Here is a 121,896-nt window from a genome sequence, read left to right as displayed (position 1 = left end):
TGGATTTGACAGCCTTTCAAATAGAGAACAGCCCTTTGTAACATAGGGCACATGGCCACTCAACGCTAGCCACACTCTATCACAAGTGTTTAATTCAAGTTAAGGTTTTTAAAAGCTGCTCTTGGGTCTTCAAGTTAATGCTGATCTTCTAAGCTGTACCTGGACCATAACATCCATTTTCCAGGAACTGCTGGCATGATGACAGACTTAGGGCATAAATATTATAAGGTGATCAGTGGCTTCTAACCCTGATGGATAGGTTCTACCTCCACTGTCAGAGGCAGCAGGCTTCTGGATACAAGTTGCTGCACACAGCAGGAAGAGAGAGCGCCCTTGTGCTCAGGTCCTGCTTGCAGTTTTCTCACAGGCACCTGAGAACATGATGCTGGACTTGGTGGGCCATTGGCCTGATCCATCAAACTACTCCATTGTTGTTGTTGTTGCCCACCTTACCTCCAAGGAGCTAAAGATGGTTCTCCCTCTCTCCATTTTATCCTCACACCAACCTGTGAGATAGGTTAGGCTGGGAGACAGTGATTGGCCCAAGGTCAAGTCAAGTCAAGTCAAGTAACCTTTATTGGCATCACATTAGAACATTCAGAATACATTCAGAATAGATAGGCCAGTGCGATCTCATCGCCACCCCAACAGCACAGTCACTCGCCAAAGGGCAGAAGAGGTGAGAAACCCGCCTCATCTCTGTGGGTTTCCAGCAAGGGCAGGATCCTGTAACATACTTTGGCGACAAAAAAATCAAATAGAAGAATTTAGCTACTGTCTTGGTGAGCTCCTGGTCTCTCCCCTGTAATAAGAAGCACATAACCTCTGTCTCTGGTTTCCATGTTGGAATACATAGATGGTCTAGAAAATTTTGCCGAAGATCATCATACATTTTACTTTTAAGGCTGGTGCAAGGTCACCCAGTGGACTTCATAGTTGAGTGGAGATTTAAACCCTGGTCTCCCAGGTCCCACTCCAGCACTCTGAGCCCTACACCATGCTTACCTCATTTCCATGACACATTTGAATGCCACCCTCCCTTTGAGTTGCTCAGAGACAAAAACAACTGGCAGGTGAGCAAGATCCAATTGATTGATCAGCAGGCATGACAGGCCAAGATCAGTCAGCCACTGAGCAAGCCAGTGACAGCAGAGGGTACTGTAGAGGTCTCCTAGTGACCTTCCAGTGACCCTCTGTCTCTGTTTTATCCCCGATCTCTCAATGGATAAGGATGCAACTTTTCATTTCAAAGGAGCCTTTTTTGAACTGTTGTTTCAAATGCTTTGATTCCTTTATTTTTTAGGGATCAGTGCAGTGCCCAGCATGGTGGCATCTATCACATCTGGACATAAGACCTATCTTGTTGAGAAATTCATGTCAGGGTGGTGAAAAGAGGTCTGGAATTGGGCAGCAACGGCTCAAAACCAGCAGTACATTCTGTCTCTGGGGTACCCAACACGGTGTCTTTCAGATGTTGGTCACTCCAACTCCCATCAGCCTCAGCTGGCGTAACCAATAGTTAGGAGTGAGAGTTGTGGTCCACAACTTCAAGTGGGCACCACACCATTGTTTACCCCCCATTCTATGCCATGTCTTTGAATCATGGGTGAGGACCCTGGGCTGGAACCCAGATGGTTTTTCTCCTCTGGCCGGTGGGAAATGGGGATTTTGTTTTCACCAAAGCAAATTTCTTCTTCAAAAGAGGGGAAATTGGGGGAAGACGGTGATAGGTCAGTGGTAACGAAACTGCTTTGCTTGCAGAGCAAAGTCCCAGATTTTGTCCCCATCACCTCCTGGTAGGATTGGGAGAGTCTCCTATCTGATACCCTCAAGATCTGTTGACAGTCACTGTAGACAGTACTGAGCTAGTTGGGCCAATGGTCTGATTCGGTAAAAGGCAGCTTCCTATGTTCCTATGATTTTCCTTGGGTCCACAGCTAGATAGGAAGTGGTTAACACACACACACCCCAACCAATCTGCCTGCCTGCCTACGGTGACCCTGAAAATTAGTGCACCCACACAGCTAGTTGCATTATTATTATTATTATTATTATTATTATTATTATTATTATTATATTATTATTTTACAAATCTGCACATTAAACAAAAAGAAACATTCAGGGTCTACTTTGGCTCTCAAACAGCTTGTAACCAAATGGTGCACGGCCCACTTACGAGATTCCTTCAAGGCTCCTCTGTGTGTGTGTCATTGCTGAATTATCATTTCCTTTGTCTGAAATGGAATAACAAGAGCAGGATATACCACCCATATTTCCTTTTGGAAAGAAAAGGGAGGGAAAGGAAAGCGGGTAGAACAACCAACCCCCCCCCCCCACTTTTGCATCCCCAGACCTGTAGAAGTTACTGAGCTGAATTACAGAGATGAAGGTTGGATGATTAACCATCTTCCTGCATTTCAGCATCCCGGCCATTACTCACTCCAAACCTGAGGCTTCTCAGTTACATAGCCCCGCACAGGCTGGCCATTTTTTCCATTGACTGAAAACACATTCTGACTGAAAACAAACTTTCGATCCCTAAGGCTTGGCATGCCTCAGGTCCCTCACCATATTTAATCAACGGGAAGGAGCTCTGGGCCTTTGCTCTGTGCCAGATGTAATAACTCTCCCCTTTTCTTTTCTGAGGACTACTTTTATAATTTTGCTATTTTTCAACGTCAGGCCCATCTTTTGAAGAATTTTTATTGGATTTCCCGCTAGACATCACCAAGAATTTTATTTCTTTGGCAAAAAAAAAAAAAAGTATCAAGCAGAACGGGGGGAAGAGAAACTCAAATCATAATCTTGCAAAACAGATTATTATTAGTTGGGAGTTCTTTGTTTACACAAATATGTTCACAAAGAACCAGGCTGTGGCTTCTCGGGTCTTCAGCTGTCTACAAAAATGCCTTGCTGGGTGGTTTATGAAAGCCAAGTGGCACAATGTGAAGAAGCAATGCATGATTTCTTTCTTCATACAGACAACCATTGCAAGACAATAACTCCATGGTACAGCAGATGCTCTGTGTTCAGACAACCCCTGGTTCAATCTCCGGCAATTTCCAGTTATGGCTGGGTTTGACTCTTTTCTGAAATCCTGGGGAGCAACCACCAATCAGTGTAGACAATACTAAAGTCCCATCTGCACTATACACTTAAAGTGGTCTTCCACAACTTTGTCATAGCTTTCCCCCAAGACTCCTGGGAACTGTAGTTTGTTAAGTTCTTAGGGGACCCCATTCACCTCACACAACTACAATTCTCAGAGTAGGTTAACAATTAACCCTTGTTTCCCAGGATGCCTTTTGAATCTCTATAGGCAGGGTGTTCCACAAGACATAGCCAATGACATTAGAGGCAACCTCCAAGAGCCTGGATCTTAAAACTCATCTATCCAATCCTCTGCCTGGGACAGAACTGTCCTTCAGCGGTCTTTGCCAACCTGGTGCCCTCCAGATGTTCTTGGATTACAACTTTGGGGGGAAGGCCATGGCTCAGAGGAAGAGCATGCAGATCTTAGATTCAATCCCTGGAGCTTCCAGGTAGGGCTGGGAGAGAGACCTTTTCTGAAACCCTTTCTGAAACCCTGGAGAAACATTGCCATGGACTGCCAGTCATTGTAGAAATACTGAACAATTAGAGATTTGTGGTTCTAACCTTGGAGGACCTTGACCAAAAATAGCCAGAAATAGCCCTCAAGGGGTTTCATAATGTGCCGAATAAACTTCCTTTTGGAGTGGCTCAGTAAAGGGGAGTGATACTGCTCAGGGTCTGATTGATTCCTTATTCGGAGGCAAGAAGGAACCGTTCTCTTATGCTACTCTGTGCATGAGTCTGAGAGCTAGCCCAATGAAAAACATTAGACAAAGCAGGTGTATCCCTTAAGAGTCAGAACAGGCAACCTGTGATCCTCAGGGTGATGTTCTTTAACTCCCATCAGGATCAGCCACTGTGGCCAATGTGCAGGGATGGTGAGAATTGTAATCCAACCTCTGGAGGACCATAGGTCCCCCACCCTTGCTTTAGAGCCTTGTTCAGATGAAGAAGGGGGTCTTTGTGTGCAAAATGGCCCTTGTGACTGTCAAGCACTGTGTATAGGGCAGGCATGGTATTGTTGCACACCACCCAAATCTCAGAGCAGTGTAAGATTCCAAGGGTTCCAGGCACTTCCCCAGGGGTTGGTTTCCTCAGAATGAGGAATAGCAGAGACTGTGGTGTCTAGGATATGTGGTTTATTGACACATATACATAACCTGAGCCTACGATGGAGGGGCTCACAGTGTTAACACGCCAATAAGGTCCTGCTTCTGCCATAGCCACAGTCTTGGGTTCCAGCAGAAATCAGGCATGGCTCTGTCTCTCAGCTGCCCAGCTTGAAGTGTGTTTCTAGCTTTTAGCTAGAAGGCCTTTGTCCTTCTAACTAACAGCCAGGTGAGGGAGGGGGCTCACACATTTGTTTTCTGGTGCAGAATCACTTGCATTTTTAGGGGACCATTATGGCCCCTGCCTGGCTAATTCAACAATTGAATCCTTGCTAGAGCCAAGAATTAGAAGGGACTCGGACATGCAGCCCACCTCCTGCCCAAACAATATAAACACTCAGAGTTTACCCTGCCTTTGTGCAATCAACAAAACATTACTTGCTGCTTCTGTTGCATTCACAGAACTTTTTCCACTCACTTAGTGACTTCCTTGGATACATCCCATTCTACATGGTCTTCACTTGATATAGCCATCAAAAGGACTCACGCAAGAGACATGGACGTTGTCTTGCACTTGCCACCGGCCAGTTCATATGGCAAGGATAGGCAATCTGCTTTAATTCTCCCACCATCCCTGACCACTGGACATGCTGACCAGCTGGAGTCTGACAACATCCACGGGGTGACAGGTTACCCACCCCTGCCCTGTTTAATCAGCTCCCAGAGACCTACTAAGCATCAGAGATCTCTCTATTGATAAACCCAAGAGCAGGTAAGAATCACTTTTAGAAACCAGCAGAAATGCTGCTTCTAGGTGTCAGTGTCTGGCCTATGCAGAAAAAACTTTGCTTCTAAAACTTGATTCTCCACTGGTTACAGTCTGTGCCATTTCTCATAGATGGGTTAGTATAACATGCTACATTTGCCAAGCTAAACACAGTATTTTCTTTCAATAACCGTTTTTCTTTTGCATTTTAATACACTTGTTGCAATTTTCTCCACAGACACACCAGTTGTCTGACCTGGTATAAGGCAGTTTCCTATCTCCCCGCAATTTCTGTATGCCTTCTGAGGATTTGATTGATTGGGACTGATGCCTTTCTAGTCACTGTCAGGCCAGGCTGGAAGAGTCAGATCTACAGTTGAGAAACATTCTATGCCTGCGGTGATCTACCATAGGGAATTTCCTTGGTGCTTTATAAGTCAATCACAATCCCCTCTCCTCCACCACTGCCTCTCCCTCTCCCCCCGCCAAAAAAAAAAGTGACTGTGCTGCAGATCTGGCACATGAATCATGGGAACTTAAACAAAATATGAGCCAGACATACTCTAAGCATGGTAAGCACTATGTGCCAAATCAAACCATAGCCTTTTGTGCACATGCCATGCAGCTAAACCAGGAAAGGTTTTTGCAACTCGAATGCAGGCTATGAGCTCATGACCCCAAATCAAACGCCTCTTGAAGTGCACTATGTCCATTACTAAGATCCAAATCTTTGCAGCCTGCATGTATTAGGAGTGTTCCCACTCCCACACGTTCCCATCGGAGCTTAAAGAATGCAGCCTTCTGCCCGAGGAGCAAAGCCTCTCCTTTGTTCTCAGAGCAGGTTCTGCTGTCTCAAGGTTTTCCTGGGGCTCTTAAGAGTTGCCTTATTCTCTCTCCCTCCCCCACTTTCTCTAGTGTTTGAGGTTAAGAAGTATGCTACAGTATTCAATAAATCGCTTGGCAAGGCGTATGACAAAACAAGAAAATGTAATTCAGATTAAAGTCACCCTCTGGCTAAAGTGATAGTTTATTAAGTAAACTGCAGCACTGCCAATCAAGTCTGCTGGCAAGCAATCCTTTGACATTAATCTTTTTTGATGTGATTTAAGGTACACCTGGGCCTTTGTAGAGTATCTCCCATAATTTCTTTCCCATCTCTCTGGATCAAGCTGCCGTGCTTGGCGTGGTTGACAAATTCCCGGAGTAATCCCTCAAAAGATTGGGGAAATGCTCCAAACGCTCCATTAAATTTATTTTCCGTGCTTTAAGAGACCCAAAACTATGTCCAATAAATAAGTGTTCCCTGTGATTTACTGAAATGCTGGTCTGATTTAAAGTTATGGGATTGGGGGGAATGTCGCCCTTGGGAGTTTGAAGACTGGCTTTGCAAGTGAGTCCAGATGTGTTCTTTCTGCATTGGTGAGGAGAGAGGGAGGAGGGAGCAGGGAAGAGAGAGAGAGAGAGAGAGCGAGAGAGAGAGAGAAAAGATTAGCCTAAATGCTAAAGGTTTCCGAGTGACAATGGCGGAACCTTGTTTCCAAGCTTTAACATAAAAGGTCCCCAGTTGTGTTTTCTTTCTTGCAAAATTTATTGTGGTTGTAGTTACTGGGGGAATCATCAAAAGCCTCATTCTGGCCCTTGCTTTTGCACTGCTCCTTTGATAAATATGATACTTAGAAATATGCCTCCCACAAGACAGAAAAGCCATAGAGTTAAAATGAAGTAATCTGTCAGTAAACTCACAGGAATCAAAGCCAGAATGAAACCTGTAAAAGGGAGAGAGGGAGGAGGGGAGAAGCCTCAGCTCCAAAGCATTTTAGGAGAAGACAGAGATTAAGGACCGTCCTTTCCACACTATTTTTATCTGCAAAGTTAAAAGTGAAGATTTATTTGTTAAAGAGGGCCTCGGTGTTGGCTCTTGAACAGATGGACTCTGTTCTTTCTTGCCTTTCTGAAGTCCCAGGGCTTCAACACACATACACAGAGACATAAAATTAAGATGCTGTTTTCTTTTTTGTCCTTGATGGGTGCCTTCTCCTGGAATTCTCTGCCTTTCTCCTACCTTGCTAGTCTTTAGAAACGTTTGCAAAAAAAAAAAGGTCAGATTTATTTTTTACAACCCTTGTACAGATGTTGGCCTCCAGTGTTGCAATGCTACGGTAATTTTTGAAATTGAGGGTGCTAAGGCTCCCTCTACTCTGGAAGTGCTTGCCCCAGATGTTTGTGCCTTGGCTACAGAATCACAGTGTTGGAGGGGACTTAGAAGGTCATCTAATTCTACTTCTTGCCAGTGCAGGGTTCCCCCCCACACACACACACACACACACATACCATCCCTGATATATCCACACCATATTTTCAAAGGGCTAGTATACCACTTTCACTGCTTCCCCCAATTAATCCTGGGAATGGTAGTTTGTTAAGGGTGCTGACCTCGCCAAGCAAAATTCCCAGCATTCTTAGTGAACTACAGCTGTCAGGATTCCCTATGGTTTTTAAAGTGGCATAAGAGTGCATTAAATGTATGGTGCAGGTGTGGCTTGAGTTACTATACTTGTGATGAGATGATTTTTAAAAGGCATTCCGAAATCCAAAGTATGGTTTAAAAAAAATAATTCCGCCATTCTATTTCAGAGAAAATACTGAAGCATCTAACCAAATAAAAATAAATCCCACAACCGTATATCACCAATATCTGACTGCCTATCTCCTGACTTTCATCAAAAGGGCTCAAGGCTTCCCAAAGGCATCTGACTGGCCTCTGGGAGAACAGGATCCTGGATTAGATGGGCCATTGGCTGGATCCATTGGGGTTATTCTTATGCTCTTAAGGTGACATGCATGGCTCATTCCCCCCCCACACTTTATCCTCACAACACGACCCTGTTGTGAAGTCAGTCTAGACCAGGAGTCGGCAACGTGAGGCCCATGGGCCGGATGCAGCCCACGAAGACCGTTTTACCAGCCCACGAGCCACCCTAGAACTGAGCCACCTGCTTGATGAGTCCCCTGCGCACTGTGCTAAACCGGCGCAGTGCAGGGACTTGCCGAGTGGCGCTGGAAATCGCATCTGTGCATGTCCGGACGCCGAAAATCGCTTCTGCGCAGGTGCAATTTTCAGCGTCTGGGCATGCACAGAAGTGATTTCCGGTGGCACAGACATGCGCAGACATCATATTTGGCGCCGCACTGCACCGGTCCAGCCCACGGACAATCTCCGTGGGAGTGTTCCAGCCCATGGCCGGTAAACCTTGGCAACCCCTGGGTTAGACTAAGAGATATCTAATGAGCTTCATGCAGAAGTGCCAAGTATAGGGGCAGAAGGGGCTTTGGGCCTCGTAATATTTGTGGGAAAGGGGGTTGAGCCCCTCACCAATACTGAGGGGGCCCATTCCCTGATGCCACCAGGTGAGCAGTCGCGCAGTGGCCGGGGGCAGGAAGCATGGAGGGTGAAGATCACCCTCCGCGTTCCCCATCCCCCAGCGCCGCCATGCGAGAGCAGGACACATCACGTGACGCTGGGCCCCCTCAATGTGGGGGACAAGTCTGCACCCCTGGCTTCATGGCTGAATGAAGTGTTTAACCTGAGTTTCCCCGTTCCTAGTCAGACACTTCAACCACTACAGAACACTATATATAAACAGTATGGCAATGTTTAAACACATAGACCTATCAATAATCAAACATGTAAGCTACATACCAGCATCAGCAGACTGTAGTTAAAATGCAGCAGGAGGCCCTCTCAATAAAATCATGCTGAAAAGATTGTCCGCTAGCAAATGAGCAGATAGAGAATTGCACAGTTCTTGGATGGGTATGACCAGAGAAGGACTCCCCTCTTCCTCATGACTCCCTGCCACACTTCTGATAGTACAGGGAAAGGAAGCAGCAGGAGTTAAAAGGCAATGGAAATAGGGGTGTCCTTGTTTGCTTACAGCATCTCTCATTTCACATCAAGGGTGGCCACCGGACCCTGATGACACCTTGTCCACCACATGCTGCCTTAGTGCTGATATACATACATTCCTACACATGTGCACCAGCCTTTAGCCAAACTGCACATGGCTCTGAGTGGTTTAACAGCAGGGAGAGAGATAGGAAGAACAGCAGCTCTGATACATAGGATGTGGAACCCTTTTTCAGCCCAAGGGGTTCATTCCCTTTGGAGAATCTTTCTGGGGACCACTTGTCCTGATGGGTGAGGCCACAAATGTAACATTTACTTTTGTGCAGTAGGCTGGTTTCTGCATACACTCATACCTGAATGCAGGTTTCTAGGACACATTCCATCCAAGCATATATATTTGGGGTGCATACCAAGGCCAGACCTGGGGAAAGTTCTGAAGGACCAGAAAACAAAAGAAAAATGTCCCTGTTAAGTCAGAACAGTTTCCCCAAGGAATTGTGCCTGCTGCAACAGGATGGATAACCCTAATCTAACTCTGACTCCTAAGAACCTTTCAACACAGAAGAAGAAAAAGAAGAGTTTGGATTTGATATCCCGCTTTATCACTACCCGAAGGAGTCTCAAAGCAGCTAACATTCTCCTTTCCCTTCCTCCCCCAGGAACAAACACTCTGTGAGGTGAGTGGGGCTGAGAGACTTCAGAGAAGTGTGACTGGCCCAAGGTCACGCAGCAGCTGCATGTGGAGGAGCGGGGAATCGAACCCGGTTCACCAGATTACGAGTCCACAGCTCTTAACCACTACACCACACTGGCTCACAGGGTTAGCCCAAGATGTTTTCCTACCTGAAATGTAGGAGAAGTCCAATTACACAGACAGAATCTGACCGGATGGTAGTTGAAACTTTGTTCAACACAGGTGATGGGACCACTTCCTCCAGAGGAAGCTAGCTTTGGAGATTCAAGAGGCATGGTAGTGGAACTGCTGCAGCCCCCTGGAATCAGCCGCCTGAGGCAACTGCCTCATTCTGCCTAATGGTAGAGCCAGCCCCATTTCAACATCAGTCCCAGCAATTGTGCCAGGCCAGGAATAGTGACTATGACTGAGTTCCTGGACAAAGAACATGAAGATGGTTGAAGCTGTACAACCTTGCTAGGACTGTACCACTTCAGAATGCATGCAGCATGTTTGCTTTTTGCTGAGAGGAAAAAGCCTGGTGTCCCTTACCTGCATTCTGAAATAGATGGATTGAACTGTACCACCTGGGTTATTCTCCTTTTTTTGTCCTGAGCCTTCTGATGCTGAGCCGCTTTCCTTGTGTGTACACCATTGGCTGCTTCCTACATTGTCTCAACAGGTTTGGATGGAGTTAAAAGAGAACTGTCTCTTGCAGCACCTGTATTTGCGCTCTTCAATCTTCAGTTTACTGTAATAAAATCATTTAATACAGTCATAATTTTGTTGGCAAGGCCTATGTTTATGGTGAGTGATATGGAATGAGGCTAACTGACAGCTGCCTGATTAAAACCATAAATCAAAAAGTGAGGTTGCTTTTAACAGGAAGCAACATGAAAATCCAGCTTGAAGCTGAGACTTCAGTGTTTGTGGTGTGGCTGTAGTTAAGACGGCTGCTGGGTGCACCTCTCCTCAGAACTTCAGCCAAGCTCTTCAGAGCTGCCTCGCTAGAAAATGGGCTTGAATATTGCTAAGACAAAAAAACAAAAAAAGCAAACCTGCCAACAAGCCAACAAGCTTTCTCTTGAAACATCGGTGCTTAGAAGAGTTGAGTAATAAACACAATGAGAACACCCTGTGGGAATGGCATCTTAAAGACAAACTGAGAGAATAGGATGCTAGGATCTCTCCCTTGTTAATATTGGACAAGGCTCTTTTGATCTTAGTGTCTCAATTTCCATTCAATAACCATTTCATCCTGTACTCTGCACATAGCTGTCAAGTGTCCCTTATTTGAAGGGACAGTCCCTTATTCCAGTGCCATGTCCTGCTGCTGTCCCTTGTTAATGGATGTCCCTTAAATGATGTCCCTTAAATTTCAAAGGAAGCAGCTCCTCTCCCTCCCTCCCTCCCTGCCGGCCAGGGAGGAGGGAGGCTCCAACTGTGTCGCTTGGCTGTGTTGCTCACCCAATAAGAAGTCTAAGAATGACTGGGGGGGTGGAGCTTGCATGCCTTGTGTGTGGCTAGTTAATGCAAGCTGAGGGGTTTTTTGAATGCTGGACGCCATTTTGTTGCACGTGCTGCTGCAAACTTTGCAGCGCAAAGCCAGGCTGGGGAGCCATCTTAAGTTGAGGCTGCATAGGCCTCGTGGTGCATGTGATTCAGATTCTATTCAGTTGAACCTCTGGTTACAAAGCTGGATGAACAGTGTTCTCGAAGCTACCAGCATGAGTTTGACCAGACTGCAGGAGGACAGGAAGACTGGAGTGCCTGGAACAGGTGAGGCTGCAGGTCCCTTATTTTGGCTGCTGGTCCCTTATTTTCAAATCTGTAAGTTGACAGCTATGACTCTGCATTCCATAAATGAAGCAAAGTTTACAACAGCCTTAGCCTGGTGTGTTTCTTCTGAAGGAGAAGGATGGTGGACAAATTCAGTCCAGTTCACATTTGAAGGTGAACCTTCCTAATTTGCACTTTCTGAAACATTACATGACCTGAAACATAGCTGACCAGAACTTTAAAAATAAAATGCATGCTGATGTGGAAACATAGAGAACCGAACTTAAGATTGCAAAAATGAGAACGTGGAATTGAAGGATTCCTCTGTCCCTACAGCAGAGACATGTAGATTTATTTATTTGCAGATGTTTGGACTGAAGACCAATAATTGGGTCTCAGAGTCCAGAACAGGCAGTGCTAGTGCCAAAACAGAGGCACTTTTATTAGTAGAAGACCTAGAATCCAACAAGGCCACAATCAATTTCATTCTCTTAAACTTCTTGTCTAGGTAGATGAGATGTGTCTGGATTTGCAGCAGATTTTTTTTTTGGGGGGGGGGGAGGCTACAGCCTCTGTGGAAGGGTGCAAATTGGACTGGGATAGGGTGTGTCATTTCCACACTTCGAATTCCCTGAATGTCAGGTGGCCAAACAAGTCCATAAGTGATAATGGACAGGTGCATTTGTGTTAAGAGCATAAAATCAACATGGGTAAGTGGTAAATACCAGTAATCCATGCAAGTCAGCCCTATATAGAAAACACAGGTTTCATTTACAAAACTGGCTTGCAAACTTCTGTTCCTAGATAAGCTGGCCTGGAAACCACTTTACACAGAACTGGCGGCATAAATAGCACTTAAAGTGGGTGTAAATTTCAATTATACCCACTTGGAAGCGCACTTACACTGAGCATTTGCAATATATTACCAGATTAGATGAAATATTAATTAAAATTAATCAACCACAGACACTGAGATGATCCTTTGGGAAGAAGAAACTATAAATACGCAGCTTTTAAAAGAGAGAAGGGCACTTCCTTTGCTTGTATCTGGCTGCTTAAATATTAAAATGTTTGTTGAAGAGGGGGAAGACAAGGTGGGGGGGCACGAGTGTCTCAGATCTTCAGCTTTGTCTGCAACGCAATTGCTAAATCATAACTTCATTGATCTTGGTGAAAAATTGGCAAGAAGAAGCGGGGAGTTCTCTGGGGATTTCTTAAAGCATACTGAAATTCCAAAATCTAAGTGTTTGTAATGTGAGTAAACCGTTGCTCTTTAGTTAGCTGGTAAGTCTCCTGAGCTCTTGGGATCCAGGTTTATGAGCCAGAAAGAAAGACTTCCCCTGTCCCTTATTAGGGATAAATGAATCTATCAATTCCAGTTTCACTCCATTCTTCCCAAACTCAGAATTCAATTTACCACATTTCCACATCAGTTTGTGATTTTTTAAAATAATAAAGAAGTCCTCGTGAAATTTTGTTGACATTTTTGTGTGCATTTTACCTAATACAATAGACACATTTTTCAATTCAGTTTTGCCTAATACATGTTTTTTGAATAATTTTTCATAATATAATACTTTTTTAATATAAAAAGTAAGTTTTTGAAACATTAAGTCAGAGACTGTTAGACCATCTGCACTATACATCTCAAGCAATATTATAACACTGAGAAGAGTTCCCTGAGAAGAGGGATTGATGGTTCTCCTGGGAGGAGAATAGGGGTCTCCTATCAATTCTGAGCACCCTTAACAAACTACACTTCCCATGATTCTTCGGGGGAAGCCATGCCTGCTTAAGGTGGCATGATGCTTCTTGAACTGTATACTGCAGATGAGACCTGAAGGACATTTGTATGAAGAAAATTGTGAATTGTTTAACCCCTTCCCACAGCTGGTGATTCTTCCTTGCTCCACCATAATTGTTAAAGTGTCATCTCCCTAAGTGGGCTCCAAAACCAGTTTCAGAACCTGTGTAAGAGTATTCTGGACTGGAAATCGAGGTGTGATTTCCTGAAGCTCACTGGATGACCTTGGTTTTGCAGCTATTTCTCAGTTTCCATCCCTGGCATCTCCCATTACAGGAACCCTGATAGCAAGCAATGAGAAGTGACCCTGAAGAGACACTGCCAGCTAAAATAGACAAAATGATTCCAGTCTCACCTAGAATTGGAGCACTTTCCTATCTTCCCTTCCATGTAGGCCTCACCAGGCAGATGGTATCAACAACTCAGAACCCATGGTGGTGGCACTGTTGGCATCACTGGCAGAGCAGCAGTGTAAAAAAGGCATCTCTCCAGCCTACCGTTGCCTCATCAGAACGGCTGTGGCCATCAGAGAAAAGCTCCAGAGCTTGGTGACGTAAGACAAATGGCTCGCATCAGATGTAGGCATTGTTGGGCACCTGTAGGGACCCACACCACAGCAGGGAGGCTAGGGCCAACCATAGGAGTCCCCTAATACTCACTTCAGAGCCTGTTGATGAGTTCCATCTAAGCAACTGAGCAGTGACAAAAGTGAGGAGATGAAACTTCTTCCACTTGTGTGGTTTCTGTGGACTGCATCCAAACAGAGAGGGTAATTGAATGGACAATGTTGACAACAGTGAGGAAGAATTGGAACCACACGGGGTCCCACTGAGGGCATCTTGCCAAGGGCACCCCAGAACCTGAATGCACTAACAATGCATTCAGTCCCCAAGAGGGCAAGCACAGCCAGGAAAAACACACTATACTTTGAGCTAAATCTTGGAAATACTTGGGGAACGAAACCTTCTAAAGGGGTTGTGGGAACCATGACGTAAAGCATCCTCCTCCTTCCAGATGCCTTCCACATGTTGCTGGACTCCAACACCCATCACCTCCAACCAGCATGGCCAATGGTCAAGGATGATGGAAATTGTAGTCCAGCATTATCTGGAGGGCACCAAATTTAGGAAGACGGATGAGGAGGGGAAGACATCCTCTCTCCAAACCCTCCGGTTGCTTTGACGACTTCTTCCATGCCCATTTGCTGGAGGCGGTTTGCAGATAAGACCTTGACTATCAGTTGAACTTCTGTGCAGGTCATGAAGGGAAAGCAAAACCAAAATTAAAACAGGGTGTGAGACTGAAAAATACCAACAGCCCCCATCTTTCTTGGTACATTAGAGGGCATTGTTGTCTAGACACAAAGCAGGGGGAGGTGGACTGAGGTGTAATATAAGTCAGTAGCTGCTTTCCATCTGCATTAGTCACGGAAGGCTGTATGTGAAACTAACCCAGGGAAATAAGAATCTGTAAGACACACCACAGCTCTGCACATGAATTGGCCTGATTTATGAATCTGTGCAGGATATAAAAGAACTAATAAATTACACGTTTCTGCCAACCTAAACCATACATGAAAAGAGTTTGCTCAGGGAATAGCTCGGTCTTGGCTCTGGTGAGCCTCCTAAAGCCCCTGGTGACAGAGTTCTGAAGGGCTGCTAGATGAAGCTTTATGCAAAACACACTGCAGAGAAGGCACCAGCCAAGCCCAAGACTTTTCTGAAAGCCTCTCTGTGTGGGGAGTGAGCCCTTCACAAGCACAGAAGCTACATTAGTATGGTGTGCAATCCCACATTGCAGGGAGCAGACATGTGAATGGTGTGATCCTAGGGAGTTACAACTTGCTGGCTGGTATGGGTGTGGAGGGGACCTCGGCCTTTCCTCTTTCAGCTTCGTTGAAATGTTTCACTGCAGCTTTCTTCTGCATATGCCTGTTTTTGGCATGCAATTTCCCCCTAATATAATGAATTTTATATGCTGTTTTCGCTAATTTATGCAACGTATGCACACTTTGCTCTAACACACACACATTTTAGTACACATCTTAGGTTGGGGAAATATTATTGCAAAAATGTGTGAATTTCGAAGGATAGCTATGCTTTGGTGCATGTGTATCCTTTCATGAAGGGCAAATTAGGACGGTTCACGTTGCAATGTGTGAACCAAGCTGAATGTCACCCCCTAACTTTGTTAAGGTCTCTCTTCAGATCAGCTGCTCCCTCTTTCCCTCCCTGTGTCCAGTTCTAGGCACCACAATTTAAGAAGGTTATTGACAAGCAGGAACGTGTGCAGAGGAGTGTGATCAAGATGATCAAGGGTTTGGAAACCAAGTCATAAGAGGAACGGTTGAGGGACCTGGTTATGTTTAACATGGAAAAGAGGAGGCTGAGAGGAGATAGGATAGCCATCTTCAAATATCTAAAGGGAGGTCACATGGGAGATGGAGCAAGCTTGTTTTCTCCTCCTCTGGAGGGTAGGACCCAAATCAATAGATTCAGGTTACAGGGAAGGAGATTCGAAATAAACTTCAGGAAGAACTTTCTGACAGTAAGAGCTGTTCTGCAATGCAACAGACTCCCACCAGAGGTGGTGGACTCTCCTTCTTTGGAGGTTTTTAAGCAGAGATTGGATGGCCATCTGTCATGGATGCTTTAGTTGAGATTTCTGTATTGGGATTAATAACAAATTAAAGGTAAAGGTACCCCTGCCCGTACGGGCCAGTCTTGACAGACTCTGGGGTTGTGCGCCCATCTCACTTAAGAGGCCAGGGGCCAGCGCTGTCCGGAGACACTTCCGGGTCACGTGGCCAGCGTGACATCGCTGCTCTGGCCAGAGCCAGAGCCAGAGCCAGAGCCAGAGCCGCACACGGAAACGCCGTTTACCTTCCCGCTGGTAAGCGGTCCCTATTTATCTACTTGCACCCGGAGGTGCTTTCGAACTGCTAGGTTGGCAGGCGCTGGGACCGAGCAGCGGGAGCGCACCCCGCCGCAGGGATTCGAACCGCCGACCTTTCGATCGGCAAGCCCTAGGCGCTGAGGCTTTAACCCACAGCACCACCTGCGTCCCTGTAATAACAAATTACATCCCCATAAATAAGAAAAGGATATTCTTATAAGCATCCGCTGCCGCAAGTGTCCTTATAGCAAAGAACTGGAAGGCAGACAAAACACACACAATAATAGACTGGCAAATCAAACTTACTGAATTTGTTGAATTGGCCAAAATGACGGCAGCTATCAGAGGTCAAACAAATAAAAATTTAATAAAAGAATGGAGTTGTGTGAATGAATATACGAAAAAAAAACACTGCTCCGGTACAGAAATATTGATATGTAAACAACAAAGTTTGTAAGGGGAAAGGTTACAAATGCAAGTAAAAATCAGAATATTTGTCAAATACAATACAACAACACAACTATAATGATAAGTTATAGAATTAAGGTCAAGCAACGATGGAAGGAAGTCAGATTTTAACTCACATTTCGAGTTATGTCGAACCAGTGGTGGGGTGGGGGTGAGGTGGTGGGATGCATTGTGTTACTAACATGTACATATGTGTAAACCTTTCTTTATTTCTGTTATTTTGTAGAGATAAAAACTCCAATAAAAATTAATTTTAAAAAAGAGATTACTGTATTGCAGGGGTTTGACTAGATGATCCTTTGGGTCTTTTCAACTCTACAATTCTATGAATTCTAACTTTTACTAAATCCAAGTACTTTGGGAAGGATCTAGCACCCAGGAACTTAAAGGATCCTTGCTTACCCCCCCCCCCCAAAAAAAAAAAACTTGAATCAATACATAGCCAAGGGTTAGCTATCTTTAGTTTAGGTGAGATGGGGAAATCAAGGGAAGATAAGGGATGGAAAAGGTAATGTTTTGATTTGATGGGTGTCCCTGTGTTGGGGGGAACCCATAACATCCTGCACTATGTGACCATTAAAAAAAAGATGACTCATGGTAACAAGCTTAGTGAGGTGTGTTCTGCTTCCAGTCAGCCATGGCTTCTTCCAGAAACTAAATTCCATCCTTCTCTACCCCCCGGTTTCTGCCCACATTCAGTCAACCTCACATGCCCACGAGCAAGTGCAGGCCTCATTGGGCCATTTGAGGGGGGGTGGTTCCCCCTTCCCACCCATTTAAAGGGCTTTCCTCTTAAATATTGTTGTAATTCTCCACTCTTCAAGCTTTCCCTGTGTCTGCCGATACCTTCCTTGCATGCGCGGGTGGTGCTGTTTTGGCTGCATAGACGCCGGCACTCACAGCCTGAACCTTGGAACGATTTCCTTCCAGTTGCCTGAAACTGCTTGAGCTTTCCAACATTTCACATGTAGAATATCAAAGAGTTCCTAATGTGTTTCCTGCCACTTTGCAGATTAGTTTGGGTGCCAATAAGGGAGCTGTGAAACTCTGGGCGTCCAGTGCAGGCGAATGAGCATCCAAGTTTGTATAAACTGATGCAATTTTTGTAGAGGGGTTGGTTATGTATAAGAGGGAGAAAAAGATTCCATCACATTCATCCAGCTAATTAGCATCCCATTATGAACTTCTGAAATACATCCCTAAAGCCTCTCCTCTCCCTTCTCTGCCCCCTCCCCCCAGTAAGGGAAAGGGAACTCTCAGGTCACATGCTCTCCAACTGGTTGCACAGGAATCTGTGAAATGTTATCCTTGTCCCTGTTTTGGGGAAGCGGGGGCCTGCGCCTCTGCAAAGCACAGTTACACATATTGGTTCTGACAGCTTGAATTAATATGTCAAATTCTATGATCCATATTGGCGACAGGCCTTTTGACCCTATCAGCACGTTGCTTCCTTGGCTGAAAATCGGGAGGCTTCAAATTGATTTGGAGTTTTCGAAACATCCTGATGTCAAGACTGAGAAGGGGGGAGAATGGGGGGTGGAGAGAGAGAGAGAGAGAGAGAGAGATTCTTTCTCAGTCTGGCTCAGTGCTGAGTACTGTGACAGGAAATATAAGTTCCTCTTGCTTTCTTCCAAAAGCTGATGCCGGACAAAAACTTGATATGCCAACAGCCCATCTAGGTGTCTGAGGGTCAAGAGCTGATCACTGATAACGTAGAACGTGGGTTGGGTTTGATTTCAGGAGCAAAAGAAATGGCTGTGGGTACGGTGAGCTGACCAAGCCTGTTCCTTCCCCCACGACTTACCTCGGTGCAGCCCCTCACCCAAATAACTCATCTCTCAAGTGGATTTATTTCCAGCATCAATGGCCCACCTGGGAAGAAAGTGCCTGGACTTGAGATTGTGTCACAGGGAGAGTTCTGCACTCCTCATGCAAGCACCACTTTTTCTCCTAAAATCAAAGAGCCCCCCCCCCAAAAAAAATCCTGCTTTGATACAGTTGTGGCTTTTGCTTTTTTTAAGCACACAAGTCTTTTCACATCATATCTTAAGACCACATCCACACAAAACATTTGAAGAACTCTTATACTACCAGTTATCATGGCTACCTCAAAGAGTCCTATGTAGTGTGTTAAGCATTGTTAGGAGAACACTGTTCACCGCACAGAGCTACAATTCTCAGTGTAATTTAACAATCAACATCTCTTTCCTGGGTACTGGAAAGGTGCTGGTTTTAACCTTTAAAGCCCTATACGGCCTAGGACCCTTGTACCTACGGGACCGCCTCTCCTGGTATGCCCCACAGAGAAACCTACGGTCTGCAAATAATAACATCCTCAAGGTCCCAGGCCTCAGAGAGGTTAGGCTGGCCTCAACTAGAGCCAGGGCCTTCTCGGCTGCGGCTCCAATCTGGTGGAACGCTCTGTCACAAGAGACTAGGGCCCTGCGGGACCTGACATCTTTCTGCAGGGCCTGCAAGACAGAGTTGTTCCACCAGGCCTTTGGTCAAGGCGCAGCCTGACTCCCTCCTCTGGCAACCTGCACAGAATCTTAATCGGTTGCCATTAATTTGATTTTAATTAATTTTTATAATGAAATATTTTTGAATGTGTGATTATTTGATTGTTTGATTATTTGATTGTTGTTGGCTGCCCTGAGCCCGGCTTCGGCTGGGGAGGGCGGGATATAAATAAAATTTATTATTATTATTATTATTATTATTATTATTATTACTCTGGGCACTGTAGTTCTGTGAGAGGAACAGGGGGTCTCCAAACAACTCTCAGTACCCTTAACAAACTACAGTCCCCAGGAGTCTTTGGGGGAAGCTAGGACTGTTAAAATGATATAATATGCAAACTGAAACACGGCCATCCTTCAATTTGCAGTGCAGTTCTCCAGCCAAGTAATGGGTACAAAACGGAGCATACTAGAGTAAAATACGCATTAAAATACCTAAATTGGTGAAAATAATGTACAAGTAGGGATTGCATTAGGGGGCATTGCTTGCAAAAGTGTGCACGTTAGTCAAAGCTACATATAAAATTATGTTTATCTGGAGAAATGCACATCAAATTGCTGATGAACTTGCATGAGGACTTCTTTTTAAAAAATAAATAAATCACAAATTGCTGCAGAAATGTGGAGAAATGAGTTTAAGAATGGAAGAATGAGAAGCTAAGGCAACTGAAGCAGGCTGATTGGTCCATTCCAACTTGCCAAAGAAGTAGACAAAGGTATTTCTGGTATGGCTACTTGAGAGACTTTTAAGCCAGGTACAGCCCTCCAGAAGTCTGATTCCTTTTTTTTTTTTTTTTAATAATATTTATTAAAAATTTTCCAGAATAAAAAGGAAAGATAGCAAGAAAGAAAGAAAAAACAAATATGATTTACACTTGGTTTCAGTGGCATCTTTCCCGAACTTCCCCCCCCCCTCCCCCTCTTGTATTCCATTTCCCTTAAATTGATTCCACAGATTCTTACCCCAAATTTTAAAACCTTATTTGTAATTTTAAATAACCCATTTATTCCAAATTAATTTATCTTATTTATCTTAATGAACCATTTCTCCTTATATTTTATATAATTCCCTAAGATCGACCCCATTTCCCTTCCACGAATTCCCCTATTTTCAAACAACAAACATGAAAAAAGTAAAGAAAGAAATAATATATAATTTTACAGCCTTTGGATTCCAAATCTCCCCCCCCCCATTCCCCGGTTCCAATCCCCAAAGTTCATCCATTGTCTACTGCCAAGAAAGTCCAATCTCGAAAAAACTCTCAGAAAAAGTCATTGTTCTTCCATCCAGACCTCTATGTTTAAGAGTCTAACTTAAATTCTATTTCTTGGTCCTTTTAAAGTCTGGATGTTCCAAATACTCCGGCTTCAAATTTGGTCCATCTTTTATTTTCCTGCTTTGACAGCTACTTTGACAGCTGTCAAAGTTTCTGTGTCTCTTCACCAGTCTCTCATAGCGGATCGTTCCCGGTTCCCGGGGGGGTTGCATTTTAGTTCCCACAAATCAGTCTTCTCCTCCAGCACAATTATTGTAATTTCCCTTCGTGAAGTTAAAAATTTTTTTCAGGTAAACAAGTTCATCTCTCGATCTTAGTTGTCAAATCCTTGCGTTGAGCCAGCTACAACAGGGGGGGGCGGACTTCCTTTTTGCACTCCCCCCGCTCGCTCCAAATTCAAAGATCAAATTTCCCTTTTAAGTCCAATCAATTTACTCACGGGTTGTTCCTTTTAGTCCAAATCTGAAATTTTCAAAGAAGAAGTCTTTGCTCTCCGCCGAATGGCATGCGGCTTTGCTGGGCAGGGGAAGCATTGGACTCACAGCACCACACACACACACACCCCGTCACCCGCTCCGCAGCCTTTAAAAAGGCTCCTTCGCGGGTCGGGGGGCGCAAACGGTGCCCGCCGAGTCACCAAGTCCATGGGCATCTCCGCCCATGGTTTTTGAGGGTCCCCGCATCGCCGGCACGGCAGGACCCGACCCCTACCCAGCCGACTCCCTCCGGAGCTCGGAGGGAGTCCGCCATTCGGCGATGGCGCCGACCCGGAAGTCCCCAGAAGTCTGATTCCAACTCCCACAAGCTGCAGCCAGTATGGCCAATGGTCAAGAATTATGGGACTTGGAGCCCAACAACTTCTGTATATTGTTCTGCAGCCCTTCTTTGTGTGAGATCTGAACTCAGGACTTTCTCAATGCAATCCTTGTGCTCTATGTCTGAGCTGCAGCCTTTCTCCAAAACTATGTGAATCAGCTACAAGACCAGCCAGTTTCTCATATAAACCATGCTTGAAAGCTTACTCACCATAAACAATTACTCTAAAGGATCTGACTGTATTTTTAACCTTGGAACAGACCTTCTTCCCTATTTGTTTCGCCTCTTGGCACTAAGAAGCATTTAATCCCTGCTTGTTGAAAGTTGGCTTGTGCGTGGGAAAGTCATGCAAAGGGCCCAAATAATCATAAATCAATATTAACTGTGCATTGCTTATTTTTTTCTCTTTTTCTATTTATTATCCATTGGCCTAAGAAGTTAATATTGACTCAGCCGGAGCAAAATGTCAATAACCACAGACCTTGAAGGTCAGGGAAGCGTGATACCAAATAAGAATGGAGGCTGCCTTTAGAAGGCAACATGCAGCAAAACTGGAGAAGTATTTATTTGGCAGGGATCTCTGCAACCCGAGAATCTCAGTTTTCATTGAAAAAGAAAAGTAAGTTTCTAGACCTCATTATCACCATGATAGACTTCAAATGTTCTGAGCAATGCACAGAGAACTCTAAGACCCCTCTCCATGTCTGTCAGAACAGAATCAATTTCTGAAAATTAAATAGACTTTCATATATTGGAATAATTTCTACCAATTGCAGAAGACTAAACTCTCCGTTCTTCCCATTCCCACCCACTGCATATGCATAAGTAGGGGGTAATAGAATAAATTGACACAGAATCTGAGTTAACGTCACAAGAGAAAAATACTGATCCTACCTTTGTGCCAAACCCTGGCTGTATGGAACAACTAGAATCAGAGGAAGTAAGCCTCTAAGCACCAATCGCTAGGTTGCATCAGCAGGAGAAAGCTATTGCCTCCATTTCCCATACCTTCCAGGTGTCCCTATTTTCCAGGGATAGTCCCAGAATTATGAAAGCCATCCTGGCTTCTGAACTGATCCTAGAACAGCGGTTCTCAACCTGTGGGTTCCCAGATGTTGTTGAACTACAACTCCCATCACCCCTAGCTAGCAAGGCCAGAGCTCAGGGATGGTGGGAGTTGTAGTCCGGCAACATCTGGGGACCCACAGGTTGAGAGCCGCTGTCCTAGAACATCCCTATTTCCCCTGCTGGTGCCACCACCACTGAGCTCAGAGGGGAGGATGGGCCAGCACTTGTCCTGAGTGGTGGTGGCGGCAGCAGCAACAGCTGCAAGGGAGCATCCTTTTGCCTCCCATGGTGGCCACTGCTGGCTTCCTCCCATGGGTATCTCGTAGCAGCTGCTGGAGAGCAGGCAAGGAGGGGGAGAGGCTGCCACTGCTGAGGTCCCGCTGTGGGTCTCTGAGGTGTAGGGAGAGGGTAGGGCTAACCTGGGCGGGAAGGAAAAAATGCTTTGTGTGCCCACTTGTAACCTTGCCCCTTCCTAAAATTTATTTATTGGTGTGTGTTTTTCTTCTTGTAAATCTACCAAAGAAAAATGCAATTAAAAAAATTGGGATTGAGGTTTTTTTTTTTCAAAAAAAATTATTAATTTCCCAAATTTATAACAAATACAACACAACGCAAAACATATAAAAAGAAAAACAAACAAACATATAAAATGTCTTCCAATTCAAATCCAAATTAATTTCCATTATTGAATGACTTCCTCGGATCCTTCCTAACTGATTTTCATTGAATCTCATTTTAGCAATTTTCCAATATTCACTTTCCAATACAATTAACTAGTTCAGATTACTAACTTCCTTTCTTTTCATCATAATCTCAATCCATAGTATTATACAATTCAACATACTTTGATCCTAAGCCAATTTAATACTTGCAAGTATTTCCACTTATGTTATATTATAATATTTAGCTAGATATTCCTTAAATTTCTTCCAATCTTCTTGATGTTCCTCCTCTTTCTGATCGCGGATTCTTCCAGTAAGGTCGGCAAGCTCCAAAAAGTCTAGCATCTTCATCTGCCCATCTTTCATTGTTGGTATTTCTTGTGATTTCCAATTTTTGGCTAGTAAAATTCTCACTGCAGTTGTGGCTTACAAAAACAGTCTAACGTCTTTTTTGGGCAATTCCATTCCTATTATCTCAAGTAGAAAGGCTTCTAGTTTCTTAATAAATGTATATTTCAACATTTTTTTCAGTTCATTATATATCTTTTTCCAGAAGTCTTTCACCTTTGGACACGTCCACCACATGTGGTAGAAGGTACCTTCTTTTTCTTTACATTTCCAACATAAGTTATCACTCATATGATAGACCTTTGCTAATGTTACTGGGATTAAGTACCATCTATAAATCATTTTCATAATATTTTCCTTTAACACCGTACATGCAGTAATCTTAACCCCTTTCTTCCACAGGGGTTGAGGAATTTTCTCAGGATGGTGGACGGTGTGCATACTGTGGCCTGTTTGGATAGTGGCAATGGAAATGCTCTATGGGGGGACAGGGAATAAATGGGGGGGGGGGTTGAGAAGCGTTAGTTGGGGAGAAGTGAGAAATGTCCCTATTTTCATCTGAGGAATGTTGGAAGCTATGTTTTCCTACTTGTGGGCGTCCTGGAGGAAACTGATTGACCCCTGTGGGGGAAAGGATGACTAGAGAGGCCTTTGGCCTGATCCTCCAGCACCCTTATTAGAGGGACTTGTTGTTGTTTCAGCCTCAGATCTGCTAGCACATGAGATATAGATCTAATAGCTGAAATGTCTGCAGGATCAGACCTGCTAGTCCAGTATTCTGTCCCAGTGGCCGGCCACACACACCCAGGAAGCTCATAGGCAGGGCTCAAGCAGTTCATAATGATCCCTTAATAAGTCCATAATAAGCAACGTAAAGCAGATTGCACGAGTTGGGTGGAAGCACAGCTGATGCCTCACCCACCCACACCATAATGGAAAAGCAAACAGAACCCCGGGTGTGGACAACCTCTGTAACTGTTGTTACGGGCTGGAAAAAGTCTGCCAAATCTCAACATTGTTATCTATCATTATCATTATCATCATCAACTGCAGCTATTTTGCCCTCTTTTTAAAGCTTCCCTCCTTTCTCCACTCCTCCCCCCTCCCTCTGGCACCCAACAATGCGTCTGCATATAAAACATGGCACCAACAACAATTATTGCCCTGCCAGATTTCCGTCGGCTTTGCAACGACAGAATCACAACAAAGAAATGTGACTTCAAAAGCATCCCGGTCTGTTTCCTATTCAGCCCTTCAAGTACAACTCAATAAGGGAAGCTGACAGGCCGCTCTGTTGAGTGATCACAGCTCCGGCTGTCACACCCTTTTCTTCAGCTGTCAAACGCACCTTCGTCTCTCCCCCCCCCCCCCCGCCTTGTCTTCCCTTTAGATGGGCGCAGGGAAAGAGGAGCGAGCAGAGACCTGTAGACTCGTCTCCAAGTTGCTAAGCAGGATCTTGCCAGCCACAGAAACAGCAAAAGGGGTGTTTTAGCAGGGGAATAAGGTTGCACTTTCCACTATGTACTCCTGGTTCCTTTTTCTTTGTAAACACCATTCCCCTTTGAAGGCTTTGTTGAGTAGCCTCTTCCTTTCAAAGGTTTTCAACAAAGGGGTAGAAGGTGAACGATACACTTCCTAAGGGATCCTCTGAGTATTCAAGGTTCAAGGCAAGCCGGAACCCAAGACATCCCCAGCCTGGACGGAATATGCAAAACAAGTATCTGTTTGCTTTCATTCCCTTTCATTCATGAGTCATCTAACCCTTTTAGCCAGCTGAAGTAGCCAGGGGCTTGTTTGCTCATGGTGAACCCCTCATCCATTTATATCTTAAGGACCACCTTCTCTCGTAAATTCTTAAGAACACTCTTCTTCCATACATCCCCCCCCCCCGCATTCTCAAATCATCAGCTGACATCCTACTCCAATCCCTAAATCTCACAAGGCATGGCTGATGGCAACCAAGGCTAGCCCAGGCTCTGTAGTGGTGCCCACCCAACAGAACACTTTGCCAAGTGAGGTCCATTCACCCATTAATGTAAACAGCTTGGGACCTGGGTATCCTAAGGTCCACATTCTTCCATATGTTCCTTCTCACATGTTCTGATCATCATCAGAGGTCCTGATCCAAGCCCTTCAACCCCTTCATCCATGGCTGATGGCAAACAGGGCTCGGGCATTTTCTGTGGTGGTGCCCCCCATGTGGGCTGCCAATCTTATCACTACATGGTTTCAGGCAGTTAGCAGACATGACTGTTCAAAAGGCCTTTAGCTGATTCCCCACCACCACCTTGTTTGGTAGTTTTTAACCATGTCTTTGTTTTGTTTTTATGATTGCACTGTATTTAAGTTGGGGATTGTTTTTTATTTGGAATATTGTTCTGTTATTCTGACTTGTTAGCTTGGTCTCTGAGGTGCTAGTCCCAACGCTCTGACCAATATACGCTACCAGCTCTATAGCCAATCATGGTCATTGGGTGACCCCCCTCTGAGTTCTAGTGTTATGGGGTGGAAGATAAAAACATATATCCTCTTTTGCCACGCAGCCTTTAAAACTCCCTTTGCAAAAGAGAGCTAAAGCAAGGAACGGGAGGGCTTCTCCAGCTCTCTTGAGGCTGCAGTGTCACTCTTTTAGCTTCCCAATCCCAGTCACATCCATCACTTCTTATTAGATAGTATCAGCAGCATAATGCGACTCGACGGATGTAACCAGAGATGGCATGCCAGCCAAAAGGATCTCCAGAAACTTTCAACAACGCTGTTTTCAAAAACCACATGACCACATGCTTTCCGGCTCTTTTCCTAGAATCAGAGTTTCAAAGGGGAGGTTCTGCTCTGTGCGTGGAAAATTGGGGTCAAGTGGTTGCAAATCAGATCATCATCTTGATGGCCTGATGTTCTGAAAGCTTTGCAATGCTGGCCCAGTTTTCAATCGACATAAAAAGCATCGTAATGAAAGCCGCACTCAGAAGTGCTCCTGTGAGAAGGCAAGCATCGCCCTGAAATGTCCTTCATCTAGAATTGTGTATTGGTTCATCAAGTAGAAACTGGTCCCTGGGGGTGTTTGGGTCTGGCCTATTACTAATCACCAGTAGTTCACGATAACCAAGAATGTCTATGTACTTGGCTCTGGCACTCCCTTTTTCAGCAAGTACGTCATGCAACTCTTACAGAGACAAAACAAAGTCTCTGTGTTGTTGTCCAGCTCTGAAGATCCCTTGATTCAAATTCCTTCTGAAGGCTTTATGATCTTGGGTCTTTGCAATGTGCTTCCAGATTTGCTATGCTAAATTGACTTTGCCCAGATTTGACCACCACTATTGAGAAAACAACTAATCCCTACCAATTTAATTTGTTGTTCTACACTAATTTATCCTCCAAATCAGAGCAGATCGTGATGGAACAATTAATTCCAAATGCATAACAAAAAACCGCACACATTAATACAGAATTTCAGCTGTACCCAAGCAAGGGGATCATCCCAGGACACTTTCATACTACTGCTGTTTATGGGTTAGCCCCACCTATTGCCTATGTGTGGCCCCTGGGACATTCCCAAAAGTGAATGTGGCCCACAGGCTGAAAAGATCCTCCTGCTGCCTCTGAGGTAAAGCCAGTGCTTTTTTTTTCCTGGGGGGATGCAGGGGTACACATCCTCCTAAACATTTTGTGAATCTTTGTACTCTTGTCCATGTACTGTATTTATTTCCCCTGATTTGAACTATGAAATGATGATTGTCTTGAGTCAAAATGAGAGTACCCCTAAACATGTTTTAAGAAAAAAAAGCACTGGGTAAAGCCACCAAGTCCCAACAGTAGAGGAGGGAACTCATCAGAGGGCAGTTTGCCTGGGAGCTTCTCAAGCTTAGAGCCAGCGCTGAGTACACAGAAGCGTGCTAAAAAGATCTACAGTTCTAAGCAAGGCAGCTCCTTCTTTTTTTTGTGCATGTGCCCGTGCAACCACTATGGTTTAAGGCAACAATGCTTCTCTCTACACCTAAGAAAGCAATATCATTTCAGTCATTCCCTCTGAGCTCTCTTTTCCTCCCCATGCACACACCACCACCCTGTGCAGCCCTGGGTGGGATCAAGAGAGAATCACTCTCACACCTCCGCCCTGTCAAAAGGAACAGGCCTTGAAGAGGCTGCCGACAGGTGAGACAATGCCTACTAATCTCACTCGTCTCTCTGCTGCAGGCCAAGCTGCTTTGACAAGCTGCCGTATTTTCCCATCACCAGCCTGACACAGATTTCCTCCAGGCTTGCGCCACGCCCATTATTTTGCTGTTGACAGAGGGAGGACGGATCTGGGGCTCACTCACTCAGCATCCGCACCGCTGTGCCTTTGCTCCTAAGCAAAGTGAGAACTGAGGAGGTTTCAACACCACACAGAACAGGACTGCCGTGTTGAGTCTCAGGGAAGTTTTGTCCCACCCAGCTAAATGGGGAAGGGCCATAGCCTAGAGGCGGAGCAACTGTCCTGCGTGCAAAAGGTCTCAGATACAGTCCCTGGCATCTCCTAGTTTGTCTGGGAAAGGCTCTTGCCTGAAACCCTGAGAAGCTGCTGCCAGTCAGTGTATACAGTACTTTGGTTAGCTAACTGAAGTACTTCAGTTTGACTAACTACCAAACATAGCCCTCATCTGAATGCAGTGTATTCCGAGTCATATCCAATGATTCCTTAATTACCAGCCCAGTTACCTGCTGTCAAAATCACACTATTCATAATGAGTTCCAAATGAACAAGGTTCAACGAAAACCCAGAAGACAAATTAGGAGTAAGCCAGGTAGGGTAGGGTCAAATTCATTAGCAATGTACTCAGTGGTCTTTACACATAAAGATCACAAATGACCATGTGGTAACACTAGCAAACACAAATCAAAAAAATTATACATTCAACCCGGAGCACAAAATGTTACCCTTTTCTCCTTCTTCTTTTCTCTTGCAAGTATCAGTCTACAAGAAAGAATAAAACCAATGCAAATTCCACCTTTCTTTTGTGGTCTATACATAAAGCAGAGCAAAATTGGGTACTTTGTCGCAGGGAGTAGCTAACATTGTGTGTGTGTGTGTGTGCACGTGCACACATGCCAATTAGCTATTGGATGCTAATTGGCGTGCACACACACACATACACACCTTATTCATTTGTTTGCATCTCTTATGTCATCCAAGGAGCTTAATGTAATGTACCCTCCCCTTCCATTTTATGTTTGCAACAGGCCTGTGAGGCAGGCTAGGCTAAGAGTCAGCAAATGGCCTCGGTCACCCAGCAAGCTTCATGGCTGAGGAGATTTGAACCCTATACCACATTGACCCTGAATGTCCTCAGGTTTGGCCTTGTGCATTTGTAGGGATGGGGAAATCAGTCTAGTTCCAGTCAACATTATTTTCACTCATATTTATCTGCAATTTAAAAAAATGATTTTCCAGAAGGGGGAAATGCATATAAATAATACTAAAATATGTACATTCGTCCTGCCAACCTAGCAGTTTCTGCCAACCTAACAGTTCAAAAGCACATCAAAGTGCAAGTAGATAAATAGGTACCACTCCAGCGGGAAGATAAACGGCGTTTCCGTGTGCTGCTCTGGTTAGCCAGAAGCAGCTTAGTCATGCTGGCCACATGACCTGGAAGCTGTACGCCGGCTCCCTCGGCCAATAAAGCGAGATGAGCGCCGCAACCCCAGAGTCGGCCACGACTGGACCCTTTACCTTTTTTATGTACATTTGAATTTCCTCTTGAGTTCACATTTCTCAATATCATATGCCTTTCGTTTCCGTTTGAAAACTCATTTTTGATATTGATACTTTTAAATGAGCTGAGAGCCATGTCACAACATTCTGAGAAAGCTGACATGTGATGGACAGCTGCAGTCCAATCAGCACACGACTTGGGAGGTACAATTTGGGTCAGTTAATACTGGGAAGTGTGGAGGAAGTGGATAGGAAAAGGTTTTTCCTCCCTCCATCATAGTGCTAGAACTCATGGACCTCCAGTGAAGCTGAATGTTAGAAGAACTTTCAGACAGTAAGAGCTGTTCATCAGGAAGTTGTGGACTTTCCTTCACTGGAGGTTTTTAAGCAGAGGTTGGATGGCCATCTGTCATGGATGCTTGAGTTGAGATTCCTGCATTGCAGCGGATTGGACGATGACCCTTGAGGTCCCATCCAACTCTACAATTCTATGAAAATTCAGGACAGACAAAAAAACGTTCTTCTATACCCAGTGCATAGTTAAACTATGGAATCCAGTCTCATAAGGTGTAATGATGGCCACCAACATGATGACTTTAGAAGAGGATTGGACAAATTCATAGTGGATGAAGCCAGCAGCAGCTACAAACCATGAAGACTGTGTTCTGCTTCTACTGTTAGAAATGTAGAGAAGTGAACTCAAGTATTGGGGGGAAATGAGATACAAAACTGTGAGATTTGTCCATCCCTAGTCTGGATCCAACTGTCTGAGTTTTTCTGTATTCCTGGGGCATAGAATCACACAGAATCCTCTTAGCATGCCTGCTGGCCTCCACATTTTCCACTAGCCTCCACAGAGAAGACATGCAAAGGAATGTTTTACCTTGTTTGTAATGACTGCACAACACACCCAGCTTGTTAATTGCAAAAGAAAATCTCTTGCTGCATCTGAGATAGATTTATGATTGGCTCAAATTCCCTTATCAACTTACACATGAATGCTGGAGAGAAATCTGTGGTGCAGAGGTGTTGTTTTTAATTAATATTTGCAATTGTTCTCATTTTTACTGACCTTGGAAAATCTTGGGGGAAGAGGAGGTGCTTCAATCTGGAGGAGACTTTTTTCCCTGGAACATTGCCAAATCTGCACTAAGCTTGAGGGGGTTTTATTTTTTTATTTTTAGGTTTTTGAAGAAGATACCCACTGCTTTTAAGGAGATGTGAGGGTAGAAATCGCTGAACAGAGAACAAGCCAAAGACCCAATGGTAGGTCTAACAGCACAGCCCCAACCCACCCTCAATGTACACGTGCCCTACACATGAGTAGCACATGAATAGAGCTTTCATGTGGTAAATATTTCATTTGGATTTGGGGAAAAGGAAAATGGCTGGAGCCTATTATGTTTCCAAAAACAGAGGAAGAGAAAGGGTCATGTGTACACACACACACACACACACACACACACACACACACTTTTCACTGTTCCAAATTGCTCCAGAAGATTGTTAGCCTAGAACAGTATGGAAAACCTGTGACCTGTAGGCCAGAAATGGTTCTGCAGTCCCCTGGAATGTGTCCTTCCATAATGTCTCTTGCTTGCCTAGGAAGAGAACTTGGGGAGGGGAGAATGTAGAAACTTCTGGCTTTTGTGTGACTGGAATGGAACCAACTGTAGATTCTGGCCCTCCCTGCCAGATGAAGAACTCGGAGTTCCATCTGTCTTTCTGCCAGAGACTTCAATGCATAAAAGATCAGTGCATAGGCGAGGCACAGGTTACAAGATGCACCAGGTATATAAGTGGTTTAGACACTTGGTTTACATGCAAGCTAAGACACTGATCAAACAAGAGGCGTGCACCTTCTCTCTAATTATTATTATTATTAATATTGCCTGCCCATCTGACTGGGTTGCCCGCAGCGTCCAAGAGAATATAACAACATAATGATAGATCAAACATTAAAAACTTCCTGATATGGATGTCCTCAGAAAGTCGTGCAGTTGTTTATCTATTTGGCATCATCTGATGGGAGGGCGTTCCACAGGGTGGGCGCAACTACTGAGAAGGCCCTCTCCCTGGTTCCCTGTAACTTCACTTCTTGCAGTTAGGGAACCACCAGAATAGTGTCCCAGCTGAACAATAGGCTTTTGGCTCCTTCAGGGACAAGGCCGTTTAAGGCTTTAAAGGTCAGCACCAACTTTGAATTGTGCTTGGAAATGTACCGGGAGCCAGTGTAGCTCGTTTAGGATGGGTGTTATACGGTCCTGGCGGCCATTCCCAGTCACCAGTCTGGGTGCCACATCGTAGTTTGGCTACCTTTGGCCCTGACTCCACCCACCACTCCCATGCAGTCCCCAGAAGGATATTGTTGGGGGCTGTGGCTCTCAAGAGGAGAAAGCAGCCATTGTTATTACACACATTCATATGTAAACATATAGTTTGCCCATATCTGCACCATCCATTGAAAGTACTCTTATACCACTTTAGCAGTCATGGCTTCTCCCAAAGAATTCTGGGAAGTGTAAACTTCTTAAGGGGGATAAGAGTTGTTAGGAGACCCCCCCTCACAAAACTAAAGTGCCCGGGATTCTTGCGGAGAGAGCCATGGCTGTGGAAATGTACTTTAATTGCTTGGTGTAGGTGTGATCTTTTTCAGAACAGAGGCAAGGTGAATACATTCAGTTCAGTACTTATTTGGTCTCAAAATAAATGGAACAAAGGTAAGGTAAGCCTTCACGAGGCTAGATGAAGTAAGCCTGCTTTAATAACAGGGTAATTACTCAGACTTAAGTGCACAATCACTTTGCATTTGGCTAAACTTTATGACAGGTGATGACAAGTTAATAAATGAGATGTTTCACCAGTACTTAAACAGCTGTTAACCAGCTACCTCCTGGCGATGGATAGCCCAAAGCAGGGGGGAGGAATTAACCTACTCTGAAGCCAATGCATGGAAACAAGTTATTTTGGTTTGTTGAGCTGGCCTCTGCAATAAATCATCATTAACAATGCTGTCATTTATCAAAGGGAAAAGCTCTTGGTGCAAAAAGCCTTTGAAGTACCAGCACCTATAATTTCCTACCTATAAAAAGGTACCTTTGTGTCTGTGTCATGCCTGAAATTGACAAGAGAGCCAGAAGGGATTGAGGAGTTCATTACTGAAACACACCCATCCTAATAAGCATGCTGCTTATACTGGCAAGCTAGGATGGTGGTGGAGGCTTTCATTCACACTCGAACAATGCGGTCAGGAGCAAAGTGGCTCAGAACCACATCTGTCACTATCCGGGTGGTCTCTTTGACCTGCAAGCTATCAAAGCATAGGCCTTGAACTCCTTTCTGTACTAATGCCAGGACTCAGCCAATGACCGGTACTGTCTGGCTTTGTAAATTGCTTAGATAGCACCCTCTGCTTAATTTCTGCATCCCATACAGATCTCTTGTTTGGACAAGCCAACAACTTAATTGCCTTGGTAGACTTGGTTCTTTCCTTGCCTATTCATCATCATCATCATCATCATGTATGCATTGCTTCCCATGAGGCATATCAAAGTGATTTACAGTATCAATCACATTGTTTTAGATTTATGAGCATAGGAAGCTGTCTTATACAGTGGTACCTCGGGTTACAGACGCTTCAGATTACAGGCTAACCCAGAAATAGTACCTCAGGTTAAGAACTTTGATTCAGGAGGAGAACAGAAATCGTGCGGTGGCGGCGCAGCAGCAGGAGGAGGCCCCATTAGCTAAAGTGGTGCTTCAGGTTAAGAACAGTTTCAGGTTAAGAACAGACCTCTGGAACAAATTAAGCTCTTAACCCAAGGTACCACTGTACAGGGTCAGACCGCTGGTCCATCTAACTCAGTACTGTATATGCTGCCTGCAGCTCTCCAGGGGTTCAGACATGAAAACATCCCTTACCTGGAGAAGCTAGGGATTGCACCTGACACCTTCTGCATGCAAAGCAGATCCTCTTCCACTGAACTGGGGGCCTTTGATTTTCTGTTCCTAGCTCTGTTTCCCCTTCACTGCACCTCTCAGCTCACTTTCCTATAGTCCCTTGGAGGATGGATCTCCTTGCTTTTTCTCTCTGTAGTTCCTTGCCACTTTGGCCAAACACTTCCATTGTCTGGAAGCCACCCAGAGTGGCTGGGGCAACCCAGTCGGATGGGTGGGGTGCAAATAATAAATTATTACTATTATTTTGCTCTCTTAGCTTTTATTGTGACCCTTATTATGGTCAGTGATGGTTGTAGAACCTTTATAACAATGCTAGATCAACCTGTTTCATCCCATCAAGCCATCCATGCCCTGTTCCTATGTCCTGGAACTCACACATGTTCATCATGCAGTATTCATTTCTCATAAGAGCAGAAACCTCATGCTCCATATCCATAGTGCCAGAGCCACCTCACTAAAATGCCAGCATATGCCCATGATTTGTGGCTCAGGGAAGAACACTTTAGTGGTGAATTTTCGATTGTAAGTTACCCTGGAGCAGAAATCTACCGTCTTGTACTCTGAAAATAGCCACATGCTCTGATATAGAAATGAAAACCAATAATTTTGCACCAGCTGAAGATTCTAGATATCTTTCAGAGGCAGCCCCAGTACATACAATGAATTACCGTTACTGAATACTTATGGGTTAGGTTTCCTTTTATGGAGAATTGCAGCATTTGAGAGTCGGGATGTTGGAGAATTTGACAAAAATGAAAATGGGAGTGGAAATTGCCAATGTTCGCTTATTTTTCCCATATCTGGAATGGAAATCAGTCCTCTGAGTGCCATCAGCATTTGCTGTCATTGTTGCTTTGGGATATGTAATTGATTGCATTTCCCTCCCATTTGCATTGCCTTTGCATTGAAATGAATGGGGTAGAATGATGTAATGACAATGTAACTTAATGTAAATAACGTGATTTCATTACAATGGACGGTGGGAAGAACAATGCAGTGTTTGCGGAAGACAAATTGCAGCAAAATGGAAACAATGCTCGATATGACAAATACAGGGCAGAATGGAAATTGCATTGCCGGGAGGTGGACTAAGTTACCCTCGTGTTCCCTTCCAACTCTACAATTCCTTTTTGAATGTTGAGGACATTGAAATGAAATGAAGGGGTTCTAGTGAATAAGGTAAATAAGAGTATGAAAGAAGGGATAGATATTGGACGAAAAATTTGAACAGTACAATATGTGAAGGAATTTTTAAAGGATAAAATTAATAGGAATGAACTTGCTTAATTAATTTCAAAGTGGAATACAAGAAAGGATGGCAGGTGGAAGTCAGGAAAATAAGGTTATGAAGGTTAAGAATTTGAAAAGAGGTTTTTCTTTTTTCTTTTTTATGTTTCAAGCTTTTTAAGTTTGTAATATTTTCTTTTTTTATTTTTTTGGTTGTATTTTAACTGTTTGTATTTGTTGTTTAAATGTTGGTATTTGTTGGTGTTTTGATGTTTGTTGTATGCATTGTTTTTCTATTGTAATTTTTCTCTTTGTAAAATCTAATAAAATATTATATATATATATAAAAAATACAATTCCATGATTCTATGAAAATGATGACTTCTTACTTTCCTATTTGAGAGTCACACAATTCCTGTGTCCAGGTAGCATTTTACCCATTTGTCTCTGGTTCTTTTCAGACAATTCCTTACTAGATGAGAGTCTTCAGTCAGATACAGGGTCCTACCCTGGCTTTGCAACCTAGAAGATAACTGTCCCTGGATGCTGATTTTCCCCATTCTCACAAGTGCACCCCAAACTGCTCATCCATGTGGTAGATTTTACCTGGCCTCACCTCCAGCCATCAATCAACCTGAAAGTCATATCAAACTAATCCTCTCTGGGGAATCAACAATGAGGATCTTATATCATCCTGCCAGCCAGCTGCAAAAAGAAAGCAACACACCCAAATTATGAAGCAAGAGGAGATGTTCCTTGAACACAGGAACAATGAGCCTCCAACTTATCACCTAGTTGAAAATCCCTGGGTGTGGGTAATGGAGAAGAGAGCAGAAAGCATCACATATGTATGGGAAGATATGTGTTGGTGTTATGCTTCCAGCCCAGGTAAATGCAAATGTTTCAGATAAACAATTGCTGAATTGTATTACACACACACCCCAAAAATGATTTAGTTGAGATTCCTGCATTACAGGCAGTTGGACTAGATGAGCCTCAGGGTCCCTTCTAACTCTGCAGTTCTATTATTCTACTAACTGAGTGGCTAGTCCTGTAATGGCTAGAACACTGGACCTGGAGCATGGAAATTTGTGCGCCATTTCCTGTTTATGCACAACATTTTTGGCAGGGGTATACCTATGTATATAGCATAAGCATGTTCTCACTCTAGGGAACTCAGGACTGAGGGGCCAAATGTGACCATCTAAGCCTCTATGTGGCCCCCAGGACTGTTCAACCTAAATTTTGCATATATACAGCTAAATTAGCATATGCACTTACGGTATATGTCTTATGGGTCTGTGCCCTCAGCCATTTTGTGTTCCTAGGAAAAGACTTATCCCTGCCAGTTGGAGAAAGCTAACAGACATTTTTGTGTGGGCTTCTTACAAGACTGTTCTGTTCCATAGGCAGGTAATAAGCTAAATTGCAAAGAACCTTGATCACAGGATTTTAGGAATATCTTTCTCTCCCTTATCCTGGGTGACTATTGGTTCATCTGGCTCCGTATTGACCACACTGTCTGGCAGAGGATGTCCAGCAATTTCAGACAGGAATCTCTCCCACTGCTACCTGGAGATGCCAAGAATTGACCCAGGGACTTTATGAATGCAAAGCAGGTACTCTACCACTTTCCTATTTCTGATAAGAACTTAGACTATAGGAACATCTTGACCTCCCTCTCACTGTGTCTTCTGACAATTTTACTGATGCGGGGGGGGGGGAGTTCATTCAAGCAGGTTTCAGTTGTGAGGAGGAGGAGGACTTTCGGTGGTCTCTTGTCAGTGGGTCTCCTGCTGGGTTGAGGACCCTCAACATGTGCCCACCCATGCCAACCCTTGACGTTGTCCCTGCAAACATCACTGCAGAGAGCATTCAAAAGTCAGGATGCCACCATGGAAGGGTGCTCTCCTTGATTATTACCAGTCATACAGCAAATGGTGAGGAAACCCAGAGAAGGTTCTTAGATGATGATCTCAGATACAGGCAGGTGCACATGGTGGCAGGCAATTTACCTACTGCAATTGTTAGTTTGGTTGTTTACCTGTTACAGTTCCATAATCTAGTTTCTGCCAATGCTCTCAAACCAGTTCACCATTTATAATAATGGCTTATAACAGGGCTGGGAAACCTGTGGTTCTTTGAATGTTGCTGGATTTGGACTACAGCTCCTATCAACCCTGACTCTTGGCCATGATGACCAGGGCTGATGGGAGCTTGAGTCTAAAAACATTTTGAAGGCTATGAATTTCACATCAGTGCCTTACAAATTAGCAGAAGCAGTGCAATATGAGAAAGAGAGTGGGAGAGAAAAATAAGGAAAATAGAAGTACAAGGCTATTGCATTAGATGGTTCTGGAACTGGAAAGAGCCAAAGGCCACACATGGCCACCACATTGATGGAGGGGGTCCTCATTGTTGGAGCCCTCTTTCTGAAGCAGGCGGGGGCAGCATTTTGTGAACACAGTAGGAGTGGGATTCCTACACCCACCTGACTCTGCCACCAGCAGGAAATTTTCAGTTTTGTTGTATGCCAGTGATATGATCTTCTGCTCTTATGCACAAATTAGCTTGAGGCATCTCTTATCAGCTTTGAGAAACTTTTCTAAGTCTGAACAGCTGGGTATTAATTATGATAAAACAAAGGCTGTTGTTTCTGATTATTTAAAAAATAAGAACTTCCCCATGCCTGGGATGCTGATGGTCATGATATTGTTGAACAAGTCCAATTCTCTTGTTTCCTGGAGGTCGTTATTCCCGGCAATGGAATTAGGAAAAAATGAGAGCTTGGGAAGGGATGTAGCTCAGTGGTGGAGCACCTGCCTTGCAAGCAGATGGTCCCACTTCAATATCTGGCATCTCCATGTATGCTTGGGAGATACTCCTGCCTTATATCTTGGAGAGCTGCTACCAGTCAGTGTAGACAAGTTACACTGAGTGAGATGGAGCAACTGTCTGACTCATTCTATGCACTGGGGGAAAGCATATTCAGATTACCAGTTTATGAGTTCACACTGCCCAAAACATCCCTGAACTCTACACCAGCCCTGAGTCCTGTTTTACAGAGGACAGTCCTGTATTGGAAGGAGTCCTCTGTTTGTAGGGCTGTTTTGCCCCAGTCCAGTTTAAAAATAAAGGACAATAAGAAGAGCAGGTCCCTTGAAGTTCCCCATCAATAGTTTTTTTTAAAGTTTCTTGCATTTATATCCCACCTTTCTTCCATCATGGGACACAAAGTGGTGTACCTGTGATTCACAGCTGGTCATCTATCCAGATACTGACCAGATCCAGACCAGCTGTGCTTCAGCAAGGTGTTGGCCTCGTGTACCTTCAAACCATAATCTTGAGAGCAGCTGGCACCTGAACAACAAACTGAACATGCACAGTCTTCTCCAATATGGTGAGATGTGTTAGATTTCTATATTATTAATTATAATAACTATTTCTAAGTGTGTTTCTTTATGTGTAAGTTAGTATGCACAAATGTTATGCAGACCCCTATGACTTTTTTCTTTTCTTCTTGGGGGTGGGGGAGCTGATACATTTCCCCTTTTTCGGCAATGTGTGAATGGGCACCCTACTGAGTTTCAGCAAATACAGGGTGTGAGCTCTTCTCTGTGTCCTTAATATTGTTACCAGCCACCCCCAATATTATCCACGGTTTGTGTTTCCATTGGAAATCAGGCACAGTGGAAACTGTAGCGTCTTTAAGATACAGTCATACTTTGGTTCTCAAGCAGAATGCATTATGGGAGTCCATTCGACTCCCGGAACAGTTTGAAAACCAAGGCGCAACTTCCAATTGGCTGCAGGAGCTTCCTGCACTCAGTCAGAAGCTGCAGAAGCCACACCAGATGTTTGGCTTCTGAAAATTGTTCAAAAACCAGAACATTCACTTCCGGTTTTCGATCGTTCAGGAGTTGAAATGTACAAGTTTGAAGATGTTCAGCAACCAAGGTACGACTGTATATGGTTTTATTTACACATATGTACAGTTGAATCTACTGTGAGAGAGTTCAGAACATTCACATCTCAAGAGGGGCTTGCTTCCTGCAGAAGTGCAACATTAGATTCAAAGGCAGCAAAGCAGCCATATCTGTGCCTCTGTGCCATCAGCCTGCTCCAGTCACCTGCATGGCTTCTGCCTACCCTCCTCCTTTTTCTTCCCAGAAACCCTTGCCAAATGTGACTTCCTCTTCCGCTTACATAATTGCCCCTTGGCAACCTCCCCCTGTGTGCCTGGCAGTCTCCAGACTTGTGATGGCTTCTTTTAATGGGTTGATGACTGGCCATTTCAGCCTTTGTTAATGGCTTGTGCTGAGCCAACTACGTACGTCAAGCTGGGCTAGCTAAACTTAAACAAGCAGTGTTTGGTGCAGTTTTAATCAAACCATGATCGATCCTCACTTTTACTAAATCCAACATTTATGGGGAGTCTGTTCCCTGTCCCCCCAAAAAATCACCACCTCAAAACAACATATTGGGAGCTAAAATCAAATTTGAGATGGCAATATAGGTACACTGTTGTGCTCTTGATCTGGAATCAGTTCCTGGCTATGTCTTGAGAACTATATTAGGTTTCCCAAAGAGACCCCCATCTGTTCTCTTGCATTTTAAAATAGGTGTGTTGCTATGAGGATGTATCTCTGCATTTTTAAACAAGTGGATGAAAACTTAAAACTATGGAAACCAAGAGACTTCCCAGACTTTGACTCAGAGCAATCTCAAAGCATCGAAGGTGTCGTGCACCTGCATCCGAGAAAGAGGCGAAGCATCAAAGCCTTCTTGGGAAGATTCAGGACCGGAAAGAAAAAGTACTTCTTCACACAGTACAAACGATGAAAATCGCTCCCACAAGTGGCAGTAATGGCCACCAACTTGGATGCTTTTGAAAGAAGATCAAATAGATCAAATGGCTAGTAGTCATGATGGCTGTGTTCCGCCTGCATTGTTGAAGGCAGTATGTTTCTGAATACCAGTTGCTGGAAATTTCAGGAGTGGAGTGTACTGACACACTCAGGTCCTGCTTATGAGTTTCTCATGGCTATGTGGTTGGCCAGTGTCTCATGAGTATCTCCTGGAAGGCTCACTGCTCTTAGTCATTATGTCGTCTCATTATGTAATGATATGAAAGAGGTACCTGAATATGCCTATCTTCCTCTTTCCTCAATGCTTTCCTCTAAGAGTAAGGAATTGGATCTGGCCAGGTGGCCAGATACATATCTGCCCTATACCACACAGGGCTGTCAATCACCTGATTTCACAATTACATCAAGTGAGGATCATCAAGACCATGCAGGGCTTGTGGAGAGTCCTGGGTGGAGCTTTGAAGTGCCTCTGATCAGTATGCTCGAAGTCACCACCTGTTAGGTGATCAGTCAATGCCTGCTTTCTATGGGATTGGCTGAGTGAGAGCGAATCTGGCCTGAAATCCTGGAGAACCTCTGCCAGTCAATATAGAGTACTGATATATAGATGGACCAATGGTCTAACTCAGTATAAAGCACTTTCCTATGTACATAGAGATGGACACGAGATAGATCAATAGATCCACACCTTAGTATGATCATAACTAAGAGTGTTCTTTGATCTCAAAGCATGTCAGATAAGGACAGATTTTATTCATTTGAGGTTCCAGCAAATGTGCTTATTTTCTTTGGAGGCTCCAGCAAATATGCTTCTCCAACTTGATGCCCTTCAGATCTTTTGGACTACAACTCCCATCATTCATGGTCATTATGTTCTCTACCCCCCATTCTCTCCTTCTATCTTTCACATTTCTCTTGAAATATAGGAAATCGCCTTATACCACATCATATTATTTGGACATCTAGCTGAATATTGTCTACTCTGAGTTGACTGGCAGTGGTTCACCTGCTAGCTAAACCTCCTTTGCTGAATATGGCAAGGACTGAATAAGCTCAGAGTATGAGGTTGAATAAGGGACGTGGGTGGCGCTGTGGTCTAAACCACAGAGCCTAGGGCTTGCCGATCAGAAGGTTGGCAGTTTGAATCCCCAAAACGGGGTGAGCTCCCGTTGTTCGGTCCCAGCTCCTGCCCACCTAGAGGTTCAAAAGCACGTCAAGTGCAAGTAGATAAATAGGTACCGCTCCGGCGGGAAGGTAAACGGCATTTCCGTGCACTGCTCTGGTTCGCCAGAAGCAGCTTAATCATGCTGGCCACATGACCCGGAAGCTGTCTGCGGACAAACGCCATCTCCCTCGGCCTCTAGAGCCAGATGAGCACGCAACCCCAGAGTCGCCTGCAACTGGACCTAACAGTCAGGGGTACCTTTACCTTTACCTTATGAGGTTGAATGTGGATTTTCCATACCCAAGCCTAGTGCTGTTGCTGCTACTGCACCACAGTGGCCGGACTAGCTGTACCATTGGCAGCCATCTCACACAACATACCCTGAACTCCATAAGGTGACTGCTACCTGCCATCAGATGTGGAGAAAGATACCCCTTTGTTCCCAGTATTGAAACAATATCCAGCCGATTTACTGAAAATACCTCTTTGGGAAGGGTTGTAGCTCAGCAGCTTTGCATGCACATAGAAGGTCCATGTTCTATCACCAGCATGTCCAGGTAGAACTGGAAATGCCTCCTGCCTGAAACCCTAGTGAGCTGCTGCCAGTCAGGATAGACAGTACTGAGCTACATAGAGAGGTGGTCTGACTCTGTATAAAGCAGCTTCCTATAGGTCTATTAGGAGAATGAACATAGCTGTGTAGTAGAACATCTCTACTGAATGCAGAAGATCCCAGTTTCAATACCTGGGCAAGACCGCAGTCTGAAACTCTGAACCTGGAGAGTTGTTGCCACATCCTGAGCTAGATGGACCCAATATAAGATAGTTTCCTATGTTCCAGTCTACCAGTCCAATGGGCTGCATTGCATGGAAGGGGCGAGGCCACCATCTTAGTCTTCACCACAGGTGAATCCAGAAGATTTGGGCTGGCCCTGCAAAATGCCACCTGAGGACAGGAAGAAGTTTGGTGCAAACAGTATTTCGGTGCAATGCAGCAGAGAAGGAATCAGGTGTGCTGAAGTCTCCTGAGACTGGAAAAGAAAACCAGCATGTCCACACCCAAAATTGCCTTCCTTTGGAATTTGAAATATTGGCAGCCACCATGGCTTCTCTTATGGTTATGTATGCCAGTTTTCCAAAGTCACATACTATGTCATTGTGAAGGAGGACTGAGGTTCTCACTATTAAATAAAAGCAAGGAATAAAGGCTGCATAGACACCATATGTTTAAACTATCTCTAAAGCACGTGACTTCCCCAAGCATCTTGGGGACTGTAGTTCACCCCTCACAGACTTACTGTTCTCAGTGCCTTTAACAAACCACAGTTCCCAGGATTATTTGGGGAATGTTACATGGATCCAAGATCAAAGGATTGCAGGATCAAAGATTACAGGAACTGGTTCACCCAGAGAGTTTCTTGATGCATAATGTGTGAAGTAGCCCTAAGCAATGTTTTAATTTGTTTTAAACTGTTTTTAATGTTTTTTTTTTAATATTGCTGTAACCTGCCCTGGCACCTTATAATGAAAGGCAGGTACGAAATCTAAATAAGAATAAGAATAATAGAAGTGAAAATGGAAGGAATGCGCCCCAGGTTTTCTGCAGCATAGAATTCATTTCAAGCCACAGTCCTGTATTACTCAGGCCACCTCCCTCTTTAAGTTGAGGTTACAGGAAGCTGAGAGAGGTGTTGTCAGAGGAAGTCAGACTGCCATGGCAACAGGAATGTCATTACTCCCCTCACTGGGCTCCAGTGCCTTTGAGAGCTCTATGAAAGACAGAAATTCAACAGGTACAGCTTCCCCGGTACAGAGTTGCTTCAACCCTGATGTAGTCCTGATGTAGTCCCGTCCCATGAAGGCCATTCACATCTGTGTGCATTTGCAGCAATGTTCAGGATGGCTGAAAATTGCCTCTCAAATTTTTGTTGTTGTCATCATTACCGTTTGTCGTTGCTGCTGTTATCAGAGGCGGTTTTAGGATGGCACAACCACTGCAGTCACATAAGGTGCCGTACTGCAGGGGGCACTACAACAGTGCTATAGAACGGGGCACAAGAGGCAGGGGGCGCCGAATTTTAGCATCGCACAACCCAAAGCCCACCACTGCCGTTGTTACTATTATCCGTGACTTGCTATAACAATATTTTCCTGAGCAATGAACAAATAAAACAGCAACTTAGCAAAATCACAGAATGCTGTCAAATCAACACTAACAGCCAATGTTTTCAAATATATTGAAAGCCACCTTAAGATTTCTGATTAGCAGGTGGGGGAATAAATATTTAAAATGAATGCATAAATAGTAAATGTACTCTTTTTTTCATGCCTAGACTTCATCGCTGCTCTGGTATTGCTCCAGTCTCAGTCCTGCCCAGACTTTGCCAAATCTCCCCATGCTGCAGGGACTATTTCCTAAGAGGGTCAAACAAGTGCTGTAATAATGCTGATGTTTGATCTCAGTCACAACCATGTAAACATGCCAGAATTGTTGCATCAACCCTGGCGCGGCACAGATGGTAATCCATCTGTAGCATTCTTTGATGCCGTCTCACACAGCAAGGAGCAGTCTGTTAGAGAAAGGTGCTACTCACTTGCAAAGGTTAAACCAGGCCAGATTCAATTCAACTGCTGACATCCCAAAACGGAGAGCTGTGTCTGTGCAAGAAATGTAGGGGTATATCCAAATAGCCCACTACGGAAGCACAGTCTTTCTGTTTTAGTTTGAGATAACAATCTTCTCCCCTGGATCAAGCTTGGGTGAACCTGTTTTTCCTGTTTGCAACTTAAGTCACCCTGCACTGCACTGATTGGCTGTGACAGATGAAGTCACTAACCCAACTTCCACCCTGAAGCAGTTGTTTAACATAAAAAAAACCTGGGAAAGGGAACTGGGCTGGCATCAGGAGTTGGCATTGTCAAGCAGTTGCTTGTTACAGCTGGAGACCATTGCTAATCCCAAGATTGTCATACGGCTCTTCCTTCTTGGGGGGTGGTCCTAGAAATAAATGGAGGGCAAATGGGGAACTGCTCCACCACCTTCAGACTGCCCTGAGCCAGCCTCTACCTGCCTGCCTTCTTACTTACAACCAGTCAGGGCTCTGCTGGAGTGAATGACAGGTAGAGCCAGCAGAGCCCTGACTGGTTGTAAGTAAGGAGGCAGGCAGGCAGAGGCTGGCTCAGGGCAGTCTCCCTGCCTTCTGCCCTTCCACTCCCAGTGGGCAGCAGTCACCACTGGAGGAGAGCAAATATATAGTAACAGTAGTAGCAAGGAAAAGGAGATGGGAAGCCTTGGATAGGAGCCCACTGATAACATATTATCCAGCTCCTCTTCCCGCAGACCTGGAATCATCATTAGGAATGAATACAGTATGGTGGCTGGAGTCCACTGGCCTGGTAGGATGTAAGGCTGGAGGTTAGGTGGAGCCAGAGCCAATGACAAGGAGAGCCAATTCACTCTAGTTTTGTTTGCATCCTCCTTCCTGATACAGTGGTACCTCGGGTTAAGTACTTAATTCGTTCCGGAGGTCTGTTCTTAACCTGAAACTGTTCTTAACCTGAAGCACCACTTTAGCTAATGCACCTGCTGCTGCCATGCCGCCAGAGCACGATTTCTGTTCTCATCCTGAAGCAAAGTCTTAACCCGAGGTATTATTTCTGGGTTAGTGGAGTCTGTAACCTGAAGCGTCTGTAACCTGAAGCGTATGTAACCCGAGGTACCACTGTAATTTCTACAACTTCAATCCTGAGATTACTAAGGAGGAGGAAGTTGACAGTCAAGGCCGCCCTGGGAACTGGTTGGAAGGAAGGTGGCAAGCTGGTGGAGGGCAGAATGAGATTGGTGGCACAGTTCTCCATTCACCTTAATGGCCCAGCCTCCATTATGGGTGGGCAGCCAAACCAGTTGACACCACAGGCTACTAAATATGTCATTTAATCTTCTGGCTTGTACATCTGCCCAATGAGTTGTTGAAAGCAATAATAATGCAGACAGGGTAGGTGGGTGTGAAATGCAGTGAGTCCTAATTTGTTTTTCTGTCAGTACACACTTGTCAACTCTCTTCAGAGAGCCCATCCCTAAAGGAAACCTTTTTGGTGTTGCTTTCTTTCCTTGACTCTTCAATGAGCCAATCCGTGAGCAACGCTGTCATTTTCCCGGCAGCCAAAGACATCTCTCTTCTCATCCGAGCTGTGTCTGCCTCGCCTGCCTCGCCTGCCTCCATGAACATCTGCCGCAAGGAGTCGTCACCTGTCACCTTTTCACAAGTGCCTTTAGAAAAGAGAATATGGCGCATGTAAATAATTTACAGGCCATCTTCATCGAGACAACAACTGACTTTCAAAACTACTTTCCTGGAACATCTTCGGATGCCAAACAAGCAGAGAAATGTAGGCATTTCAGAGAAATGGACACGCTGATGGGCCTTGCGTGATGGAGGACAAGTGGGACTTGCAGCTAAGCATTGCGTGATGGAGGACAAGTGGGACTTGCAGCTAAGCATTGCCCCTCTAGGTAAAGGTAAAGGTACCCCTGCCCGTACGGGCCAGTCTTGACAGACTCTGGGGTTGTGCGCCCATCTCACTTAAGAGGCCAAGGGCCAGCGCTGTCTGGAGACACTTCCGGGTCACGTGGCCAGCGTGACATCGCTGCTCTGGCGAGCCAGAGCCGCACACGGAAACGCCGTTTACCTTCCCGCCGGTAAGCGGTCCCTATTTATCTACTTGCACCCGGAGGTGCTTTCGAACTGCTAGGTTGGCAGGCGCTGGGACCGAGCAGCGGGAGCGCACCCCGCCGCAGGGATTCGTACCGCCGACCTTTCGATCGGCAAGCCCGAGGCGCTGAGGCTTTAACCCACAGCGCCACCTGCGTCCCTATTGCCCCTCTAGCACAGGTAATATTCTCTTCTTATATTTAAAGTGCTGTTATAATTTGGTAGATTTGGCCTCTTGGTACCTCAGGCTCAGGGGACAAATGTGGCCCTCCAAGTCTCTCTTTCTGCCCCTCAGAACTCTCCATAAGCCACACTTCTTGCCCATCCTGTTTTGCACTCCCTTTGAGTGCTTTTGCTGGCTGGAATGTGTCCTTGAACTCTGGTAATAGAATCATAGAATTGGAAAGGACATAGAGGGTCATCCAGTCCGACCCCTGCAATGCAGGAATCTCAGCTAAATCCAGAACAGATGGCCATCCAACCTCTGCCTAAAAATCTCCAAGGAAAGAGAGTCCACTACCTTATGAGGGAATCCATTCCACTGTTAAGCAGCTCTTACCACCAGAAAGTTCTTCCTGATGCCCCTTGGTTGCCTACGTGGAGAACAGAAAGAGAGGTTAATGTCTCTAGAAACTAGCCAACTGTACAAGGGTGAAACTTCCATTCATTGCTCTGCTTACTTTTGCCCCTGGCTCTGCCTACCCCCAGCATGTGGTCCTTAGAAGGTCACCCAAGAGGAAATGTTGTTCCTTGGGCTTAAAAAGCTTCCCCACACGTGCTGTAGTGTATGGCTGATGCCCTTTCAACTATACAAGGACCAGCACATGTGGAAGTGAGATTGCCATTGGCATATACAATACCTTTCTTAATTCTGTAGCCCAGAGAATGTTGCCCATGCATCTTCCCTCATTCTTGAAGTGCCAGATGAATATGACCCATTGCTGCATCTCATGAAATGTCTTCTCCCATGCAACTGTTTGATCTACAGGAACCATCTCTGCTCAAGGTCACACACTTAATGCATCACCTAGTTTTGCCCTCATTGGATAATCTGGTAGCACCCAGCTCAGGGAATGGCTTTCGACATGAGAAAATGTGGTGTAAATACACAAGTGCCCCATTCTTGTGGGGGAAAGAGAAGCGCCTTCATCCCTCCCCTTCACCCCTCTCCATTTGCATGCATGATCTGTTGATCAAATCCTGCAGTCATCTCAGAGTGTGTAAGAAGTGAACATCAAAGCCACCAAAGAGAGGCAACAAGGAGGGGAGGAAGAGGAGAGAGAGAGAGGCGTTACATTAGTGTCTGGAGCTCCTGTAGGCTTCTGCATTTGAAACCGTCAAGATTTCAGCTTTGCTGCCATGTTGAATGAAAAAAAGAAAAGAAAACATGCCTGGCACATAAAGGAGTCGCCTGCCACATGCAGGGTGCTTCACAAGTCACAGCAGCCTGCTAAACACCTCCACCCACCCCCCTTGCAGATGCGCTCCTGAGAGTGGGACATATCAGCTGCTTGAGTTACAGTGCAGCTCATCCACCAGTCAAGCCTGGGCTTACATTGGACTCCTTTCCAGTTGCTGCATATCATTGCCATGTTGACTAATCAGCAACTGATGCAGTTAGCTGCATTCTACGGCCTGGGTATCGACTGTTGTGCATATTGTTTGTATAATATGCATAAGTTTCACATATAATTGCACATATAATTAGTGCAACTTTTTTAAAAAAATATAAGTGGGTGCGGGTGGTGCTGTGGGTAAAACCTCAGTGCCTAGAACTTGCCGATCGTATGGTCGGCGGTTCGAATCCCCACGGCGGGGTGAGCTCCCATCGTTCGGTCCCAGCTCCTGCCCACCTAGCAGTTCGAAAGCACCCCTAAGTGCAAGTAGATAAATAGGGACCGCTTTATAGCGGGAAGGTAAACGGCGTTCCCGTGTGCTGCGCTGGTGCCGGCTCGCCAGAGCAGCTTCGTCACGCTGGCCACGTGACCCGGAAATGTCTGTGGACAGCGCTGGCTCCCGGCCTCTTAAGTGAGATGAGCACACAACCCTAGAGTCGGACACGACTGGCCTGTACCGGCAGGGGTACCTTTACCTTTTTACTAAGTGGGTGCACAATGCAAGATGTGATCCAATGTGAGCAAAGCTTAATTGGGTTGTAACTATCACATTCTGTATATGAATCCATTTACCAAGCTAGTGGCATTCAGGGGAAGGGCAAACATGGCAGGTGGCTGACAAGGTAAGGTGCTCTCCTGCGCCCCTGACACGCATAGGCAAGTGATCAGACAAATATCATTCAACTCTGCCTAGCATGTACTAACACTAGCTTCATTCAGCTTTAATTGAGCAATGTGAATTTGCCGGTACAGGCGGCAACCCTTTCGTGGGGGTGGGGGGTTTCTGTTCCTGCGTGCCACTGGAGTGTGCATGAACCCGCCCCATTAAGCCCCTGTTCTGCCCTCTTCTGGGTCCAAAAGGACTCACATGTTGACAGTCACACATCAATTGGACATGTGCAAAATGGGATTACTGTATTTTTCGCTCTATAGGATGCACCGGACCATAGGACACACCGGACCATAGGAGGGGGAGAACGGGGGGGGGAATCTCCCCCTCTCTGCTCAGCGCCCCTTCAGCGAAGTGGCAGGAGAAACGGAGCCCCTTCCATTTCTCCTCCCGCTTCACTGAAGGGGCGCTGCACAGAGAGGGAAAACTGTGCAGCGCCTTCCAGCGAAGCGAAGCCTGGAGAGCGAGAGGGATCGGTGTGCACCGACCCCTCTCACTCTCCAGGCTTCAGGCGGCTATCCGCAAGCCTTCGGAGCGCAGCAGGAACTCCTGCCGTGCTCCAAAGGCTTGCGGATAGCCGCCTGAAGCCCCCGGAGCGCAGCGGGAGTTCCCTGCACTCCGGGGGCTTCAGGCAGCTTCAGCGAAAGCAACGCGAAGCCTCCGGAGCGCGGGGGGAGCTCTCCCTCTGCACTTCGGAGGCTTTGCGTTGCTATTGCTGAAGCCAAGGAGCCTGCATTCGCTCCATAGGACACACACACATTTCCCCTTCATTTTTGGAGGGGAAAAAGTGTGTCATGTAGAGCGAAAAATACAGTACAGTGGTGCCTCGCAAGACGAAATTAATCCGTTCCGCGAGTCTCTTTGTCTAGCGGTTTTTTTGTCTTGCGAAGCAAGCCCATTGATGGCTTAGCGGATTGAATGAATGAATTTATTAATACGGTCACAGATTATTAGCGGCTTTTAGCGGCTTATCGGATAAGCAGATAAGTGGCTTAGCGGCTTAGAAAAAGGGGGGGAGGGGGAAAAAACCACAGGAACTCGCAAGACATTTTCGTCTTGCGAAGCAAGCCCATAGGAAATTTGTTTTGCGAAGCACCTCCAAAACGGAAAACCCTTTCGTCTAGCGGGTTTTCCGTCTTGCGAGGCATTCGTCTTGCGGGGCACCACTGTATCTCCCCACCCCAGCCTCCAATGAAGTTATGGAAGCAACCTGAGTTCTTGCACTACAGCACAGACTCTTCCTGCATCCTGGGCAAAACAGCTTCCACTTTCTCTTTTGCTCTGGGGCAGGCAGCCCATGGCCCTGAAGCTATTGCTGGACTCCAGATTTGCAGCTCTCATCAGTCCCAGCCAACGTGTCAGGAATGATGGAAGCCACAGTATTGCAACATCTGGAGAGCCATGATTGCCCGCCTCTAGATCTAACTAGTAGGCTTCTCCCTCACTGGGCTGTCCAGGCCATCATTCACCACCCCTTCACTCCCACTCTCCTACCCATACTGTTTTCTTCCCCACCCCCCTTTCCTGTCCATCATGTGCAGCCTGCTCCCCCTTTGTTTGCTCTGTGGGGGATACCCATTAGCTCTGTAGCCTGCTTTCGGGGGGGGGGAGGTCTCTGTGTTACATTTGTTGGGAGATTTATGACTCGAGCAGCTTTGATGTGGGCCTCCGATAACCATCAGGGGTATTTGGGTTTCATGACACAGTCAGTCAGTAAGCTCTGAATGAAAAGGGTTTATGGGCAGCTATGTTTCCTGGAGCTATAGTGATGGCAAGTGCATTCCTAGGGAAGGGTGGCAATTAAAGTACACAGACATTGTGTGGTGGTGGGGGTTGTGTGTGGTTTTTTTTTAAAAAAAAAGTCAGCTTTGTGATTAAACTCAGCTTTTCCTTTAACAGGGGAGGTAGGATATTTCCATTTAAATCAGCAGCAGCTCTGGGACAAGAGAGCAGAAAGGGAGAGCTGTGCAGAATTTGTCAGAGGATTAGACCAAGGAAAATGGGAGTCTGAGGCTTTCCCCTTTCACACTTGGCTGTTATTCCCCATTAGGCTACTCCATGTTTGGCTCAGGGAAGGGATAATAAAAAACAGAAGAGGAAGCAACAGTAAGAGTCAAGGAAGGGCAGAGAAGAGGCAGAGGAAAGTGTTTCGTTTACTTTCTACTTAAAAAAAAATAATCCAGCTGTCCTCCAAGGAAATCAGAATGGCATGCATAATTCTCCAAACATTTCGTACCCACAACAGCCCTGCAGGACATGTTAAAAAGAGCATACCACAAAGGTCAATCAATGGGCTTTAGGGTTGAGGGTGTTGCAACAAGTAGTGTAACTGTCACTGGCAGCTCAGGGGCCTCTGTGGCTATGGGTGCCTTCTTTTAGTCACCCAAGTTAAACAGGCACAGCTCCCTCAACCATTCCTCCGAAGGCTTGGTTTCCAAAACCCTTTATCGTCTTGGTCATCCTCCTCTGCACACACCTTTCAGTTTGTCAATATCCTTCTTAAACTGTGGTGCCCAGTGAAAATCTCTGGAAGAACAATTGGAAATTTACTACATGTTACGCCATCAGGGAGAACTTCCTAAAAATGCAACACCGGTGGTATTTAACACCTCAGAAACTAGCCAAAATGTATAAAGAAGTAAAAAGTAACTATTGGAGATGTGGAGCACAACCAGGATCCTTCTATCATGTATGGTGGCAATGCAATAAAATAAAAACGTTCTGGGAAGATATCCATTTAGAACTTGAAAAGATGTTAAGAATCTCCTTTAATATAAAGCCAGAGGCATATTGACTGGGTATTACTGATAAGGACTTTCCTTAAAAAATTAATGATATTTTTCTCTACGCAACAGTGGTGGTGAGGGTTCTTATAGCTACAATGTGGAAAAGTGATAAAGTTCCCTCAAGACAAGAGTGGATCCAAAAAATGATTGATTATGCTGAATTACACAGTTTATCTGAAAAATTAAAGAGCAAACCGAGGAAAGAATTTACAGTGGTACATCGGGTTAAGAACTTAATTCGTTCTGGAGGTCCGTTCTTAACCTGAAACTGTTCTTAACCTGAGGTAGCACTTTAGCTAATGGGGCCTCCCACTGCCGCCGCACGATTTCTGTTCTCATCCTGAAGCAAAGTTCTTGACCCAAGGTACTATTTCTGGGTTAGCAGAGTCTGTAACCTGAAGCGTCTGTAACCTGAAGCGTCTGTAACCCAAGGTACCACTGTATTTCAAAATGGGAAGTATTTAAAATATATTTGAAAATTAATAACACTGATCTAAAATCTGTAGCGGCATTTGAATAACTCCAGTAATATTGTTAACACGTTATACGATTTAACATATTTTGAACATGATTCGAGATGTCAGTAAAAACATGTATTGGCAGTAAAGAATGGTAATTTGATCTATGGAGTCGATGGGAAGTCGGGTTTATAAAGAAGAGACCATTACAGTTTAAGGATTGTGTAATCTTTATTATTTCTCTATGTAAGGTGCGACTGATGGTATTTTCACTATGGTTTATTCTGTCTTTTTTGTTGTGTGTTGAGCAAACAAAATAATCAAGTGAAATAAATAAAATAAACTGTGGTGCCCAGAACTGGACACAGTATGCCAGGTGGGGTCTGATCAAGGCAGAGCAGAGTGGTACCATTACTGGGGGGGGGGGGGTGACATAGTTCAACCATGAACAGTAGTAAGCAGAGTAATAATAGTAGCAGTAACGTTTGCAATAGTATGCTGAAAGTAGATGTGTTCCAGCCTTCCTCCAAGGAAATTGGGGTGGCATGCAAGATTCTCCCCTCATTTCATCCCCCACATTTTTTGCTTGTTAAACTTATATCATTAACACTTTGGACCCCTAGTACTCTCACAGAACTACAGTTCCCAGAGTTCCCTGGAAAGAGAGATTGACCATTAAACTATTCTGAGAATTGTAGATCTGTGAGGGAAATGGGGGTCTCCTAACAATTCTCAGCACCCTTAACAAGCTACATTTCCCAGGTTTCCTGGGGGTGGGAGCCATGACTGTTTAAAGCGGTATGATACTGCTTTAAATGCACAGTGCGGAAAGGTAGATTCATGTCACACATTTAAAGCACATTCAAGACACAATTAAAGCTCATGGTTTCCCCCAAAGAATGCTGGGAACTGTAGTTTAAGGGTGATGGGAGTTGTGGCTCTGTGAGGGGAAAACTACAGTTCCCAGGGTTCTTTGGCGAGGTCACGTGCATTGGATATGCTTTAAATGTGTGTTGTGAATCTGCCCTCAGCTGCACTTGTGCACAGTACAGATGCAACACTTGATTATTATTATTATTATTATTAAGTTTAACAGGGAATTGAAGCCAGGCAAAAAGTATTTAGGGAATTCAGGAGGCAGGAAGGCAACATTCAGGTTTTTTGTTAGGGAAGCACTGTGATTTGCCTTGGCTTGCAGAATGGGTTTGGAACATCTCCTTTAGTCTCTGGGGGCACTGCCTTCCAAGGGGATGTGTCTGGTTAGCTGGGCCGAGCAAATAGTTTCCTAGAGGGTAATATGGTCTGAGTGTCATTCTTCTACTTAGAAATGTCTCACTGGCCATTTGCTGCCTGCTCAGCCTTTATTTGCTAATGGAATATCATTTGAGGAAAGGGGAATGCAATATACGGTAGTTCAGAGAAAATATTAAGAATATAGGTTTTGACTGTGAATATGGCACATGGTGCTGCTTTATTGGGGACTTTGGGAAATGGACACTTAAATGCTGACATATTCTGACTGGTGTCTGCAGAAAGAGGGTAGCACATTAAAAAATATTGCAACCTCTGACCTGGGTTTCAGCTTCACCTGTCGATAACTCCAGGGTCCTTCAAACAGAGCTTTCATGGCATATCCAGGTCTCATTTTTAATGACTTTGTTTGACTTCTTGGTAGGATTTCCTTTGTTCAGTTCCTTTATTGTTCTGTTAGCTTATTCTAAAGATCAAGTCCTTGCTCAGATATGAATATCCTCAGGCGTATTTGATCAAGTCATTGGGAAGATAGGAAACTACTTTATACTAAGTCTGGTCTATCTGCTATTGCCTGACTGGATGTTGCTCTCCAGGCTTTCAGGCTAGGAATCAGCAACTGAATCCTGAACTTTCCGCATGAAAATCAGGTGCTATGCAACTGAGCTATACCTGTATGGTCCTTCCCCATGCTTTCTCAGTCTATTGTATACCCTCAGGTTGCCTTAGAATTAAATGAGCTTCTATTTGTAACCCACCTTCAGCCACTGGGACAAGTAAAAAAAGAGCATAAACCTGGGTAAACTTGACTTAGCAGCAGATGTTATGAAAGACTATTTGAGAAGAACTCGTTAAAATTATGCCAGGTTTCATCAAATGCAGATTTCAATCTGGATTGTGTTGATCAGGTGGTCTATAGCTTAATGAAAAGAGCTGGGAGCTGTTCACACATGTTTAGATATGCATGAATGCTGAAAACCATGCAGATAAGGCATGTGAAGACTCTGGCAAATGTGGCAGAAAAGGTTGGATGTTTCCATTTCAGTCTTTAGGCTATCTGATTACTCATCCTGGAAATTTGAGCTGCAGATCTCTCATAGCAGGCAGGTGAAACCTGGGGGTTACCTGATGAACAAGCAAGTTGCTTAGAATCTCTCTCTCTCTGGGAGCAGAGAAAAGAAAGTTATTGAACTGAATTAAGTCGAAAGAAAGAGACTGTGTTGTTTGCTTGTTTAAGAGCAATGTGTTATTTTGTAATTGCAGCCTTTATTTTGTAACTATTTTAAGACTGTTTCCAGTAAAGCTTTGAAACTCATTCTGGTGGTGGAGAGCATTCATTTCTACCCTGCACAAGGTCCAGACCAGGGGTTGTGTTGAGAAACTCTAAGACAACGTGCTGTGTTTAAAGTGGCATGATATGGTTTTAAATGTATAGTGCAGATGGGGCCCTGTGCTGAGCATACCCACTTTCCCTCTATTTGTCCTTTCCTCTCCCACCTAAACTCTGTAAATCGAATAAAAGGACATTGAGATTAGAAGCCTGGAGGGCCAGTGAACAATTTGTTTTTGTTACACACTTAACATGCATGATATTACATTTGTCATTTCCTTATGGAGATTGAAAGTTCTTACTGCTTCCTTTGGACCAACATATCTCCAGAACTAAGCTGCGGGAAAGTGAATCATGTCAGATGAGTTTCAGCATCCCAGAATTTGGGAGATTTATATAGGAGTTGTGTCTTTCTGAACTTTACTTAAATATCATGGGATAGAGGAAGCAACATGAATATTAACAGGCTGTCTGGAGAAGGGTAGAATAAGAAATGCACAGACATTCAGGCACATTCACAAAACAGCCTAGAGATCTGATTAGAATGTATATCGTGAGGGCGGGTGAAATTGTTGTGTCCATCCATAAAATACAAGCGAAGGGGGGGCCTTTTGAGCCATAAGGAGGTACACTTGGAGTAGGTGCACATGTGATACACATTGCATGTTCATTATCCCTTAAAAATGGTTGCTTGAGCTCAGCTGCTCCAGAACCATTCTTGTGACTGTAATTTCTTTTAAACTGCTTTTAATGTTGTGTTTTTAAACTACTATAACTCACCCTGAGACCTTATGGTGAAGGGTGGATAAGAAATAGAATGAATTACTTTTTTTAACAAAGTATGTTTATATACTTGTATTTTCTCTCAACCTCTTAATGAGGGTGAAAGAGAGCACAAAATATAATCTGAAGCTCAACATCAAAAAACCTAAGATCATGGCCACTGGTCCCTTCACCTCCTGGCAAATATAAGGGGGAGAAATGGAGGCAGTGAGAGATTTTACTTTCTTGGGCTCCATGATCACTGCAGATGGTGACAGCAGCCACAAAATTAAAAGACGCCTTCTTCTTGGGAGAAAGGTGATGGCAAACCTAGACAGCACCTTAAAAAGCAGAGACATCACCTTGCCGACAAAGGTCTGTATAGTTAAAGATATGGTTTTCCCAGTAGCGATGTATGGAAGTGAGAGCTGGACCATAAAGAAGGCTGATCACCGAAGAATTGATGCTTTTGAATTATGGTGCTGGAGGAGACTCTTGAGAGTCTCATGGACTGCAAGAAGATCAAACATCTCCATTCTTAAGGAAATCAGCCCTGAGTGCTCACTGGAAGGACAGATCCTGAAGCTGAGACTCCAATACTTTGGCCACCTCGTGAGAAGAGAAGACTCCCTGGAAAAGACCCTGATGTTGGGAAAGATGGAGGGCACAAGGAGAAGGGGACGACAGAGGACGAGATGGTTGGACAGTGTTCTCGAAGCTACCAGCATGAGACAGGAGTGCCTGGCATGCTCTGGTCCATGGGGTCACGAAGAGTCGGACAAGACTAAACGACTAAACAACAACAACATTTTCTCTCAAAGCATGCGTTTCTATAGGTATATTATACTAAAACTTGTATTTGAGTACTATTATTATTATTATTATTATTATTATTATTATTATTAAGAACTGCATTGCAAACTTGCAAAATTCAGAGAAGTGCAAAATCTGAAGGATATCTGCATTCCAAGCTTCACTTCTGTCTTTGAGGTGTGGATCTAGTCAGTTGGAACTGGAATTTACAAGGAGCAAATAACTTAAGCATTCCAGGTTTCAAGTGGCACAAGCCAAATGCAGGTTTACCACTTCAGTGAGAACAAAGACTAATCCAGTCTTGAGTTGCAGAGAGTACGGAATGAAATGAAGTGTGTGTGTGTGTGTGTGTGTGTGTGTGTGTGTGTGTGTGTAATGGACCTAATTTTCTGACCCACAAGCAGCAGCTTTGAGTGCTCATCAACTCCAAAACAGGCTCTGATCCCGTGTCCCATCTGTGCTCACTTCTGCCCATGCAAAAACCTCTGCCAAATGACTTCATTCAGCAATGCTGCCCATATCCATAGCCACATTACTCCACAAGTTCTCTGAGGCATCTGCACATGTGCATATAGTGTAAGCTCTTTCTGACTCACTTCCCTACTTTAGACCTCTTTAAAGCAAAGAATATCGATTTCTGCATGGTGGTTGCATTCATATAGTCATCCACCCACATACCCATGGACACATTCCATTTTTACAGACGGGGACAGGAGGGCAAGCCACTGGGTAGTGTAACAGGCATGCCAAAATCAAGACATTTGCATATGCTCCAGCTATCCCTGTTTAGTGGGCAGCACAGATACTGTAACTGCCTCATCTCAGAGCAGACTATTGTCTGCATTCTGATCAACGCATCAGTTTCGGGCAGTCTTCCTTCAACCTTTGACTCCAGCTCCCACCACACCCTGGTGCTGGTATGGCTAATGGCCAGGGATGGCAGGAGTTATAGTCCCGACAATATCAAAAGACTCAAGAGTGGGGAAGAGTAGGAGATGTCGGCCAGGCAGGTTTGTCTAGGAATTCAGACCTGGCAAATTCCACAAGCTTCCCTATTCAATGCAGGAGGGATACATGAATGCAGAACGAATTTTCAGAAGTGTGCAACCCTAGTAGGGGGCCTCATGCAGCCATTCTTGGCATGAAAATAATAGTGTTGCATGTGGGCCTAGAGGTGTTGCCTGGAAGGGCCATAGCTCAGTGGCTGGGCGTCTGCTTTGAATGCAGAAGGTCCCAAGTTTGATCCCCAGCATCTCCAGGTAAGTCTGGGGGGGGGCATAGTCTGAGCAAGCAATTCTGAACTAAATGTGCCAGTGGTTTTCTGACTCGGTATAAGGCACCTTCCTATGCTCCTGTTTTATGAATTCAGGGCACAGGTGCATGGCATTTGCAAAATAAATTGCATATGCTGGTGTAGGTCTCTGAGAAAATTGAGATTGTGAGTGAGTGGCATCGCAGCAGCACTGCAGTTTACAGCATGCTCAGCTGCCCTGTAAGCAAAATAAGTTCAGTAGGTCCAAAGCCCAGAATAAGATACAGAGAGCTCAGCCCCCTGGCCCATCCCCTATAGCAGTGTTTCCCAACCTTGTACCTCCAGCTGTTTTTGAACTACAACTTCCATCATCCCTGACTAGCAAGACCAGTGGCAAGGGATGATGGGAATTGTAGTCCAAAAACAGCTGGAGGCACAAGGTTGAGAAACACTGCCCTATAGCACCCCTGAGCATGTATAGATTTTCATCTGTGAAATGTTGGAGGTTAGGCACCAGGTCTCCTTAACCATGCAACATGGATTGCAACAACTTTCACCCAGTCTCAAATCCTTCCTTCCTGGAGAAGGTGATTGAGAGGGCCGTAGCTGTATAGTTGTGGACATTCTAGGTAGGACTGATTATCTGGACCCATGCAAGTCTGAGTCAGGCCTTCAGGGTCATGTTCAGAGAGTGGCATTGGAAGGGTGCTGTTTGCCCCCCGGTGCTTACACTGTCTGTGCCCTGTCTCACCAGAGTGGTACATGCTCTTGTTATTTCCCACTTGGACTACCGCAATGCATTCTACCTTTGAAGGTGACTTGGAAACTACAACTAATCCAGAATGCAGCTGCCAGACTGGTGACTGGGTACGGAAGCTGGGACAATATAACACCAGTCCTAAAAGATTTACGTGAGTTCCCAGTACATTTCTAAGCACAATTCAAAGTGTTGGTGCTGACCTTTAAAGCCCTAAGTGGCTTTGGCCCTGTATACCTGAAAGAGCATATCCACCCCCATTGTTCAGTCCAGGCACCAAAATCCGGCTACAATGACTTTCTGACGGTTCCCTCATTGTGAAAAATGAGGTTACAGGGAACCAGGCAGAGGGCTTTCTCTGTCATGCCCACCCTGTGGAGTGCCCTCACATCAGATGTCAAGGAAATAAACAACTATTTGACTTTTAGAAGACATCTGAAGGCAGCCCAGAATTAGGAAGTTTTTTAATGTTTGATGTTTTAATTTGTTGGAAGCCACCCTGAGTGGGTAGTGCAAGCCAGTCAGATGGGATGCATATAAACATCATATTATTATTATTATTATTATTATTATTATTATTATTATTGCTACTTCTGTGGGGTGTCACAGGGCACTGTCTGGTCCCCAATGCCATTTAACACAAATTTAATACAAAGCCTTTGCGAGCGGACAATGGGAAGTTTTGAACAAGGTTTCATCAGTACACTGATTATACCCAACCATGTCTCTCCATTACATCTGAGTCCGAAAATAAATCTATATTATAATCCACATTTATATACTTTATGAAAGTGTGGATTATAAATATTTAAGTACATAATCAAACACCTCCCATGCACTTGAATCCAGCACATGGAGGGAGCTTTCCTTCCCGACCCTGCCATGCACAGAAGGAAATCTAGCTGCTAATATGGCTGGAATGCAAGCAGCCAGCACTCACTTTCAGGTTAGCAAAGGGAGCAAGGCAGGCAGCCACATTGCTTAGCACTGCAATCTACCTAGGAGTACAGATGAGGTGTCTGATATTACACGACTCAGCATAAGGAAATGAAACTTTTTCTTTCTTACTTTTAATTGGATTCTACTTGCCCAGCAATCACGCCGGAGGCAGTATTATATGGGCTGCGTACATGTAAAAGAAAATTTACAGCACATGTTGACTGTAGCAGGCACATCTGGGCTTCCAGCTCCTGCCTGTTCTTATCCAGAGGGGTTTTGCAGTCCATGGCAGGAGGAACATGTGGGCTTGGATGGAGGGTGAGTCTGCTTCATGAAGAGAAATGCAGAGAGATTAATTCCAAATCCTAGCAGCTAGTCTGTTCTTGGAGTTCAGCTGGTTGAAGGAGTGGGAAGATTTCCAGATGGACACTTAACACTGCCAAGGGTAGTGTGAGGAAATATAAATTTCTCTGTGGCATTAAGGTATAGGAAGGCTTGCATATATGCCTCAATACAGCAGTTATGGACCAATGTCTGCTCTAAACAATGCTGGGCTTGGAAATGCCAAAAACTGGATTGCATGGTTGGGGTGCCGTATGTTTAGTTATTTTGTTAAAAATGATGGCCAGCAGTTTTATTAGGCCAGGCTTCCTCAACCTCAGCCCTCCAGATGTTTTGGGACTACGATTCCCATCATCCCTGACCACTGGTCCTGCTAGCTAGGGATCATGGGAGTTGTAGGCCAAAAACATCTGGAGGGCCGAGGTTGAGGAAGCCTGTATTAGGCAGATGACGAGTTAATAATCAAGGCTTGCTGGTTGATGGCAGGAACAATAATAATAATAATTTATTATTTATACCCCACCCATCTGACTGGGTCTCCCCAGCCACTCTGGGCAGCTTCCAACCAAATATCAGAAACAATACAGTATCAGACATTAAAAACTTCCCTAAACAGGGCCACCTTCAGGTGTCTTTTAAAAGTAAAATAGTTGTTTTTTGCCTTGACATCTGCTGGGAGGACGTTCCACAGGGCAGACACCACTACCGAGAAGGCCCTCTGCCTGGTTCCCTGTAACCTCACTTCTCGCAGCGAGGGAACCACCAGAAGGCCCTGCTGGATCTCAGTGTCCAGCCTGGATGATGGGGGTGGAGATGCTCCTTCAACAAATGCTCAGGAGGTGGTCTCCTGATAGCTGGGAAGAGCTCACTACTATGTTTCTGCACATAAGAGCCAACTCCTAGAGACCAAGTTCCCTTCCACCCGCCCTACCCAATAAAATATTTGAGGAGGGCAGTCTCCCCCCCCCCAAGTTGATGGGCATTGCCATTCAAATGGTGTGCATGTGCCACATCATGTGACTGGTTATGTGGGCGGGGCTTACCTCCCCCTCCCCAATATTTTATTCAAGTTGGCACCCCATTTCAGCATGAGATGCTCACTAGAGCCTGGGAAAAGTAACATTCCTACAGCTAAGGGGAGGGACAAGTGTTAGTGTCATTCAAAAAATCCCAAGGTAGGTGCAAAATACTTTTATCATTTTTAACCAAACATTGCCTTTCCAATGAATGCTCAATATGACCTACCCCCCCCCCCAAAAAAAAGCTCTTAAAATCAATATGATGAAATACTGAGTGGTTTGATTTACTAAACATTTCTGCTTGGCATGGGCATTTACCATATTTTTCGCTCTATAAGACGCACTTTTCCCCTCCTAAAAAGTAAGGGGAAATGTTTCTTATGGAGCGAATGCAGGTGGGAGGCTTTGTGGAGCATGTGTGCGGCTCTTCGGGGCTTTTCCCCAAGGAGGGAGAAGGACTCCCTCCTCAGGGAAAAGCCCCGAAGAGCCGCGTACATACTCCACGTCCTCTTTAAAGGGAGTGCGGCTCTTGGGGGAGGCTTAGCCATGTGCAGCCTCTTGCGTGCAGGGCATGAAGGCTCCCCTTGCCTGGGAAAGGCTGTGCGTGGCTATCCCATAAGCCAGGACAGCCAGAGGATCACTGCGCTGTGATCCCGCTTGCTGTTCTGGCTTCTGGGATTCAGAATATTTTTTTTCTTGTTTTCCTCTTCCAAAAACTCGGTGCGTCTTATGGTCTGGTCGTCTTATAGAGCGAAAAATACGGTATATATTCAGGTCTCCCAAGTCCCTGTTTTAACATTCACCCATTTCTCTCCAAGCTGCTTAGGGCCTGTGTGACCTCAGTGCAGTTAAGCCACCGAGAATGGCAGAGGTTTGTGACGCCCATTGGAACAACCCTCTCTGCCAAGTAGCACTGAACCCACAACCAGCAGAAATGCTTCTTAACCATATCTGTGTCCCCCCCACACACACACACACCTTTTCTCGTCTACACCATGCTTTGCAGTTCTTGTAATAACTTTTGAAAGCCTGAAACGCCACAAAAGCTCATTGCAGGCTAAAACCCCTAAAATATAGACGTGTCTAATTACGACTAAGTGCTGGTTTTAAAGAGCACAACGATCTTTCTTTTCTTTCTTAGTTCCTTTTTTCTCTGACATCAAGCAGTTCCCCATAAATTAAGATTAAAGGGAAAGAGACAACGATGTGTAATAGAGGCCTTTCATTCTCTCCTCTAAGTGCATCTCGCCACAGCCTCCTCCATTCCCTTTTGTCCTCATCACTTCATAAACATGCTCATGAGGACATAAGAAGAGCCCTGCTGGACCAGGTGAAAAGTTCCGTCTGATGCAGCATCCCGCTTCCCACAGTGGCCAATCAGGAGGAGGACATGAGCACAATAGAACTGTCCCACTTGTGGTCTCCAGTGACTGGTCTTCAGCTGTCTATTCAGTTCATGCATCCTTCCTGAATGGCTTGCCTCACCTGGCGGCCTACTGATGTCGTTCCGAAGGGGGTCCTGCCTTCAATCTGCTTTTGTCTCAAACTTGAAACTCTCCTCCTTTCCCCCTCTTTCCCCCTCACAGAAAAGTTATTAACTTTAGAAATTATCTTGAAGAGAGGGAGAGAGATCAAAGCACCATCTAGGAACGGCTACTTCTCTTCCCTCATCACGAAACAGCAAGAGAATAAAAGGTAGCAGCTTCAAGCCATCATAAAGAACATTCAAAATACTGCCCCCTCATTCTGCAAGGCTGCGAAGAAGCTGTTAAAGAAGCCACTTAACTGATACGTCATCTGCCTTTCAACAGATTCATTGTTTGATTTCAAATCAGTGATATTGCGTGTTGTCAAATACTTGCCTACTCCCAAAAGCTTCATCCTAGTTGAGATGCCTTTGGGAGAGACTGGAGAAAATGCAAAGTGACTTGCAAATTAATGGGGAAAAACTAACCTCCATCAATGGTGGCAATACTGAAAGACCAGCAGTCTGGACTGGTTGTAAGTAAGCAGGCAGGTGAGGGCTGGTTGAGGGCAGACTGGAATTGTTGGGACAATGTCCCATTTGCCCTTATGGACCATCAGCTTTTTCTTCTTTGGTAATGCACCAGGACGAAAATAAACATGTCCACAACTCACATCTCCACCAGTTAAAAGGTGTGACTTTCTTTTGTACTGTTGGTTAACTACTGATTATATCTTGCAGCATTAAGGGGTGATGACATGATAAACACTTTTGGCAACCATCCACAGTGCAGAGAAACTGGGTGGGGAGGGGCCTTTCTCACACAACCCTGGAATTCAGATGGGTGAGTGTGTCCCACATTAAAATTGTTTGGCAGGATTAACTGATCCAGTTATCAGAAAACTTGACATTTTAAGATCAGAGATAAGGCCATTGCATGTTGCCACGAGCGCCACAAAGCCACAAAACTGAAAGCTAAGGCTGATTCTTCAACAGGCCCAAATCCAGTAGGGGAAGATGGGATACATGGGACCAGGCCCAAATCCAGTAGGGGAAGATGGGATACATGGGACCTGACATTGTCCTGGTCCTTTATTGCCTTATGAAACACCTGAGCCCTTCTGTATTGCTAGAGGCATCCTGTGAGTTGTTCCAGGCCTGTCTGTTTACTTTCATGCGCACTTGGAACTCTACAGGGCACTGCAGCCTGTTTTTCCCCCATGGTGAAGTCCCGATGGAAATCCCCTCCCACCTGTTTTTTTTGTCCCATGAGCAAAGCTGTTGGTTTGGGGCAGGGGGCGTAATCGAGACCACACATGCGATGGGAAGCCGTTCAATCCTCCCCAACCACAATGTGGCCCCTTTCCAGGTGAGGGTCCCACATAGCTCCTTTTTAAAATACACACAGATACAAAAAAAACCCCACATTTACTGTTCCTTTGTAGCCTGGTTTTAACTCTGCAATAGTTTGCCCAGCACTGTTTGAAAACCCAGGCTGGTATGTGTTTTTGGGTGAAAGATGAGAACTATGTAATTCATTGCCCTGCGACCCATTAGCCACTGTTCAAAATAAAACCTCACCAGCTGTAGCATGTTATATGGCAGCTGCATACTGCATGGTACATTAGTCATCATACATGTATGCCAAAAACCAGATGCATCCACCACCACGCAAGAAATGTGACTTCTAGAGACCCTGAGAAGGAAACCGAATCCTGAACAATGACACAACACTTGCAACTCTTTAATAACACATCCCACCATGGCAAGAATACTGACAAACTTAGAAGAGGCTTACAATGGGGAAATAGGAACTGTCTCAGATATATAGGAACACTTGGAGCATATGTAACCCACTGCTGTGTCCTTCTAGATAGCCTGGGACTTGTTGCTGCTTGTTATCTTGAACCCAGGTCTCTCCAGCCATACTTCTGATAGATCACAAGATGTTGCCCACACACTTTTAGGTGTAGACATGTTGTCACTTGCCCCACTTCTCTATATTCCTCCTCAGAAACCCTTAAAGCAAGCACCTTTTCTCATTAAACATTGTGCAACCCCACACATAAGGGGGAAGAGAGAGAATGGAAGTTCTACATCATGGGTAGGCAAACTAAGGCCCCGGGGGCCAGATGCGGCCCAATTGCCTTCTCAGTCTGGCCCACGGACGGTCCGGGAATCAGCGTGTTTTTACATGAGTGGAATGTGTGCTTTTATATAAAATGTATCTCTGGGTTATTTGTGGGGCCTGCCTGTTGTTTTTACATGAGCAGAATGTGTGTTTTTACAGTGGTACCTCGGGTTACAGACGCTTCAGGTTACAGACGCTTCAGGTTACAGACTCTGCTAACCCAGAAATAGTACCTTGGGTTAAGAACTTTGCTTCAGGATGAGAACAGAAATCATGCGGCGGCAGTACGGCAGCGGTGGGAGGCCCCATTAGCCAAAGTGGTACCTCAGGTTAAGAACAGTTTCAGGTTAAAAACGGACCTCTGGAACGAATTAAGTTCTTAACCCGAGGTACCACTGTATTTAAAATGCATCTCCGGGTTATTCGTGGGGCATAGCAATTCATTCATTTTTTGTGTGTTTCAAAATATAGTCCGGCCCCCCACAAGGCCTGAGGGACAGTGGACCGGCCCCCTGCTGAAAAAGTTTGCTGGTCCCTGTTCTACATCTAACTCAGTCACTACAACAAAATATCTATAGTCTCCTTTGACTGCAAATAATTTTGTATTTTGTATCTAGTAAGCAATCGACCTCCCCCACCCCCCATCACAATATGAGCATATTGCAGTTATGTACAGCACCATTCATTTCAGAAGGAATGGTGTTTCATATCCATTCAAGCCAACACAAAAAATAGAAATTACATTTATAAAAAGAGGTAACTCTCAATTTATATTCAGACTGTTTTACACCATAAGGTCAAGCACACATTTGCTGTATAGCTCCTTCTGGAAGCTCAGAGTGAATGAATGATGAGAAACAGCAATTCTACACAACAGTCCTTCTTCATCATGCATATTTTGACAGTATGTTCTCTTTATTGTACCATTCAGACTGTGCAAAACTCAATAAAATACAATTTTTAAAAATATTCTAGATACCATAGATAAAAACAGGAACACAACGAATGAGTAAATATGCACATAAATTAATATATACAATTTTTATGCAACTCTTCATCATCTTTTTTTCTAAATGTTGGTAAAGCATTTCTTCATTTTCGGCAGTGTGTAAGTAGCAACCATCCTAGAATCTTGACTCCTCTCAGTGACAGGATACCGAGTCAGATTAGCATTGTACCTGTGGAACAATCTGCATTATTGGAACAAATCAAAATCAGTAATACAGTCGCTCTGTGAAAAAAAGTGGAGCTTACATTGCTGGCAAGTCACTCTGCTCACACTCTGTGGGAAGACTGGCACTTGGTGAGTTCATTCCTTTGATACAGTTTAAGAGACCTTCAAACATCTTGCAGTCACCAAGGATGAGGCCTTTTCCACAGTGAAACCAAGGCTTTGGGATGGAAGAATGTAAGAAGCATCTGGCTGGATCAGACCAAAGAAAGTCTCATCTAGTTCAGCATTCTGTTCTCCCAGTGGCCAACCAGTTGCTAGTGGGAAGCCTGCAAACAGAATTTGACTGCAACAGCACCTTCCCTCCCAGGGAAAGTTTGCTCTACCCCATTCTTGCTGGGATTTCAGTACAGATATTTTACTTCAGAGAAATTAGGAGAAAGGTTTCCTAAATTTGAGGTGGTTTTCTTCACTGTTATTTCAAAATTATTTTTATTTTTTGCTAAATTTCTGCTGACTTCTTGTTTTCCTTTGTTGACTGCTGGTTAATTCATTAAGTTCAGTGGATTGCATGGGAGTAGCCAGGGGGAGGCAGGGAGGGGCAGCTGCCCCCCCCCCCATCAATAAAATACATAGCAAACTGAGGCTCTGTGAAATATACTCAGAGTCACGAAGTGATTTCATGCTCTTTATTCAGCTCATAGTGGTGAGGAGGGAATGAAAGTCCCCTCAAAGTATCTGCTTTATATACATTATTTACACAATGGGCTGCACGTGATTGGCTAATTCCAGAATTCTCCTGTAGGCCAATCAGGTTGTGGATTCACTTCTATCTGGAGCTGGATTGGGTGGCTCCTGCCGACCAATCATACTGCTGCATTGTTCTAGGACCAATCAGACTGCTGCATTCTGAATCCTATTGTTCTAGGACCAATCAGACTGCTGCATTTTGGATCCTATTGTTCTAGGACCAATCAGACTGCTGCATTTTGGATCCTATTGTTCTAGGACCAATCTGACTGCTGCATTTTGGATCCTATTGTTCTAGGACCAATCAGACTGCTGCATTCTGAATCCTATTGTTCTAGGACCAAGCAGACTGCTGCAGTTTGGATCCTATTCAACTCAGTACATAACACTTTGCCTCCTCTAACAAAAGGCCTGCCCCGCCCCCAAGAAAAATCCTGGCTACGCCCATGGTGGATTGTTTGGAATCTATAGTTTGGTTTAATGGCTGCTTTTAGCATTGTTTTGATGTTAGCCTCCTCCTTGAAGAGCAGAGCTGAGGAACCTATTGTCCCCCAGATGTTGTAGGTCTCCATCTCTGGCCTCCTCTGGAATGGTCAACCATCATGGATTAGTCTCAGCTAGAGGGCCTTGCTGTGGAGCCTGTTAGCCAGAAAGGTGGGTGATAGATAAGATAAAACAGGACTTGCTTCATTACTGTACTCTTTAAAGAACTGAGCACCCATTCTATTTAGAGTTGCACTCTTAATCCAGTTTAATTGTTAGATCAGTTTTTTTAAAAAACAACCCTAAACTCCATTTTAAATTAGATTCCCAGACAATCCTGATGTTGCCAGGCATGCCTCAATATAAGCTACACAGAACTTCTGGCTCCCTCTTCCCTATGAAAAATCTGCTGAAAAACTAATTTAAATATATTTTATTCCTCTAGATTATCTCCAAAGCACAAGCAGATCACTTTGTATTTTGGAAGACTTATGGCCAATGTGTAAAGAGAATCTCACAAGCACCTGCAGTCAGGATAGCTCAGTTGGTAGAGCATGAGACTCTTAATCTCAGGGTTGTGTGTTCAAGCCCCACATTGGGTGAAAGATTTCTTCATTGCAGGGGGTTGGACTAGATGACCCTTGGGGTTCTATCCAATTCTATTATTCATTGACCTGAAGCTGATGCTGCTCCATTAAAATAATAATCAAGACATTTTAAACCCAGGTTTTCTACACCAGGGTTGGGATTTGACCTTCTTTATTTTCAAAGCCACTGTGGCTACAATATAGAATATATTACATCTCATCTATCATGAAAACCTAGTATTGGTGATGGGATTTGGTTCTGACAATAGGCAGCAGTTATTGTGTGCTCAGTTCTGCATAGAAATGAAATGGTACTTCAGCTATTAGGGAATTATGTTTGCCATGGGCTATGCAAATGAATAGTTATTTCCAGAGCCAGGCTCAGTGGAGAGGAAACCATTTTGTGAGTTTTCAGCAGAAGCATAGCCTTAATTGGCGGGCGCCAATGCCCTCACTAACTCAACTCCTCTATTCTTCAAAACCCAGAGCTTTAAAAAAAAAAATGATTGTGCGTTGTTGCAAAACAGGTCACCAACACATTCAGTCCTGACAAGACCAGAGATACATTGTTGTTTAGTCGTTTAGTCGTGTCCGACTCTTCGTGGCCCCATGGACCAGAGCACGCCAGGCACTCCTATCTTCCACTGCCTCCCGCAGTTTGGTCAGACTCATGTTTGTAGCTTCGAGAACACTGTCCCACCATCTCATCCTCTGTTGTCACCTTCTCCTTGTGCCCTCCATCTTTCCCAACATCAGGGTCTTTTCCAGGGAGTCTTCTCCTCTCATGAGGTGGCCAAAGTATTGGAGCCTCAGCTTCACGATCTGTCCTTCCAGTGAGCAGAGATACATTTGGAACAGTTAACCTAGCTCAAACATAGGAAACTGCCTCATACCAACTGACACCATTGATCCCTGTTGTCTACACTGACTGATGGGGCTCTTCAGGGTTTGAGGCAGGAGTCTTTCGCAGCCCTAACTGGAGATGCCAGGAATTGAACTGCATACAAGGCAGATGCTCTACCACTGAGTGATGGCCTTTCCTTTTATCGTGCGCACGGCCATCTACCCAGTGCATATTCTTGCAGCTTGTCATCATGTGTTGTGGCTGGAATGGGGGTGAGGAGGGAGAGAGAAGGTAGGAGGACTCACAGTACCAAAGAGGTATCAGGCCTCCTAGGTTACAAACAGAAACACCTGCCATGGGCTTAAGTGCTAACGACAGGCCCGAATGAGTGGCATGGAGGTTAACCCCTGCATTAGCGGTTCCCCCCCTTTGAAGGTCAATGATGCCAATTCAAATGGTGCTAGGGAGAAAAACTTCAATCAAGGACTGCCGACTCTACTCCTTGTGTTCAAACTCTCGCCAGTCATCCATGTAATTGAAATAACTAAGGGGATTTTCTCTGAGCTGGAGCAAAGAGAAAAGGGAAGGCCGGTCACAGGCCCTCCTTGGAAAGGAACTCCTAAGCGGGCTGCCCTTTCCCTTGAGATTGATGCTTTTATTTTACTTATTTCCATGTCAGTGGGAGGTTTCATTTAGGAGGCCATTTCCCTTCTGGCAAAGGGGAAGCAGGAAGGAAGGCCACTCTCTGTAGTCTGCACTCCAAGAATCTGTAATTTTTCAGAGCTGAGCTGAAAGCTTGCTCGCTGTTTTAGCTCAAAAGAGGGTTTGCAGGGGAAGAGGAAGTTTTTGTGAAATTCCTCCAGCTGACCCCCACATCTTTTAAACTGCTATTTCCCATTGTTCCCAACAACTACACACCCCAGTGGTGCTGAGTGCACTGTCATGGTCCGCAGGACCACGAGAAGCTGCCTTATAGTGTGTCAGATCATTGGTCAATCTAGCTCAACCATCCACCACAGTTTCAGGCTGGAGGTTTTCTCAGCTCTACCTGAAGACACCAGGAATCAAGTAAAGGGACTTCTGCATGCAAGGCAGATGGTCTGCTGCTGAGCTATGGTCCTTCCAACTGTTGTGGGGTGAACACTTTGCTCTTGTTTGCAGACACGTTCCCTTAACAGTTGCCAAATGGAGAGCTCTGTTCATAGCCTGATGTTGGCAAAATGGATTTCCCTGTGCAAATAATTTCCATGACCCCAAGTTCAGCAGTGACCAGGACACTGAGTTGGAGGCTACAGTCTTACCATCAGAGGAGCAAGTCTGGGTTCCTGGATCTGAGCCTCAGGGGGCCACTGAATCAGAGGCCAAAGGCAACGAGCCCTTTGAATTAGCTCCTACGGCACCAGTGCCAATAGAACCACAACCACAACTGCTTGTGGGCATCTTTCCCTGGGTCTGAGGTACTAAGTGCCTCCTGAATTACTTGCTAGCTCAATGGTACAGGGAGTGCACCAGACCAGAGGTCACAAAATACAAGATAAGTGCCTGTCTTCATGTCAGGGAGTTTTTAAGAGTTCTCCAAAAAGGGGGCATAGCCTAGGAAAGGTGGCCTGGAGGCAGAGGCTCTAATGGTCTTAGTTCACGTCCAACCCTTGCTGCAGCAGTTGCTCATTAGGAGCTCTCCTTGGTCCTGTCATAACTGACCAGTCTTGCCCTGTGAACTCCTCTGCAGAACAAGAACAGGTCAATTGTGGAACAAAGTGGGAACTGCCACAAAACGCGGCAGTGCAGAAGGCTCCTGTTCACTCTTCCAGTGTTCTCCATGATATTCCTTCTCTCATCCAGTTTTTCATCCCACCCACAAACAAATGTCAGCATTATGTGCCCCAGTGAGCATGTTCGGTCCCCACTGCACTATATTTGGAAGGAAATAAAAAAATTCCTTCCAGTAGCACCTTAAAGACCAACTAAGTTAGTTCTTGGTATGAGCTTTCGTGTGCATGCACACTTCTTCAGATACATGCACACAAAAGCTCATACCAAGAACTAACTTAGTTGGTCTTTAAGGTGCTACTGGAAGGAATTTTTTTATTTTGTTTTGACTATGGCAGACCAACACGGCTACCTATCTATATTTGGAAGGGTTCTTCCTCCCTTTAGGGTTTGCTCCTAAAGTTTTGCTGTACTTCTGCAAAACTTGGGGTTCCCCAAGCCTGCTGATCTCTCCCTCTTGTGTTTCGATAAGTGCCATTTGGGGTTCATAAGGATCCACACTCACAACTGGACTTTGGAAATAGAGAGAACGCTTGATTGTAGAACTGCATGCATGCTATAGAAGTGGAAGAGGCTGAAATGAGGGCTATGGTGCAATTTGAAGCTAATGTTGGGGGAAAATACACATCAGGCAAAATTTGAATTCACATTTGGAATTTGCTGTATTGCTTTTCTAATTTAAATTATGATTTATTTATTTTTAAGCCTAAGTGACGCAGGTGGCGCTGTGGGTTAAAGCCTCAGCGCCTAGGACTTGCTGATCGAAAGGTCGGCGGTTCGAATCCCTGCGGCGGGGTGCGCTCCCGCTGCTCGGTCCCAGCGCCTGCCAACCTAGCAGTTCGAAAGCACCTCTGGGTGCAAGTAGATAAATAGGGACCGCTTACCAGCGGGAAGGTAAACGGCGTTTCCGTGTGCAGCTCTGGCTCGCCAGAGCAGCGGTGTCACGCTGGCCACGTGACCCGGAAGTGTCTCCGGACAGCGCTGGCCCCTGGCCTCTTAAGTGAGATGGGCGCACAACCCCAGAGTCTGTCAAGACTGGCCCGTATGGGCAGGGGTACCTTTACCTTTACCTTTAAGCCTAAGCAAAGTCTGGTGGTGGTGGAATTGGAGTGTTTGTGAGTGTGTTTGTTTATATACTACTTAATAGGTGTGTGTGATTTAGGTAAAATAGTAAAATATTTTATTACAAAGTGTATTCCTGCTCCTGCCCTTTGCTTGAGGTTGATTAGTTTGTTCTGAAGTAGTTTGGTGGGGGAGTGGCTTTGGAATAGCTCAGAGGTGCAGAACTTCAGGCCCAGGAGCTGAATGCAACCCTCCAGTCCTCTTTGTCTGGCCTTTGGTGCTCTCTACACCCCACACTCCATCTCCCCAGGTCACACCCCAAACTGGCCCTGCATCACCCCACGAGTGGTTTTGCCTGGCTGGAATGTGCCCTTGAACTCTGGTGACAACTCTTGCTTGCCTCAATGGAAGATGCAGATGGATGTGTGAGAGAGTATGTATAAAGATAAAAAAAACAAATTCAGTTCCTTTTCCACTTTTGTCTTTGGCCTCACCCACTACTGGTATCTGGCCCCTGGAAGTTTGCCCAGAAGATAACGTTGCCCTTGGCTGAAAAGGTTTCTGCACCCTAGCACTAGATTATCTTTCTTCCTTTCCCACTCTGCAGTTCCATGCTTTGACATGCAGGATTTTGATATACCTGCCTCATGTATGTAATTGGGATTGGGATGAGCAATTGCTGGGATTGAATTTCATTATTCTGCACCCTAGGACTAGATCACTGCAGATAGGCCAAAGCAGACAAAGGGAAGGTATTCTCTAACCAACTGCATCTTAAGACATGCCTGTACACTGCGGCACCAGTTCATCATGCTGACTGTCGTAGCAAAATCAATTCCTTGTGTACTTTTGGGAATTACAGCTCTCATTTGGGTGTGATTTATCTGCTCTATAACACAAGCAGGGCTATTTGTTTCATCGTTGCAAGAATTCAGTGAAAATTGCTTCAAGTTCCTGGTTTTCAGGAATGGCATAATGTCTGACTGTCAGCTTCTCTCCAATGATATATGGGATTTGGAGATGGAAAGAAAGGTCTTCCTTCAATAGTCTCGCATGGCTTGAAGTTCCACACAGCACCTTCTCCAACAGGATAATTAAGTTTAGTATTTGTATAACACAGGGAAGCTGCCTTGTACTGAGACAGACCATTGGTTCAAGGAGTTCTGTGTTGTCTACGTTGATGGGCAGCAGTTCTCCAGACAGGGTTCTCTCCCAGCTGAACCTGGACATGCTAGGGGTTGAACCTGAGGTCTTCTGCATGCAAAGCAGATCTTCTTTGGCGATCCTCGTAGCCAAGTATGATTGTCTTTCATGATCACGGTCTTAACAGTGAGGCCAATTCTGGATCCACACGTCCTTCCACAGTGGAGACATAGGTTTCCAGGTAGGAGTTGATCATGGTGAGGGTTTGCCAAGCATGCCTTCCTCTTAGCACATTTCTCCCTTTCGTCCTGAGTTCAAGTGTCTTCAAAGTCCATGACGCCTTTGGTAAAGGCTGTTCTCCAATTGGAGCGCTCGCAGGCCAGTGTTTCCCAGTTGTCAGTGTTTATACTACATTTGTTTAGATTTGCCCTGAGAGAGTCTTTAAACCTCTTTTGTTGACCACCAGCATTACGCTTCCCATTTTTAAGTTTGGAATAGAGTAGTTGCTTTGGAAGACGATAATCAGGCTTCTGCACATCATGACCAGTCCAAAGCAGATATTCCACCACCGAAATATGGCCCTTCCCCATAGATGATGTTCTGCAAGCTCAAATTCTATTGTGCAGTTAGTGAATTTTAGCAAATTCTGGACTTAATTATCTTGAGGGGAGACTCTTTAGCTGGTAACGTATGTTACTTAACTCACAACACAATACCAAGCTTGTATACTCAGACGTATGGTCAACTGGATTTATTCCCAGGTGAGGTAACATAGGAAACTAATTTATATGGAGTCAAGCCATTGATCCATCTAGCTCAAGACTGTCAACACGGATTGGCAGCAGCTTTCCAGGGTTTCAGGAAAGGGTCTTTCCCAGCCCCTCATGCATGCACACACCTTGGAAAAGGCCATTGCTCAGGGCTAGAACATCTCCCCTATATGCATAAGGTCCCAGGTTCAATTCCTGGCATCTCCAAGTAGGGCTGGGAGAGACCCTCCCCCCCCACCTGAAACTCTGGAGGGCAGCTGCCAGTTAGTGTTGACAATACTGAGCTAAATATGCCAGTACTTCTGACTTGGTATAAGGAAGCTTCCTCTCTCCCTCCCCTTGAAGTAACTTGAGATCTGAGGCAGAAGTGATTGGAAGTAGAAAGTTATCAGGAGGAGACCAGAATAAATAGATAAATTAATGAAACTGCTCCCTAAAAGTTTAGGTCTCCCCCCACTACCCAAAAGAAAGTGTCAGCCACGACTGTGCGACGAAACTACGGTACCTACATTTAGGGATAACCTTGTTTTCAATTTGCAACCAGGCTCTCCTAATACACCCCTTTGCCAAAGCCTGCCACAGTCTCTCATTCTCCCCTTTTATTACCCTCACTGCTGTGGCAGTGAAAATGTATTGGCTTTCCAGTTAGTGATTACACATCATCACATACCTAATTTATAACACCATACCCCAAAGAACAGATGTAATAAAGTGAGGCCAGGAAACAGCAACGTTATAAAACAGAGCAGTCAGCTCAAAGGGCTCGGCATGTGTGCAGGAAAGAAACCCTCCAGCACCCCCACTTGGGGGCTTTGAGCTCATAAAGCCAGGCTTGTAAACTCCTGCCTCTGTACATGAGGGGTGCATATAGGCATACATGTTTCCTCCTAATACATGTATTTTTGTACACGGGGTTTTTCGGAAACTGCATTGCAAACTTTTTAAAAGTGTGAAATTTTGAAGGATAGCTGTGCTTCACTTTGCATATTCTTCTGCTAAGTGCAAATGTATTTTTAAAAAACAAAATCGCTAAGTGCAAATTTATATAGGTTCACCTTTAATTTTAAAGCTGGATTTCTCTCTGATCTTATCGGTAGCCCAACCGCTGTTTACTTATGTTGTTGAATTTGTTTCAGTCTGTCATTAACTATTTATCAGTGTTATCTCAGATTGTTTTACACAGAGCTGTAAGCAGGTCTCGAAGGATATTATAAGGGGAAAGTGGGATAAAAATCTTTTAACTAAATAGACCTACTGACCTTTGCCAAAAGAAAAGAACCCTTGGTTTTTTGGCTCAGATCCCTTTCACCTAATAGCCAGCCCCTCCCTCTCTCTCTCTCTCTCTCTCTCTCTCTCTCTCTCTCCTTTGTTCATTTGCTCATTCATTTTAATTATATTGCTCCTGCCCTTAAGAACAAGTTCTTCTTCTCCTGAGGCAACTTGGGGGGGGCGGGGCGGGGAGAGAGAGAGACGGAAAGAAAGCCTCAGGAAAATGGAAGATCAGGGGTTTCTAAACTATGCTCTGTGGACCACAGCACAGCTTCCTTCAGGTGGTCTGCAGCATGTCTGGGGAAACCCCTGACCATTCAAATTCTACAGAATTCAAACTGTAATGCAATAAAATAAAATACAGTGTATAAGAAATAAAAGAAGCAATAAAAATACAATTAGAAACCATACAATCCTCAGCATGGCACATTACAGCTGCTGCAACAGGCAGAAAAATCATTAAGTGGTCCACTCAAGATCTTTGGCAATTTTCAAGTGGGGAAAATAAGTCTGGTAACCACTGCAGGAGATACTATTAAAAGTCACATAATAATCTAGGGGTCATCAACCTGGTGCCCCCGGGCTCACATGCACCCACCAAGGCTCCCCTGGGGCTCCAGAGAGGAGCACCCCCAACTTCCTACTGCCCATTGCAATTGTGGTGGATTATTGTGGGGGGTGTCACACTCCCCTCCCCAGTTGTGACACACACACACACACACAGAGAGAGAGAGAGAGAGAGAGAGATGAAAATACTCCCAGTTCACAATAAGGCTTGGGGAAAGTAAAATAGAAGGCTTCTTTCCAGACTGATTGTAGCATCCAAGGGCCATTTTCAAGGCAGGGAATACTGTAGCTAATTTTGTCCTCTGCAGTTGCATCCTACAAATTGTCCTTTCCTTGCTGCTATGTATTAGGCTTTTTAAAAAGTATTCTAATGGCTCCGATGCAAGACTTTCCCCTCCAAGCCTAATAATTGGGGGTGGCTATCAAGCTAGAGTTCACAAATGGTGTGGAAGGCTTGACCCTTTCCTCCACAGCCATACTCTCCAGGAAAATCACTTCCTACCAGGGCTGTCTTAACCGTAGGTGCCAGGGGTGCGGGGCACCCAGGTGCTGGGCTCTCAGGGGCACCAGGCCGAGAGTCCGGGGCCTGAGAGTTGAGTCCAGGAAAGAGCCCGCCCATCAGCTCTATGCTGCAAATTCAGGGGCGTCCAAGCTAACAAGACGCTGAGGCGGCTGGCTGGCTCCGCCCTCCTGCACACCTGGGACTGGGCAACCTGGGACGGCGCCGGGCAGATCTTTGCACCCTGGCGCTGCATATGCTTACGACAGCCCTGCTTCCCACATTAGGCTTGAAAGAAAGCCAAGACACTTTTTTCAAGGGTTGCATGTTTTTGGGGTGGGTGTGTGTTTTGCAATATGGGATAGTTGGTGCCAATTACAAGTTTCTCAGATATGCAAATGTGCTACCTTATACCAAGTCATAGCACTGGTCCATCTAGCTCAATATTGCCTATGCTGACACTCAGGGGCGTTCCAGGGTTTCAGGCAAGAGTATTTCCCAGTCCTACCTGGAGATGCTGGGGGTGGTGATGATGGTGATGGTGATGATCACTGCCAGGCCTTGAACCTGGAATTTTCTGGAGGCAAAGCAGATGCCTACCACTGACCTATGGCTCTTCCCCAAGACTAAGCAGAGCTCACTGAGAAGAGAATTTCATATGACCATGAGGCTACCATTAAGAAGGCCCTGTTCCCTAGTTTCTGTCAATCCGATTTTCTCCAGTGATGGACCAGCCGGCAGGGCCTCTGAAGCAGAACTCCCAGTGAGACACATGTGGTCACATAAAGGATGGTACAGTCCAAACACCTTTTTGAAACTTCCAAAGCTTATCGCTTGTGTTGATAATCCAGTACCACTGCTAACATTTTTTGGTATGCTGAAAGTACTGCCAACTTTAAACACTGCTCCTGTCTCCCAGTCCTAATGTCCAAGCCATGAAGCTGCCCCTTTGTCTTATGGGGGGAACTGGGATCCGTAAGAAGAGCTGTAATTGTTATCAGCACCTCCTGAAACTTAAAATCTCTCTCTCTATCTCTCTCACATTTTAAGCTCCCATCCGTGAACCAGGACTCTTGAGCTGAGACTGATTTCTGAAGAGGAGTTACCTGAAGCAGTAATTTATCTTCTGGCATTTCTCTTCCATGGAGACATGAAATCTACTAACAGGATTGGAGAATCATCATCCGAGATAGACATAATACCCCTGGCTCTGATAAACCACACAAAGACAAAGGTTTAAGGAGCAATGTACTCTGCATGCACTGATAAAAAAAACCAACTTAGCATACTGCAAGCCTCCTTTATGATGACTCCGAGTTTCAAAGCAGAATGCAAAATCCCCAACATTTCATTATCAATAACTTTTTTTGTTATTGTTGTTTAATAATCTTGAGTTTTAAAAAGCCTCCCTCCCAAGGGCTTGACTTAGATAAAGGAATGTAAATGAGTGATAAAGGATTGTGCATTTAGCTGCTACAAAGAACTTCTAAATGCCTATTGTTCTCTTTTGTAACATCAAGGGGTTTACATCTAGCTCCTACATTTCTGCTTGTGTCCTTGGATTTTATTTCCCTACCAGAAGGCTTCTTCTAAAACACAGAGATCAGCAGAAGAGTTTCGGAACCAGTAAATTGTCCCTGCTAGAAAATTGGAACGAGCTACATTGACCTTAAAAAGGTAAAGGTACCCCTGCCCGTACGGACCAGTCTTGACAGACTCTAGGGTTGTGCGCTCATCTCACTCTAGAGGCCGGGAACCAGCGCTGTCCGCAGACACTTCCGGGTCACGTGGCCAGCGGAACTGAATATTAAGGGCAGCTCTCCTCTTTGTGGACACACGTCCAATATCTCCTTTAGCTCAGATGTGTCCAGGTGTGCAAAAGTTTAACAGTTAGCCCACTGTGACAGAGCACCATTACATTTTAGACATGTAACCATCTTCTGCCCCAGATCAAGATCACAGGAAATCTCTTTATCCTGTTTGCTTTGGAATCTGGATTTGCACTATACCAGCTGTTGGGTGAGTCGTACCTTCACTTCCTCCTCGTCTCCTCACAACAGGATGATATGCAGCACTGACTGGCTGCCCCTTGTGTCAAGCACGAAACCAAATAAAATTTGAGAAATAAAATGCCAAACAAGATCAAATAAACATATGTATGTTTGTGGAAGAAAGTGAGTAGTACATGATGCAGGGGTGACATTCCGTATTCAATTTGGAACCAAACACATCTGTCCTTTGAGGACCAAAGGCCTGTGGGAATAACAAAAATGTCAATGTGTTCATCTATAGGCAACCTTCTGGTCTCTCTTTGGTTGTTGAACCAATGGGGATCAATGGCCACAGCTAACAAATTCAGCAAAAATGTAAGTGGACAATTGCCAAGAAAGTCCAACTAAGTCACATTTGACCTCAAACGAGGAAATTTCTCAAAGCTGAGGTGACTGGTAAAAAGGAAGTGGAATGAAAAAGTCAAGAGGGTCAATCTCTTCAGAATGCTTGTGGGTTGTTCAAAACCACAATAGCAGAAGCTCAGCTAGAGTGTGGACTACAGATCAGGAAAGGTGCCGCCAAGGCCAAGGGGGTGTCAGGGTGGTTATTGAGCAGAGTCAAGGAAGCTATTAGAGGTGAGAAGGCTTCCTTCAGAAAACTGAAGTATTTGCCCAGATAATGAAAAGAAACACAAACTTTGGTGGGGGAGGGAATGTCTCTATAAGCATTATACCCAACTATATAGATACACAGTGGTACCTCGGGTTAAGAACTTAATTCGTTCTGGAGATCTGTTCTTAACCTGAAACTGTTCTTAACCTGAAGCACTACTTTAGCTAATGGGGCCTCCCGCTGCCGCTGTGCTGCTGTTGTGTGATTTCTGTTCTCATCCTGAAACAAAGTTCTTAACCCAAGGTATTATTTCTGGGTTAGCAGAGTCTGTAACCTGAAGCATCTGTAACCCGAGGTAACACTGTATTTTTTTTTAAAAAAAAAACATGCTTTTGAAGAAGGAAATCAGCTAGAGATGCCATTGTACAAGGGAGTCAAAGGTGTGTGAAAGGAGAAAGGAGCTCTTCAAATACAGTATCTGAAAGTATGTTGCTTGTTTTCTGCTGCTCCAGAGGGTAGTACCTGAACCAATGGTTTCAAATCACTAGAAAGGAGATTCTGACTAAACGTTAGGAAGAACTTTATGATGGTAAGAGCTGATTGACAGTGGAATGGACTCCCTTGGAAGATGGCAGACTCTATTTCATTGCAGGCTTTTCAATAGAAGTTGGATGGTCATCTGTCAGGGATTTTTAACTATGATTCCTGCACTGCATGGGGCTGAATCAGATGATTCTTGGGATCCCTTCCAATTCTTCAATTCTATGATTCTATGAGATGGCATAAAAGCTGGATTGATTCTTTGTATACAACATCACTGCAAAGTTTCTGAACTGTGCTTGAACTAACTTTCTCAGGAAGCGAGTCTGAGGAACTGAGGCATCTTGTGGGGAAAAGAGACGGAGTTCTGGGCCTTAATGATAAATTCAAAATGAATAAGCAACTCCTCTGAATTATGAAATGTGGTTCTCCCACCAAAATACATTTACAATAATTTGTATATTAGGCGAACAGGTGCATATAAATGCATACAGTAGTAAAAGTAACATACGAGAACACTGGAATTGCTTGCAGAAATGTGTATATTGGGCAAAATTGCATACAACAATATGCGTGTTAGGAGAAATTCACATTGATATGCTACTGAATTTTCATGAGTACATCTTGTGGGATGGGATTGCAAACTGATGTAGAAATGTGAAGAACTGGTGAAGATTGGGAAAGTGAGAAACTGAAAAGAAATTGCCAGATTTACCCATTCCTACTTACAGCACAATCTTATGCATGCTCACTTAGCATGGGACTTAATTCCAGGACGCAGGTGGCGCTGTGGGTTAAAGCCTCAGCGCCTAGGACTTGCCGATCGAAAGGTCGGCAGTTCGAATCCCTGCGGCGGGGTGCGCTCCCGCTGCTCGGTCCCAGCGCCTGCCAACCTAGCAGTTCGAAAGCAGCTCCGGGTGCAAGTAGATAAATAGGGACCGCTTATCGGCGGGAAGGTAAACGGCGTTTCCGTGTGCGGCTCTGGCTCGCCAGAGCAGCGATGTCACGCTGGCCACGTGACCCGGAAGTGTCTCCGGACAGCGCTGGCCCCTGGCCTCTTAAGTGAGATGGGCGCACAACCCCAGAGTCTGTCAAGACTGGCCCGTACGGGCAGGGGTACCTTTACCTTTACCTTTAGGTGCGCCTAGGACTCTGCAGGCTTAACCTGCAAAAAACCGTATGCTCGCACATGCATCACTTTGCAGACTCTAATGAGGGTCTGCTTGCAGGCACCGCTGGGCCTCCCTCTGCTTTTGTCAGCTTTGGGCCTTGCTTAGTATATTAGGTGCAGTGTCTCGAAAACCCTGGCCTTGGCTTGTGTATACAGTTTAGAAAGTGGCTTCGTACAAATGAGTTAACTTAAAAACTAATCACTTCTAAAGGTCAAAGCTCCCATTCGTAATCGGGTGGAACAAAAAGCTAATTAGAGGCCTTTTGTCTGAGTAAATGAGGATGGAGCATTCTGGGTACACTCAGGAGCTGCCTGTGTTCAGAAGGGCTCTTGGCAGGGTTATTTTCATCATGAGGTATTTATGAGGAAAACACTTCGACCCCCATGAATGGGAATTCTGCTATCGAAATGGCAGCAGCTTTTAAAAACTTGTCATAGCGTATCATTAACCTGCTGTTAGGGATTGGAGAGCCAGTTGGAACCCAGACAGAGAGAAATTCAAGCCCTGCATTTTCTTGGGTGTGCTCCACCAGACCTTGCAATGGTGATCTGGAGGGACAGGCATGGAGATCACAAAGGGGAAGTAAGGCCTATGGGGGTCAGAAAATAAAAGCAGTGATTGGAGCCATGTTTTTTGGCCTCTGGCATAGGGTTGCAGACTCTCAGACTCTCTTTTTTCCCATTCTGGAAAGTTTGCTGTGCATTTAACTGTTGCAAGATAAAGAAAATCAGCGGGTGAAGCTTTCTTCCACCCCCACCCCCACTGTAACATTCCCTACAGGTGGGCTTTCCAACAGCTTGTGGCTAAACCTTGTAAGAAACAGGATGCTGTGGACCAGATGGACTTTTTGACCTAAACCAACAAGAGTTTGTTTTATATTATACAGTGGTACCTTGGGTTAAGAACTTAATTCATTCTGGAGGTCTGTTCTTAACCTGAAACTGTTCTTAACCTGAAGCACCACTTTAGCTAATGGGGCCTCCCACTGCCGCCGCGCCACCGGAGCACGATTTCTGTTCTCATCCTGAAGCAAAGTTCTTAATCCGAGGTACTATTTCTGGGTTAGCGGAGTCTGTAACCTGAAGTGTCTGTAACCTGAGGTACCACTGTACTGCATTTTAATGAGTGTTTCTTTTTAAGTATAGTATATTTTAATCAAACATTTATTACAGTAAGCTGACCATTAAACTTAGATCTGTATCCTACAATCCATGTCTGCTAGCACAAGGGCTCTTGCTCTTGCAGACAAGTGAGTTTTAATGTACAAAAGAATAATCCAGTGCAGCAGTTGCACTAGCAGAAACTCACTGTGTAAGAGATTGCACAATCTCTTGTCCACCAAGTTAATAGCAACCTGTTTAGGCATTCTTTTGTGCAAGGACACTCCATTGGCATAAACATCTTGCCAGCAGAACAAGTATATCACTAAGTGACTTTAACTTGGCACTACATTGGATCCAACCTATTAAGTAATACAAAATCACGGCCTCAGCAGAAGCAATTATTCAAGGTAACAAGTTAGGAACCAGCTTAGGAACCAGCTACAGTGGTACCTCGGGTTACAGACGCTTCAGGTTACAGACGCTTCAGGTTACAGACACTTCAGGTTACAGACTCCGCTAACCCAGAAATAGTACCTTGGGTTAAGAACTTTGCTTCAGGATGAGAACAGAAATCGTGCAGCAGCAGCAGCGCAGCAGCAGTGGGAGGCCCCATTAGCTAAAGTGGTACCTCAGGTTAATAACAATTTCAGGTTAAGAATGGACCTCCAGAACAAATTAAGTTCTTAACCTGAGGTACCACTGTATAGCAGTGTGTTTCCTGGTGGGTCCTTAGTAGCCCTTTGATTTTTAATATGATGTTTTACTTCTTGTTTGGTAAGCCAACCTGGGAACATGTGTTAATGAGAGGTTTTGTACAAATAATATTAATTTTCTTTATTATATTTGTCAATTGTTTTTCTCACAGGGTGAACCGAAGCAACTTACATCAAAAACTCTACAGATAAAAGCCAAGACATGCAGAACCCATCCCACTAAAGGCGGCCACAGTGCCACCTTTCAAATTAAGGGCCAGAAGCCTGGATAAAGAGAAAAGTATTTACGTTCCACATGCAGGGGCCACTACTGAAAAGGCCTGTTCTTGCGTTACCACTCTTCAAACCTGCCATGGAAGGGGCACAAGAAGAAGGGCCTCAGGTGATGAGCTCAGAGTCTGAGTCAGTTCATATGGCAGTCCTTGAGGTTCTGAAGTCCTGAGCCTTATTATTATCGTTACCATTATTATTTCTTGAGAGCATTTTAATTCCACTCTTTCCCCAAGGAGCTCAAGGTGACGTACATGATTCTCCCTTCCCCATGTTGTCCTGACAAGAACCCTGTTAGGTTAGGCTGAGAGACAGTGACTGGCCCAAGGTCACCAAGTGAGCTTCATGGCTGAGTGGAGATTCGAACATGAAAACTTAGCCAATCACTAGCACAACAGACTTTGCACCAGCTGGCAGGGAATGCTGAATACAGCCCCGTTTTCATAAGGTACGTTTTGAGTAGTGAGGGTTCCCACTGATTACTGATTTTGGGTCGTTTCGAAGGCTGAAGTGGGGCAGTTGCAAAAATCTTTCAGAGATAACACACAAACACCCTTTTTTCTTTTTCCTTTTTTAAGGAACAGCCCACAACACAACCTGCTGGGGACACAGCAGATGACCCTCCCCTCCCCTTTCCCCTCCCTTTTTTTATGTTCATAGGAGCCCCAGCTCAGCCCAGCTGTCCTGCAAAATTGTCACTCCAGCTGTTATGAAGCAATGGGTTCCTGTTGCCAAGATATGGATTTGGTTTTAATAACAGTTAGTGCAAACATTGTAAATTTACTGCTGCGAGAGAGCGTTTTTGAAAACGTCCAAGTCTAGCTATAATTTTTCAACCGCACCAGCTGTTTGCGCTCTGCTCATACCTGACATGGCACTTTGAAATAGCAATCACTGTATTTATAAGAAGGGAAGGACTCATAAATATGTCAGGAGCGGAATATACAATGCCATATTTCACCATTTTCTATTTTAAAATGGTGAGTTACGGCTACAGAAATGTGGGCCCATTAAAGGTGATATGATGTATTTTGTGTCTTGTTCAGGAGCCCATCCATCATGGAGACAATAAAGAAAACCGCACTTACTTTTTTTCCCCTCCCTGTCGTCTGTAATTTATGATGCCCCAAAAGCTGTAACCTTTTGGCAGGCTTTGCAGAAACTGCTGCACTGTTAGCAACTAAATAACCTTTTATAAGGTTTTAAATGTGTTGCTACAGTCTCAATGCACTTGCCGTATCGACCCGAAAGATCTCGAAGAAAAAAAGAGAGCAAGGGATTGGGTGTGGGGGGAGAGGGGAGAGAACATGATCTATAGCTGGATCAATAACAGGATATAGATTGTCGAAAGATGCTCCTAATGATTTTTGCCAGCTGTCATCTTTCAGCCTCGGTCTCCCAATCCTTTAAGGCTTTCATCTGCTCTCCACTCAGATTAATTAACCTTGCCAGGGCTCTCAAGTCACTGAGAAGAAGAAAAGAGCCTGCAATGATTTTGTGGAAGCCGAGGTCTGCCCTAGGTAGTGTAACAAAATTGGGGAAGAGACCCGCTGCTTAAATTCATGAGATTGGCTTAACAATCCTGTGATTTCTCTCTCTCTCTCTTAAATCTTCTTTCCTGCCTTCTGACTTTGGGAAATTCAACTTTGCCCTGTGATCTCCACTGGTCATGACAGTTTTGACATAATCCTCCCATTGGCTGTTGGCCCTTTGCACAAGAGCATTGTTGGGGGGGGTGGGGGGTGTATCTAGAATCCTTTACCTCAGGCCTGAAATTCCCTATCCTGTCCCCCTGCTTTTATAACATTTGGAAAAAATACTTGGGGGAACAACCCTCTCTTATAAGGTTAGAACTTGGAAAGCCAGTCAATGAATGTGAATTGTTGGAAGATCCAGGTCAAACACAAGCTGCAGAAAAAGACAATGCACGTGCTTTTAGAAACCATGAATATCTTTAATAAAATTATTATTATTATTATTTGAAAGTACTTCTTCACACATTAAGATTGCCGAGAGAAATGTCAACAACCTCAGATATGCAGATGACACAACCTTGATGACAGAAAGCGAGGGGGAATTAAAGAACCTTTTAATGAAGGTGAAAGAGAAGAGCGCAAAATATGGTCTGAAGCTCAACATCAAAAAAACGAAGATCATGGCCACTGGTCCCATCACCTCCTGGCAAATGGAAGGGGAAGAAATGGAGGCAGTGAGAGATTTTACTTTCTTGGGTTCCATGATCACTGCAGATGGTGACAGCAGCCACGAAATTAAAAGACGCCTGCTTCTTGGGAGAAAAGCAATGACAAACCTAGACAGGATCTTAAAAAGCAGAGACATCACCTTGCTGACAAAGGTCCATATAGTTAAAGCTATGGTTTTCCCAGTAGTGATGTATGGAAGTGAGAGCTGGACCATAAAGAAGGCTGATCACTGAAGAATTGATGATTTTGAATTATAGTGCTGGAGGAGACTCTTGAGAGTCCCATGGACTGCAAGAAGATCAAACCTATCCATTCTTAAGGAAATCAGCCCTGAGTGCTCACTGGAAGGACAGATCGTGAAGCTGAGGCTCCAATACTTTGGCTACTTCATAAGAAGAGAAGACTCCCTGGAAAAGACCCTGATGTTGGGAAAGATTGAGGGCACAAGGAGAAGGGGACGACAGAGGACGAGATGGTTGGACAGTGTTCTCGAAGCTACCAACATGAGTTTGACCAAACTGCGGGAGGCAGTGGAAGACAGGAGTGCCTTGTGTGCTCTGGTCCATGGGGTCACGAAGAGTCGGACACAACTGAACAGCAATACTTCTTGACACATCACATTGTTAAACTATGGGATTTGCTTGCAGCAGAGGTCATGGTGGCCAGCCCTTGGGATGCCTATAAAAGAGAAATTCATGGAGGTAAAGGCAACAATGACTGCTAGCCACAGTGTATGTTCTGCATCCATGGTCCGAGGCAATATGCCTCTGAAACCCAGTTGCTGGGAATCTCAAGTGGGGAGAGTGCTGTTGAACTCAGAAGCTTCTTCTAGGTGTCTCACAGTTATCTTCTTGGCAACTGTGAGAACAAGACTAAATGGGCCTTGGGCCTGATCCAGCACAGCTTTATGCTCTTATATTCTCATGTGCTTTACTTACAGTGCAGCTAGTTGGACTGCAAAATGCAGAACCACAGGAGTCCCAGGTAGCTGAAATCGCAGGAGGCCCAATCCACAAACAGCGTGTCCAGAAAATCCTGTTGACACAAAAAGTTCAGTTTAAGCTCTGAGAGCAAGAGCAAGAAATTATTACGCCCTCCGCGAATGTTGACTTAAATTTGCCTCTATGCACACATATTAGCACAGGGCAAATATTCTACAAATTTATGCTGGGTCTTTTTAGTTACCAACAGAGCCCCAGTTTTGCACGATGTTATTGAGCCTCAGAAGTCCATTCTATTCAGTTTTAGGTAGGAGGAAAAGAGGAAAGGAGTAGGTTCTCAAGCCATCTTGATGTGCAGAGGGGCAGCCTATGGGGAAGAACATCCCATGTAAGAATTTAGATGGCCTGAGAAGCAGCCTTCCAGCTACTGTACGTTAATTGGTTAGAAACCTTTCCTAGCCTGACATGGTTCAGAGGCATTGGGAAAGTGGCTTATGTCATTCTTAAGATAAATTTTTTGGAAAGGAATGAGAGTGAAATTACATGCATCAGTTTTGCATTAATATTATGCATGTTATTGTTATTACTGCTCTGCCCTAGATAGCTTAACACAATTTGTCTGGTTTGTGTTAATATTTGATGATCCTAGTGATACTGTGTAATTCAGTGAAAGGCTTATGAATGGTTGAATTCTTGATATTCTGTCTATTAACTGAATTGTTGTTGTAACTAAATTAACATTCCCTCCATTTCGGATGTTCAGGCTGTGAGTGCTCAAGCTTTCATAGTCAAAACAGCACTACCCACCCACAATAGGGAGCTCATCAGCAGGCTGAGGGGAACCCAGCAGACTCGTGATTTGCAGTAGTGGGGTTTTTTTTTTAAGGGGGGGAACCCTAGGGGTGCTTCCAAAAATAATGCATAGAGCTTGTTTCAAGATCACAGAATGCTGACTGGCTGCTGAAGGGGGAAATGAAAAATGAAGGGAGGAAGAGCGAAAGGAATAATTTGCTGGAGTGCTGGACAGCATCGCTCTGCAGTGCAATGCAACGTGCAGAACCCACTTCTTGATCTGTATTGCTGATTTGAGGTGTGGGGGGGTATGCACTTTGGGTTAAACCACTGAGCCTAGAACTTGCCTATCAGAAGGTCGGCGGTTCGAATCCCTGCGACGGGGTGAGCTCCCGTTGCTCGGTCCCTGCTCCTGCCCACCTAGCAGTTTGAAAGCACATCAAAGTGCGAGTAGATAAATAGGTACCACTCCGGCGGGAAGGTAAACAGCGTTTCCGTACAATGCTCTGGTTCGCCAGAAGCGGCTTAGTCATGCTGGCCACATGACCCGGAAGCTGTACATCGGCTCCCTCAGCCAGTAAAGCAAGATCAGCACCACAACCCCAGAGTCATCCATGACTGGACCTAATGGTCAGGGGTCCCTTTACCTTATGCATTATAAACAGCTTTGAGCACAATCTTCTGGGAATTCTGTTTAATTCAATTTATGTATCGTTTTATGCTGCCAGCAGAAGTCCCAAAGTGATTTACAGGAACAGCGTCATACAAAATATGCAATACAAATTCATTAAAATGAAACAAATACAGTATACTGACAGCCAGTGTGGCATAGAGGTTAAAGGTTAAAGGTCAGAGTGATGGACTAGAACCCAAGGGGACCCAGTCCCTGGTCAGTTGATTGACTAGCTTTTGGTTGATTATTCTTGGTGTACTTTCTTATGTAGTTGAAGTGAATAATTTATGTGTGATGTTTGTGGATGTACACATTTATTTCATTCGTGATTACATTTACTTCCCACCTGTCCGCCAGAGCTCAAGGTGGTATGCAAGGTTTTCCCCCCTCCCCACTTTATCCTTACAACAACCCTGTGAGGTAGGTTAGGCTGAGAAACATTGACTGACCCAAGGCCACCCAGTGAACTTTATGGCCCAGTGGTGATTTGAACCCTAGTCTCACAGGTTCTAGTCTTAACTTCACTGAATTTGCCATGAAAACGTGCCCTTGCAAAGCAATGAGCTTTGATTGGTGGCCTAAAACCCATAGTGCACTGGGATGGGGGGGGGGACAGTTGAGAGGGAAGGGTTGATGTTTTCAAAAACTTGGCTTGAGTGAATTTTTCTGCATAACTACCATGGGTCCCTCCTGTATGCCTGACTCCAGCGGTCTGTAGAGATAACTGTTCCACTTTGGATACTTTAATTATTAACACTAGACACTTTCAGGATTCTAAAGTGCCGCATGGAAAGCAATTACCAGGCAGAAGCCTCCTTGTTCTTGGGGCTAGGCAATCAAATATGAAAAGGACTAGAGAATGGCAAAATGTAGGCAGTGGCAGCATGCTGTTCCCCCCTGATCTAACCTTACTGTGGACATATTCCAGCCTCTCAAAAGCACTTTGAGTGTGGCCTGGGGAGGATCCCAAGAAGATGCTAGGAGGTCCACATTTGGCCTCTGGGCCTCAGGTTCTCCATCCCTGCCATAGAGCATGGGTACGCAAACTAAGGCCCGGGGGCTAGATCTGGCCCAACCGTCTTCTAAATCTGGCACCGCAGACAGTCTGGGAATCAGCGTGTTTTTACACGAGTAGAATGTATCCTTTTATTTAAAATGCATCTCTGGGTTATTTGTGGGGCAAAGGAATTCGTTCATTTTTTATTTTACTTTTCAAAATATAATCCAGCCCCCCACAAGGTCTGAGGGACAGTGGACTGGCCCCCCCTGCTGAAAAAGTTTGTTGACCCCTGCCATAGAGCATAGCTCTTTGGAGATGTCTGGAATGGCCTTTATGGCCTTTAGGAGCTGTTAGAAGGGTTTGGTCTCTGGAAGAAAGGGAAAGGGTGATTCGGAGAGGAAAGAGAGATTGAGGAAATGATAGGGAAAGGGGGGATGGGGAAAAGGATCCAGAGAAGACAAGTGAAGAGGTGGAGGGGCAGTATTCTGAGCTCACACAGCTGATCATCCAGCAGCAACTCCACAGCTAAGCGACCAATAGTTATTGTGGTGGTACTGGGCCCAGGATGGTCACATATATGGCAATAGAAATATGAGGACAAAGATGGCACAGATTTGCATAAAATTTGCACACAGCAGTTTATATCTAATGCAAATTTAGTAATGATTGCTGCCATTTAAATACATCTCGCTGTTGTGGGGGGCAAGTCTGTGACCTGTGTGCTTGCCCCATCTGCTGCCTAGATGAATGGGCAAATTCAAGGCCTTAGTAATGGTATCATCATGCAGTTCCAAGAACATCAGAAAGGGAAAGAGATGGTGGCCATAGGAACCGGGAGAGAACACCTGTACAAACTCACCTGCCAGAATGAGCAAGCTGGAACCACCACTCACACAGGCCAAGATGAATGTGTCCACTTGTTCCACAGACATCTCAAGTGCAGGAATATGGATACTATAAAAGAGCGCATGAAAAGGAATGTGACAGAGGACATGAGGGTGTCATCAGGCTGCATACGTATGAAGTCTGCATGCTGTATAAAAGCAAAATCGGCATGCAACCTGCTTTCCAAAAGCTGCCAGAGCAACACTATATATCCTTTGGAACTTATCCACAGTGGCATTGGCAGACTTCTGCAGATTCTCACAACAGATGGAAAGAGATACCTGATTACCATCATCAACGATGACTATTCCAGGTACACTGACATATCTCATGAAGCAAAAACATGAGATGCTTGGGAAATTGCAGTTGTTTTTGTCAGAAACAAGTTCCAGTGCAAGTAACAAATAACCCATACAGACAACAGTGGGGAATGCAAAGGAAAGGAAGAGGAAGTATATATAAGAAACAGTGTATCAATCACCAGAAAACCATGCCATAAACTAAATGGAGTAGTGGAAAGAGAAAACCACAAGCTAGTGATTGAGATGGTCAGATACATGGTTGCTGGATGCTAACTAACCTTCTTAGCACTGGGATGAAGTAAGAATGAGGACTCTATGAGCCATGGCCAAATAACTTCTGCTCAGAGTAGACCCATTTAAATCACTGGGCCTATGTTCATCATGTCTATGAATTTCAGTGGGTCTGCAATGAGTAGGACTTGCCTTTGATACACAGCCCATTAACTGGTTACTAGTGGCGTAAAGCAAAAACAATACATTATTGACCTGAAATTTTGTTCATCTGAAGAAATGATTGCAGATGCCCTTGTCCAAGCTGCTGCCCATAGATCACCTTTGCAATTTTCAAAAGAAGTTGAACATTATAGCCTAGCATAATCTCAATGGGAAGAGCTGTTGGAAAAGCAATGGCATGTGGATAGTTGAATCAGCCGGTGCGGTGCCTTACTTATATTGTTAGACTGCAACTCCTATATTCCCTATAAACCAGGCTGACTGGGAGTTGCAGTCCATCAACATATGGAGAGCATCATGTTGGCTACCCCCAGTACATCTTCTGAAGGTGCAATTAGTCTTCTCCAACAGTAAGAGGAGCTGCATCAGTGATGGTTAAATCTTACTTGCTTATAATCTCCTATTTTATCTAAGCAACTTCTCTGACATTCTGCTCCTGTTTCTCTGCTGTTGTTGCAGGAAAATATTTTAAATAAGCAATTCCACTGAGTGCAAGGCTCACTGATTTTGTCAGCCACACTAGCAATACACTAACAGTACTGAGTAGAGTCACTGTCCCATAGTGGCAGAAGTAACTTCAAGAAAGAAAGAAATACTTTCAAAAGCAAGAGAAACTTCAGCTTCTGTCTACTACTGTGAGGGGATGGGACATGGCGAGTGGCTGTATGTCTGGCTCATCAGGTACGGGCATTTTGGGAGGTCCTGAAAAGGGCATCAGCGGTGAAAGGTGGATCGCCATGAACCTGATGAGTTCCTGAAAAAAAGATACTGACTGTACTGTAGTGAAGCTTTCAGACTCGTGCTTCTGATAGACAGAATTGATATCCACACAAGGTCTAGATCAGGGATTCCACTATGATGCTACAAAAACAGGACAAAACAACAACAACAACCCAGAACTTCTCTGACATGAAAAGTTACAGGATTTCAGCAGGATGCTATAAGACAGGCATGTCCAAAGTCTGTCCCAAGAACCTAATCTGGGTGGGTGGTCCGCCAGTTGGTGTAATCTGTGGCAGTTTATTTCCTGGGGTAAAATCGTAAAAAAAAAAGCTCAACAACTTCAATCCCAGAAAAAGTTCAACAACTTGGGTCAGCCCTCATGCATGTTGACTTCATCAAATCTGGCCCTCTTTGAAAAAAGTTTGGACACCACTGCTATAAGACATGTATTGATTGGAAATGAAGCAGTACGTCCACCCAAATTATTTTTGATGGATGGCACAAGCAGTATTGCAAGCAGGTTCATGCCCCAATGCCACAGTGAGCACAAATAATCATGAATGCACAATAAAAAGGACATCTGGAGGAACCATTAATTATTAAACTCCATTATCCTATTTTGTTGTTTAGAGACTTATGTTAACATTGTAAACTCATCTTGCTTTCTCCAACCCCCCCCCCCTTTTCCTCTCCCTGTTAAAGGAAATCCTAGTTCTAGTTGCTTTTTTCTGTTAGGTTTCCCACTGGTTGTTTCTTCTGTCAGGAAACTGATAGGCTGGAGGCATGACAAAATGGGATCTTATGCAGCCCTACCTGTAGATGTCAGGGAATTGAATTCCAGCAGATGATCTGCCACTGAGCAGATTTGCATGAGACCAGGCGAAACAGCTGCCACCCCCAGGCAGAAGATTCTGGTCCAACTAAGAGAAACAAGATAGGGAGACAGATCTGGACCCAGTGGGGCACAATGACCCTGGAATCTCTCCTTCACAAGCTCCACCGAAATGATGGGGAGCTGCACAAGAGCATCATAACGCTTGTCTGCAGCTCCTGTTCCTGTCAATGGGACTAGTGCAGGAGAATGTCCCAGTGGATCATGCCTCCTGTTTTTTATTGGGCCCTTTGTGGGGAGGCAAGGGACGCAGGTGGCGCTGTGGGTTAAAGCCTCAGCGCCTAGGGCTTGCCGATCGAAAGGTCGGCGGTTCGAATCCCTGCGGCGGGGTGCGCTCCCGCTGCTCGGTCCCAGCGCCTGCCAACCTAGCAGTTCGAAAGCACCTCCGGGTGCAAGTAGATAAATAGGGACCGCTTACCAGCGGGAAGGTAAACGGCGTTTCCGTGTGCGGCTCTGGCTCGCCAGAGCAGCGATGTCATGCTGGCCACGTGACCCGGAAGTGTCTCCGGACAGCGCTGGCCCCTGGCCTCTTAAGTGAGATGGGCGCACAACCCCAGAGTCTGTCAAGACTGGCCCGTACGGGCAGGGGTACCTTTACCTTTACCTTGTGGGGAGGCATCTGCCTGGGGTGTCACAAGGAGACAAGGCATAACTCAGTGGCAGAGCAGCTGTTTTGATTCTGAACCACTGAGCTACACAGTTTCTCCACTTTATACTGCATTTAACAGTGATTATCAGGGGTGCCAACTTGAATGAAATATTGGGGGGCCCAAGTAAGCTCCACCCCACATAATTTATCACAAAACACGGCACACACACACACCATTTGAATGGCCATGCCCATCAACTCTGGGGGGATCCACCCCCTCAAAAAAATTATGGGGGGGGTTAAAGGGACTTCACCCCCTAGGAGTTGGCTTCTATGGTCATGTTGATTCATTTCTCTATTTGTTGTTGTTGTTGTTTAGTCGTTTAGTCGTGTCCAACTCTTCGTGACCCCATGGACCAGAGTCCTACCTTTATCCATCACCGAATGGTCCCAGGGTGGATTGCAAAAAAGGACGATGATCCCCACTGGTGTTCACATGAACATGTTACAGTCTAGCTTAACCTTCCCCCAACATGGTACCCTCTAGGTTTTGTTGGATTTCAGCTCCTATCAGCATTCCTTATCATTGGCTATGCCAGCTGCTGGGAGTTCCAACAATATCTGAATAGCACCAAGCTGGTCTAGCTGCTGTATTAACGGTAGTAACAATGGATTTATGCAGTGCTGCTCTACGGGGCAAAGTCTTCAAGGTAGCTTATGATCTATGAAAGTAATTTGGGGTTCAGGCATTCTCCCCGCCCCCACATCCATTCCACAATTGTTTGAACCCACACCCCATTGTTCTCTCCATACCAAGGAATCGCTTGGGAGGGAAACTGAGGTTACATTAAGCATTGTAAATGAAACGAGAGGGCATGATATTAAAAATAAAATATGCCAAATTCTCCCACAACTTGCAGAGCAGTTCATAAATATGATGGCTTAATTTCATCTGTAATCCAAATGGCTGATGAAGCATTACACAGCTCTCTGTTAATTGAAGTTGTTAACAAAGCTAGAGAGAGGGGGGTGGGGAGAGAGAGGATTATTATGTATAGACTTTTATTCTTCAGGGGTATCATCATAATTGATCATAAATGGAAATGAATTTGTCACCTCCACATGCCTCTGTGGGCTCCCCAAACACAGCTATTTGGAAGCTGAGATAGATAGACAGAGAGGCCCATTGGAAAGCACAAATGTGTTGGGACTTCCTCATTCAAGGAGTACTTAATTTATGGGATTCGTTGTTGAAGATGTGTGGACAATGAAAACTGGCCCATTAGGGCCCCACCCACCTCAATCTGCCCTCAGGCAGCCCCCACCTGCCTGCCTTCTCTCATAAACCCAGTTTAGCAGGTGTCTGGAGGGCTATAGAAATTCTGCTGCAGGCCTGTATTGAGAACATATCAGGGAGCTATGTAAAGGCCCTTTAGGAAGGAAGCCAATAGAATAGAATAGAATAGAATAGAATAGACCCCAAGGATCATCTACTCCAACCCTCTGCAATGCAGGAATATGCAGTTGGCCCATATTGGTGTTGTCAGCACCACGTTCTAACCAACTGAGCTAACCCTGAATGAGCCAACATCTAGCAATCACCATAGTTTCTGGGACCTACGTCAAGTAAGGCTCGGCACATCAAAAGCAATGCCTTAAACTGAAAGGGGGCATAAAAACACTGATCAATGGAGACTCTGGAGCATGTGGGTAATTATAGAAGTAATTGAAGGGTACTCTCCCCCTAGCTGGGACCTTTATCAGCCTCCACCTTAGCCTGAAAGGCAGGTTTTGCCATATTCTGTATGCATATAAGACAACCGCATATTGATCAGAGTCGTAAACAAAGACTCATTATTCCACTGCCTTAAGTATCTATATTTTGAGCATGCTGTTTAAAGTAATAATTATTTGACTTCTCCGATAACTGCTTGTTAGCAATGGGCTATTTGTTTTATAGAGAAAGGGCCGCCTACTGTGAGTGTGCATTAAATGTTTTATTGATGCAACTGTACCAGGAGCTTTTAGAATGCACGTTCCTTAAACACTGGCTCCTAAAGGCACTAACAGATCATATACCCAGAAATTAAGTGCAGGTGTTACCTGGAAGAAACCAAATTCCCTTAAAGGAATTTGCTGCAGAAATCCCAGGGGGACCCAGTTGTGCTTTATACCAGAAGGGCACCTCTAAAATGGAATATAGGAACCGTTGGCCTACTAGTGGAGACTGGTCCATTAGGATGAATGGGGCACTGTGCCTCTCCCAACCTGCCTTCTTACTTACACCCAGCCCAGTGCGTAGCCCTGGCTATCAGTTTCAACCTGGTCTCTGTTTTTCCGTTTTCTGTAGAACTCATTAGAGAGGAGAATTATAGGAACAAAGCTAGAATTATATGAACCAGGCTGTCTCTGTCTCTGCCTATTATCGGCTTTGGCTGTCCTCCCTGCCCTCTGCCCTGCCAGTCATAATGGGCAGCCAACACGGTACCCTTCAGATGTTGTTGGATTCCAATGCCCATCAGCCTCAGCCGGCATGGCGAATGGTCAATTACGATGCCCAGAAACATCTAGAGGACTCAATGTAAGAGACTCTGGTCTACACCAGTGAGAGGTGGTGCCCTGCAGCTCACCAAATATTGTTGGACTTCAACTCCCAGAAGCCCCAGAAGCCAGCATCACCTGTGGTCAGGGATGATGGGAATTGTAGTCCCGCAACATTGAGAGCTTACATGTTCCCCACCCACCCCGGCTCTACACTGACTGGCAGCATCTTTCCAGGGTTTCATACATACAGGAGTCTTACAGAACTCTAGCTGAATTGAACATGGAACCTTCTATATGGGTAGCAAACACCCTATCACAAAGCTACGGACCTTCCCAGTCTTGCCAGTCTAAGAATCACAGGAGGGCTGGATAACAATCCCATGCACTTCCCAGAGGTATCTGGTTGACCACATGATGTTGATCCAGCAGGGCTTTTTGTTATGGTCTTAGGAAGTTGCCTTTAGTGTGCAGTAGGGCAATATTTTCTTCCCCTCCCATCTTATCTGCAAAATAATGACAGTCTGGAAGCAGCCTGTCTGATTGACACAGTTTCATACACTCATGTCACATGAATAATGTGGTGCTAATTCCTATGTCCTAAACCTGGCATGTCCAAAAAACCAAACAAATGCTGGAATGTGTGGACTACCATGATCTGTCCAGCCTCCCATCTCGGAATTGGCCAGAGAATCCTGAAGCCTCTGCTGCAAATTGAAGGTCTAAAATAATGTTGTTTCCACATTTGCAGTGATAATGGGATGAAGAGTGAGCTCTTCTGCTTCATGGATCTTCCTCTTTTCCTGCCTGCCTGACTGCCTGCCCTTTATTGATATTCCACATTATTTCTCCAAGGAGCTCAAAGTGACACACATTCTCCTCCCCTTCCTCTTTAAATCCCCAGAGGGAATTAGGCTGAGAGGCAGTGACTGGCCCAAGGTCACCCAGTGAGTTCCTTCACCAAGTGGAGATTTGCATCCTAGTCTCCCAGGCCCTAGTCTGACACTCTAACCATTAGACCACAGCGGTTTGCTGAGATGATTGTCACAGGCCCTGCTCTAAGTGCCTTCACCACTGGAGGTTGGGCAGGTTTCTGCTGTTGGGGTGCCCTGCATAGTCCAGTCTTCACCAAGCCAGTGCTCCCTAGATATTTTGGGCTACAGCTACCATCCACCCCACTTAACCCACACTTTCCAATACACTACCCTGTCACTTTCCTTATTGCAAAAAGTCTGGTTTTGGAGGAAGGGGAGTGGGTTTGCTGTGCAAGAGCACAAAATCACCTTTAAGTGTGCGACCTGAATTTGCTATTGTATGCTATTGAGTCCCAACCTGAAAACAGCAACAGTCTCAACATGCTCCAATTGTGTGAGTAAGCTTTGCTACACACAATTATCCGCTCACCTCTCAGTGACTGCATGTAAAAAAATGATACATATCCAATGATGGAGACTGATTTGTATGACTGCTGAACCTATTCATTTAACTGGTCACTCCAACCTAATGCAAACCAGGCTGACATAAGAAGTCAGCCTATTCTGAAGCTAGCTTAGGAAGGCTTGTGTGAGCCGGCCATTCCAGGTGGAGTTTCGAAAGCAAACAAATATATGTATAGTTTTCCCTCTCTGGATTCCTTCTCTTTGCATTTCTTCTTTTTTCTTCCATCCAGGAAATTTGCAAATATACACTTTCAAGAGTGAGTGACCGTAAGGATCTGGAATGTGTTACTTGAGACACAGCGAATGCAAATTAACGTTGCCTTCACATTCTACCGTGGCAATAAAAATAAAGGAGAATGTTGACATCAGCCTGAATGTCGAATTAGCTTTTGCATAATGTGGTGTGAGAGCGAGGTGTTGAAACCTGCATGAGAGACTTTCCAAACTGCAGTGAGGAACTGTTCTGGCAGCCCGACACAAACTGTCGATGGTTTCCAGAGTTCCACATGATGAGCTGTTCTTTTTGGTCACCGTTGAAGGCGCTGGGCTTTGCTGCTTCTCAAAGCCAGCCATTTTGTCTTGCTCTTTCTATTGGTTTTCTTTCAAGCTCGTGTTCTTTAAGAGCAAGAATTACAGCCTCGTGAGCCGCTGTGTGAAAAGAGCAGCTTTATAGTTCCAGAAAACATTGGCTGCCTGTTCTAATTCTGCTTACAAGGTTGCTTTTAGAACAACCACAGGAATGCTTTGAGCTGGGCTAGGGATGGCCTGAAAGAAGCAGTTTCATGTTGCTCTGGGGGAAAGCCTAGCAGAATGTTTCTTCTCCTCTAAAATGTCCATGATTTTTAGGACATAAATTCCTAATCTCACAAAGGAAAAGAGCCAAAGCCTCCAATATTTCCCTCTTTAACCTCTAACATTCCGCAAATGAAAATGAGGACATACCTAGAGTGGTTCTGTTTTCATGTAGGTCATAGCCTGAGTCCTACCCTCATGACAGCCTCTGTTCATGTCAGGAATGAGCTATACGTAGGCAGCTATCAGGGAGGTGTCAGGAGTCAATGAGGGAAGCCAGGAGTTACTATCAAAGACCACACGAGAGCTTGAAGACCACTGTCGTTCAGTCAAGGTCCCAGACTGAACAGGAAGTCCTTTCTATCTAGAAGGAGCCAATAGTCAGTCTGAGTGTGTGTGGAGCCAGGCCACAGCAGGAGAATACCCCAGATCATAGGCACCAACACGATAGAGCCAAAGTGTCCTCTGCCCCCTCAATATTTGTTGGCAGGAGATGGAGCCCACACAATGTTGAGGGGGTGGAGAGGGTGGAGGAAGCCTCCCCCTGAGGTGTGTGTACAATGTAGTGTGGCCTACTGTGATGGCCTGGGAATCCTATTCAGAGGCCGAACCGGAGGAACTCCAGCCTGCACAGGAGTCCCCGCCTCCAGGTCCGGCTGAACTGGGGCAGGGCCTTGATTCTGAAGCGCCTGCACCTGTGCCGGATCCTCAGGAGCAGGCACCAGGTGATTCCACTCTGGCTCCAGAGGTGGTTGAGGACCCAGTGCCTACAGATGAGTCTCCCCCTGGGTCCAGTAACCCTTCAGCCTCTCCTGAACTGTAGAGGCTCAGGTCAGAGAGGCGAAGGGAACCGGTTTCTCCCAGGAGGAGTGCTCGCCGTAAGGCCAGGAGAAGTAGGTCTCCTGGGGGCCGGGACCACCCCTGGCCTCAGAGAAGATAAAGGCCAGTCAGCCCGGTCCCAGGTTGCGGGAGCAACGTCGTTGAAGAGCTGTTTCGGCCAGCACCCAGTCCGGTTCCCCCAGAGTTCCTGTCCTTGCCCGGCTCCTCGCTGTGGACCCTGCTTCGCCCGTGGAGGACTGTCTGCTGACCCTCAACTCAGGTCCTGGACCTCGCCCCACGGTAACCTCCCCCCTGGACCAGCACACCTACCCTTGCTGCTGGTGCCCAGGCCACCTGGACCACCCCCACCTGTGCGCCACCTTACCTACACTGGCTTGCCACAACCACTGCTACCACAACGAGGCCAAAGCATCCTCCACTGTCACTAGGCCTCCATTGAGGTACGGTGGTGGGCAGGCAGTGGCAGCAGTGAGTGGGCAGCTGAGGCAGTGGGCAGAGGCAGACTGGGCACCCTTGCAGGCAGGGTGGTGATGGCAGTGGCAGGGGTGGTGCATGTAAAACAGATGGTCTGCCACTGAACTATGGTCCTTCTATGCATGGTGGCAAAGAGACCTGGTCTACAAGGAAAGCTGGATCGGCTCTGTAGCTCAAATACTGTCTGCGATTTGTCTCACTGGCAAACACAAGCGACCTCAGTCGGATCAGCCTGGAGGTCCAGCTTTCTAGTTCATCACCCAGTTTCACACAGTAGTCAGCCAGATGTTTCTGCAAAGCCCACAAACAGGGCATGAAGATAATAGCCTGCCCTCCCTCCCATTGCCTGCCAGCAAGTAGCCATCAGTACTGTAATATTTATGCGGGGGGTTGGCTCCAAGACTGACACATATATGTAAAAATCATATATAGCCATACTCTTGGAGTTGCTCCACAGCTAGCCAACCTGCCTTCTAGAAGACAGCTGGTGAGGGGGGGGGGAGCATCACTACCACTTCCAGAGCCACTGCCCCTCATAGGATGTGCTGAGTGGGCCTTGCCCAGGAAGCAAGGCCAAGAGCTTAAGAGCTCTTTTCGCTCCAGGTCTGCCTGAGACTTGACTGGCTCAGTTTCACCCAGCCAGCCTGTATCTGTGTTGAAATCAGGCAAGTCAAACACAGGTGAGATGAAGTATTACTGTATTACACTTCCTTTGGGTGTGTCCATTCTCTATGGACATCATACCTAATAGCCCCTGAATCTTATTCTCCACAAATTGATGTAAGCCAAGGGTTGGGAAGCTGTGGCCCTGCAAATGTTGCTGGACTACAACTCTCATCCTTAACCATTAGCTGGGGTTTCTGGGAGTTGGGAGTCCAACAACATCTAGAAGGCCACAGGTTCCCCACCCACACTCTCAGCCCTTTCTATAGTTGTCTAAGTCAGTGTTTTCCAAACTTGGGTCCCCAGATATTGGCAGACGAAAACTCCCATCATCCCTGGCCACTGGCTAAGCCTGATGAGGAGGATGAGAATTCCACATATCAGTGGTCTGCAGTGTGGACAATAACTTTTGTTTGTATGCTCTGAATCTGCGGCCAAACTATTTTGTTTTGTAGGGAGCACACAAACACCCCACGCAACTTCTGGTATTATTCGAAGCGTACTTAATATTACTTTTAAGCCTTGAAGCATAGCAAATTGGGCCATCTAAATCCTTGTTCTTTTCAGAATCCGTAAGGATATGATTTTGAATGACAATGTGAAAATGCATGACCTGGTTTTCTTCATTTCCACCTGGGGTCTGCTAGTGGGGATTCTGGGGCTGGAAACCTTAATGGCAAAGCGGGGGCGTGGGGCGTGGCAGACATGTTAATAAAAAGCAATCATCTGTCATCTGCAGCCACATCTAGGATGGATGCAATCTGGATTTCATCCAACAGTGGGCAAAGACCAGATAATATATTACTGCAGGCCAAATGAAGTATTTCCATGCTCTGTCTGCTGGCTCCATGTGATCTTAGAACCGTGCTTTTTTGTAATTAGAGGGCCTAGGACATTTATGAGGATAATCACAAGCCCTCCGCAGCCTCGAGGCTGGCCTCATGGAAAGGCATAAGCTTCTAAAGAAAGGATTCAAACAAAACCCCAAGCCTTGAACAGGCCGATTTTGTTCTTCAGCCCTCCTCTACGTTCTCCCCTTTATATGTCAGCACACTAAGCTGCCTCCTTTTTGCTCTTTGACAGTCGCTTTCAGGTCTGACCTTTGAATGATTAGACTTGCAAGACAAGCAAGAGTCTTTTTAATACAACAACTACACGTTTTATCATCATTTATCAATTGTAACAGTAACTTCCTGCTTTTTTATTATTAAAAAGATCTGTTCCAGTTTTCTGTGTGTTGTGGAAGTATCTTTTACCACTGTTGGCATCTATGCAAATGAATTGGTGAGATCCAAGCATTCAGCCATATAATCTAGTGCAGGGGTTCCAAAACTGTGGTCTGCAGACCATCAGTGGTCTGTTAGCTTCATTCAGGTGAGCCGTAGCATGTTTGTGGATTTGCGGTTGAAGACAGGAAGCAGCCCATTCATCGCCCTAAATTTTCGAATTGCTTTTTAATCGTATTTTTATTGCTTCTTTTATTTCTTTGATTGTATGTATTACCATTTGAATCCTATTGAAATCATGCGGTATCTGCCACAGCATGTTATAGTTACTGCAATGGGCAGAAAAATAATGAAATGATCCTCCAAAACCCTCAGCAACATTCAGGTGGTTCATGGGGGCAGGGGCAGTTTGGGAACCACTGACCCCAACAGCCATTTCTATTTTGGTGTTTCCACACACATGCAGGCAGAGCAAGGATGAACCTAGTGGCTCACCCCTTCCATTGTGTCCTCCCTCACTGGGTTCATCAACCTCCTAGGAACCTTCTGTCTCTCTTTTAATAATAGTGTTAGCTTCTAGAGTGATTTACAACTCTGATCTTCCATGGTCCTAATGTCACAGGTATTCAGAGGCATACTGCCTCCAACACTGGAGGGGATACAGAGCTATCATAGCTGGTAGCCATTACAGTGGTACCTCGGGTTACATACACTTCAGGTTACATACGCTTCAGGTTACAGACTCCGCTAACCCAGAAATATTACCTCGGGTTAAGAACTTTGCTTCAGGATGAGAACAGAAATCGTGCTCCGGTGGCGCGGCGGCAGTGGGAGGCCCCATTAGCTAAAGTGGTGCTTCAGGTTAAGAACAGTTTCAGGTTAAGAACGGACCTCCGGAACGAATTAAGTACTTAACCCGAGGTACCACTGTAATAGCCTTGCCCTCCATGCACCCCATTTAAAGCCATCTCTCAGTTCTATGTTACACGTGGAATTGCCAGAAGAAGAGACTCACTCCTGCAGTAATTTGCCTTCTAAGCATGATGAAGCCAACTGAATCAGTTACAGGGATGCAACACAGGGAAAAAGGGTTCATTCCCCACTTTCCCCCTTCTGTGATGCTAATCATAAGGGTGGGAGGACACTCAAACCAGGCTTCTATTTGTTTGCCTGTCTATATGTACTTGGGTTTTACTGACTAAAATACATCCACAACACAAAGAAACTAGGAATTTAATGTGCATACAATGCCAAACTCCCCAATTATTAGAAAACAACCCACCCACCCCCTGAAAATCAGAACATGAAGTCTACTGCATAATGTCAGCCAGCACTCCAAAAGAAAACAAGTTGAGCCACGCTTGAGATGGAATCAAGGTGTGCTTCATCTAGGTGATGGTGTCTCCAGCTGAAGGAAGAAAAGAAATTCAATGGCAGCCAAGAACATTTCTGAAAACAGAACAAGTCGTGTTTGTGTAGCTATTTCAAATTCCTTATATTGTGGGAGGGAGATTTCTGGTGGCATCCCGTAATATAATTAGGGTTGCACAATACAAATCGCATCAGCCAAAGTGGTATGTGGCTGTGGTAGCAATACTTATGGTTCTAATGATGAAGTTCTGGCTCAACCTGATGTTGAATACTTTCCTTCAACACTGTGTCTATGGCTCCTCCCACTCACTATCATTGTTATCTGGGCAAGAGCAAAAGGCAGGTGCAGAGCATGAAAGTACTTATAGCATTCAGAGTGGCATAAAAAAAAGGGATGGGGAACCTTTTTCAGCCAAAGGGCCACATTCCCTTCTGGACAACCTTCCAAGGGACACATGCCCAAGATGCATGAGGTCAGAAGCAAAAAGCAGCACAGCAAACCCTTTATCCTCCATTCGGACAAGCAGGAGACAACAGCAGAACTCAAGGACACATTCCAGCCAGACAAAAACACATGGGGTACAAAACAGGGCCACTGAGAGGTGTGGCCTCTGGAGAGTATTGAGGGCCTGACATTAAGGCCTGGGGGGGGGGGGGCTCCCAGTTCAGTTCTAATTCACTTCCCCAGCTTGAGGTTCCCTATCGTTGACGTGGAAGCAAACATTTTTGCCAGGTGTGCTTTTCTTGCCACTGTGGTGCCCCAAAACTGAAACGGGTGAAATCCTGCCTTCAGTGTGACTCTTAAAAGTGTCTAACCTCCATAACCAGCTGGAAGTGAAACAATGAATGTTTGAAGGTTTGGCCGCTTTGGAAATGAGAGATCCATGGGAGATTTGCCCAGCTTCTGTGGTTGCTGGGCACTTGAGTTCCTTTTCTTAAAGAAAAAAAATCAAAGTGATCCTTTTCGAATGGAATTAAGAAAATCTGCTGCGTATATTGATGCGTCAGTCAGAGTAGTGATTACATAAAGCCCATTTAACACGTAGCTTTTCTTGTTCTCTGGTCTCTTCCACCCGTGTGCTTTTTTGTTTGTCTTCCCGACTGCCTGGAAATGCAATGTGTTCCTTCTCTCCTCGCACCCTGATTGCGGTGGTGGAAAATAATTGGGCGCAGCAGGGCATGTTGGATGGTGGCTTTAATCCTGATCCAGGTGGCTGGAATCCAGTGCAGGATTTACAGTGCCCTGACCCTGAGCTGTCAAGAAGGAACAGCTAGATAAATGGCGTGGGCGGGTTAGTGTAATAATCGTTTGTTTGATGTGACAAGCCTGATAGGCCTTGATTTACTTACAGACTGATAGGCTTTTAATTGAGCACCTCCATCCCAGTCACATCAAAGGCAGGGAAGCTGACAAGGAGCCCTTTTACTGAAAGCTCTCAGTGACTGACAGATCCTGTATGCTAATTTTGCTGGAGAGAGAGGCAATGCTGTCCTTTGGATTGGCCAGGCCTCACCTCAAAAACAGCCCCTTTCTTCCAGGGGAGTGTCTTCCTCTCCATTTATCCAATGGCTCCAGCAAGGAAAACGTTCCCTGTACAATTCAGCAGTGTGCATGGTGACTTACAAAAGAACATAAGAGCCCTGCTGGACCAATAAACACCCATCTAGTCCAGCGTCCTGTTCTCACAGTGACTAACTAGATGCCTATGGGAAGCTGAGGAGCAGGTAAAGGGACCCCTGACCATAAGGTCCAGTCGTGACCGACTCTGGGGTTGCGGTGCTCATCTCGCTTTATTGGCCGAGGGAGCTGGCATACAGCTTCTGGGTCATGTGGCCAGCATGGCTAAGCCACTTCTGGCGAACCAGAGCAGCGCACGGAAACGCCGTTTACCTTCCCACTGGAGCGGTACCTATTTATCTACTTGCACTTTGATGTGCTTTCGAACTGCTAAGTTGGCAGGAGCAGGGACTGAGCAACGGGAGCTCACCCCATCGTGGGGATTCGAACCGCCAACCTTCTGACTGGCAAGTCCTAGGCTCTATGGTACCTCTAGTTAAGAACTTAATTCGTTCCGGAGGTCCGTTCTTAACCTGAAACTGTTCTTAACCTGAGGTACCACTTTAGCTAATGTGGCCTTCTGCTGCCACCATGCAATTTCTGTTCTCATCCTGAAGCAAAGTTCTTAATCCGAGGTACTATTTCTGGTTTAGTGGAGTCTGTAACCTGAAGCATCTGTAACCTGAAGCGTCTGTAACCCAAGGTACCACTGTAGAACTCTTTCCCACTTAGGAACCACAGCAACTGACATTCAGAGCTGCACTGGTTCTGTGTGGCTTTAGCCCTGCCCAGACCACTAAACTGAAGTCTGCTCATATGAAGAGTGCAAGGGAGGAGAAGCCTCTGTCAGATCACCACACTGCTAGTGATCCTGAGGAACCAGTGAGTCTGGGCATCTCAACAGGGTACCTGGCTATCTCTCAGACTCCACTGTTCTCTCCCAGGACCAGAGGAGACAACTAGCCAGCAGGAACCTCTGAGCCACTGTTGCAGTGTCCAGCTAGTTGCCCCAGGAGGCTGAAAAAAAGGGTAAGGTCACATCTACACCAAACATTTAAAGCCCATGGCTTCCTGCAAAGAATCCTGGAATCTGCAGTTTGCTAAGGGTGTTGGGAATTGTAGCTCATTTAAATGAGCTTTAAATGTATGGTGTGGGTGTTACCATGGAAGCAGATGCAAGCAAGGCTCAGGGTGTGACTGAGAGCCAGTTAGGGGCATAGCCTCCAGCTCCTATACAATATCCTGACCTGCTTCCACCGAAGCAACAGCTCTCTTCAAAGCTTAAGCCTCCCTGACCTGGGCAAATAGGCACTCTGGGGCAAAATGCCACTGAATCACACCAGTGAAACTAAACTGATCTTTGCCTTCCAAGTGCTTACAGTCTAAAGCCAGCCTTTCTCAACTTGGGTCCTCAGATGTTGTTGGACTACAACTCCCATCATTCCCAGACAGTATGGCCAGTGGATGATGGAGGTTGTCGTTCAAGAACATCTGGCAACCCAAGGTTGAGAACGGCTGGTCTAAGCGAATATTGGGAAGAGGAAGGGAGAGACAAAGAGATGGGGGGGGGAAGAATGTGGGCAGTTGCCTTATTTCACATTGGACTATTAGTCTATCTAATGGCAGCAGCTTTCTGAAGACCCAGGGCAGATGTCTTTCCCATCGCCTGCTATTGTAACTGGACTCTTTCAAACTGGAGAGTTGTTAGACTTTCTGTATTCAAAGCCATGAGCTTTACCTCTGAACGATGGCCTTTTCCTTAAAGAATCCTGAGAGCATAGAGGTTGGTACTGAGGCACAAGCAGTCACCAGTAATGGTTACCTTGAGGAGCAAGTGATGTTCCCAGAGCTCAGCTGGCCTTGCTATGCCACAGCTCCCAGGTTCAGTCCCTGGTGTCTCCAGAATAGGGCTGAGAGAAGCTTGGAGAGTTTATGCCAGTCAGTATTGTCAGTATTGAGATAGACACACCAATGTTCTCACCTGGTTTAAGCCAGCTTCCTGTGTCCCTATGATAGATCATGGAGTGGATTGACCACTCAAGGATTACGTATTTCTCTTAAGTTTGAGTCAGCCCCAACAGCTGTCTGTGAGGGCCAACCGGCCTCAATGAGAGTCAGCCCCCTGGGAGGGATTTGAAAACGGCCCATTCAGATATGTCACAAGTGGATACTTTTGTGGGCCTCAACAACTCCACATCTCTCTCTCTCTCCTCCCCCCTCCCCTTCCAAACTGCTGCCAAACCATTGGCCTTTTCTCATCATGGAAAACATTTGACGCCGTTCTAAGCTTCTGCCTCCATCTGCACTAGGATAATAAACAAAAGATGGCTTGAAAAGATGTGACATTTTTGAAAAGGGGGGATGGGGCCGGTCTGTGCGATTGTTTTAGAAGTGTGTACGGAGTGCTGGTTTGCTAATGAATGGAACAGTTTCTTCCTCCTCCCTCCCTCCCTTCACACTTGAAGCTCGTGTTCCCCTCAATATGAGGAGAGGAGGGAAGAAAAAGGTTCTGCCTGCCTAGTGTGGCCTGGAGAGACCATTTGGCCTTGAAGAGGGAGTGTGGTGTAGTGGTTAGAGTGTTGGACTGTGGCCCCATCCAGCATTGGAGGTGGTATGCCCCCAAATTCCAGTTCCTGGGGTTCATAGGTGCGGAGAGTGCTGTAGTGCAGATCCTGGACTGATCCAGTAGGCCTCTTCTTTGCTTTTTTGATCTCTCTGCATGGGAACCACACGACTTGTAGGGCCGGATCAAGCCACAAATGCACTGCCATTTAAACTGGATTACACACAGTCTGCTCAAAAAGATCTAATGTGTTGTTGTTTTGCCATTTTAAATATATCTCATGAGTTTTTCAGGATTTAAAATATGAATTATTTTGACTATATCAATGATTAAACATTTTCTTTGAAATTAGGTGGCCCCAAAAAATTATTCCTGAAAAGGCATTCAAAAATGCAAAAGAAAGGAAAAAGAGGAGAAGCATACACCACCAAATGCCTCTTTTTTGTCAATGCATCCCATAAAAATGACTATTGTTATGAAGGGCTCATAAATAATCTGATTTTGGCATGCTTTCATATGAAACAGAAAATGAATAAATTAAACCTGATTTACAGCCCTTTTCTTTTTCTTTCTTTTCTTTTTCTTTTCATTTTTATGAGAGCCGCTCTAAACATTTTATGTAACGTACGTGCCAGACAATGCAAGCCAAATGGCTCAAGGCTGTGGTGTTGATATTATATAAATTATAAGATGCTTTAATTTGCATAGTTTAATTAACTAATACCGCCAAAGAGAAATGGGGGTGGGGGGAAGAGTACAGTAGTAGTAAGTGACTCCCTGCGTCTAACAAATCCAAGCCCTTCTTGAATATGACCCTTCACCCCATCTCCCCACGAGCTTTTGGCTTTGCTCACCGTCAAGATGGCAGCTGCCTTCCATCACCACGTTGCCTGTTTTGCTTTCAGTGTCTCATTCTGAATCTTGTGGCTTTACTTGTTTCCTCAAAGTCTCAGCACTTTAAAAGGTGGTTGTATCACAGCTTCATGGTAATTATGGATTCTCGGTTATGCCACCACAACTTTTTTTAAAAATGTTTAGTTTTTCTATTTTTTACCAACAACCAAAACACAAACAGTGAAACCCCCCAGGCGGCTTATACATTGGGTATACATAATCAATAATAACATATTCAAATCAACCATATGTACACTTCTATATACCTTAACACTCCTCCATCCACAAGGTTTATTTAACTTTTAACATTTTAATTGCCCCAAATTGTTCAAACCTACCCAAATAATTCAATATCTTCTCAAACCAATCCTCCTCTTTCTCACTGACCTTAAACCCTTTCATTCTGTGTATCTTCACAGATATTCTAAAATTATAATATTATTCAGTTTTTTCCTCCATTGATTCACCCCAACTCTTCTGCATTTTTCCAGTTACTCGCTATAACCTGTCTTGCTGCAGTTACCATCAATTTTACCCATTTACATTCCTCTTTTGTTTTTAACTCGGCGCTACTCAGACTAATAGGTAAAAGTAAAGGTACCCCTGCCCGTACGGGCCAGTCGTGTCCGACTCTAGGGTTGTGCGCCCATCTCACTTAAGAGGCCAGGGGCCAGCGCTGTCCGGAGACACTCCGGGTCACGTGGCCAGCGTGACGAAGCTGCTCTGGTGAGCCGGCACCAGCGCAGCTTTCGAACTGCTAGGTGGGCAGGAGCTGGGACCGAAAGACGGGAGCTCACCCCGCCGCGGGGATTCGAACCGCTGACCATGCGATCGGCAAGCCCTAGGCGCTGAGGTTTTACCCACAGTGCCACCCGCGTCCCCCGACTCAGACTAATAAGAACCATTAATTTAGATATTCCCACCTTCCTACCCGCAATTTCCGATATTTCTATACCAATCTGTTTCCAAAATTCATTAACTAACGGACAATGCCTCCACAACTGAAAAAGCCACCTGGTGCAGCAAACCAAAGAAGGCTCCTGCTGGATCAGACCAGAGGCCATCTAGTTCAGCATCTTGCTTCCTTCAGTGGCCAACCAGTTGCCTTAGGGAAGTCTGCAAGCAAGGCAACAAGGCAATAGCGCACTCCCGCTATTGCCGATATTCAGAGGCATGCTGGTTCTGAGCCTGAAGGAGGCATATAGCAAGGGATCTACTAGTAGATTTCCAGGTGATTTGCAATAGATCAACACGTATGTCTGAAGGCTCGCCCATACCATCTTTTAATATAGATAGTGAGCTTTCCATACCTCCATTAATTCTTCACTGTCCATACATTGTTCTCCTCCAGAAAACTTTCCCCCCCCCTCACTTTCCCCTCCTACAATCCAGATTTTCTCCTTTTTGGAGTATATTGGTATGAGAAAATCTGGGTTGAGGAAAGCAATGGGTAAACCAGGAGAACATCCTCTGGACGGTGGAGAAATAATGAAGGTACAGGAAGTGGAGTATCCACGTTAAATGTCATTATGGATGAGCCCTTAGATTATAGCTAGGTTCAGTGAGATCTCTCCAAAGTAAATAATTCTTTAATTGTATGCTGCTATGGGGAAACCTAGGCAGCATCTTAAAAAGTAGAGACATCACCTTGCCAACAAAGGTCCATATAGTTAAAGCTATGGTTTTCCCAGTAGTGATGTATGGAAGTGAGAGCTGGACCATAAAGAAGGCTGATCGCCGAAGAATTGATGCTTTTGAATTCTGTTGCTGGAAGAGACTCTTGAGAGTCCCATGGACTGCAAGAAGATCAAACCTATCCATTCTGAAGGAAATCAGCCCTGAGTGCTCACTGGAAGGACAGATCCTGAAGCTGAGACTCCAATACTCTGGCCACCTCATGAGAAGAGAAGACTCCCCGGGAAAGACCCTGATGTTGGGAAAGATAGAGGGCACAAGGAGAAGGGGACGACAGAGGACGAGATGGTTGGATGGTGTTCTCGAAGCTACCAGCATGAGTTTGACCAAACTACGGGAGGCAGTGGAGGACAGAAGTGCCTGGCCTGCTCTGGTCCATGGGGTCACGAAGAGTCGGACACGACTAAATGACTAAACAACAACAACAACAATGGGGAAAGTCTTTCTGAAAGCTGCCATGCATGGGGTATCTAGCACTCATTGTCCTAGTAGACCAATTGGATTGATGGCTGGCTGCATCTATATCAATGACACATGTAGATCACAGTGAAAAGTAGCCATTACACCCTTCCTGGGAAGTGGGGATGCCTCTGAAATTACAGTTATCCGATTTCATTTTCCACAAAAAGCATCACTTTGCTCATAAAAGTTCTTCTTGTTGTTTTAAAAAAGAGCACACCAAAAAGGCATTAACTCATGTCACCCTGACCTGATGTCAGCCACTCGGTGTGTGTTTTGATCTGTTGCCCGTCCCTACAGAATAGAAGAGTGGTTTTCTTTTTTGGAAAGCACTTTGATAAGTGTGTTGAAGTCCTCCTCCCCTTGCGCAATCCATCCTGTAGAATTTCACACCAGGAAGCATCTCCATTACATCAACAACAGGAAGATCGCACTGGTTTGCCACAAAGAAAAACAGCTGTTAGTCACACATCAAGGGAATGGAAGAGAAGGAGGGGGGGATAAATCTCACCTCCCCCTTTCCCTCCACTGATGTTCACACAGTTCTTTAATGTTAGTCACTGGGCTGAGAAGAGAACAATGAGGCAATTGAAACTGCACAACTTGTGACCCAGTGCCTATCAGTTAATATTTGAGACGAGCAACTTCTTACCCCTCGTAAGCCAAAACACTGGAGAATGGCTGAGCTCTTGACTCTGAGCCACTGTGAATGGACCGACACTTACAACTCTTACTGTACAACCAAAGCATCTCCCTTCTTGTACTCATCCCTCTTCCATTACACCCAAATCTCCCAACATCCTGCCACCCCCCCTTTCTTTAAATTGCAACAGCAGCGGAGGGACTCCAGCCACGAGGAAAATAAAGGAGGTTTGTCTGTTGCCACCATTGCCGCGAAGAAGGCGAGTGGATTGGAGGCCAGGTTGGGTGGACTCATCTAGTCCAGCATTCTGTTCTCACAGTAGCCGACCACATCCCCATAGGAAGCCAGCAAACAGTATTCTCTCCACCCCACCCACAACTTGTATTGGGAAGCTTCCTGCCTCCAGCAGTGGAGGTAGAACTTACTGATCAGGGTTAGTAGCCACAGAGAGCTTTATCCACCATGAATTTGTCTACTCCTCTTTCAAAGCCATCTGAGTTGGTGGCCATCTCTCGTGGGAAAGAATTCCATAGTTCAATTCTTCTCCAAGTTGGGTTGAAAGCTAAGCTGAAGAAGAACCTGGGGCCTCAGCTCTCCACGGCACTGCACTTGACATCCTTAGCTAATACCCAAATGTCTCCTTGCTTTCCTGCTACATTATTGCTCTTTAAAAAAAGAAAAAGAAAGAAAGAACCCTAATTACAACTTTAAAATAAAACACTATTTTTATCAATGCCAGAAATCTATGCAGTATGCGGTTTTTTGAAAAAAAAGAAATCCCTTTTGCTTGTCATTTTACATCTTGCCGTTTTGTCAGTTGTTTTAAAACATGTCTCCTGCAATAAATAAGATCCTCTTTATGCACTTGTTCAGCGGCAAGAAGGGAGGCCCCCTTACAGTTTGCAAGGTAGGACTTGCGTCGAGAGTTGGAGAGGCTGGTGGGAATCGCTGACACACATTTTCTTCCACACAGTCAGCTGAAAGGGTCTGTTATGATTTGAGTAAAGGCTCCCATCGTCTTGTTTAAAGGAGGCCTAATAGATGATGATTTACCCATAAAATAAAAGATGTGAAGCAAACATCCAAGAGCAAATGAAACCACTCCTTCTAAAAAGCCTTTGAGTCATCTTCGTTCCATTAAGGAAAGGAGCTTGATATATGAGATGTTCCTGCCTGGGGTTCAGCCGTCCAAGCTAAGTGGAGGACAGCCCTGACTCAGGACTTAATTTGAGCCAGACTGGGCCAGCGCTGCTATGAATCAACATGAAGCTGCCACTTTAGGCAACAGATTCTACAGAGGGTGCCATATCCCCGCCTCCAGTTTTTAAGGCTGCATACACATCATATATTTAAAGCACATCCCACCCCACCCAAAGTATCCTGGGAATTGTAGTTTGCTAAGGGTGCTGGGAATTGTAGCTCTGTGAGGGGGAAAATGCTGTTTCCAGGATTCTTTGGGGAGGCTGTGTGCTTTCAATGTACATAGTCCAGTTCTCTTTTAAAAATTGCCTTCTGTGAATTGTAGTTCTGTGGGCATACACTACAGTTCCCAGGATTCTCTTTTGGGGACAAATGCAGCCCTCCAGGCCTCTCTGGCCCTGCAGACTCTTCCCCATGCCACACACACAGAGGGGGCCCAACTTGAATAACATATTGGGAAGGCCCTGGTAAGTCCCACCCCATATACCGTATTTTTCACTCTATAGGACGCACTTTTTCCCCTCCAAAAATTAAGGGGAAATGTGTGTGCGTCCTATGGAGTGAATGCAGGCTCCTTGGCTTCAGCGATAGCAACGCGAAGCCTCCAAAGCGCAGAAGGACGGATCCCGCTGCGCTCTGGAGGCTTCGTGTTGCTTTCGCTGAAGCCTGGAGAGCAAGAGGGGTCGGTGCGCACTGACCCCTCTCGCTCTCCAGGCTTCAGGGATAGCCGTCTGAAGCCTTCGGAGCACAGCGCGAGTTCCCACTGCACTCCACAGGCTTCAGGTTCCTTTTGCTGAAGCCGGGAGAGCAAGACTCTCCCGGCTTCAGCAGAGAGGGAGAGCTGCGCAGCACCCCTTCAGCCAAGCGGGAGGAGAAATGGAAGGGGCTCCGTTTCTCCTGCCGCTTTGCTGAAGGGGCGCTGAGCAGAGAGGGGGAGAATTTTTTTTTTCTTGTTCTCCCCCTCTAAAACAAGGTGCGTCCTATGGTCGGGTACATCCTATAGAGCAAAAAATACAATAATTGAACACGTGATGTAGCACACGCATATCATCTTTGTGAAGGCTCAGCCCCCTCAAATATTTTATTGAGGAAGCCAAACTTATTGATCACTTCTTATTATTTTTTTTAAAAAATGACTCAAAATAACTTACAGAAATAAATAGTATATACATCACAACCTGCATAAAATAATTCACACATAAATCTAAAACACATTCATTTTTTTTAAAGAAGGGATTAAAGGAGTAATTAAGACATCCCAATCACTGAAGGAGGCCATAGGTAATTAAAAGTCAAAGTTTGGCAGAAAATAAATCCTTTTGCTTAGTGCTTAGTGCCTTAAGATGTGTAATGATGGCGCCAGGCAAGCATCCCTAGGGAGAGCATTCCACAGTCTGGGAGCCACCACTGAAAAGACCTAATCGCATGTTGTCATCCTCCAGACTTTCCGTGGAGAGAGCACACTGAGAAGAAAGTACTTCTTCACACAGATTGTTGGAATCAGTCTGTCTTGGGAGACTATGGAGTGTGTGCTGGGGAATTTCAGGGCCTGCTGTGGCTGCAGAGACAGGTAACTCTGGGTCTGGAAACCAAGCCTTATGAGGAGTGCTTGAAGGAGCTGGGCACGTCTAGCCTGGGAAACAGGAGAATGAGAGGAGATATGATAGCCATCTGCAAATATTGTATGGCCTTTCACATGGAAGAGGGAACAAGCTTGTTTTCTCCTGCTCCAGAGGGTAGGACTCAAACCAATGGCTTCAAGTTACAAGAAAGGAGATTGCGACTAAACAAACGGAAAAACTTTCTGACAGTAAGAGCTGTTCACCAGCGGAACAGCCTCCCTCAGAAGGTTGTGGACTCTCCTTCCTTGGAGGTTTTTTAGCAGAGGTTGGATGGCCATCTGTCATGGATTCTTTAGCTGAGATTCCTGCATTGAAGGGGGTTGGACTAGATGACCCCTGGGTCCCTTACGACTCTACCATTCTATGATTCTATTAACTCATAACTGCTGCCTCCTGTGTTGTTTTTGATACATGAGCAGCAACCAAGTGACCTCTCTGGGGTGCAAGCCTGGCAGTGTGTAAGGAAGTCCGGAGCTGTCCAGACAACAAGACCCCCTCTCAGCCTTGCTGATGTGGTCCATAGGAAAGCAGAGCAATATGTTTGGCACCAGCTCAGCTGCAGGAGTTGCTGGAAGGAGGCATGCAAGGGCCATCCAACCATTTTAGGGACCTCACTCTGGATTTGTGTAGGCTTTGCTCCTTAGCCTTTTCTTCTCTCAAATATGTCCCACAACGCAGTGGGTATGGATTTTTCCTCAGGGTTTGCTCCCAAAGCCTTTCTTAAAAAAAGAGTACAGCCACAAAGCAGTGGAGGTTTAGGACCAGAGTTTTCCTTCTCCTAGGTGGGCTACCTTCCCAGGGTGGTGAGTCCCATCTGCCCCTCATTTTCTTCTACAGTACATGCAAAAACTGCCTTCTTGATCGTGGGATCCACTATTGGTCTCATCCACTGGTGTCAGGCACAGGGTAACAGGCATGTTCCAGCAAGCAGCAATGTTGCTCCCGCAACCTGGGGCGGGGTCCAGCAGCCTTTTATCTCTGCTGTGGTAACTGCTGGTCCTGATCCCCCAATGACTCACCTCCCTGTCTCGCCCAAAGGCGAGCACTCCTCCTGCGAGTACTCAGGTCTCTCCTTCTCTCAGACCTGAGTCTCTGCAGCTCGGGAGATGTCAGTGGGTTACTAGACCCAGAGGCCGCCTCAGCCTCTCTTGACCCAACTGGTAGTGGAGCAACTGTAAGTGATGGCCCAGCTGGAGGCAACAAGGTCATCCCCACATCTGGAGCCAGGGGAGTTTCAGGCCCCTGACTCGGCCCAGCTGGTGCTTGTAGCAAGGGAACCTGTGCAGACTGGGGCTCTTCAGAATCAGGCCCCAGACTCGGTTCAGCTGCCACCTGAGGCAAAGGATCTAGTGTGGACTGAACTCCTCTGGCTCTGATTCCAAGCCTGAGTCCCAGGCCATCATACCTGGTGCCTATAGTGATGACCAAGAACTTGATGGACTTTAAAAGGACATTAGACAAGTCCATGGAGGATACAGCTACCAATGGTCACTAGTCATCATGGCTATGTGGTACCTCCAGTACCATTTGCTGGGGGATTATGGGTGTGAGTGTGCTATTGTGCGCCCAACCTACTTGTCAGTTTTCCAGACATATCTGACTGGCCGTTCACTGTGAGACCAGAAGGATGAACTGGGTGGGACTTTGGACTGATCCAAAAGGCCTCGTTCTATGTTCTTCTGCTTAAACCTGGTAAGTTATGCATACAAAGCACACGCTCCATCACTGAGCAATGACCATTTCCCCAGGGAGGAATGGCGAGTGGGTGAGCACAAAGAGCTTGCCTCCTCAACATCAGCTGCAGTGGAAATTGAAAAGGTGAGAAATGGAACAAAGGGTAAGAATCAATTTCAGAAGAGGTCTGGAAGAGACTGGGAAACCCTGTCATGAAGCCTTCAAGGCTAGATCCTGCAATATATGGGGTGAACAGGAACGGGGAATTATGATGGGCAGTTGGAAAATCATGAGCAGAACTAAGCGGAAAGCATCAGGAGGACCCAGAATAGGAAGTAGCTGATTAAAGGACCAGGAAGTCTCTTGCAGGAAATTTGCAGCAGAAATCTCTTCCTTCCTCAATATATGAAGATCAGATTTGAAACAGAAAGGATATGCCCTGCCAAAATAAAGTACCCTTCTGAACAAAGTGTTTCTTTAAAAGCACAGGTGTGACTTTGACAACAGGATACCATGACGGGCATCTTCTACCATGGTCCCTGCGGAATGTGAAGCATCATCTATTGGTTGCTTCAGACATAGCATTTTGCCCAGGATTTCCCAGACCCACAAGATCAGGCCCTGTTATTCCTCAGTTCCTGTTTTCACCTGTTTCAGTTCTTTTATCATGCTGCTTGTTTTTATTACAAAGTTTCACTAGCTCTATGTTGTTTTTGTAGTCCAAAGTCTCCGGGATTCTTTGGGGGCAGCCACAACTGCTTAAAGTGGTGTGATACTGCTTTAAATATATACTGTGCATGGAGCCAAAGTGTCCATCATATCCTGGCTTTTCAAAAGGCTTTTCAAAAAAATAATAATAACTGTTTTAGGATATGTGTAATGAGAAAACATGAGTTTGCCACTGATGATGATAGCTTCCTTCAAAGAGTTAGGGCATTGGCCACCACAAAAATCACTTGGGGAAGTCAGTGTTACTCCTTTATCCATCATTACTGACATGTTTCCTGTGCTAGTGACTCTGTAGACAGGTCTGTTATTGATGGACCTTTTCCAGTGGTCTCTTGCCATCACTTACAGCCTCTGTGTGTGTGTTTTTTTTCTTTCATTCTTTCAAGTGAAAAAACAAAACAAAACATTGGTTATCATTGGGGTGGGTGGAGAAGCCCTTTTGAAAGCCCATTTTTTGTTGTGTGGAATGCCTTTAAACTACTGGAACAAGGCCGGAAATATGTGCAAGGCGTGACGGACACCCTAATCTATGTGTTCAACACGGAAATCTCACCAACATGTAATTACAAGTTGCTGAAAGATCTTAAATGCAGGAGAGGGAGAGGGGGAGAGAAAACAAAGTCCCTCATTGGGCGGAATTGCATTTCAGTGCACGGAGCCCAAATGACTGCATGAAAGTTTGAGCACTGGGTAGCCAAAGAAGTCGCTTGTTCCGCAAAACAGCAAACTTCACCATGTGCAGCTTTCCCCATCCCTGTCCATCATGGGCCTGATGGGAGAAACAGTACCAGATAAAAATTTCCCTTCTGTTTTATGCCTTAAGGTACATGAGGCCTCTTATTGGCCTGGAATTTAATAGGAACATAATTGGTAGGAAAGATGTCCTCTCAAGGAACACTCTCCCTACTGGAACTGTTGTCTCTTTCTTTTTATCATTCCTGTCAATACCAAAGTTCTGGCTTACGTGCCAATCATTATGTCCACAAAACGGTACCATGCAGAAGAAAGAAAAGGGGTATCAGCAGGCTCAGAAGAACACCAAGGCTTGCAAACACGTGAGAGTGTGTGTGTGTGTGTGTGTGCGCGCGCGCGCGCGTGTACATGTGGAGCCTCCTTACATGGGGAAAAGGGAAAGTGGGAAGCAGCAGAGTTCAGATCTGGAACTGGGAGCTGCTCAGCCAAGCCTCAAGTCAGATCCAAAGTGCAAAGGGAGGAAGATTATACTGTCTGCAGGAAGAAGAGGAGGAAGCAGGAAATGCAGGGGAATTTGAGCAAGGGCAGAGGGCAGAAAGGAAGTGAGAGGTTTGTTTGAAGGCACTTTATCACTTCCATGCCCTGCCCCATTTTGTTTTTTTCCTGGAGCTGGCACTACTTCCCACACCAACATCCTTCCCGTTTCCAAAGGGGTGAGGGCGGTCTGGAGCCTAGCTGTCAACTTTCCCCTTTCTTGCAACGAATCCTATTCAAAATAAGTGAATTTCCCTTTAAAAAAGGGAAACGTTGACAGCTGTAGTCTGGAGAGCAGCCACAGTGTGGGGTCCCCCCCACAAGGCCCAAGGCAAGCTTTGCCTCACATGATTCGACAAATAACAACATATTTCACATTACCGCTCCCATCCTCAAGGTCTTTTCTCTGAAGTTAAGTCCTATTGATTTTGGTAGAGCGAACTTTTAAGTAAGCACACTAAAGATTACAGCCTTGTTCTGTTCTCCAGTATATATGGTTCAGCTGTACTTGGAATGTACTTGGGAAAAGTGTCTTTCCTTCAAGGAACCACCAGGGCAAACAGTTGGGTGAGGGGCTGGAGGGGGTGAAGTTATTGTTGAAGGTGGGAGCAATTGCCCTTGCCACGCCTCAACTCTGGAACCCCTTATAAGGGGGAAGAGCCACAGTGGCTTTCCATCCAAGATGACTTCAGGCATATCACATTAGCCAATGATGCACAAAGGAACTGCTACAGTATTTCCCATGGCAGTGGCAGCCAAAGTCCATTGGGTCTGGTAGGGTGTAAGCCAGGAGGACAACAGTAGGTGGCACTAGAGTCAATGGCAGACAGGGATACTCTCATTTTCCTACTCATATTGAAATACTGTCCCTCAATGAGGCCAACCTTAAATTCACAAAATATTGAGGAGTATGCGTACCCCTGCACCCCCCTCCCAAAAAAAGCACTGGTGTTAGTATTTATTACTTACACCCTGCCCATCTGTGTGGGTTGCCCCAGTCACTCTGGGTGGTTTCTGACAGAATATAAGAAACACAGTGAAACATGAAACATTAAAAACTTCCCGATACAGGACTGCCTTCAGATGCCTTCTAAAAGTCAGGTAGCTGTTTATTTCCTTGACATCTGATGGGAGGGCGTTCCACAGAGTGGGCGCCACTACCAAGAAGGTCCTCTGTCTGGTTCCCTGTAACCTCACTTCTCGCAATGAGGGAACCACCAGAAAGCCCTCAGCGCTGGACCAGCGCTGAGCGATGGGGGTGGAGATGCTCCTTTAGGTATACAGGGCCGAGGCCATTTAGGGCTTTAAAGGACAGCACCAACACATTGAATTGTGCTTGGAAACATACTGGGAGCCAATGTAGATCTTTTATTACCGGAGTTACACAGTCCTGGTGGTCGCTCCCAGTCATCAGTCTGGATTAGGTAATTGTATTTTCTGAGTCACCTTCAAAGGTAGCCCCATGTAGAGAGCATTGCAGTAGTTCAAGGAGATAAACAGAGCATGTGCCACTCTGACAAGACGTTTTTAAATGTTATAAACTGCCTTGGGAGAAAGGCAGAATATAAACTCAATAAAAAAATAAATAAGTCTTGTGAGGACTATTTGTCTTCACATGCGAATGGTGTATCATGAGAAAATGGAAACAAGCAGTTTGAACAATCCAAGTGCACCATTTGTGCACCTTGAGTTTTTTATGTTCAAATTACAGACTTGTGAGATGCAAAGAGTGCTTTTAGCACATGGAAATGGGCTAAGTCCTTCACTGTGCCTTCCCCTATGCATAACAATTTTTCAGAGCTAGAAAATCGGTTATTAAATCACTCTGAAAGATCATGTCTAAGAACCTGGGGTGGGGGAAGGCCTTATGTTCTGTTGAGTTAATGTTGGATTTGATTTGATTTCCATTATCCATTTGTTTGCTTTTCCTTTTAAGTCATATACTCTTTTTTTTAAGGCACTTTCTATTGTGTTGCCTTTTCTTTCCAAGAAATCACAAAGGTATGCAACAGGAATATGGAAAGCTGTGTCGTTCCAAATCTACATCATTATTATCTGACTGACTCTCCAAGGTTTTTGACAGGGTCTTTCCCAAAATCACCTGGAGATGACAGGGATTGAACCTGGAAGCTTTTTGTGTTCTGCCACTGAGCTGCAGCCCTTCCTCAGCCACGAGGACTATAAAAAACTGTCTAGTAGGACCAGGCATCGGACTTCGCATACCCCAACCCAAATAACAAGAGACCAATGAGACTGGTTTGGGGTCAAAACAGGCCACAACTTTATCGAATACAGATGAAAGAGGTTTGGCTTGGGCATGGGGCAATCAAAATAATTCCAGCCCACCTGCCAGAAGTGACGCGTGGTCGATCCAGGTGGGGGTTCCTAAAACTTACATCCAATAGGGTGACCCCCGCAGGGACCGCCATCTGGGGGAGTGCCTTCAGCCCTGGCCCCCGCCTGGGCACGCAGACGTAACCATTCCCCCCAGATACCTTTAATGGGATACCCCAGCGTTTGGAGCGGCAGGCAGAGACTACAACCTCCCCTCCAATCCAATCCAAAACTAAGGATTGCCCCAATGCCCAGCCAGTTGTGATGATTGCTATCCAGTAGGCAAAACCACCGGGTCAGTGCCAATTAGCCCAGTGGGCAAATTCCTACCCAGCCCCTTGAAGGATGGCAATCACTGTAGCCACAGCAAAGTCATTGACGATCAGCTTAAACCCAGGGTAGCTGGGCAGGGAAACCCGGCGCAGGAACAAACAGGCTGAGCCCCCAGATGCTGGCTGCTTAAATGGGCAGGGGGCGGATCTGAAGGAAGCCCACCATTGACTGTGTTGGCTCCACCCCTGGCACAGTCCAAGCCCTGGCCTGCCTCCCCATTTGCCAAAGCAGGGAGCAGGTCAGGATACAGTTCCTGATAGGTGGGTGGGGCTTATGCCCTCTCCACCAATCAGGAAGGGCACAGCCGGCTTGAATTCCATGCAGTGAAGCCTCCTCCATCCTGCAATACTGCCGCACGAAAAGGGTGAGCCGGCTTATACATATTTTTCCCTGCGTCAGATGCTCTACCAGTCAGGTTATTGGATGAATTGCCCATATAGTTAGTGCTGTGCTCAGGATAGCAGAAGCAGAGTGTATGTTTAAAAGGAAGGAATCATCAGAAATAATAATTCCCCATAATAGTCGGTTGAACAGCATTCATCATCATCATCTTTGATCTCCTGATGACAGTTTGAGCTGGCAGCTTTCTTGCCAATAAACTAGCGACAGTCCCTGGTCATTGTTTAACTACCTTTCCTCTTGATTGCCAGCTTTGGACACTTTTATTCATTAAGAAAAATGTCCCCTCAAAACAAGGGTGCTTTAATTATTCTTATACATTTAGATGCCTTCAGCAAAATAAACTCTCAGGTAGTGAAGGGACTTTGGAATAAAGTAGACAGTTAAAATAAACCACATCGGAAGAGCAAGTTGGCTAGAGGAATTTTTGGCAATAGGAAACACACACACACATACACAAAATGGGGTGCAATATCTTAGGAACTCTGACAGCCCAGAAACTCCCAAATACATTTTTTGTCTGATATGCCAAAAGTCATAAAGCTGCCCCGAAACCCAGTATCCAACCTCTGGCAGTGGCTAGCGCAACTCATGACTGAAGAAATATGTAATAGCCTAAGATTTAAAACCATATATCAAACGCTTTCAATTGTGTCCATATTTTATTGTTGAAAGGGGATTGTCAGATGAGCCTTTGATCACATTTGATGAAACTTCTTCATATCCCACTGTGTCAGTTCTGCTATGGTGAAGCATTCTGTTTCAGGAGCCAGAATTTAGGGGAATACATAAAGTCAAGAAGCTACATCTGAACTAGTGCAACAAGACTGTTTACATTTTGTCCACCACCTCCCTAGCATAGGGAGGGTATCATTTGGTGCCTCACTTCAGGCATCAAAATGTCTTGGGCCAGCTCCACCATTCAATTTCTCATTGCTCTGGAATCCTCTTACATCACCAGCTATCATCTCATCCCTGTTCCAGCTGCTGAAGAGACAAGCTGCTTAAACAAAACAAAAAACAAAACTGAACAATGACTTATCTCTTCAGCAGCAAGAACAGAGGCTATGAAAATGACCTGAAAAGATCCTGTGTGATTCCTGCCCATGCACAGAACTCATCTCCTTTGGCCATCCAGCCAGCATGACTTAGAGACGTAGGCATTAGTAGATTCAAAACTTTGCATGCCTCAAGTCCATCTGCTGCTTCCTAGTTACATTATGATTCAGAAATGGTACAGAATCATAATCATTGCTGTCTTTGCTCTTGCGAGCTCTAGGTTTTTTGTGGAGCAGGAGGGGACAGGTAAATGGAAGAAATTTGGCTCAACACACACATTTAAAGGTGAATCCACTTAACTGAGACTTCCTGAGACTTCCTCACACAAGCCAAACTTCAGTCAGTCTCTGAAATTCGTATTCCTCTGAATTCTGCGCTACAGTTCTCCAACTGAAACAGGCACTGTCTTGTGAAAATGTGCATATTAGCAGGAATTCACATTAAAATGCTGTAAATGTTCAATGGGTTAGGTTGGTTGGTTGGTTGGTTGGCTGGCTAGTTAGTTAGTTAGTTAGTTAGTTAGTTAGTTAGTTAAAAGGCAGAAAAGTGATGCAGAAATGTGAAGAACTGAAGCACTGGGAAAATAAGAAACTGGGAGAAACCAAAATGGGGCATGTTCACCCATCCGTACCTGTGAAAGGAGTCATTCACATATCATTACCTGCCCCACCTTTGTGCATGCATATTTCTTTGTCATTTTCTTCCAACTTGAATTACTCTTAAGCAATTGTTATGTTTTGCTTTGCTGCTGTTTTCCTTTCCTTTCCTTCCCTCCCTCCCTCCCCAGCTTTGTTCTTGCTTCTCTCCTGAACTTGAATGGCTCCCCTTTGAGGAAAACACACACACACACACACACACACACACACACACAGCCAACTCCCATCCCTGCCATCACCGCCGTTCGGTTCGAATCAGGCTTGCGGTCAGTTTCAGAGAAAGGTCTCACAATGAGGTAGAACTGACAGATCCGACAAGCGGAGTGATTGATTGTGGTTGGGAAAGTGGTACTTGAAGCATGCCATGTGACAAGCCTACTTCGCTCAGGGGAGGCCTGCCAAGTCTTCCTTCCCAGAACTCTGAGCACGTGGGCCCCGGCTGTAATGGGCGGCCGTAGATGCTTAATAATAGCAACATTGTTGCAAACTAAAGCATCTGCCAGGATCTAATATGATTAATTATACAGCTTGCTCGCTCGGCTTTTTTTCTTTTCTTTTCTTCAGGAGGTAGCGGTAACCTAAAACCTGTGTTCTGCGATTTAGGGAAGAAATGGCAAGGCTCTGATTCCTAGGAATGGACGCTCGTAGGTCTGCGATGTGTCTACTCACAGTCAGGAAAGCTCTCCTGGAAGCCTTTTCATCTCCATCCTGCCCAGCCGCTCAGCCAACAATTGCCGTGTGGTGTTCCATTGGCAAATTCCACGCCGTCGCTTAGAAATACATAAAAGGAAGTAGGAAACTGTCAAACAATCTGAGTTATAAATCTGTTAGTGGTGTGGCATGCCAATCAGAGAGGCAGGTTTACTGGGGTTTCAGCGGGTAATTTGTTCCAGATAAGCCATGGGGTTTTTTAATTTTATTTTTAAATATCGTAGCAATTACATCACCCCAAACATACCATGTACTCACCCTTTCAATTTTCCACCCTACGGACTGACAGACTGGTTCAGTCTGTGCTGGCTGATATAATGCTTCCTTTATTCATGAGAATTCATCTGACTGAGGCCATGATTCTCCAAACCACGTACTTCAGGGCAACCTTTGCCAGCCTGGTACCCTGCAGATGTTTTGGACTACAATTCCCATCAGTCCCAGCCAACACGACCATGCTGCTGGAGCTGATGGGAGCTGTAGTCCAGGAACATCTGCAGGGCATCAAGTTGGCAAAGTCTGCTTCAGAGTAATCATGCAGAACGCACTGAACTGAACATGGAGAGAAAGGCCTGAGGGCTGGACTCAAGGACTTCAAGCCCACAGAAATTCAACCAGTGAATTTGTTCCCAAATATAAAATTGCAGAAGCCTCCCTTTGGGGAAACAGGCTAACCATAATTGAAAATAATATATTGCTTTGCACACCTCAATTATCCGACTGCTGAGGTTCCAGCACTTACTTTGGGATTTGGTTTCCTTGGATTGGGTTACTGGAGACTGATTGGTGTTTTGTAATATAATATTTATTTACACATATATGCCAAAGGAACTTCAGAGGAAGAATACAATGTGAAACAGCTGAATTATAATTCATCAAGAAGTTTGATGTCATCACTTGTGGGTTACATTGAGACATGTTTCACGTAGCTCACCAATGCCAGAATATTTGTGCTATCTAGGCCTGTTTCTTGCAAACGGTTCCCTGCCAAACTACAAGTACTGATAAAATCATCCCAGCAGTTATCACCAGCCTGCTACTGCGTAAGGATAAAGGTATACTTAAAGGTATGTCTCATTGCCATTCAACTCCAGCTTTACCATTTATATTCTTATATATCTGCCAAGTAAGATATATTGCACCACCGGAGGCCACCTTTTAATTCTCATTGTCAGCTGGAATTGAGCTTCAGGTACCGCCAGGTGTACCCAATGCTAGTTCAACTCAGAGTGGAGCCATTGAAGTCAATGGACATTGCTGATTCAGGTTCAATACTTCCAACGGGTCTACTTTAAGAAGAACTTAGTTGGCGACAACTAATATAACCACATGTGTCCAGATTCCCCACACACACACACACACACACTTATTTTACCATCCATCCATTTAGATTGATAGAAACCTTTGGAGATAGGAACTTGACCATCTTGCCAACTCCATAGAGCACCCCATAGGTTGATGGCATCATATGTCATGATAATCAGGGCCGGCCCTACTGTTTGACTGTAATGGTAGGGGTTGGCCCTGATTGGCCCATGAGGTGGACATCTTGATTACTGGATGCTGGGGGTTCTGTATGCCATGCAACTTGCTGTCCTTTGTTGTGGTGCAGGATTCTGTCCTGTCAACAACAATGATGCCTGGTTGGCTTCTGTATGAGGAATCAGAAAATTGTAGAATTGTAGAGTTGGAAGGGGACCAAAGGCCATCTATTCAAAACCCCTGGAATGCAGGAATCTCAGCTAAAGCATCCATGACAGATGGCCATCTACACTCTGCTTAAAAACCTTCAATGAAAGAGAGTCCACAACCTCCCGAGGGAGACTGTTCCACTGTCGAACAGCTCTCACTGTCAGAAAGTTCTTCCTGATGTTTAGTCAGAATCTCCTTTTTGTTTATCTGGAAGACATTGGTTCCTTCTTCCATGTGGCAGCCCTTTAGATATTTGAAGATGGCTACCATATCTCCTCTCAGTCTCCTCTTTCCAGGCACCATGGCACCATCTTGTTGTTTGCTTCAGGCAGCCAATGGCCAGCTCTCAATGCAACCACAACATTCATCCCCATCAAGTAGCAAATTCAAATTCAAATTCAAATGGGGATAATACAGGGCCACAGAAAAGCAAGGGAGATATCGCCCAAGGGGGAACTGTTCATGCTTAGTGGTCACAGAACACTGAGTGTCAGCTGGGAACAAAAAATGAAAATGTGGACAAAGGAATAGAATAGAACAACTTGCAAGGAGGTGTGGCTGGTTGTTGTGAATGGCTGATAGGAGCACTACTGTTAGGAAGTAAGCATATTCTGCAGCATTTTCTTGCAGGATTCACTTATAATAACACAGTTTCCCATAAGAAACCCTGCAGCTATGGTCCTACTGTATAATATCCATGAACACAACAGGGTTGTAGCCACAAACTCCTACTCAGAGGAGACCCATTAAAATTGGTGGGTCCAAGTTAATTTCAACAGGTCTACTTTGAGCATGACTAACATTGGTTACAGCTCATCATTTGGGGGTGGGGGTTAGTTTGCTAGAGCCACTTTTCCTCAGCTATGCCCAGCCATGTGAGTGCTCTAACTCATATCAGGCACATGCTGAAATCAGTAATGGACTACATGGAAATGGCGGAAATGACTGGCAGAATCCGAGACCAGGGAGAAGAGTTGGTGGAAGAAGATTGGAAGAAATTTAAAATCTATCTACAGAAACACTGTAACATTTTTGAATGTTAATGACGTTGAAATGAAATGAAGTGGTTCTAGTAATAAGGTAAAATAAGAATATGCAAGAATGGATTGATATTAGATGAAAAATTTAAGTTATAATATGTGAGGATAAATAATTAAGGGTAAATTAAGAGGGTATGAATTTGCTGAACAAATTTTTAAATGGAATACAAGAAAGGGAGGTGTGAGGAAGTCAGGAAAAGAAGTAAATGAGCGGTAAGATACTAAAAAGAGGGATTTTTATTTTTTCTCTTTTTTTCTCTCTTTTTCTTTCTATGTTAAATTTTGGTTTTTGTATTTTTCTGGTTTTTTTGTTTATCGTTTTGTAACTTTTTTCTTGTTAAAAATTTAATAAAATATCATTTTTTTAAAAAATGAAATCTTAGCTCCACGGCACTTGACTCAGCTGTGACTTTGAAGGAATTGCTAAGCTTGTGTCTGGACACATACCTGAGAAGCATTTGCAACTCAGACATCTCACAGTGGCTTTGTGGTGTCAGCCATCACTTTGAAATGATTGTGTGTGAACCTGCCTTTGGAGACGTCCCAGCCGCCTAGATTTATGGCAATATTCTCTGCTGCTCTGGGTGCCATTCATGCCTGCTTTCCACTTGTCGGCAACACTCATCAATCTACCTGACCGCTACTTGATTCTATCTCTGCACTGAATTATTCTCCGACAACTTGTGATTGCTTTTCTCCCCACAGCCCTGAAGTATTGCATGCTAGACGGTAAGAACTTGGTAGTATTCATGGCCACCTAAAGTGAATTTTCATTTCCTTGGAAATTCTCTGGTCTCATCAGCACTGTAAAGTCCTACCTCCCATTCCATGGGTTCCTTTCGAAGACAAGCTTGCAGTCTGGTGTACCCAAAGGTAGCTCCTGCATTGG

The 121,896-nt window shown here is 45.2% G+C and overlaps 2 long non-coding RNA genes across 2 annotated transcripts; both read right to left on the bottom strand.

Annotated features, from left to right (window-relative positions):
* Positions 1-393: 393 nt before the first annotated feature.
* Positions 394-39,290, bottom strand: LOC307203995. The gene is made up of 4 exons (XR_013833431.1): positions 39,207-39,290; positions 9,719-10,299; positions 2,177-2,234; positions 394-802 (listed from the first exon to the last, which is right to left on the bottom strand). It is a non-coding gene; the product is annotated as an uncharacterized lncRNA (long non-coding RNA).
* Positions 39,291-108,791: 69,501 nt separating this feature from the next.
* On the bottom strand, positions 108,792-118,805 carry LOC307204010. The gene is made up of 4 exons (XR_013833450.1): positions 118,534-118,805; positions 118,234-118,334; positions 110,729-110,951; positions 108,792-109,164 (listed from the first exon to the last, which is right to left on the bottom strand). It is a non-coding gene; the product is annotated as an uncharacterized lncRNA (long non-coding RNA).
* Between the last annotated feature and the right edge of the window lie 3,091 nt (positions 118,806-121,896).

This window comes from Podarcis cretensis (assembly GCF_951804945.1).
Source record: "Podarcis cretensis genome assembly, chromosome: 15".
NCBI classification, from domain to species: Eukaryota; Metazoa; Chordata; class Lepidosauria; order Squamata; family Lacertidae; genus Podarcis; species Podarcis cretensis.
This window is presented reverse-complemented; position numbering and strand designations above follow the sequence as displayed.